The following is a 144,179-nucleotide window of genomic DNA, read 5'->3' on the forward strand; positions in this document are numbered from 1 at the left end:
CTTCTATTTTAGTGAAATGTTTGCTTTCCTGAGGTCATTGGCATAAGGTGCCTCAACTCCCTTCCTCCATATTGCTAACTCTTACTCTTATTCTTAAGGGGATTTAAAATCTATAAAATGCTTTTCTTCCAATAACCCTGTTAGCTCATTCTACACGAGGAAATTAAGACTAAGAGGCTACTACTGGTTCTGTGCTGTGCTTGGGTCTCTGCAGTGTTGGGGGGGGTAGGAGAGAGAACCTGCCCCTTGACCTGGATGCCTCATGTATACACTTCTGGGTATTTTCCTACTTCTCTGATTTCTTCTCCTGTTTTGTTATTTTTATTTATTTATTTTTTTAGCTCCTCTTTCTGACTCCTTAATGTAGAGTTGTTCCACAAGGCTCCACAAAGTCTCTTGCCTTTAACCCCTTTCTCTTCTCAAATGCAATAATATATGTAAAGAATTCTGCAAACTTTAAAACTGTATATAAATGCCAGTTATTATTATTATCATTCTTTACTCTTCTACTGTCTTCCTTGAGGATTTCATCTTCTCCTACAGCTTCAACTACCTATGCACATGCTGTCCAAATTTAGACCTTCAACCCAAACCACCCTCTTGGATTCTCAAACAGCATTTCCAACTGCCTATACCACCTACGTGTCCAAACTGAAATCATTATCTTCTATCTTCTAGACTATTTTGTTTGGTGATGTCATCAGCTCCCATAGATTCAAGCATCATCTCAATGCAGATGATTCTCAGATCTATTTATCCAATCCGAAGCTTTCTCCTAACCTTCAGTCTCACATCTTTCTTCTGTCATCTTTGCAACTGCCAATTCTATATCTTAAATTCAACATCTAAAACTTCCAAAATCATTAATTTTCCCCTCAAATCCTCCCCTTTTCCTAAATTCCCTATGAGGGCATCATCACCCTTCTAGTCACAATCCTAGGCTCACAACCTAGATATCATCTCTCACCCCATCCCCTACCCCATATCCAGTCAGTTGCCATGTCCTGCTGATTTTCTCTCCACAAGATTTCTCATATACTTCTATTTCCTCTTCTGACACTGCCACCACCCCGGTATCTCACCATCTCACACCAGAAGCACTGCAATTGACTGCTGGTTAGTTTCACTACCTCAAGTCTTATCCACTCCAGTCCATTCTCCACCCAGTTGTCAACTAATTTTCATAAGGTTCAGATCTGACCACGTCACCATGCAATTCAATCTCCAACGGCTTCTTATTACCTCCGGGATCAAATGAAAAACTCTGGCTTTTAAAGCCCTTCATAATTTGGACCATTCCTACTTTCCCAGTCTTCTTACACCTTAATTCCCCCAACATATTCTTCACCCAGTGACAATGACCTTACTGTTTCTTGAACACAGAACACCCCATCTCCCTACTCCAGACTGTACCCCAACTTTCTCCCTAATAATTCACCTTCCTTCCCTAGCTTCTTTCAAGTCTCAGCTAATGTTCCACTTTCTGCCAGAAGCCCCTCTCAGTCCTTCTTTGATTTTGGTGCCTTACTTATGACACTACCTCCAATTTATCCTGGATCTATCTTGTTTGTATGCACCTGTTTCCATGTTATCGCCCTATTAGACTGTGAGTTAACTGATCAGACATTTTTTTCCCCTGTTTTTTGGCCTTTCATGTTATCCCAACACTTAGCACAATGCCTGGCATATATTAGCCAGTAGTAAACCTTTGTTGACTTGACTTGCATGAGAGCTAGATTTGGAGCGAGAGGTTTGGGGTTCCAATTCCATACTGGTCTCTGATCCTGGGGCATATCACTTCACCCCTCTGGGAACCATTTCTAAAATGAGGGAAATGGATGAGAAAACTTCCAAGGTCCCTCCTGGCTCTAAATCTAGGGTCCTATCACCTCCCTGGAGCATGTCAAGGCTCTGCTCTGCGGTTAGAAGAACGATTCGGAGCTGCGTCCAGCCCACTCCCTGAGGCCCTTGACCCCTGCTGGGCCCTTCCCAAGGGCACTGCCCCCAGGGCAAAGGGCAGCTTTGAACAGAGAAGCAAATATCTCCAAATTTTTAAAAAATCACCCTCCAAACTCTGACCCGCTCGCCGGCACTCGCAGGCATCCCTGCGGGTCCTGGACCATTCATTTAGTGAGGGGGGAGGAAAGGCCAGGAGGGCATCAGGGGAGAGGCTCGGCCTCCAGGTGTGGGGGCAGGTGCGCCTCGCGGGAAGGAGGTCTCCGTCCTCGCCCTCCCGGGCGAGGCCAGCCGGGTTCCGGGGGTGGGGGGGAAGGAGGGCGGTCCTGGGGGAGGGGGCAGCCAGAGAGCGAACCCCACCTCCGCCTCTCTTCCGGGTTCCGGGGCCGCGTGCAGGCCGCCGGGCAGACGGGTCACGCCGGGCCCTTCTCGGCCCCCCGCCCCGGCCTCCGGCCCCGGTCCCCCCCTGCCCCCGGAAGGTCACCCACCGCTCTTTGGAGTAAAACTGCAGCTGCTGCTCCCGCTGCTTCTTGCGGATGAAAGCCATGGTCGTTTAGGCTCGGGGCCCCCTCGAAGAGCCCGGGAGCGACGGGAGCCCAGCACAAGCAGATTCCGCAAGCCGCCCTCCCGCGGAGGGCGTGCGGACCCGGGAGGGAGAAGAAGGTGGGGCTTGTAACTCCCTCCCGCTTCCTCCCCCCTCCCTCCCCGGACGCCTTGGGTCGCGCTGGCTCGCGCCCCGCCCTCGCAGCCCGCAGGCGCGCACGCGCGCAGGCTCGGGCACCCTTTCTTTGCTCGGCTCAGTCCAGGCTCGAGCCGGGTGGGGGGGGGCGGTCCTCGGCGGGAGGCTGCCCGAGCGCCCCTTTGTGCGCGTGCGTGAGGCAGCGAGGGCGCGAGGCTCTCACCACTTACCTCGGGGAGGAATGGAGGGGGAGGGGAGGGGAGGGGAGGGGTCATCGCCAAAGTCGAGCTCGCAGGGGCGAGGGCACGTCCCGGTCTTGTTTTCTTTCTGAGTCATCCTGGGGGTCCCCGTTAGGAGAGGTTCCCTGATTTTCAGGTGGCAGACGCTCGTGTCCTCGGTTTCCGTCCCCTTTCTAATAAAACTCGGAGCTTTCGAAGAAAGATGCTATGACTTTAAAAAAAAATTGTATGTAGTCACAGCTACTGCATTGCCGCATTCTTATTTCTTTACCCATACTTTACCCAGTAACATACTCCCTCTATAACTTTTTTTAATGTCTTGGACCCCTCGTGCATTTTAGTGAAGCCTAGGGACCCTTCTCGGAATGATTTTAAATGCATAAAATAAAAGCATACTATTATAGAGGAAACCAATTATATTGAAATAAAGTTTTCAAAATAATTTTTTAAAAAGTTAATGGGACCCTGGGTCAGGAAGCCCATTCTGGAGGATAGCGACCTATTGGGGAAATTTTGAAACCACTTTTAAAATCAAAATTACCTTTGGGAGATCACTTCGTAGATTGCCGCCTCATTCTTGGTTGTAAACATACTTGGTCACATAATTAAACACCATCCTCAGAGGAAGCCAGTTTAGTAGGACTGCTGTTGGATTCCTGGGAAACAGAATTGTAGATGACAGCGTGCAGTTGGATGGACGGCCTACAGAGGGTATTCCTAAGCCTTCGTATCTAGAGCAGATAGTACAAATGGACAAGAGGTTGGATTCAGAATTGAACAGGAAAGCAGGATGGGTTATACCTTTGGGAAATTGCAGAGCACCCCAAACTTTTCCCAGAAACAAACTCCACTCTTAAAAAATATCATCATAGTTTTTTTTTTTCATAGCATAGTTTCCTCAGTAACTTTCTCCCTCTCCCAGAAAGCCATCCCAAATAACAAATAGTAATAGTTCAAAGGGGAAAAAATGAATGGAAAAAGTCTGGAAATATGTACAATGGGTAACATTTGTGGACTTCTCACCTCTACAAAAGGGTGAGGTGGAAATCTCTTCCTATCCCTTCTTTTGAGCCATGTTTGTTCTTTGATAATTTTGCAACATTCATTTTTAATTTTAGTGTGTGGTGGTTCTTTCCATTTACATTTTTGTAATCATTGTCTATATATTGTTTCCCTGGCTCTGCTTACTTTGTTCTACATTAGTTCACGTAGTTCTTTCCATATAACTCTTCATCACATTCATCGGTTTCTTACAGCACTGTAATATTTCATTACATCATATACTACAATTTACTTAGCCATTCCTCAACCAATAGGTACTTAGTTTTTTCCCCCATTTCTTTGCTATCACAAAGTGCTTCTACAAATATTTTGATATACATGGGGACTTTTTTTTTTTTAATCAATGGCCTCCCTTGGGTATAAACCCAGTAATGGAATCTCTGAGTCAAAGGGTATGGACATTTTAGTCATTTTGTTTGCATAATTACAAATTCCTTTCCAAAATAGTTGTTCTGCTTCACAGCTGACCAACAAAACATTAATATGCCATTCTTCCCACAGTGCCTCCACATTGACTATTTCCATGTTTTTCCTCTTTGCCAATTTTCAGGATTTTGAAATACAACTTTAGGGTTGTTTTGATTTGCATTTCTCTTATTAGCAATTTGAAGCATTCTTCCATGTAGTTAATAGTTTGTAATTCTTTTGAGAGCTCCTGTTCATATCCTTTGACCACTTATCTATACACATATATGTTTACATGTATATTTACATATATATTCATTACATACCTGTATCTTTTAAATGTTTTTATATTTTGGATGCCAACCCCTTAACAGAAAAATTAACAAAAAAAATTTTCCCTATTTGTTTTCCTTCTTATATGAACTAATTTTGTCCGTACAAAAGCTTTAGTTTCATGTAATCAAAATGATGTATTTTATCTTTTGTAATTACTTCAGTCCCCTGTTTGTTTACTTGCTGCTTATAGAACTGAGAGATCTGCTTCTCTTTTAATTTTTCCATAGTATGATTGTTAATATTTTAAAATTTTATTTATTTTTAGTTTTCAACATTCACTTTTATAAGATTTTGAGTTCCAAACTTTTTTCCCTCTCCCCTTCCCAAGACAGCATGCAATCTGATATAGGCTACACACATACAATCATATTAAACATATTTCCACATTACTCATGTTGTGAAAGAAGAATCGGAACAAAAGGGGAAAACCACAAGAAAGCAAAAAACAAACAAAAAAGAGAGAAAATAGTATGCTTCCATCTGCATTCAGACTCCATAGTTCTTCCTCTAGATGTGGATAGCATTTTCCATCATAAGTCTTTTGGAATTCTTTTAGATCACAGTATTACTAAAAGCCAAGTCTATCAAAGCTGGTCATCGTACATCCAATGTTGTCCTGATTCTGTTCACTTCATTCAGTATCACAAGTCTTTCCAGGTTTTTCTGAAATTTGCCTAATCATCAGTTCTTATAGAACAAAAAATTACATTACATTCATATACCACAACTTATTCAGCCATTCCCCAATTGATAGGCATCCCCTCAATTTCTAATTCTTTGCCACCACAAAGAGTTGCTATAAATATTTTTGTCTATGTGGGTCTCTTTCTCTTTTTCATGATATCTTTGGGATACAGTCCTAGAAGTGCTATTGCTGGGTTAAAAGCTATGCACAGTTTTTTAGCCCTTTGGGTATAGTTCCAAATTGCTCTCTAGAATGGCTGGATCATTTCACAACTCCGCCAACAATGCATTAGTGTTCCAATTTTGCCACATCTTCTCCAACATTTATATGATTGTTAATATTAAAGTCACATACCATTTAGAATGTATTGTGGAATATGGCATAAGGTGTTGGTATAAGCCTAATCTCTGCCAAAATTCTTTCCAGTTTTCCAGACAGTTTTACCAAATAGGGAATTCTTTCCTAAGTAATTTATATTTTTCAGGTTTATTGGACACTGGGTAATTGAATTCCATTGTTTCTGATTGACTGTTGTCTAGTCTGTTCCGTTGATTTACCTCTCTGTTTTTTAACCAATACCAGATAATCTTGATGACTGCTGCTTTGTATTATTTTGAGGTCTGGAAGTACAATTCCCCCTATGTCAATCTACTTATTTTCATAATTTCTCTTGATCTTCTAGATCTTTAATTTTTTCCAAGTGAATTTTGTTACTATTTTATCAAGCTCTATGAATTATCCTTTTGATCATTTAACTGGTGTGGTATGTAAAATTTAAATTAATTTTGGTAGTATTGTCATTTTTATTGATAATCCAACCATGAGAACTGTATGTTCCTTCAGTAATTTAAATTGTTTTTTATTTCTTTAAGAAGCCCTTTGTAATTGGATCTATGTAAGTATTTTGTATGACTTTGTAGATTGATCTTCATATATTTATGCATTTAGAAGCTACTTCCAATGAGACTTCCCTTCCCATTACTGCCTTTTAGATTTTATTATTGTATAGAAAGGTAGTTGAGGGTTTAGTTTTGTAGCCTGCAATTTTGTGGAAAGTATGAGATATCTTGATTAGTACCTTTGCTGATGCTCTAGGGTCAGCAAATAGGTATAATTTCATCTCATCTTTACCTGTCTTTGTGCCTTTAATTTCTCTTTTCCTATTACTATTACTAATATTTCTAGAACTTTACCAAATAAAAGTGAAGAGAGTGGTTATCTTTTACTATCATATATTTGGGAAAAGGTTCTAGTGATCCCCATTGCATGTGATAACTTGCTTTTTTGTAATTTAATTTTTCAGTTCTGAATTCTCTCCCTCTCTTTCCCTGCTCCCCAACCCACTGAGAGGACAAGAAAAATAAAATCGAATATAAATTTATATAGTTATGTGACACAATTTCCACATTACTCCTAGCCAAACAGAAAGAGGGAGGGAGAGAAAGAAAAGAAAATATACTGTGTGCTGTCCTCTGAGTCTATCTGCTCTCTATCTACAGGTAGATAGCATGTTTCATCATGAGTCCTTTGGAATTATGATTGATCATTGTGTCAATCAGAGCTACTAAGTCTGCTAAGTTGATTGTCTTTACAATATTGATTTTATTTTATAAATTTCTCTTCCAATTTTTACTTCATTTTCCATCAGTTCATACAACTGTTCCCAGGTTTTTCTGAAACCATTTTATCATTTCTTACATCTCAATAGTATTCCATCATATTCATATTATATAACTTCTTCAGCCATTCCCCAGTTGATAGGCATCTCTTCAGTTTCCAGTTCTTTCTCTACAAAAAGAACTGCTAGAAATATTTCTGTATATATAGAACCTTTTTCTCTTTTCTTGATCTCTTTGAGGTATAGACCAAGTAGCAGTATTGCTGGGTCAAAGAATATGCATAGTTTAATAGCTTTGGGGCATAGTTCCAAACTGTTTTCCAGAATGGTTCAGTGAATTCACAGCTCCACCAACAATGCATTATTGTACCTGTTTTCACTCAGCCCTTCCAGCATTTGTCATTTTCTTTTTTTTTGTCATCTTAATCAGAATTTTTGAAAATTTTACATTTCTTGATCCAACCATTTTGGAGAGCAATTTGGAACTATGCCCAAAGGGCTATAAAAATGTGCATTCCCTTTGACCTAGCAATAGCACTTCTAGGGCTGTATCCCAAAGAGATCATACAAATGGGAAAAGGACCCACATGTACAAAAATACTTATAGCAGCTCTTTTTGTGGTAGCAAAGAATTGGAAATTGAGAGGATGCCCATCAGTTGGGGAATGGCTGAACAAGTTGTGATATATGAATGTAGTGGAATACTACTGTGCTATAAGAAATGAGGAACAGGCAGACTTCAGAAAAACCTGGAAAGACTTCAATGGTCTGATGCTGAGTGAAGTGAGCAGAACCAGGAGAATGTTGTACACAGTAACAGCCACTCTGTGCGATGACTAACGTTGATAGACTTAGCCCTTCTCAGCAATGCAAGGATCTAAGACATCTCCAAAGGCTTCATGATGGAAAATACTATCCACATCCAAAGAAAGAACTATGGAGTTTGAATGCAGATCAAAGCATACTTTTTGCTATTTTTTTTCTTCTGTTTTGTTTCCTCTTTCTGGTGGTTCCTCCTATTGGTTCTAATTCTTCCTTATAATATCACTAATGTGAAAATATGTTTAATAGAAACGTATATGTATAGTCTATATCAGATTGCATGTCATCTTGGGGAAGGAGGTGGGGAGGGAGGGGGAGAAAAATTTAAAACTCAAAAGGTTATGGAAGTGATTGTTGATAGATCAAAATAAATTAATTAAAAAAAAAAGAAATGACGAGCAGGCAGACTTCAGGAAAAACCTAGAAAGACTTGTATGGACTGATGCTGAGAGAAGTGAGGAGAACCGGCAAAACGTTGTACGCAGTTAACAGCCACAGTGTATGATGATCAACTTTGACAGACTTAGCCCTTCTCAGCAATGCAAGGATCTAAGACATCTCCAAAGGTCTCATGATGGAAAATGCTATCCACATCCAAAGAAAGAACTATGGAGTTTGAATGCAGATCAAAGCATACTATTTGCTATTTTTTTCTTCTGTTATGTTTTGTTTTCTCTTTCTTGTGGTTCCTTCTATTGGTTCTAATTCTTCCTTACAACATCACTAATGTGAAAATATGTTTAATAGGAATGTATAGGTATAGCCTATATCACATTGCATTCCATCTTGGGGAGGGAAGAGGAGAAAATTTAAAACTCAAAAGTTAATGGAAGTGATTGTTGATAAATAAAAATAAATTAATTAAAAATACTAAAAATATTTACATTTCTCTAATTATTAGTGATTTAGAACATTTTTTTTCATATGACCATAGATGCCTAGGAGATCTTCCTTTGAAAACTTTCTATTCATATCCTTCAACCCATTATCAATCGAAGAATGGCTCTTTTTCTTTCTTTCTTTTTTGGTGAGGCAAATGGGGTTAAGTGACTTGCCCAGGGTAAAACAGCTAGTAAGTGTCAAGCATCTGGTCTGAGACCGGATTTGAACTCAGGTCCTCTTGATTCCAGGCCAGTGCTCTATCCAAGGAGCTACCTAACTGCTCCTTTTTCTTATAAATCTGATTCACTTCCTTAAATTTCTTGGAAATTCTATCTTTATCAGAGAAACTTACTACAAAATTTCCCCCCACCCTCAAGCTTTCTTACTGATCTTCTAATTTTATATGGATTGGTTTTGTTTGTACAAAATTTTTTTTAATTTTCTGTAATCAGAATTTTTCCCTTTTACCTTCTGTGAACCTTTCTATCCCATATTTCTTCACAAATCCTCCCCATCCATAGATCTGATACGTAATTTCTTCCATGCTCTGCTAATTTGTTATGATGTTGCCCTTTCAGTCTAAATCATGTATGAATTTAGAGTTTGTCCTGGCATATAGTAAAAGATGTTGGTTGGCATCTAATTTTGGCCACACTGTTTTCCAGTTTTCCCAGTAGTTTTTGTCAATTAGTGTGTTCTTACCCCAATAGCTAGGATCTTTGGGTTTCTCAAATGCTACACTACCATACTAATCTATTCCATGAATTAACCTCTCTGGTTTTTATCCAGACAAAATTATTTAGAAAATTAAAGCTTTGTAGTATAATTTGAGATCAGTTTCTGTGAGGGTTCTTTCTTTCTCATTTTTCTTCCTTGATATTATTGACCTTTTATTCCTCAGATAAATTTTGTTATTTTTTCTAGCTCTCTAAATGCTTTCATTTTTAAATGATTGTTATGTTATTAAAAATGATCCCCCTGTGCCTGTGCTGTGTAGAATTTTTAGCATAAATGAGTGTTGTACTTTGTTAAAGGCTTTTTCTTCATCTATTGAGATAGTCATGTGGGTTTGCATGTTTTTGTTTTTAATATGATTGATTGTGTTGGTTGTTTTGCCAATGTTGAACCATCCTTGTGTCCATGACATAAGTCCAAATTGGATATATTGAATGATTTTCTGGGTCAATTGCTGTAGTTTGTTTGATAGGATTTATTTAAAATTTATGCCAATCTTTTTAATACCATTATGCAATCAGTATTCTCCTACGGCTTCAAGACATGACTTTTCTCTTTTTTTATTCTTGTTACAAATATATTTCACTGAGTAGGGGTGGGTAGGTGGATATATTCTGAAATGCAGGTGATACAAAAATGAAAATGTCAATAAAAAGAATTTTAAGACATTGAACGTAACAATTTCTGAATGAAAATTAGTATCACAGGGCAGTGAAGAAGGAAAGCAGGCTGCAACAATATTTAACAAAAAATGAGCTTCAAAGAACAGGAGTAAAAGATGTCATCAGTGCAATGAGTGATAGAAAAAGATGGGTTGGCCACAAGATGGCAAGGGATGATGGATAAACAGCGTGTGTCTTCCACTGGTATCTCCAACTGTAATATCAGGAGAAAGTGAGGAAGGCCCCCAGCACATTCACAAACTTGTGAGAAGACTTGGACAAGAATCATGCAGGATGTACAGGAATGAATAGGTTGAAATCTGTAGCTTTAGAGAGCTCAAACAAATTAATGAGACCACAGATCCTTTTGAGTAGTTTTTAAATTTTAGAGATATAGGATAATACCTCTAATGTCTGACAATCCAAGTATAACAATGGTTGGTTTACTTTTTCAAAGACTTCTAATTGAATATGACCTGGATCTGATGAGTTCTAGAGGTTTAGGGGTGCTGGGACCCCAAAATCACAACATGCGGATCCTGCCTGGAAGAATTCGACCCAAGCCTTCTTTCAGCTAGAAACAAGGTTTATTAAAGAGCCACCATATTAGCCAGACTCTTAAGGAATCTGAGCATCTGTGAGCTATTGGCTAGATCTTAAGAATCTGAGCAGTGGTGAGATCATAAGAATCTGAGCACCTTGATGGAGACAAGATGGACAGAAAGACTGTGGGGGAGGGATCTAGGAGTGGCCAAGTAGTTTGGGGTGACTGGAGGAGTGGTCTGAGTATCTGGATGGAAGTGGCCAGTAAGCTAGGGTGAACAGACTGCCTGGAACCTGGACCATGAGGCCAAGGGAGAATAGAGTCTAGATTAAGGGTGGGAAGTAACCAGGGGTCAACTGGAGGTAATAGACAATGGAGGGCTAGGTAACAGAATTGGGAGATTGGGCTAAGGGGATAATGAAAGGTCAGTTGATAGGATTATAGCCACAGGCTAACTCCAGAGGTTTGGCCATGTGGGAAAGTCCAGGGTTTTTCCTTTTTGGGGTCCAGATTCCATTCTCATCAGATCCACACCTGAACCTGAACCCTGAGCTGGTGCAAAACGATGTAGAACAAAGGGTAGAGCCCATGTGTTGGACTGCCTTGTATCTCATGTATCTTGCACAGAGTAGGCATTCAGTAGATATCTGAACTGGAAAGAGGATCAGAAAGAGACATAATCCCAAGGTGTTCAATGAGCAGCAGCATATGTTATGATTTTAGGATGACAGCACATTTATTGTGTGCCTACTAGGTGTAGGGCTTCATGACAGGAATTATGGGGTATATGAAAAAGGGTGAAACAAGTTCATGTGCAAAACCAATTCACTAATACTTATGTTATCTAGCATGAAGGAAACACTATTTAGACTTAATCTATCAAAACAAACTATTAATCAAATGAATGCAAACATTACTCTACTATCTATTGGACAATAAAACAATCCCACTAGGAACAAACTACCAGATTTCCTAGGGCTTCCTAGTAAATATGTCTTGTACTAGTATTCAGTAATAAGATTCTCTTTCTGCTGAAGAGAGTATAGAGATAGCTTCAGTTGCCATCCAAGGTCAGGCTGAAGACTGGGCAACTCCTATGGATTTTTTATTGTTCTAGATATGAATGTTAGCTGGTTACAACCAAATTGAGATTGCTACTTGATTACCTACACTTAGATCAATAGAAGCTATCAACCAAAGCTAAAACATTAGCAAGTATTTATCAGTTGCTTACCAAATCTAGGGAACATGTTTATGAAATGGTGGAAGACATATCATTAGTAGCTGTTTACAAAATCTGGGACATGCAAAAATTATTAACTGTTTACCAAATTTGGAGGACACATGTTACTGCCAAGCTATAATGCTCAAATCCTTTTTACAGAAAAGCAACTTACATAACTTGTCACAAAATGGAGGCTAACAACAAAATGGAGTCAGTCTTATCAAGGCAACAAATTTATTTTCACTACAGATAGTTTATGTTCTCAACTTAAAATCTAGGCAATAAGGACTACTGTTGATCAGTACATGATTAATTGCTAAATAAGGCACATAAGTAATATATGCTTTGGCTTCAGGAAAAGGTCAGAGCATCTGTTGAGTAGTCTGAGAAGAAATGGAGAAGAGGTGAGCTGTGAATCTTGAAAAATAGATGAAATCTGGGATAGGCAAAAAGGAGTATGATTACCGTTCAGAGGTGAGTGTAGAGACGAGTATAGGGGAATAGTTGGCAGATGGTGCACTGATTTTTTTTCAATATATCTCATATTCATTCCTCTCCACCATGTCACTCTCCTGATCAAAAATCTTTAATGTTTGTCCAAGAAAGTAGCTAGAGATAAGGGTAGGATGGTGGGTTGGACCTAGATTGTAGTAGACATTAAATGTCAAGTAAAAGACTTGGAACTTTATCTGTTGGGAGAGGAAGATGTTGAAGTGTTTTGTACAGTGAAGCAACATGATGGAAAAAAGTTAAGATAGAAAAAGGTGGTCTGGGCATGAGAGTTTAAGAGAATAAATACGATGATAGTAGTAGGCTTAGAGAGAGATGAGAGACACTGTGAAAAATAAGTAGACTTGGTGAATTAATTCAACATTAGAGGAATGGAAAAGCAAGAAATCAAAGGTAACTCAGGTTTCAAGCCTAAATGGCAGGGAGAATTTTGGTATCACTAACTCAGAAAAAGGAACAAGTTTCAAGGGGAGGAAGATAAGGTCAGTTTTAAAAATGTGTTGAATTTGGGTCGCCTTGCTCCCAAACGATACTTCACCAGTGTAGGTTGGTGTATCTGCCTCTAGGAGATGCCAAAATGTTACCATTCTCTTCTGTCTTACCTTAACTCTGAAGAGACCCTACTGGGTGAGTTCCACAGGGACTTTGTCAGAATGCTTTTGAGCCCCTCAAAATTTATTCAGTAAATATTATATCACCCATTTCTGCATTATTTGTATAAATTTGTAACATGGATGCTATGTGTATTTGTCACAGAGTCTGCCTAGGCTAACAGTAATAATAATAAAAACTAACATTTATAAACCGCTTACTTTATGAATAAGCCAGGCACTTTTCTAAGTGCTTACAATTACTATCTCATTTGATTCTCACAACAACTCTGGGAATCAGGTGCTATTATTATTCCTTTTTCACAGATAGGGAAATTGAGGCAAACTGGTTAAGTGACTTGCCCAGGGTCAAACAGCTAGTAATTGTTTGAGGCTAGGTTTGAAGTCAGGACTTCTGGACTCTAGGCCTGCCTTTTCTATATAATGCGCCATGCTAAGTGAGTTTTGTAGCTACCACTTTGACTGCCATCTTACTAAAATCTTGGCGAGAAGCAAGTCTTATGCATTGTCTATCAACGTGAAAGCAACAATGGAGTTTGTTAGTTATAGTGTTAGAAGAGCAGACCATCAGAGTATACCCAGGGTTTTTAAACTAGGGAACGGAGTCTTATTTTTTGTTTTTAATATTTTGATGAGTCTATTCCATATAATTGTTTCTCTTTGTAATATTATGCAATAAAACATTCTGAGATGGGCTCCACAAATTTTCCAGACTGCAAAGGGAGTCTATGCCACAAGAAAGATTAATAACGCCTAGAATATGCCCTTATACACAAGGTAGTCACTTCCTTAAGGAACCCACCTGCTAAACTGTGAATTCTGTGTTGGGGAGGTAGCCCAGAGGGAGTGCTGAACATATATATCACCATATGTTCAGTTTCTCCAAAATTGATGGGTGCCCACTTAATTTTAAGTTCTTTGCTTCCCCCCGCCCCCTCCACTCAGTTTCTTCTGATATTTTGGAACTTTGTTTCTATCTCTGACTTTCTTGGTCAGTATATAGAATTTAGCCATCTTTCTTAAATAATTCCAAACTGTTATTCAGAGAAACTGGATCAATTCAGTTCCACTGTCATAAATATAGTGTACCTGTCTTCTTGTAGCCTCTCCAAAATTGATTATTTCCATATTTTGATGGCTTAAAGCCATCAGGAAAGCCTCAATGAGGTTTTAATTTTCATTTTATACCTTATTTATTTGGAGCATTTTTAGATGGTCACAGTTTATAATTCATATTCTGAAAACTTTTTGTATTCTTTGACCAGTTATCTATTGGAGAATGGCTGTTGGTCACATATATCTGCATTGATGACTAGCAAAAAAGCCACCTCTTGTATGGGACTTTCCTTGATCCTCTTAGTGGTTTGACTTCCCTCACTCTCTACTGAAATTAGTATATATTTACTTGGCATGTGTTTTGTATTTACGTTTTGTATTTACTTTACTATATATATTATTCCCCCTCTCTATAGTAAACCATAAGTGCTTTGAGAGCTTTGTGCATTATGAAAGGCTTAAGCATCATAAAGACCCACTTGGCTTATCCTATTGTAGATGTGACCTCGTGCTCGAAAAGGTCCCACCAGGCAAGCAAAAAAACTCTATTGCGCTGGAAAGGCTCTGAGTGTGGTCCTTGGGACAGGATGAGCCTTGCTAAACAATGAGAAACTCATTACCTCTTAGCTGCCTATTAGTGATAAATTCTTTGGCCAAAAGAACCTATGGAACAAGAGAGAGATAAGGACAGGCTTCCTATAGGAAGTAGCACCTGAGCTCATCTTTGAAAGAAGTTAGGGTTCTATGAGATGGAGATAAAAGACTTTATATTTGAGGCACAGGAGATAACCTGTACAAAGGTAGACATGGGAGGTATGGTGAAGGGCTCTGAAAGCCAAACAGAGGAATTGTTTTTCATCCTAGCAGCACTGACGAGCCACTGGATCTAGAACTTTTTGAATGGGGGAATCATATGGTAAGAACTTTGCTTTAGGAAGATTCTTTTTTTTTTTTTTTTGGCAGCTGAGTGGAGGCTAGATTGGAGAAGAAAGACAGCGGAAGTTAAGAAAGCAATTATGAGATTATTGCAATAGTTGACATGAAAGGTGATGAGGGCCTGAACTAGGGTATCAGTGGTATCAATGGAGTGAGGCCAGTACTAGGTATATGGAGGTAGAACAAATTGCTGGTGATAAAAAGTGACAAATGGATAAAAGAAAGGATATCAATACCTATTATAATGATTATATATAGAAATTTACCTGATGTAAATCAAGTGCATTGGGAAGAAAAAAACAAAACAACCTCACTAAAACTGCCTTAATCAATGCTTCATCTACTTGAATATAAAGTGATTTATAAAATATTATGGAAAAGTACAACAGAAAAATATTAATGTAGTTATATCATTAAAGAAAGAAAAATGGGGCAGCTAGATGGCACAGTGGATAGAGCACCAGCCCTGTAGTCAGGAGGACCTGAGTTCAAATGTGACCTTAGACACTTGACACTTACTAGCTGTGTGACCCTGGGCAAGTTACTTCACCCTGTTTGCCTCAGTTTCCTCATCTATAAAATGAGCTGGAGGAAATGGAGAATCACTCCAGTGTCTTTAACAAGAAAACCCCAAAAGGTGTCAAGAAGAGTTGAGTAGGACTGAATGAATACACACACACACATATATATATATACATACAGGCACACATATATCTCCAAACTGGCATAGTTTGCCATGCCCTCTGATATATTCTCTGCCCCAAGAAGTTTTCAGGAATCTTGACTAAGGAAAAAAAAATTTCAGACTAGTTGAGCAATAAGATTAACAGCCCAGGCCTCCAGGACATCAATCTAGGAGTAAATAAAAGATTTCCTTCTTTCCAGGAATATCTTAATCCTCTTTCTAAGGAGAAGGATAAATTCTATCAGGTGGTTAGGGAGGCTATGATGTGCATAAAACCAGAGATACTCTTTGTTAGTTCATTTTCCTAAGAAAATCTTTAGTTTTAGTTTTACCCACTTTTCTAAAAGAGTCTAGAAAGTGTTTTGGGCTAGAGCAATATTATTTCTTAGTACAGGGTGTCCCTAAAGTCTTAGTGCAGTTTTAAGCTTTAATAAGTATTATTAAGTTATTATTCTACTAAATAAATTAATGCTTTATTATTTATCAAAATTAAATAAACTATTAGCTTATGGTTATTAAACTACTAAAGCTTAAAACTGCTTTAAGACTTTGAAGACATATTATATTTTCACTTTTACTAAAAATGAGGTTTTAAATGTTTCTACACCAGGATGGTTAAAGGATTTCTAATTAGATTAGCCTTAGAACAAAGAATTTAGGAGCACAATGTAATTGTATTCAAAAACTTAAAAGATGTCAAACTTTATAAGAGCACAATAGGTGTTACTACAACAGTTTTAAATTGATGAGATTGACCTTTAAATTAATCAAGTCTCCGTAAAGTAGGTGGAGTTACAAAAGTAAGAGTACAAGTCACTAGAATAGAATGAATATCCAAGTAACCTGAGGTTACCTGAATCACAAGAATAGGATTATGACCCAAGTGATCTGAGGTTACCTGAGTAAACTTACATGGGCAAAAACAGCGAGGGAGAATATTAAATTTAGCTTAACGAAATAGAATTGAAAATTAATGTTCAATTTCACATTTTCAGAGTTGTATAAACAAGGGATTGCACACATGTGTGTGACTATTATCCCTAAACACTGCTCTCAGAATCAGAGCCAAAAGTAGTAAGCAAACAAGCAAGTTTCTGTTGTCTTTGCCTAGAAGGAGGTAAGATCCCTTTGCTATGATGCCCTTTCATCTCTTTTTAGGGTATGATCTGGAATTGGAATCAGCCAGAGCAGAGTGGAGTTCAGTTTCTGCCCTCTAAAATGCCTTCCTTTGTAGAATTTTCGCTTATTTCTCTTCTCTAATGGATTTGGTGGAAGTGGGCAAGAAAAAGGAACTGAGGATTATCACTGTTCTTGGCTCAAGGAACCAGGTGGACTTGAGAAAAAAAAGATCCTTCTTCCCAACTAATTGGATCTCAAAACTGAGCCAGATCTCCCTGACCTAAAATACATAGGCAGTAATCTATCAAAATATTAGTCTTAGTAGCAAATCCTTGACTGAATATGATTGTTTTTCCTAGCCACTACAATATAAACATGGGGCTTAGATTTCTAGCTAAGATTTAAAATCTGAATATTTTAGTGGTAGCTCCAGTGACAAATATGTCTTTTAGGTTGAAAGATTAGGCTGAATTTAATGGCTGCACACACTTATCTTAATTTGTTTAGGCAATGGTTTTATGATCTTTCAATATTTTGAAACTCTTGTTCAACAAAATATCACTTTTATCTCATACCCTTCAAATACCTAAATTTTTTTAAAGAGAAGAAAATTTTTTATGAAGTAAAAATTTGCTTAACAGAAATCTAAATTGAGATAGCACACAAACAGCTTCAGTAAAACCTGGATATAGGGGTGATACCTATCACCTCCGGTGTTTTCTGGTCTCTACCGAAGTCAGATTCCCACAGACTGTGAGATGTGAAATAACTGATGTTTCCAGGGTTGCCCCAGTAATGCCTTCACCAAAAGAAAAGTATGTCATCCAACATTAAATGGGTTCAATGAGGATATCCATTAAAGACATTTTCTCATCTTTCCAAAAACCAGAGGGCAGTAGATAGTTGGTCTGGCATGTTTGCTCCTCAGTGTTGCCCCACTGGTCCATGCTGGACACTGCCAGAGGCAACAACAGTGGGGCATGAGGTTGTGACACTTTTTTCTCTGCTTCCAGATTCTGGCTTCATTTGGAGTCAGTAGATTTGGAGTCACAATAGGATAAGTGGGCTGTGTCCTACTTATTTTGGATTAAAGCTGTAAAGGTTTCCTTGCTACAGCTCCTTTAGAGCAGGAGTTATTAAACTATAGTCCACAAACCACCAAAGGGTCAATGGATGAATTTCAGGGAGTCATGAGGTCCTTGAACTTAGATGGGAAAAAAACTGGATATTTATTTTAATGAAATTAGTTTCCTTTGTAATCCTATGTAATTTATTTCATGCATTTAAAAAGCATTATTCTGAAAAGTGGTCCATGACTCGCACACAAAAGGTTAAGAACCCTTGCTTTAGAATGAAGGGCAGAAACTAACACACTCCTGAGTCCTAGGCCAGCTGTCTATCTGTCTATCTGTCTGTCTCTTTCAGGAACCAGGCCTTGATAGGCTTTGCTCAAGATGAGACTCTTTGCCTTAGGCACCAAGTCCTTTTCAAGACAGAGCAGACTACCAGTTAATTAGTGTCCTCAGCCTTAATTCTATATATTAAACTGTACTTCTTGATCAATGTGGCTTTAGTCTACATCAAACCTCTCTCATTAGCTTATTGCCAGAAAGTCTATGTGATTACCCATCTAATTTCCAGTAGCTAAACTACAAGTCATCATTCAGGTAAAGGCTACTCTTTGAGTAGACTACCCAGGGCTCTGAGGTCCATCAGGTTTCCAATTTCCAAACTCTTTTTCTTGTACATGCAAATGAATGAGGGAGGGGGAAGGAAAGAAATGAAATGAAATCAAGTCCAGGGGGGCAAAGATAGGATCTTCTGCTGCCTAGACCGGGCCTTACCTTTATTATGTAAATATGACTCACAAAAACTTCCAGGCTTTGAGCTCATTCATCCATTATTCAATTATTTATTAAATGATAATAGTTTTTTCTACCTAACTCAGAGATAGTCTGTAAACTTATCTTTTTTTCCTTTTTAAGATAACTACTTTGGTATAATTGGTTTCCTTCATTAATCCTATGTATTTTATTTTATGCATTTAAAAACATTATCCTGAGAGGGGGTTCACCAGATTACATTGGCTTCACCAGATTACAAAAGGAATCCATGACACCAAAAAGGTTAAGAATTCCTGACTTAGATGGATGCTTGAGGATCTTTAGCACCTTTTACAAATGTTGCTAATCTTAGAAACACAAACCAAACATGTGGCATGGAGCTGGGAAGGACATGTGCCAACAAAATAGATTCTGTAGGAGGGAACCCATGATTATGAAAAGAAACAGTATCACTAATTCTTGTGACTTCCATGATGTACCATACATTCATTATTTTAAATTATACTTTTTCAAAAAGCAGAACTACATTTATTGAATGTAAACAATTTTCCCTTTAGCATCTACATTTATATTGTTTAGCCCTCCTTTTACTTCTTTTTAAAGCAGAGAGAATTATGGGATTTGTATGGCTTTTTTTGGGAGGGGAAATTTGTATGAACCAAAGTGACTCTGTTTTATTTTTTTAATTTTTAATTAATTTATTTTATTATTATTATTTTATATTTTTATATTTAATTATTTTATTAATTTAATTAATTTATTTTGAATTATCAACAATCACTTCCCTAAGCTTCTGAGCTTCAAATTTTTCTCCCTCTCCCTCCCCACCTCCCTCCCCAAGGCAGCGTGCAATCTGATATAAGCTATACATATTGACTCCATTTTAAGACCTAAATTTCATTTTCCTGTAAACTCCACCTGCTTCTTAGTCTTAGGAATTGAGTGACATCCTGTTTCATATCCAGAAAAGCACACTTGCTCACTCTCTAAAGAGGGTTTCATTCAGTTTCGGAAGCTGAGACCTTTGCCACTAATAGTTTTATTATTAAGCCCTTTTCCAAAGCCTGGGCCTCGCCTTTTTTGATATGCATCTTTCCTCCCAGACCCTGAAAAGAACCTGGCTCCTGTGTGTCTCTCTTTAGCTCCATTTGAAAGCAAACTTCTACCTTTCATTTCCCTTCATTATCTATTCTCATTGTCTGTTCAAATCTCTCAGACCTTCCAAACACCTGGACCCTTTTTCTCAACCACCTCCCCCCTTCAACTGGCCTTTCCCATTGTTTTACCTTCCAGTGGCCCCTGGCCATTTCTCACTCTTAATCCTAGCTAGGCACCATGAGGTCCAGGACCCAGGAGTTCTGTTCACCCCAGCTTACTAGCCACTCCCATCCAGATCTCCTTAGACCCTTCCTCCAGTCACTCCAAACTACTTGGCCACTCCTAGATCCCTCCCACTGTCTTTCTGTACTTAAGATTCACCTTTGCCCTCATTCTGATGCTGAGCTGTTCTCATGCCTAAAGGCTGAGACCCTCATGCCTGCTTGTACTCACGGGCGTCATCTGGCCTATATGCTTTATCTTTAATAAGCTTTTTCTCTGGCTGGAAGATGATTTGGGTTGAATTCATACAGGCAGGCCCGCATCATGATCTTGTGTCCCGTCCCGCGGGACATCAACGGAGGTCCGGACTTGTAAAAGAAGGAGGGGAGCAGGGGACACAGGAAATGGAGACAAGACAAGCTTTCTGATCAAGTCTCGTTTATTGAAGGCAAGCTCAGGGTAGTTATACACACAGTAAGAGGGAGTGGGGGAGTTCCACCAATGGTATAGGGGCGGGGTATTCCAGGAAGAGATACAGCTTTGTCCGTAATTTGTTCTTATCACAAGGACAGCTGCAACGCTAGTAATTTTCCAGAGGTCATACTGGGCCTGTGGTCCCTTACATGTCTCCCTTTTCTTTCCTTAAAAGGGAAGGTTTAGCAGAGGGGTTTGTGCCTGTCTTAGGTTGTCCCGAGGAGTGGGAGACTGTTGCCCGTCATGGGGGCAATATGCAAGGCAACGCCCCTGGCTTAGGTCAGACTCCCCTCAGGGGGATCTTACCCGTCATTGGCTAACCAAACCAGCGCTCAGACTAATCCTTGGGACCGGCCAATGTCGGTATAAAGATCAGGGTCGCCAGTATCCAGCCGACAATAATGGACCTGAATAGGTTTGGACAAGGCCTTGTCCAGCTGTTGTTTGACATAGGAGGTGATCTTCCGGAACACCCAAGGACCGAAGGTTAGAGCTAATAAAAACACAAATATAGGCCCTACAAGAGGTAAAATATAAGGAAGAAAGCCATGAAGATTACTTAAAAAAGGATTTTCAAACAGTTCTCTCCGACGATTGACCAGATCATCCTGTAATTTCTTTATCTTGTCCCGGACTACACCGGACTTATTAGCATAGAAGCAACATTTCTCCTGTAAGGCCAAGCATATACCCCCTTGTTCGGCTGTCAAGAGATCCAATCCCCTTCTGTTCTGCAAGACCACCTCGGCTAGAGAGTCGATCTGGTTCTGGAGATCACTAATAGTTCCTGATAAGGTTTGGATATCATCAATGAGCTGTGCAGAGAGTTTATTATAGGAGTATATGGCGACTCCCAAGCCCCTAGACCCTGTCGCAAGGGCTCCCGTAATGCCCAAGCCAACAAGCAAGGGAATAACAAATACGGCCCTTTTATGTCTTCCAGCCATAAAGTCGAGGCTGGGAACCGGAACAGGCTCGTTCCCTGGAACAATATCCATCTCAGGTAGAACGGAGGCAATGGAGCAATAACCAGTCCAATTTACGGGCAACGCTGGGAACGCCATATTCCCTCCGCAGAGAAAAACATGGCCTAGAGGGGGACACAGGAAACTGCTAGTACGAAGGACAGAGGAACAATTCACATGAGGGAGAAAACCCACATCAATGGAGACAGAGGCATTGGGAGTGGTACCCTCAAAGCAGGGGGCTACAAAGAGTGACTGATTCAAAGGGATCGGTTGAATCCTAAAAGGGGGGCCTAGGGAACAATTTACCTGAAGGGAAGGATTTTCGGCAGAAGCAAGGTTACCAAGGCGGGGTAACGCCATAGGAATGGGAGTACCGAGGGGCAAGCAAAGCCAGCAGTCCGCAGCCAACATAGGATTGGTCTTATTTAGCATAAGGTGAGTGGATTCCAAAATAACAGACGTCTGACTATCGAGACTCAATCTGTGAGGCCGGGGACACGCAAGAGGATGATAATGGAGGGAGGGGAATTGGGCCCGAATGAGTTCCTCAATGTGCTGCTGGACCTCATGTTCTCTGGCTCTGTCAGAAGGGCCCCCTCCGTCTGATACATGTAGGGGTGCACGTTCGGGCCAACAGACATCGTGGCCAACATCGGCAGACGAACAAGACGCCTGGGCATATTTGTTAGTATGTCCCTGGAGAGTGGCGGAGGTTTCCCCACCAAAGGTTCCTGCATAGGCTTGCTGTAGAACTGCCGTCAAATAAACCTTATTATTAGAAGAACACTGCTGGACGCTGTTATAGCAAAGGGAATGAATAGCTTGATAGTAGCGACAGGGGGAGGGGCAGGGACCAGGGGACCCAGGCAGAGAGGGAATGACTCGGGGTTTGGCAACACACTCCCACCGTTGCTTAAATCCCCCACCGGTGGATGGTCGATAGGTGAGATAGGCGGTGTATTCATTGCAGTCGTTGGAGTAAGAGAACTGCTGCGGTGTTACCCGTGTATACCCTCCACAGCAGTCACAGGGTGGCCCAAAAAGGGAGGCGAGGAGATCGTTGCCGGCCGGGGCGTCAAAACCAGCAAGGCAGACCCTCAGGACTGCCAGGAGGTACCAGCGTAGGGGTGATCGTTTTCCAAGCATTTCCTGTAGATAAAGAAAAGAAATATTTCTCAGAGAGGTTTGTCCTCCCTGGAAGGAAGGTTAACTGGAGGCGGAGAAGCCATTTCACAGGAATCAACTTGCTTTACAAGCCTCTCAGGAAGCCAGCTAGCAGATTGTTTTTCTTTAATATATATACAGACCGAACCCCGACCCCAAATAAGAACAGGGTCGGGACCCTGCCACTGGTTAGTAAGGGGATCTTTCCACAGTACTTTGGCATAATTGTGCTGGGATTCGGGGTGCCAAAACCTATCAGCCGCTGATTTGCCAGTATCGTCCAATTGAAGAAAATTTAATATGAAAAGAGCATGGCTGACCAGGTTCCGAGGGGATCCTTTGACCGGGTAGAATGCCCCTCTTCGAAGTTTGGTAATAGTGTTTTTTAAGGTTTGATGGGCCCATTCCACAATACCTTGCCCTTGAGGATTATAAGGAATGCCCGTGACATGAGAGATACCAAGGGTGGCACAGAAGGAGCGAAAAGCTGTGCCAGCATAACCAGGGCCATTATCAGTTTTAATAGACTCGGGCTTGCCCATAACAGTGAGGCAAGAGAGGACATGAGCTATCACGTGGCGGCAGGCCTTACCGCTCTGCAATGTGGCAGAGAGAAAGCTGCTGTGAGTATCGATGGAGACATGCATATATTTTAAATGACCAAAATCAGAAACATGAGTCACATCCATTTGCCATAGGGCGTTAGGAAAAAGACCTCGTGGGTTAATCCCCTTACTGGGTGGAGGGGGCAGAAAAGGAACACAGCGCACACAAAGCCTCACAATTTGTCGAGCCTGTTCACGAGTTAAACCATACAGGCGTCTCAGGGAGCTCGCTGGTAGGTGTAAAAAATCATGGGCTTGTTCAGGAGGGGTGAGGCCTGGCAGTAGGGAGCACTGTAAAGCACGATCTGCTACATCATTGCCCTCAAAAATGCCTCCTGAGGTAGACTGATGAGAATAAACATGGAGAATGTAAAGGGGGTTTTTTCGCTGCAACAAAATTTGCTGTAATTCCCTCAGGAGAGAGGATATGGTGGACTTATGAGGTTGGAGGACAGCGTCCTCTATGCATTTAAGAACCTTTACTGCATATAGACTATCAGAGATTATGTTTATAGGCTCAGGATATTTACGGCAAGCCTGGAGGATGGCAAAGAGCTCATTTTTCTGGGTAGAGTCATAGGGGGTTTCTAATACTGTTATTTCCTTGGAGGCCTCATGATAAATAGAGGCCTTATAGTTTTTTATAGCATCAGTGAAAACATTTGGGCCTTGAACAGGTTCTCCCATAACCTTTCGTTGGGGTGGTGCTAAGGTTATTTGCTCTAGCATAGGGAGAAGCAGACAGGAGGAATGAGGACTTATCTCAGCCCATTGGGAGCAATGTGCCCAAGACCAATAGGTTTGCATAATGGCTTCTCGCTGTCCAGGTTCAAAATTCGAGTAAAGTAAAGGTCGTTGTCCAGACAAGTGGACAGCCCTTTGTACTGCAGCTAAGGCTAGTTCCCCTAACATCTCATAATAATTTGGCAGTACCTTGTGAGCCTTCTTTGCATATACAAATTCTAATAATTTGGGACCTTGGTGTATGACACAAAAAGGACTCTGTTGATTGACCAAGGAGACCTCTATTCTACCTTTGGGGTCCCATCTGGCGGTCTGGGCCTGGGCAGCAAGTGAGAATATTTGGGACACTGCTGCCTTAGCAGCAGGAGTCCATGCCCGAGGGGAGTTTAAATCTGAATTTCCTTTTAAGATATCATATAAAGGCTGCATTACAGCAGGAGGAATGGGTGTGCGGGCCCTGAGCCATTGGATCTGTCCCACTAACTTTTGGAAGTGATTCAAGGTGGTTATCTTATCAAGCCCTAATTCAGGAATTTGATTGCTAATAGAAACAGCCTCCATACAAGGCCTAGGTATATAAGTGGGTAATTTTGTTGGACTTTGTCAGGGGCCACCACCAAACCATAATGAGCAAGTGCAGAGATGGTTTCTTTTACTAATCTTGCTAATGTTTCATCACTGCTGGTGGCTAATAAAATATCGTCCATATAGTGAAGTATTGTGGCTTTAGGCCATTTGTCCCTGATAGGGTCCAGCACTCTCCCCACATAAGCCTGACATAAGGTGGGACTGCAGCACATTCCTTGGGGCAGGACCTTCCACTGATATCTTAAATCTGGTCCTGCATTATTGGTAGTGGGTATGGTAAAGGCAAATCTCTTTCTATCTTCTGGGGATAATGGGATAGAGAAAAAACAATCTTGGATGTCTATGACTGTCACAGGCCATCCAGATGGCACTAAATTAGGGGAGGGAAGGCCAGGCTGTAGGGTTCCCATGGGCTCTAGGGTGGTGTTAACCGCCCTGAGATCTATTAACATTCGAAATTTCCCTGATTTCTTTTTTATTACAAACACTGGGCTGTTCCAGGGGCTGGACGTGGGCTCAATGTGCCCCACCTGTAACTGGTGCTGCACTATATCACGTAAAGCCTGGGCTTTCTCTGCAGGGAGGGGCCATTGGGGTACCCAGACTGGGTTATTAGATCTCCATGTTAGAGGAGTGGGTCTGATACAAGAAAATTTTTGCTGTTGCCCAACGGCCCCAATTAAAAATCCTGCGGGGGTGGTATATAAACAGATGCACCACAAGCCTTCAAAATATCCCTTCCCCATAAATTGTATCTCAAACCAGCAACCACCGGGGTCGATTTGGAAAATTCTCTTGCTGTAAAGGGGAAGTCCGAACCACCGGGTAAAAGTCGGAGATTTTCCTGATGCAGCCCCGAGGGCGCATTCCGAGGGGGTGGAGCTTCCATCTGGTAAGCTTGTTGAGGGGCCCTCCTTGCCCCGCCTCCTGACTGGCTTGCAGCATTCTTTAGCATAATGGCCAGATTTGTTACAATTGTAACAAATTGCCTTAGAGCAGGCTCCACCAGATATCTGGCGGCATTGTGCCTTAAACTGACTGGCTTTTCCGTATAGATAGTACAATTTAGTCTCTTTTGTTTTCTGCACTTCTGATAGTCCTCTCCAAGCGGCTGCCTGTAGGCGGGCAATGAAATCCGGGAAGGGTTTTATCAGGACCTTTTTAATCTTGGTCAGGGAGGGCCTTTGTTTCCCCAAAGCCTGAATCTTACAAAAAGCCTGTAGGGCACATTGGGAAACAGCTGCAAACGCTGTATTTAGTGCCTCTTTTAACTCCTTAAACTTCTTCCATTTTAAAGGGGCCCAGGTCCTCCCTCCTTCGATTAAGTGTGGGGGAGGGGGGCCAAAACAGGGGATTCGGATTTGGGTTTGGAGGTTACTGTAGGGACAGTGAGAGCAACAGCAGGGCCAGGAATGCAATCAGCGAGTTCCAAATCAAGGAGCCGTAGTTCCTTAAGCAGCTGTGCTTTCTCTTTCTTAAACATCAACGTCTGTTGGAGGAACTGAATCTGAGAGGGGAGCGAGGTCAAGGGAGTATCAACAGGCGGAAAAGGGGGAAGAGTATGATAAGAAGGGGGAGCAGAAGGGGGCAGAGAAGCATGAAGATGAGGGGTTGGGAGTGGAGAAGCAGGAGCAGCGGGCGCGGAAGCAGAGTGCTGTATAGTAGGAAAACATGCAGGAGCGGTACTGAAATTATAGGGGTCATTATAAGAAGCAGCCTCCTGCTCAAGGTCAGCTGCATCAGTAGGATCTAAGGTATCATTTGACCTCTAGACCAAAGCCTTTTGTAAAACAGGATAAATGCGCTCAACTCTCCTACTTTGGGAGGAGAAATCATCTAAGGGCATGTTGATGGACACAGAATCACAATCCTTCCTAGACTCATCCTCTGTTGCGGGTGGGGCTGGTAATGGACAAGGAGGCTCCGGGGGGCCTCCGTCTTTTTCACTGACAATCTTACAAACCTCCGTCTCAAAAGGACGTATTTTCAAAATATCATAAATACAATTCCAGTAATTGAACGCAGTAACAGGGACCTTCTTGGGCCCGAAAGTTCTAAAATAATCATTAAGACAATGTCCCACCCGTTTCCATCTTTTCTCATCTATAGTTCCTTCCTGGGGGAACCAAGGACAAACGTCCTTTAAAAAAACAAAAAATTGTATAAGATCCTTTTTCTTAACCTTTACTCCCCGTGTCTTTAATGAGGCCTTAAGCCCTTCTACAAATTTTTCATGACTACTAGCATCCTGCCCCATTTTGAGTGTCTCCTTACCTCAGGTCTCTATTCCGCAGATCAGGCAAATCCGCGGCGACCAATTCTCATGTATCGTGACTGCAGTCGTTTTTTCCACAGGAGCACACACCAAAAACCTTTACTCCTTTTAAGGGGGTCTCGGGCCCCACGTTGGGCGCCAAATGTCCCGTCCCGCGGGACATCAACGGAGGTCCGGACCTGTAAAAGAAGGAGGGGAGCAGGGGACACAGGAAATGGAGACAAGACAGGCTTTCTGATCAAGTCTCGTTTATTGAAAGCAAGCTCAGGGTAGTTATACACACAGTAAGAGGGAGTGGGGGAGTTCCACCAATGGTATAGGGGCGGGGTATTCCAGGAAGAGATACAGCTTTGTCCGTAATTTGTTCTTATCACAAGGACAGCTGCAACGCTAGTAATTTTCCAGAGGTCATACTGGGCCTGTGGTCCCTTACAATCTTGGGGTTCAGCAACCCAAAACCCCTATACCTCTTCATCTCCACCCTCTCAGTTCTTTACACTTCTTCATCCCTACCTGGTAACTTGGAAAACCCTAACCTTTCCTCCAATTAGAAAACAGATTACCTAATCTTGCATTCTGGTTTATAACCTGTTGTTTGCTTTTAATGTGTAAAAATCTGTCTCCTCCTGTATTCAGGGTCCAATACCAAGCTGAAGAGGCCTGTTCCCAATTTGTTAATCAGTGGCCACATATGGCTTGATAAACTGATACGCTCAGAAACTCGAACTCGAACCTTTGCTTCCTCAGTTGTTTCACAATGCATCTGATACACTGAAATGCTGTAAAAGTACAATAATTCTATTCTTCAGAACAGAGAAAGAGATAAAAGTCCCTTTTGATTTATTATAATAAACAATCTTGTTCTGTGCTTAACAAAAGAGGCTTGAGTCAAGAGTTAGCAAATACTTACTTGTTGCATTGTGGGTAAATGTAAGGCAGACTGGACCTGCATTGGTAGTTGGTTTCCAACTGGCTGCTCATTGTGATTGGCTGGTGCTTCTGGTGAAGAGGTGGGCTCTTGTCAAGATAAAAATCTGCGATAAAGAGAAACTGAGGCACAGAGATTCAAATATTATCAATTTATTAGCAAAGCTAGTTATTGCCAATAAAAGGGATCTGAAGGTCCTTAGTAGCCAAGGATCCAACTGACAGAGCAGCTCTTTTATAGTTGAGGGGAGTACACAAAAATCCAAACAATATATAGGAGACAAAAATAATGTGGGACTTCAGAGAGGGAGAATGAGTTTTGACTGGCCAGTGTCAAGAGACAGGCATTGTGCTATGATTGGTTGGTGATGCTTAAATTAGACGGAATAGGGAACTAAAGTTACAGGCTTAAGGGAGCTCAAACTCACATAATGAGGGGGCCACACAATACATAGTAGATTGATCATTAAAATGTAATAAATTGACAAAGTAAAGTGGCATATCAATTTTCATTTCCACAATCTGAGGAGGAGACACTGTCCCGTTAGCTATAGAGACAGTCACTGGCCTTTGGTTATCAGGTTTTGGTGCTATGTTCCTGGGAAGAATAGGGTGCATGGCAGTTACTTGAGTCTTCATTCTTGGCTGTTGGTGAGAGTGGGAACTCGGGAAGAGGGCTGAATGAGCGTGGGTGGACCCATGGAACACTGACTTTTTACACTTAATCCGCTGAAGAGGCTGGGATGTTTTAACATTAACAGGATCACTGTAATTCTGTGGAGAAAAGAGATAAAAATAGTATTTAAGATTGACAAGCACATAGGTTGATGTCTATATTCAAGAGTACTTGTTCTTATATTCAGAAACATCCATACTATTTAGCATCCTTGTACACTGTAGATACTTAATGCTTATTGGACTGGACTACATTTTTGACTCCCTGACCTAAATAAGAGAATTTCTTTATGTGACCTTACCAACAAGTCATTACCCAAATAATAGTCTCTGAACACTTGATCTTCTTTTATTTTATACAGTACTTTACAATTTATGTGTTATCCTTACATTAACATTGTGAGTTAGGTACCACAAATATCTTCATCTTCCAGATGAAGAGCCTGAGGCTTAGAAGGGTGAAGGGATTTGTCTGAGGTTATGCAACTGGTCCAGCCAAAGAGCCAGCCCTTAAAACTCCTGTCTCCTCACCCAGGCCCACCGTTCTTTCACTTTTACATCTTGCCTTTCTTATTCCAGCTGTCCTAATACCTCTAAAATTATCTGTTTAGATTTTTTCCCCCCTCTCTAATTTCTAATATCTAAGTTGCTGACTTTTCAGATTCCTTGAAAACAAGAAAGTACCACTATTGTTCCACTATGAATCAGAGCTGTAGTATACTTTATGAAGGTTCATATTTGGGCTTTTCCTCAGGATGTTTTTGGTATATATTTTTCTTCCCAGTGGGATAAAGAAAATTGACCGCAATATCTGTAATGACAGAATTGCTGCTGGAAACTCCTGGAAATGGGTTTTGAGGAATAGACTATTGAAATAAATTACTTAAGTTGCACAGAACCATATTAACATTTTTAAAGTAACTCACTGCAGTAACTCACATTTTGATTTCTTTAAGGAGTTAGTGATGAATTGTTCTCCATAATGATTTGGATAAAAATAACCTTTCCTGATTTTGAAACTCCATCATAAATTACTGTAATTTTGCCTTAAAAATTTTCCACACAGTCATATACTAATACCCTAATGATCTTTAAATTGACTTATAAACTAAATGAATTCCACTGAAAGCCAGAAAACTGTTCAGAATCGACTCCTAAGTGTTTTTTCTTTAGTGCGGTGGACAAAGGCCTGGCCCTGAAAACAGGAAGACCTGGATTCAAGTCCTCCTCGTAGCTATATGACTCTAGGCAAGTCACTTAACCTTGAAGTACCCCCTTACTTACTCTGTAAGACAATAACTTATAGATGAGTTCCTCATATGAATTGTGGGGGGAGTTTGTATTTCATAATTTCCCCACCATAATGTAATGACAGTTGTAAACTAGGGAAGAAAAACAAACAAGAATTCCCATAATCATGAACCTACCTACTAATTATGCAGAGGGAGGAGAGGTTGACAAAATAACTGGTGAAAGGTGAAACTAGCTGGAAAAAATGCTAAAATGGCCCCCTGGAGAAATAAGCCATTTTGTCAAAACAAGGCCTTGAAGATGCATATGGGCCCTCATGCTGTGACTTCCAAGTCACATTTATTCAGCTTACAACCCAAAATACGTTTCTTGTTACTTTTCAGCACTGCTGGCTGAGCTGAGCCTGGAAGGGTCTATTTGTATTCTTCCTGAAATATGCACTATCACCAACAACCAACCAATACTCACATTATAAAAATTATTATGCATGATGACATAGCACTACAAAAAAGTGATAACTTCATTTTTGTAAGTCAGGCTGCCCTAGTAGCAATTTTTAAAATACCTGTTTAGGCCAATAAAGTGGGAAAATTAAATGAAAACGATATGAAGAATGAAGCTGTCTATGCATGCTGACTCTTGAAGAAAACTGCAAATTCTATGCTAAAGCAGAGATAGCTGATGAAAAAGTAGATAGAGTGCTGAGCCTGGAATCAGGAAGACCTGAGTTCAAATTTTCCTCAAACACTTACTAGCTATATGACCCTGGAAAAACCACTTACCCTTTGTTGACCTCAGTTTCCAAAACTATAAAAATGGGAACAATAATAAGACCTACCTTTCAGGGTTGTTGTGAGGATCAAATGACATAATATTTGTAAAATATTTAGTTAGCACAGTTCCAGGGACACAGAAGGTGCTATATAAATGCTTTTTCCCTTCCCTTCTCTGCTTTCTCTCGAGATTTAAAAGACCGTATCTGAGAACTATTAAAAAAAATCAGACATTTTTTGCGAAGTAACACCACAAAATTCCATCTCTTAGATGAATGTTCTAATTGTGACATGTTTCTATGTGTCCTATCAATGCTAAAACAGCCTCCTTAAATAAGGACAAATAATTTAAAAAAAAAACAGCTGAATTATGAAAATGAAAGCTATAATTATTTTTTTAATCACACAAAGACTTTGGGATCAAAGAGTCATTTTATGAAACATAATTTCTAATAAGGTCTTTTTCCAAATGCTTTTAAATTTTTTCCCTACCTATTGTTAAGAGGAAAATTTAGTAGGAAAGTTAAAACTACAGTCACTTTTTACGTGTATATAATTAGTTACTTCTTTTTTATATATATTTGTGACTCACAAATTTATTTATATTTGTGCTCTTTAAAATTTTTTTAATTTTATTTTTCCCCAATTACATATAAAAACAATTTTTACATTCATTTTTAAAATTCTGAGTTCCAAATTCTCTCCATCCCCTGAGAGGATAAGCAACTTGATGTAAGTTATACATGTATAGTCATGCAAAACATTTTTCCATATTAGTCATGTTGTAAAAGAAAATATGGACAAAAAAAACTCAAGAAAAATGATGATCTGTATTCAGATACTATCAGCTCTTTCTCTGGGGATGGATAGCATTTCTCATCATAAGTCTTTCACAGTTGTCTTGGATCATTGTATTGCTGAGAAAAGCTAAGTCATTCACAGCTGATCCTCTTACAGTATTGCTGTTACTGTGTACAATGTTCTGGTTCTACTCATTTCATTTTGCATCAGTTCACATAAGTCTTTCCAAGTTTTTCTAAAAGCATCCTGTTCATTTCTTTCTTTCTTTCTTTTTTTTTTTTCCCACATTAGTCATGTTGTAAGGAAGAATCAGAACCAATAGGAGGAACCACAAGAAAAGATGAAACAAAACAAAGCAGAAGAGAAAAAAAGCAAATAGTATGCTTTGATCTGCATTCTAACTCCACAGTTCTTTCTCTGGATGTGGATAGTATTTTCCATGATGAGACTTTTAGAGATGTATTAGATCATTGCATTGCTGAGAAGAGCCAAGTCTATCAAAGTTAGTCATCAAATAACTTGGCTGTTACTGTGTACAATGTCTCAATTCACTCAGCATCAGTCCATACAAGTCTTTCCAGGTTTTTCTGAAGTCTGCCTGCTCATCATTTCTTATAGCACAATAGTATTCCATTACAATCATATACCACAACTTGTTCAGCCATTCCCCAATTGATAGGCATCCCCTCAATTTCCAATTCTTTGCCACCACAGAAAGAGCTGCTATAAATATAGTTGTACATGTGGATCCTTTTCCTATTTTTGTGATCTCTTTGGGATATAGCCCTAGGAGTGCTATTGCTGGATACATTTTTATAGGCCTTTGGGCATAGTTCCAAATTGCTCTCCAAAATGGCTGGATCATTTCATAACTCCACCAACAATGCATTAGTGTTCCAATTTTCCCCTATCTTCTCCAACATTTATCATTTTCCTGTTTTGTCATGTTGGCCAATCTGATAGGTGTGATGTGGTACCTCAGAGTTGTTTTGATTTGCATTTCTCTAATCAATAGTGATTTAGAACATTTTTTTCATATGACTGTAGATGGCTTTAATTTCTTCATCTGAAAACTGCCTGTTCGTATCCTTTGACCATTTATCAATTAGGGAATGACTAGTATTCTTATAAATTTGACTTAGTTCTCTATATATTTTAGAAATGAGGCCCTTATCAGAGAGACTGGTTGTAAAAATTCTTTCCCAATTTTCTACTTTACTTCTAATCTTGGTGGCATTGACTTTGTTTGTGCAAAAACTTTTCAATTTGATATAATCAAAATTATCCATTTTGCATTTCATGTTCTCTATCTCCTGTTTGGTCATGAATTCTTCTGTTCTCCATAAATCTGACAGGTAAACTATTCCTTGCTCTCCCAGTTTACTTACAGTATCAGCCTTTATATCTAAATCATGAACCCATTTTGACTTTATTTTGGTATATGGTATAAGATTTTGGTCTATGCCTAGTTTCTGCCATATTCTTTTATAGTTTTCCCAGCAGTTTTTTTTCAAAGAGTGAGTTCTTATCCCAGAAGCTGGGATCTTTGGGTTTATCAAATAGTAGATTACTATAGATATTGACTACTGTGTTTTGCATAGCTAACCTATTCCATTGATCCACCACTCTTATTTCTTAGCCAGTACCAAGCAGTTTTGATGATTGGTGCTTTATAATATAATTTAAGATCTGGAATGGCTAGGCCACCTTCCCTAGCATTTCTTTTCATTAGTTCCCTTGATATTCTGGACCTTATGTTCTTCCAGATGAATCTTGTTATTATTTTTTCTAACTCTATAAAATAATTTTTTGGTAGTTTGATTGGTATGGCACTGAATAAGTGAATTAGCTTAGGTAGAATTGTCATTTTTATTATATTAGCTCAGCCTACCCACAAGCAACTGACGTTTTTCCAATTATCTAGATCTGACTTTATTTGTGTGAAAAGTGTTTTGTAATTGTGTTCATATAGTTCCTGGGTTTGTTTTGGTAGGTAGACTCCTAAATATTTTATAATGTCTACAGTAACTTTAAATGGAATTTCTCTTCCTATCTCTTACTGTTGGGTTTTGTTGGTACTATATAGAAATGCTGATGATTTATTTATGTGGTTTTATTTTATAGCCTGCAACTTTGCTAAAATTGTTTATTATTTCAAGTAGTTTTTTACTTGATTCTCTAGGTTTCTCTAAGTATATCATCATATCATCTGCAAAGAGTTATAGCTTTGTTTATTCTTTGCCTATTCTAATACCTTCAATTTTATTTTCTTCTCTTATTGCTAAAGCTAATGTTTATAGTATTATATTGGACAACAGTGGTGGCTGTATTTTGTCAAAAGCTTTGAGATGATCATGTGGTTTCTGTTAGTTTTGCTGTTGTTATGATCATTTATGCTGACAGTTTTCCTAATATTGTTTAGCTCTTTTTAGATAAGTGCTGCCAGGTGTTTATCTGCCTGGGGCCCCTTGTAGTGCTGCCTCCCTTATTTCTGTTGAGGCACTGGGAGACTTCTTTGCTGTAGAATGCTGAGGCACCTGGTGGTTTTCTGAGCTGGTTTCCACCAGTTACCCCACCCTCACTGAGGCACTTGGAGGTACAGCTGTTGGCATTTGCCTGCTCGACCACCTGGGCTTCGGGATCTCCTCCTGGTTGGCAATTGGAGGAGGTAGGGTTCTGATAGCTTACCTGGTGTTGGGCTGGAATCAACAAGGCTGGAACTTTTTGGCACCTCTAGGTTGCTTTCTTCAGCTCCTTTCAGACGAATGCTGCCAGGTGCTTATCCGCTGAGGGCCTTTGTAGTGCTGCTTCCCTTATTTTTGCTGAGGCATTGGGAGACCCGTTTGCTGTAGAATGCTGAGGCACTGGAATCTCCTCCTGGTGTGCTAAAGTGGGTCTTTCCACTAACTGACTGGGCGACTCCCGTTTCGTACTGCTCCCCTTCCCCCAGGGTAAAAGGGGCCTTTCCCGTTAATCCCTGTAGCTACCTGGGCTACTGCACTGCTACACCCTGTCTTTCTTCTGGTTCAGCTGTTCCAGTTTTTTTTCTGGGGTGATATTTTTTGGGTTTTCAGAGGTTGATAGGGGAGGGTGAGAGTGACTACCTTTTTACTCCACCATCTTGGCTCCCGGAAGCGGAAGTCTAGTTTTCCTAATATTGAACCAGCCCTGGTTCAATATAAATCCTACCTGGTCATAATGTATTATTTTTGTTATAAGTTGCTGTAATCTATTTGTTAATATTTTTATTTTAGGCAATTGAGGTTAAGTGACTTGCCTGGGGTCACACAGTTAGTAAGTGTCCAGTGTTTGATCTGAGGCCAGACTTGAACTCAGGTACTCCTCACTTCAGGGCTGGTGCTCTATCTACTGTACCACCTAGCTGCCCCTTATTTGCTAATGTTTATTTAAAATTTTTGCATTTATATTCATTAGGGAAATTGGTCTATAATTTTCTTTCTGTTTTGGCTCTTTCCGGGTTAGGTATCAGTACCATATTTGTATCATAAAAAGAATATGGTAAAACTCCTTTGCCTATTTTCCCGGATAGTATATATAGTATTGGAATTAATTGTTCTTTAAATGTTTCATAGAATTCACTTGTAAATCCATCTTGCCCTGGAGGTTTTTTCCTAGGGAGTTCATTGATGGCTTGTTCAATTTCTTTTTCTGAGATGGGGTTATTTAAGCATTTTACTTCCTCTTCTGTTAATCTGGACAATTTATATTTTTATAAATATTCATCCATTTTACTAAGATTGTCAAATTTACTGGCATACAGTTGGGCAAAATAGTTCTTAAATATTGTTTTAATTTCCTCTTCATTGGTGGTGGATTCACCCTTTTCATTTTTGATACTGGTAATTTGGTTTTCTTCTTTCTTTTTTTAATTAAATTAACCAAAGGTTTATCTATTTTATTGTTTTTTTTTTCATAAAACCAGCTCTTAGTTTTATTTATTAGTTCAATAGTTTTCTTAATTTCAATTTTATTAATCTCTTCTTTGGTTTTCAGTTTTTCTAATTTGGTATTTAATTGAGGATTTTTAGTTTTTTCTTTTTCTATTTTTTTTTTAGTTACATGCCCAATCCATTGATCTCCTCTTTCTCTATTTTATTCATGTAAGCATTGAGAGATATAAAAATTCCCCTAAGAACTGCTTTCACTGAATTCCATAAGTTTTGGTATGTTGTCTCATTATCTTCATTCTCTTGAATGAAGTTACTGATTGTTTCTATGATTTGTTGTTTGACCCATTCGTTCTTTAGGATTAGATTATTTAGTTTCCAATTAATTCTTAGTCTGTCTTTCCATGGTCCTTTATTACATATAATTTTTATTGCATCATGATCTGAAAAGGATGCCCTTAATATTTCTGCCTTTCTGCACTGGATTGTGAGGTTTTTATGCCCTAGTACATGGTCAATTTTTGTGTATGTGCCATGTACCAATGAGGAAAAAGCATATTCTTTTCTATCTCCATTCAATTTTCTCCAGAGTTCTACTACATCTAACTTTTCTAAAATTCTATTCATGTCCTTAACTTCTTTCTTGTTTATTTTGTGGTTAGATTTATTTAGTTCAAAGAGGGGGAGGTTGAGATCCTCCACTAGTATAGTTTTGCTGTCAATTTCTTCCTGTAACTCCCTGAACTTTTCCTCTAAGAATCTGGATGCTAAACCACTTGCTTCATATACATTTAGTAATGATATTACTTCATTGTCTCTGGTGCCTTTTAGCAGGACGTAGTTTCCTTCTTTATCTCTTTTAATAAGATTTTTGCTTTTGCTTTGTCTGAGATCAGGATTGTTACCACTGCTTGTTTTACTTCAGGTGAAACATAATATATTCTACTCAAGCCTTTTACCTTTACCCTGTGTGTGTCATTCTTTTTCAAATGTGTTTCCTGTAAACAACATATTGTAGGATTATGTTTTTTAATCCATTCTGCTATCTGCTTCCACTTTATGGGAGAGTTCATTCCAATCACATTCACAATTATGATTACTGTCTTTCTCTCCATCCTATTACTTCCCATTTATGCTTTTATTTTTCCTTTCTCCCTTTCCCTTCTCAATAGTGTTTTGCTTTGGAACACTGCCTCCCTCAGTCAACCCGCCCTTTTATTAGTCCCCTCCCTTTTTTTCCTCTTTACCCTTACTACTTCTTCCCTCCTTTCTATCCTCCCTCTCTTTTCTTTCCCCTTTTCCCTCCTACTGCCTATAGGGTAAGTTAGATTTCTATATCTAACTGATTATGTTATTCCCTCCTTGAGCCAAATCTGATGAGTGAGGTTCAAACAATGCTCATCTCCCTCCCTTCTTTCCCTCTACTGTAATAGGTTTTTGTGCCTTTTCCTGTAATATAATTTACCCGTCTGCCTCTTCCTTATCTTTTCTCCAAGTGCAATTCAGTTTTTTCTCCCCAAATTCCCCTTAATGAACACAACAGGGCAGCTGTGCTGGTCTTCTGTTTCTTGAACATACCACTCTCTCTGTTATAAAATTCTTATTTTTCAAGGTTCTGCTTGATAACTCCTCGATGAAGACTCCTCTGAATCCTCCCACTTAAATGTAATGTTTCTCTCCTCTGACCCAACAAAGCTCTATTAACTTTTCATTCTAGTTTCACTTTATAGCTTGTATTACAGTGATTTGTTTGTATGCTTTATCTCGTTAAGGACAGGGATTGTTTAAAAAAAAAAAGAATACACACACACATATATCTATGTACATATGCGTGTATATCCACAGACATGCACACACATATCTACATACATATATAATATATATATATTCATATTTAACAAATATTGATTGAAAATGCAATATGTGCAAGGCACTGTAGATTAAAAATATATGAAAATATTTCATATAAAATACTAGTAGTATACTACTAGCAGTATACTATTTTGGTAAATACTACTGAAATGGTATTTTACATATATATGTATACATATACATATATATGTAGATATAAAATGTAAAATCTACAGTGACTTGCACATACTGAGTTTTCAATTAATATTTGCAAAATGAATCTTTTGAATTTCCGCAACCATAATATTATGGAAAAACTAGTAGTTAATGATCATTAACCCACTATTGTCTATGGATTCTGACACAACTTAATCTTACTCACAAAATATTTTCTGAGAATAGTGTATCAGAGTTAAAATTGGCATAGTTTTTGGCATGGAGTAAACCCTTAATAATTTTTTTTTCATTCATTCATTCATTCATTTATAATAAAAGAAAGTTAATCTATTTTCATTTTCATCCCTTTGTGGTAGTTTGAGGTATCATTTCCCCCATTTTATAAATAGAGGAGTTTAGGTAATAAAGTATTAAATGTCACCCAAACCTGAACAAAGCTGAACTCAAATTTATAGACTCATTTTTCAAGCCTATGATCATGACCTATCAAAGTTAATGGAAACTCTTTGTTAACACTGTAAACATTGTAATAGTATTTTTATTAACATTGTACACACTGTAAAGTATATTTTTTCCAAGAAATTTCTCTTTAAAAGTTCTTTTGTTTAGCCATCTGTACTGGCATCTATTTGTGTCAGAGATCATGCCAGTACTTAAACAAGTATAATGTCAAATACTAAACATAAAAATAAATAACATTTTTTTATTTTAAAAAGCTTGTTTTGCCCTAATGGAAACAGAGAGAAATGTGACAAAAACAAGTCAAATATACTTGCTCTTGGCATTTTCAATTCAGTGCTTGTTGAACTGAATTTCTCATTTAAATAAAATAAAATGACCAATGACTCTAGAAGAGAAAGTGAGGCCGACAATTTTGCAAAGCTCTGCCGCTTAAATCCAACTTATGTGTACAAGATATTACCAATACCATTTTACCATTTTTACCTACTTTAAAGTCCTGTGGTAATGGGTAGGTGTTGAAGACGCAAGTGCTCATATACTGGGAGCTTTAGTTCCATCTCTGAACAGAGGCAGCCCAGGCCATAATGTCATCTTCTCCCTGGACCAAAGCAGCAGTGGGATTTGGGAGCCCCTTGGATGTCTGAGCAGCTGCCTTTCTTAAGTACTGCATTGTTCACCTCCTGAGGTGAGGAAGGGGCTAGAAAAGGTGCACTGAAAATTGTCTGCTTTGTTTAACTCTGGCCTGCTTACTGTGGGAGGTGGGGATCCTTCTCTGTGTTCAAAACACAAAAAAAATGTACAAAAACTTTTGCAAAGATGATTCCGCTCACCACTGTTGTGTGGAACATATGTATGCTTATGGACAGCACAAAATCCAGCAGACCTGAAAGTTGAACAGCTCTTGTTGTGAGAAAACTCAGCAGGTATTGCATCCAAATAGCTGATCATTCCAGTATCCGCATGGTTTCTGACACAAATAATAGCCTGGAGTGAAACAAGGCTGGCAAGTGAAATCCAGCTTACAGAAGTCAGAGCTGGGTACACATTTTTCTAGAATGTCCACAGTGATGGGAAGTACCATGAAGCTATCATAGATTTCACAATCAAAACTAATCTAGTCAGCAAACTTGTATGCCTCTCAAAAGAGTCAATGACAGACTCATGACAATGTGATTGCCAATTGCAGCAAAGGACCACACTACCATCATCAGTATGTATGCTGCCACCATAATAAACCCTGATGAGGTCAAAGAAATTTTTTAAAAAATTTTTAATAATTTATTTTGATTTATCAACAATCACTTCCATAAGTTTTTGAGTTTTAAATTTTTCTCCCCCTCCCTCCCCTCCTCTCTCCCCAAGACAGTGCGCAATCTGATATAGGCTATACATATACATTCCTATTAAACATATTTTCACATTAGTGATGTTGTAAGAAGAATTAGAACCAACAGGAGGAACCGCCAGAAAGAGGAAACAAAGCAAAACAGAAGAAAAAAATAGTAAATAGTATGCTTTGATCTGCATTCAAACTCTGTAGTTCTTTCTTTGGTTGTGGATAGCATTTTTCATCATGAGGCCTTTGGAGATGTCTTAGATCCATGCATTGCTAAGAGGGGCTAAGTCTGTCAACATTAATCATTGCACAACGTGGCTGTTTCCATGCACAACATTGTCCTGGTTCTGCTCGCTTCACTCAGTATCAATCCATAAAGTCTTTTCAGGTTTTTCTGAAGTCTGCCTGCTCATCATTTCTTATAACACAATAGTATTTCATTACATTCATATACCACAACTTGTTCAGCCATTCCCCAATTGATGAGCATCCCCTCAATTTCCAATTCTCAAAGAAATTTTTTACAAAGATATAGAGACCCCATCAACAATGTGCCAAAAGAGGACAATCTTGTAATTCTTGGTGACTTTAATGCCAGGGTAGGCACAAACTAGCTGACATGGCAGGGAGTCCTTGAGAGGAATGAACTTGGAAACAGTAACAGCAACGATCACGTATGTTTGAAGACTTGTGTGTCTCATGACCTTCTCATCACCAAGTTTATTTAAATTCAATAAAACTTCATGAATGCATCCTCACTGCAAACATTGGCATTTAATATACTTTGTCATTGTAAGGAAGAAACAGACAGAATGTGAGGGTGATAAAGGTGAGGTGTGGCACAGACTGCTGAACCAATCAAAGACTTATCCTCTCCAAGCTGAACATTCTCATTCAACAAAAGTGGTGGTTCCAGAATACCATTAGATTTAATGTCAACAGATTAGAATGCTTCCCTGAGTGTGAACAGTTTCTTAATAACTTATAAGGGAAAGCTGAACCAACACAAGGTTGGCAACAGTGGAGCAGAAAAGGAATGGGCAGCTTACAGAGATCTGGCAGCATCAGAGCCAGAACACTTGCAAACATCAAGATTGGTTTGATGAAAATGATGGGGAAATTCAGAGCTACTAAACAAAAAAACAAGAACTTCATAGGGTTTACCAGCAGGACAAATTATACATCTCTAGTAAGGCAGTGTTGAACTCCATCAAAAGTAAAGTGCAAGTGGAGCTCAGAGGGATGCAGGATTGATGGCTCCATAAGAAAGCAGATGAAATTCAGTTTTATGCTGATAGTAACAATTCACAGTATATTTACAGTTCCCTGAAGGCTATTTATGGGCCAAAGACCTACAGTGCATCCAACTACTCAGCACTGATAGAGCCACACTGATCAGTGATAAGGACATGATCCTGGAGAGGTGAGCTGAACACTTCCATAGTATCCTCAACAGACCATCATCAACCAATGCTGACACCATTGACCGTACACCTCAATTTGAAGTCAATCCCTCTCTAGCTGAACTTCTAACTGAAGAAGAGGTTTTAAATGCCATTAAGTTTTTCTCATGTAGCAAGATATCTAATGCTGATTCTTTTCCAGCTGAGACTTACAAAGCAAAAGGTCAACTGTTCATACAAAACCTGACTGAGATCTTCCAGGTAATATTGCAAGAGAAGGCTATCCCTCATGAATTCAAAGATACCTCCACTGTCCATCTATAAAGGAAAAGGAAATAGGTTGTTCTGTGACAATCATAGAGGGAGTGTCTCTCTTAATCACTGGTGGCAAGATTCTTTCCAGAGTCCTCCTTAATAAGCTGATCCTTCACTTGGAAGATGGTCATCTACCCAAGAGCCAGTGTGGCTTCAGAAAGGGCCGAGGAGGAATGGTCAATATGGTGTTTGCTGCTGGACAACTCTGGGAGAAATGCCAAGAGCAAAACAGAGGTCTGGACACAAAGTTTGTTGATCTGACCATGGCATTTGATACTGTCAGTTGTGAGGGCTTGTGGAAGGTCATGGGAAAATCTGATTGCCTGAAGAAGTTCATTAGTATTATATGTCAGCATGCTTGCATGTGTACTGGATAAAGGACAATGTTCTTGGGCTTTCCCAGTCACCAGTGGAGTGAAGCAGGGCTGTGTGTTTGCTCCCATGCTTTTTAAGTATGACATTTTCAGTGATATTGTCAGACACCTTCGATAGGGATGAAAATGGCATAAAGGTAAGCAACTGCACTGCCGGTAAAATTATTTAACTTGAAAAGGCTACAAGCCAAGACTAAATTGGAGGGAGAGCTGGTGGATGACTTTTTGTGCACTTACTGCTGCAATGCAACAGAGTGTGGACCAATTCTCTGCTACTTGGGTTAATTTTGGCCTGATAATTAATATCAAGAAACAGAAGTTCTCCACCAGTTAGCACTACACCATCCATAAATGGAACAATTGGTTACAGCCAATGGAGAAATACTGAATGCTATGGATAAGTTCACCTATCTTGGCAATATACTTTCCAAGGATGTACACACAGAAGATGAAGTTGATGCACACACTGCCAGAAATAGCTCCGCATTTGGAGGTTCCCAAAGAAAATATGGGAGATAAGAGACTGCCTACCAAACTGAAGATCTACAAAGCCACTGTGTTGACGTCGTTGTCATATGCCTGTGAAACCTAAAAAAGTCTACTGAGGCCATGTTAGAAAACTAAACCACCTCAAACTGAATTATCTTGGGAAGATTATGAAGATCACATGGTAAGAGGTGCTAAGCATTCAAATTCTGCTGCTGATGGGCTAGCCACAATGTCTGAATACCAAACACACATTTCCCTAAAAGACGATTTTACAGAGAACACATAAAAGGCAGGTGTTCACAAGGAGGTCAGAAGAAGTGATACAAGGACACTCTCAAGGTCTCTCTGAAGCATTCTTGAATTGATTGTGAGATATGGGAGATATGGGAGACACTAGCATAGGACCACCTAGCATGGTGTGCCCACATCAAAGAAGGCACTGTGCTCTATGAGCCAGGCAGAATTGGGGTAGCTCAAAGAAAAGTGAGAAGTGAAAATTCACAGACATCTCCACTCCAAATGTTCACATGGACTATTTATACCCGATTTGTGGTAGAGCCTTCTAAGCTCGTTTTGGTCTGATTAACCACAGTCAGATACACTGTACCTTGACACCAACATAGTGATGTCATTTTGGTTCTCTTTAAGCACAAAACATGACAATCTACCAACCCTGACATGTACCCTTCGATCCAGTGACACTGGCCTCCTGACTGTTCCATGAATAAAACATCCCTTCTCTAAACACTGAACATTTTCTCCGGCTGTTCATTTTGCCGGGAATGCTCTCTCTCCTCCACTCTGACTAATGACCCCTCCTGGATTCCTTTAAGTCCCAACTAAAATCCCATCTTCTATAGGAAGCCTTCCCCAATACCTCTCGATTGCAGTGGCTTCCTAAATGATTTTATATATATCCTGGATGTGGCTTGCATTGTATATATTTGTTTACATGTTGTCTCCCCCCCCTTAGATTACAAGCTCCTCAATTGCAGGGACTGTCTTTGGGTTTGGTTTTTTTTTTAATTTTTTTTTTAAGGCAATTGGGGTTAAGTGACTTGCCCAGGGTCACACAGCTAGTGTCAAGTGTTTGGTCTGAGGCCGGATTTGAAGTCCTCCTGACTTCAGGACCAGTGCTCTATCCACTGCACCACTGCTGCCCGTCTTTGGGTTTTTTTGTGTATCCCCACCTTAGCAGAGGGATTAGTACATAATAGGTGATGAAAATATGTTTATTGACTGATTGATATGATGGTGAGCAAGTAAGTTTTCTGCAGTCACCTACAAGATTATGCTGCATATCTATCCACCCATGCATAGCATCAGGGCATTCTTTTCCAGCTGGGAGTGGATGTTTATGCTTCTTCTTCATTGTGTATACATACAATAGATAGCTGTACATAAATAGACATATAACAGCTCCAGCAAAATTCCTACTGGCAAAGAGCAGAAAGATGTCAGAGTAAGCTGTAAAAAAGAGCTTGGTGTTTTAAATGCAGAAATGGTGATTTCAAGCATTTATACAAATTGCTACGTACTGTAGGTTGCAATTCTGAGATAGAATAATACCCAAAGTTGCAACCAAGAACAAATCAAAGGACAGTCGTTTTGAAAGTGAAAGCTTAGTCAGTGTAATGGCATACTGACAATCTGTACAGTGTTAATGCTTTTTCCTGGAATTTTTACTTTATGTATTGATTAACATGTATTAGAAATAACCTGAACAAAACTCAACGTATTTTATGTCTTTAAAAAGAAACTAAACTGAGATGAGAAATGTAGCAAATGAATTGTTTCATAATTTGTGCAGATTAACCCTCCATCATAAATATCAGAATCCTGGAATCTGAAGACTTTTAAATGTGTGAGCTGATGAAATCTACATAATGAACTTTAACTTTTTATCAGTGAAAAACTATTAAATTCACATTAACTTCACACAATTTTATATACTTCATATATAATTGCTCCTTCATAAGAGAGGGCATAAAACATAAATGTAAAAATAAGCTCTGATGAATGAATGGATGCGAATCATAGGCTGACAAAAGGGAAGTTAAGGCTTTTTAGGTAAACTCCTACCATCTCTGGCCCAAGAGGTATTAAGAAAAAGAACTAGACCAGGTGTCAGGATATGTAGTGAAATCACTTGTACCTTTCCTGGGCTCAGTTTCCTTGTCATCTGGAGTACATCTTACATTTTAACCCCTAAAATGAGGAGATTCTTCTTTTCCACTGCCAGGGATGGAGTAGGAGGCCACGTAACCCAACATAGGTTATTTTATGTTCTAAAATCTTAGTGCTAATATCTTAATATTTCTTTTTTTGTTTTTAAATCTATAGGACTGTAGTCTATTTTAACTTGTTTTACTTTTAAAAAATGCACCCAATCAGACACTCAAAAATAAGTATTTAAGACTTTTTCTAGAATGGAAAGTTAAATTTTAGAGAAGATATGTCACACATGTATCTTTTGGTATCAATTCCGAATTACTATATATCCAGTAGCTTCTCTGAGATTCCAGGGGAGAACACACACAGAGCCAATGTCCAAAATTAAGCTCAGGTAATCTGGGTGGGTTACCTAACCCTCAGGTGTTGCAGTAAAAGGAACTACAAAGGTGTAGGCCCTGCCTTCTGTAATGCAACATGGCGTACTGAGAAAGCACTCAACTTGGAGTCACAAGATGTGGGTTTGAGTTTTGGCCCTGATACAAGCTATGTCCATGTCACAATTCTGAGAAGATAGTTTCTTATCAGTAAAACAGACGTGAATACATTTGAATGATGCTGTGAAGGTGTTATCTGGTACAATGTAAAGTATTGTATCAAAACAACCTGTTATTCTGTAATAATTTGAGGCCCCAGGGAGACAACAATAAAAGGCAATTGAGGGAGGGATAAAAGATTTGGAGACGGAAGTTGCTTTAACCCCAAGTCATAAGTGGTCAGTGAGTCACAGAGCCAGAGCTCACACGCAGGCCATGTGACTGCAAAGCCAGCATTCATTTTCACAAGTGCACTATATTGAGTGGTCCCTGGATTCCTTTAAGTCCCAATGTAAAATCCTATCTTATAAGACACCCTTCTAAATCCTCTTAATTCTAATGCCTTCCCCCTATTAATGACTCCCTATTTAACCTGTATATAGCTTGCTTTGTATATACTTATTTGCCTGTTGTCTCCCCCATTAGATTGTAAGCTCCTTGAGGGAAGAGACTGCCTTTTGCCTCTTTTTGTATCCCCAGTATTTAGCACAGTGCCTGGCACACAGTAGGCACTTAATTAATGTTTACTGATGGATTGAATGGTTGATCTAGACCTTCAATTTAAAATACTCTACTTTGCTTTGGAAAGTAAGATAAGTGTGTATGTATATATATTATTTATAATATATATGTGTGTATATATACATATACACACATATACACATACTTGTGTATGTGTGTGTGTATGTATATGTATATGAAAATATAAAATGTTTTTCCCCCCCAGTGAAGGGTCTCTGATCCTAAGGAGTTTCCTAAGGATAGAAGTGTCAAACTCCAGGGGCCTGCAAAACTCCCGAGATTGGAACCAGATTAAAAAGTAATTTGGAACTATTTAACAAAAAAAAAATACAACATAATGAAGATAATGTTAATTTGTTGTTTTCTAAGTCAATATGCAGTTCACACTGATAAGTTTCTATTTGAGTTTGATATCCTTACTCTGAAGCATAGAGAGATTAAGTCACTTACTCAGGGTTACACTACTAGTAAGATGAGCTGGCATCTTAGAACTTGTACCTAGACTGCCATGATTCCAATCCAGCTTCCAGCCACCAAGACTGTGTCTTATTTGCTACCTGTATGCTGCTGCTAGATTAGTAACTTTCATTATTTTCCTGAGCCTTCACCAACAAGACTGTGGAAGAAAAGATGCCTAGGAGTGTGGCATAAATTGAAAGAGAGTTGATCTGGTACAAAAAAATCAACTATGGAGAACTCCACAAAATTGACAACCCCCAAATAGATAATTCTTCATTAATTAAGATGAAGAGGTCTTTCTACTCTGCTTAGGTTTGTGAAGCATGAATATCTATTTAGAAAAAAAGTGGGGATTTAGTTTTCAGTTGAGGCAAGTGTTGTTAACAAACACCAAAGTGTCCTTTCTTCAAAACTGCTATCAAAGTCTGTGCCTACATGGCCACAATCTGTCACAATAGCAAACAGTCATGCAGTACCTTCGATACGAGGCTTGTTCTGTATGCTGCTAGCTGCTTCAGGTATTCTGTCTTTGCTGCTTTGGTTTTTCTTTTGTAGATCTATAAGAATGAGAGTGTTCTAAATGAGAGAATATACCTCCTTTTGTTTTCAGAGAAGCATAATTTATACTGACAACCTTTCTCATACTGCCAACAATATTCTGTTCTTAATAGTCCACGTAGACACACCTGTTTTATTGAAAGATTTTTTTTCTTTTGAAGAGTGTGCCTACGGATTATTACAAGAAATAGACTAGAGATAGAACAATTTCACTTAGGTCATAATAAAGAACTTATTTAGGTTTCAATGAGCTCTAAGCTAGCTGATTAGGGAAAGATATTGCTTATGAACACTGGCAAGGAAACATAAACACAAATAAGGTGTTTACCATTCATAGAGCAGTTGAGATTATTTGACCAGAACAGTAAAACACAACATATGCACTTTAGCAGCCTATAAGAAATGGTTTCCAAAAATCTTAATAACTTCTACAGGTTTACCAACTTTATTGTTTTCTTTTGTTGGTTCCCTACTGCCTATAGTCAGGATCACTGAAGCTGAATTTTAATCTTTTTCTTTTGGATTGATTTTAAGAACATTTTCAATCTCACTGTCCTCCTTCCCATGATAATCTTATATAGGATGATGAAAATGTACAGTACAGAATTGGAAAAGCAAATGACTGTAGGATTATACTTGGACCACTCTGCTGATCCTCTACTGATACTAGAGGCAGATGGGTGGTACAGTAGACAAAGCACTTGGCCTGGAGTGAGGAAGATTTGAGTTCAAATTTTGCATCACATATTTATTAGATGTGTGACCCTGGGAAAGTCACTTAACTTCTTTCTGCCTCAAGTTTCTCAGCTATAAATTGGGATCATAACAGCACCTAATTCCCAGGGTTGTTGTGAGGATCAAATGAGTTGCTATTTGTAAGAGTTCTTAGCCTAGTGCCTGGCATTGAGTAGGCATTATATAAATAGTTATTCCCTACAGAATTTTCCAAGCAGAACCCTGATTGTCAAGGAACTACTTCACCCTTATTTTAAAAAATAAACATGGTCTGAAATGAATAAGATTTGCTAGGTATATGGCAAAGGTCATACTGCTAAGCTAAACAAAGAAAAATCATTTCAGAGTAAAAGAAAAAATTGGTGACATGAAAATAGGTAGGCATTTGTAGATTCAGTTCCTACTTTCACTATATTATATAATGGTTCTGCCATCTGCTGTTGCCAGTACTTACTCCTCAAACTTTCTAAATACTAGCTACTCTATACAAGGCAAAGTTTTAGGTTTAGCAAAACTAAGTCTGATGTTTTCACATACTGAAGTTTACATCAGGGAGCTAGGCTTTTCCACGTTTTTCCAATACTGACATTCATAAGCAAAGAAATAATAATTTGGACATGTTATCTTTGGCTTTGGCCAGACTATCAAAACATTTATAACAGGTAAACACTGATCATAGGCCTGCAACACAGAAACACTATTTCATTATTTCCAGGGCAGATAATTGCTGGCTGAGCCTGACTTCACGCTATGAAATTCAATATGTGAGAAATACTATTTATTCCTGGGTACTAGTGGTTTTAATTAAGATGTACTATCTCAAGGTAAACAAATGATCAGCCTTGACAAAGGAGTTAGAAACAGGACCCTAACTGATACATTTCTAATTGTTCATTCCTTTCTGGGCCCTGTTACTCACTTTCTCTGGATTGAAAATCATGCCTCTACTGCAGTTTTAGCCTGGGGCCTCCTCATTCTGGAACATCTGGGACAGTACCTAGAGTGTGCACCCTGGAATATCCTTCCACAAGCCCTCCTCCCTTCTCCCACTGGTAAGTATCTCCTGGAGCCTCGATTCTGTGAAGGGGTCCAGGATGGACTGTCTTCAGTCCCCTCCTGATCCCATTCCTGACTTTCTCTGGACTTCACAATTATGCATTCATTCCATGGACCTTCTTAACCTTCCATCCTCCCCTTCAGCTCCCCTTTTGTGTGTTGTCTTCTCCAATTAGAATGTAAGCTCTTTGAGGGAAGGGACTGTATTTGTTTTTGCTTCTATTTGTACCCTTCAGTGTCAGGAACATATTAGGTGCGAATAAATGCTTAGTTCCTTCCTTCTTCCTTGCTTAAAGAAGGCCCCCAGCATACTGGATAGACCTCTTGAACTTATAGTAGGACATGGACACATGCTGCAGAAGATGCATCATCAATTTTCTCATTTTTAAAATGACAGTTCAGCCTAGGTTAGACACTGAGGACCCTTCCAGCTCTGAGTGTAGGACGCTACAGCCAAAGGCACCAAAGCAGAGGAAGCAATACCAAATCCAGCAAACACATGCAGGTCAGTCCAGCTAGAATATAGAGGGCATGAAGAGCAGCCATGTGAAATTCAGCTGGAACTATAGGCTGGGGCCAGACTGTGTGGGACTGAAATGATGCCAAGCTGAGTCCTTCTATTATGCTAGAGGTAGTTGGAAGCCACAAAAAAATTTTGAGCAGAGATGATATGGGCTTTAGGAATACCAATTTGGCTTCAGTAATAAGTGATCACTGATGTTGCTGTTTCCAACTCCATTCCTCCCAAAGAGTCCCTACCATGTCTAGGAGTCTGAGCCTACTCTAGCGTTAAAGTCTCCCAGCATTATAAGCTTTTTCTTTTTTGGCACATTGATGATAAGGGTCCCCAGGTCTTCACAGAATTTTTCTTTTGACCTCATAGGGTTTGTTATGGTAGGAGCACAGGCATTGATGACAGTGGCATGGTGTTTTCCTGCAAGTGGCAATCGTGTTATCATGAATCTGTTATTTACTCCTTTTGGTAGGCATACAAGCTTATTCACTATATTAGTTTAGATTGCAAAACCTACACCAGCTTCATGGCACTCCCCTTCACTGTGGCCATTCCAGAAAAATATGTATCCAGCTCTGTCTTCAGTAAGCTGGCCTTCGTTTGCCAGCATCATTTCACTCAGGGCTGCTATTTGGATGTAATACCTGCTGAGTCCTCTTGCAACAAGAGTTGTTCATCTTTCAGGTCTGGATTTTGTGTTATACATAAGTGTGTGCATTAATTATTTCATTATTACTATAAAATAAAAACATTCCTAAAAAAGAAAATGCTCTCTCCAACAAAAAAAAGGAAAAGAAAAGAAAAGAAAAGAAAATTGGTCCTTTGGACATATACAAGTATTTACCACTTTTACTATAGCACAGTCATATCAAAAGGAACAATCCAACTCAGTGGTGGAAATTACAGAGTTGATAAGGTAAAAGGAATTATTATCTATCAATTATTATCATCATCCATCTAATATAGTGCATAAAAATATGTAACAAGTCTGCTAAAAATCATGTGAGTATTTTCACAGGATAAAAAGTGCTAGACAGTGTCCTTCTATTGTATTCGACTTTCTCCCTCCAGAATTGTGCTCATTTTGTTCCCTTTACATGGAAAACTCTTTCCTTCCTCCCATCTCAACTTACTAACATCAACTTTTTTTTTTAAGGTCAAGTTCACATGCTACTGCTTCCAGTAAACCACCTCTGTTCTCCACAGCTGGACACCTTCTCTTATGTACTTACTATATTTTAATTTTTATTTAGCTTGTCTAATTTATCTAGCATGTCTAATCACTCCTGCTCAACTGCAAACTGCCTTCTCATTTATCATTGACTTTCTCCCACTGCTTGCCTTAATGCACTGCACATAGTAGAGATAACTGTTGAAAGCTGAATGGATGAATGAAAAATACCTCAAGAAAAAAAAGTGTGCCTTTAAAACCATGCTAATTTAGAACTAAGTAGGATATTTTGAAAAGATCACGCTAGAGTCAATGTAGTGACACGATGATTGCATATATCTCACTTTCAGTATACTCCATGAAAATTCCCATTTCTAAGTCTGATAAAGTGTAGCAATTATCCAATATGAGTGTCTGATTTCTCACTTTGAGAACACTTAGCAGGAAGTCCACTCCTGTCTGCCATCCTGCAGAGCTGCAGAAAATTCCTGCTGGTTCATCTAGCACTGCAAATGGTCTTCTTAGGTAAGAGGCCTATTACACCTTCTTTTATCAATTAGTCATTAGGAACAACAAGTATTTATGGACAATTTGGCAACTGCACTTAAAGCCACAGAAATAACTTTACCTTTAAGTGGAAATGAGAGATGCCATACGTTATCTTTGCTATCTTTAAATATATTCTTACTTAGCTCTTCTAGTAAGAGGTTTTTTTGCTAAATAACTGAAGTAATGACATTGCCTGTGTGACTGATAAGACATTTAAACTACATGAAGTCAATAAAAGTGCCCAGCAAAGAAGAATTAAGCATGCACTATATATTTTTTCTTAATATTTTTAAAGTTTTTAGTTCCAAATTCTATCCCTCCCTCTTGTTTCCTCCCCACTCCCTGAGATGGCAATCAGATGTAAGTTATACATGTGCAATTATGTAAAACATTTCCATATTAGTTATGTTGTACAAGAAGACTCAAAAGAAAAAAATGAAAAATAGCATGCTTCAGTTTATATTCAAATAATATCAGTTCTTTCTCTGGAGGTGGATAGTATGCTTCATTATTACTCCTTTGGAATTGTGTTGGATCACTGTGTTGCTGAGAATAGCTAAGTCATTCACAGTTCTTCACTGAACAATATCTTTGTTACTGTGTACAACATTCTCCTGGTTTTGTTCAGTTCACTAAGCTTCAGTTCATGTAAGTCTTTCCAGGTTTTTCTGAAATTATACTGCTTGTCATTTCTTATAGCACAATAATATTCCATTACAATAATATACCACAGCTGGTTTAGACATTCCCCAACTGATGGGCATGCCTTTGATTTCCAATTCTTAGCTACCACAAAAAGAGCCACTATATTTTTGTACAAATAGGTCCTTCTCCCTTTTTTTGGATGTCTTTTGTATATAGAACTAGCCATGGTATTGCTGGATTAAAGGTTATGCAGTTTTATTGGAGCATAGTTCCAATTGCTCTCCAGAATGGTTGGATCAGTTCACAATTCTACCAACAGTGCATTAGTGTTTCAATTTTCCCACATCTTCTCCAGCATTTAGTAACCCAGTTTTCTCACATCCCCTCCAACATCCAACACTTTTATTTGTCAAATTAGCCAATCTGACAGGTATGAGGTATTATCTCAAAGTTGTTTTAATTTGCATTTCTCTAATCGATAATGATTTAGAGAATTTTTTAATATGACTATAAATAGCTTTGATTTCTTTGTCTGAAAACTGCCTGTTCATATCTTTTGATCATTTATCAACTGGGGAATGACATGTATTTTTATAAATTTGACTCATTTCTCTATATATTTGAGAAATAAAGCCTTTATCAGAGATACTTGTTCAAAATTGTTTTCCCCAGTTTTCTGCTTTCCCTATAATTTTGGTTAAATTGGTTTTGTTTGTGCAAAACCTTTTTAATTCGGTATAATCTAAATTATCTATTTTACATTTTGTAATGCTCTCTATCTCTTCTTTGGTCCTAAATTTTTCCCTCATTCATAAATCTGACAGACAAACTATTCCATGCTTTCTTAATTTGCTTATAGTATTACTTTATGCGTAAATCATATATCCATTTTGACCTTGCTATATGGTGTGAGATGTTGGTCTCTACCTACTTTCTGCCACACTGTTTCCTACTTTTCCCAGCAGTTTTTGTCAAATAATGAGTTTTTCCTTGAAAAGCTTAGATCTTTGGCCTTATTATATACTAGATTACTATGGTCATTTACTATAATGTAATTTGTACCTCATCTGTTCCACTGACCCACCACTCTCTTTCTTAACCAATTCCAGATCATTTTGATAATTACTGCTTTGAGATCTAATATGGCTCGACCACCTTCTTTTGAATTTTTTTCCATTGATTCCCTTGATATCCTTGAGCTTTTGTTCTTCCAGATGAATTTTGTTATTATTTTTTCTAGCTCTATAAAATAATTTTTTGATAGTTTGACTGACATGGCATTGAAAAATAGATTAATTTAGGTAGAATTTTAGTTGATTCTCTAGGGTTTTCTAAGTGTAACATCTTATCATCTGCAAAGAGTGATAGTTTTGTTTCCTCATTGCCTACTCTAATTCCTTTAATTTTTTTCTTTTCATATTGCTGTAGCTAACATTTCTAGTACAGTATTAAATAATACAGGTGATAATGGGCATCTTTGATTCACCCCTGATTGTATTGGGAAGGCTTCTATCTTAACCCAATTACAGATAATGCTGATAGTTTTAAATAAATATTACTTATCATTTTAAGGTAAGCTCCTTTTATTTCTATGCTTTCTAGTATTTTGAATCGGAAGGGGTGCTGTATTTTGTCACAGGCTTTGTCTGCATCTATTCAGATAATCATATGATTTCCGTTGATTTTATTCTTGATATGGTCAATTATGCTGATAGTTTACCTAATATTGAACCAGCCCTGAATTCCTGGTATAAATCCCACCTGCTCATAGTACACGATCCTTGTGATATATTGCCATAATCTCTTGGCTAATATTTTATTTAAAATTTTTGCATCAATATTTATCAGGGAAACCGGTCTACAATTTTTTCTGTTGTGGGTCTTCCTGGTTTAGATATCAGCACCATATTTGTGTCATAAAAGGAATTTGGTAGGACTCCTTTGACTATTTTTCCAAATAGTCTATATAGTATTGAGATTAAATATTCTTTAAATGTTTGGTAGAATTTATTTGTGAATCCATCTGGTCCTGAGGATTTTTTTCTTAGGAAGTTCACTGATAGATTGTTCAATTTCTTTTTCTAAGATTGGGTTATTTAAGTATTTTGTTTCTTCTGTTAAATCTGGGTAATATATATTTTCATAAATATTCATCTATTTCATTTAGATTGTCAAATTTATTGGCATACAATTATACAAAATAGCTCCTAACAATTGTCTTAATTTCCTCTTCATTGGTGGTGAATTCACCCCTTTCGTTTTTTTTTTGTTTGTTTTTTGTTTTTTTTTTGTTTTTTTAGTCAGGCAATTGGGGTTAAGTGACTTGCCCAAGGTCACACAGCCAGTATGTGTCAAGTGTTTGGTCTGAGGCTGGATTTGAATTCAGGTGCTCCTGGCTTCAGGGCCGGTGCTCTATCCACTGCATCACCTAGCTGCCCCAGCCCTTTCGTTTTTGATAGTAGTAATTTGGTTTTCTTCTTTCCTTTTTTTTTTTCTTTTTTGGTGAGGCAGTCGGGGCTAAGGGTCACACAGGTAGTAAGAGTTGAGTTTTTTTAGGCCGGATTCCAACTCAGGTCCTCCTGACTCCAGGGTCAGTGCTCTAACCACTGCACAACCTACCTGCCCCTTCTTTCCTTTCTAAAATCAAATTAACCAATGGTTTATCTATTTTATTGGTTTTTCATAAAACCACCTTCTAGTTTTATTTATTAGTTCAATGGTTTTCTTTTAATTTTATTAATTTCTCATTTGATTTTCAGGATTTCCAATTTGGTGTTTGGGGATTTTTAATTTATTGTTTTTCTGGTTTTTCTAGTTGCATGTCCAATTCATTGATCTGCTTTTTCTCTTCTTTTATTGATGTAAGCAATTAGAGATATAAAGTTTCCCCTAAGTACTGCTTTGGCAGCATCCCATAAATTTTGGTATGTTGGCTCATTGTTGTCATTTTCTTTAATGAAATTATCTGTTTTTTCTATTATTTGCTTTTTGACTCACTTAATTTTTAGGATTAGAATATTTAATTTCCAATTAATTTTTAATCATTTTCCTTTGTCCATTATTGAATGCAATTTCTGTTGCATTATGATCTGAAAAGCATGCATTTACTATTTCTGCTTTTCTGCATTTGGTTGTGAAGTTTTTATGTCCTAATATATAGTCAATTTTTGTGTAAGTGCCATGTACTGCTGAGAAAAAGATATATTCCTTTCTCTTCCCATTCAATTTTCTCCAGAGATCTATCATCTCTAACTTTTTCAGAATTTTATTCACTTCCTTAACTTCTTTCTTATTTTTTGGTTAGATTTATCTAGTTCTGAGAGGGGAAAATTGAGATCCCTCACTAGTATAGTTTTATTATCTATTTCTTCCTGTAAATCATTCAGCTTCTTCAAAAATTTAGGTGCTATACCACTTGGTGCATACTGATATAGTTTCCTTACTTATCTCTCTCTTTTTTTAAATATTAATTTCCAATATAAAGCCTGGAAGGGATTTCTTAAGGACAATACCCTGAAGGAATTTTTTCCCTCAAGAATGACCCTCGATTGACATTGGGGGATGATCAGGGAGAGTGCACACCAACCAAAGGTCTTCAGAGCCTGTGAAAAATTGGGGAAGCCTTGTCTTCCTAGCCCTGCTAGTCTGTCTTCCTAGTTAGAGAGAAAGATAACTAAAACACATAAATTAGCTTAAATCCCAATATTGGCCTAAAGAAAAGATTTCTAATGTGTGCACACTGATTCTCTTCAGTGTTTCATTACTAGTGTTTAATTTCATTATGTCAATTTTCTTATGTAAATAAAGCTGTTTTCTTCCCAGGACCAGATCAACCTAGGAATACTGTTTATGTGAAGGGTAAAGAGACATGATAGAATGGTCTCTGGAGACATCTTGTGGTGAAACTGGGAATAGCATTATTATCTTTTGATATTTTAAGTGTTATCATTAGTGTCTTGATATTTGTAAGTCATCATTAGTGTTTAATATTTGCTATATGACAACATCTCTTTGATTCATTTAAGAAGAGAGAGACAGTCTCTAGGTCTGGCCCTAATACTTTCCTTTATTAGTTCATAAACTGGGTCCCTGGACAAAAAGATTGAACCTACTGGCAGCCGCACTTAAGCCAGGGAAATGTGGCACTGTGAACCCAGAGGTAGAAAGCAAGGGTTAGCAGGAGAAATCTGAGTCCTCTCAGGAGGGACACACTTATGACGAAAAGTATCAATCAGCCATTTTCTTAACTGTTATCTGACTACCCATTCTGGCACTAAAGTTACCAATTTGAACACTATGAACTTTCAGATGACTCCTGCTAGGAATTTCTGAATCCTTATTAAGATCTATGAACTGAGCACCAGGCCAGCAAGTAGGCTATTCAGCAACACCACGTGGCTCCTCAGGATGAATTCCTGAGAAAGGATAAAAACCTTGGAAAGGATCTCTACTAGCCACCCAAATATCTTAATTGGAAATTTATCTGATAAAAGATTTTAACTTCTTTATATATATATGTATGTGTGTGTGTGTATATATATATATGTATGTATGTGTGTGTGTATATATATATATATATATATATACACATATATATATATATTTCCCCCAATTACATGTTAAACCAATTTTTTAACATTTGGGTTTTTTTTTTTAAGTTTTGAGCTCCAAATTCTATCCTCCCTCTCCCCCGCCTCCACAGTAAGCAGATAGAGGTTATACATATGCATCATGTAAAATGTTCCCATATTAATAATTTTCAAATAAAAGAAAAAAATGAAAGTGAAAAATAGCATGCTTCAGTCTGTATTCAAACAATATAAGTTCTTTCTCTGAAGGTGGATAGTACGCTGCATCATTAGTCTCCCGGAATTGTCTTGGATTATTGTATTGCTGAGAATAGCTAAGTCATTTACAGTTTATCATTGTACAATATTGCTGTTACTGTGTACAACGTTCTCCTGGTTCTGTTCACTTTGCATCAGTTCATGTAAGTCTTTCCAGGTTTTTCTGAAATCATCCTACTTGTCATTTCTTTATTATTATTAATTTACTTATTTTTAGTTTTCAACAGTCACTTCCATAAGCTTTTGAGTTTTAATTTTCTCCCCCTCCTTTTCCTCCCTCCTCCGCAAGATGGTGTACAATCTGCTATAGGCTCTACATATACATTCATATTAAGCATATTTTCACATTAGTCACGTTGTAAAAAAGAAATAGAACCAATAGGAGGAACCACAAGAAAGAAGAAACAAAACAAAAGAAAAAAAAAGGAAATAGTATGCTGCGATCTGCATTCAGACTCTGTAGTTCTTTCTCTGGGTGTGGATCTGCTCCTCATCTTTTTTTTTTTTCAGCCAAAGACAAGGTTTATTAGAACATCCATCATATTGGGCAGACTCTATTGGCTATTGGCTAGACTTTAAGAATGTGAGCAGTGGCTAGATTTTAAGAATCTAAGCCTCTTAACTTCTCCAGATTGAAAAGTACCTCACCTGAGTAGGAAAGGTAAAATTCAACCCATAAGGGAGAAGCAGAGACTTCTATTGAAGCCCTAGTGAATTTGAATCCTCATGTTTATTGAAATTTTTCTTTGACCCAGATCTAAGCCAAGAAGTTTTCTAAATTTTAAAGCGATAGTCTCTTTGCCTCCTGACTTTGGACAAGTTAGAAAACAGACAAGAGACACAGATAAGAAGTAGTCTGTAGGGAATTTATGGCATCATAAACCAATTAGAGACTAATCAGAGACTTAAATGTAATTTCTCTACTTTAAGTTACCAAATTGTGGTTTGAATGCTTTTAGAAATGATAAAATATCTAAGTGAATTTCAGGGTAACATTCTGTAGAAATTTGTTTTAAGGAAAAGTATGAAATAGGAGCACATAAATAGATCTGAGATAAGCAATGGATGTCTTTCTCTAGGTGTTTCCCTTCTCCCACTCAAATTAAAAGGATACAGAAGTACTAGGCAGAATTTAGGGTTAGATCCACTCAAACCATGTGATGCAGAAATTATCAATTTTACTTTTGTAAATCAGTCCCTGCCAGAGATCAAATGGTATTTGTATTTTTCTGCCCTAATTGGCACAAAAAGAGCATAGAAGGACCAAGCCCATCCAGGAAGACAATGAGTCTCCTAGTTTATTTTATGCTAGACTTTACAACAGTGCTAAGAAGTATTTTTACAAGCACTATCTAGGGTGGCATGAGAAATGCTTTTTATGTTGTCACCCAATATTTGACATAAGGAAAGTATATTTAGGAATTACATCATTAGACTTCTATATAGGTTATAATTGAATCAAGAATGCTCTATACTGGTCTTATATGTGATCACTAAAGAGTGTCAAAAATGATTTAACAATTGAATAATTGATTGGAAATAAGTTATGTTTTTAGATTTTTCTTACATTAAAAGGGTATTGTATCTGAGATACTAATAGATCATGAACTGGGGAGTTTCAGAGTGGGATCAGATTGTTTAAGCCTTATTGATAATTTAATAGGATATAAGAGGATGATGCCATTATATTAATGTTGATTCTAAATCAAATATTGTAAAATTATTTGTTATACAGAATGCTATAAGGCTATCAGAAATTAAATTGGATGTATTTTTAAATAGATAATTACTTACTTCAGTTCAGTCAGGTAAAATCTCATTGTTAATTAACAAGTCAGGTACCATGGCTCTGACTTGACTGTACTGAGGGTTAACTGTGCAGAAGTTTTTTTTTTTTGTTAAAGATTTAATTGTTATCAAGCATTATTTGATCATTACTTCTGAAAATTACTAAACTGTTGATAACAAATTACATTGAGTAAACAATACAAATTAAAAGTTTGCATTCTTCTGCAGTTCTGAGTCACCCATCAGGTATAAAACCCATGGCACTTAAAATATTGCCAGTTGGGAGGACATACCCAAACTTGATTCAAAGAGTTCTATCTTTAACTGTAGTTTGAATTTAAAAAAGGTATCTGACACATCTTTACAGAAGTTATTCATAGCCAGCTATAAATACTACTATACTATATAGGGAATAACTTACACGGAAACAAAGTTATCATTTTAGAGGAATTTGTAATATGAGCAATATATTAAAATAACATTAAAGTAATTAAGAAAAATTAGGTATCGTTAACCATTCTCTCTGAAAGATAGATAAAAATTAAAGCTAGGTATTTTAGTAGTATGGTCTTAGACATTTTAATAATTTGATAGAATTTATAAATTATGTGATCTGATCTATAGTAAGATGTATTTGCCCCTATATCTGTATGCTAATCTGTGAAATGGATGAAATAATGATTCTAAGAGACAATTATATAAAATGTTTTGACAAATCTTATAGGTTTTATTTTAATGAAAACTGCTACTGTTATTTTTCAGATTGCTACATAAATGTCAGCAAAAATCACAAATCAAGTTAATTGTTTATCTTAGTTTCTCCAATCAGAGGTTTTACAGTTTGCTTGAATCCTGGTTTTCTAAGATAAATTCACTTAGGACTAAAACTTAAACTGCTTTGGACAAAAATTTGATATTTAATCATGTACCATATAATTTGGTGAAATTTTTTGTTTTAATGCTATAGTACATTTTACATTTTGCTCAACTAGAACAATGTGAAATTTAGAAACAGCTGCTTATTTAAAATAACTCTAAGTAAGCTAGCTGAGGGTTGGAAACAATCATATGAGGAAACTGTATTATGCAGTACAGGGGTGCCATGACTCATAAAATAGGACTGATTACCCCCCAAAATTTTGAACACATGCTAATCAAAAGGAATGGGCTCTAAATTTTGAGGTACTACCAAGTAATGACCCTTGGGGGAAATTTTTTTTTTAAGTTTTAAATGTTGCCACTATTGATTAAAAATCCAAATTTAATTTGGGTGAAATTTTGTTCTGAAACTAAATAAGATAATTGTGGTAAATCAGAACCTATTACAAACGATAGTTGTTATTTGGCTTTAAGAAATTTATTAGCCATGTGTCCTTAAGCAAATTACCTTACCTTTGTTTATCTCAGTTTAGTAATCTGTAAAGGGGATAAAAACAGCACCCACCTCCCAGGCTTGTTACAAGAAGCACATGATTACAAAGTGAACATAAGACCTAGTATATTATAAGCACTTTACAAGCATTAGTTATAGTTATTTCTTTAATTGAGTGCTGCACTGGGTTTTTGGTGTGGTTAGTTTAAAATGCCAAAGGTGACAAGATGAATGGTTTTCTATGTAAGATAATTGGGAAATGCATTTGAATGATTTGATGCCATTTGACTAGTAATAAATTATGTTTCATGCTTCAAATTCATGATACTGTGAATGTTATGATTGTGCTTTGTATTTTCTTGTATTGTAAATTCTGGGAAACTACTGCATAAGAAATGCTATTAAGAGGATAATAAGATTTTGTTATTGGAGAATTTAACTCCTTTTGATTTGGATACTATGAAATTATTAATTAACTTATAGGACACTATTGTCACGATGTTAAAACCTATGAAACATTTGGTACATTTTAAAAAGGAAAAATGATAATTAGTTATGTTGTGGAAAAGGAAAACAGAGAGGGAAAGAGACCTTATAAAAAACTCCTTATTTGTAAACTTGCCAAGTTTCTTGGGACCCTCTGCTTGAGCAAGGTCATAAAATTGTATCTGCCCTGTTAAAGAACTTGTGAATTGGTTTACTGAGAAAATTAGATTCCCTTCTTGCATTACAAATACTCCTTGATAAAGGGGAGAGGATTTATAAGGTTGTTTACAGTATAGCAGTGATTTATGTGATGACTTGTGATTATGAAAATTATGAAGTTAGACCTGGAATAGTATATGCTGAAGATACATCTTGAAACTAACTTAGTCTTAACAGACACCAGTATTAGATACTTAATTTTGCTTAAGGGATTAATATGCAATACCTTAAGAGATAGTTATCAGTTTGGAGATTTAAAGTAATTAGCCAGTGTTTTTCTTTCTTTCTTTTTTTAAAATGAATGATCATATATTCACTATATAATCATATATTCATCTATGTAAAATTCCATAATGTAATGATTTTCATTTCTAATAATTAATTTTGATACCAGAATGAGTTTAAAATAGGGGATAAGAAGAAGAAAAAGATGTTGAATGTAATTTTTGAGGTAGTTGTAAGGTCTGGTAAATGTTAATTGCTAATTTATTGCAACAACATAAGAGTATTAATAACTGTATGTAAGGTATGATTAGTGAAATTTTGGTATTTGAGGTGAAATCTCATGGGATTGTAATCTGGTTTGCTCTGAGTTTTGAATTCAAGTATAAAATTCTGCATAATCATTAAGTCAGTAATCTACCATTCAAAGGAAATGCCACTAGCTCTTCCAAGGGAGTCCAGTCTGATAGATGTCTGTGCCCAGCAAAGGTTGAGAAGAGAACTTTGGTGTCGCCTAAGGTAGGAGCCTCTTGACTCAGTTTCCCCACTGTGTTATTTACATTTGAACAGGAACCTAAGCCTGGCTAAGTGACCTGTGAATGACTGGCTGTTCCAAAGAGTAAAATCCAACTCTTACCTGAAAACAAACAAAACTAAGGCTGCTTTATCCTATTATACCTGTGTTTGTGCCTACCCTGTGGTAGAGCCTTCCTAGTTCATATTGTTATTATCAGTCACAGTCAGACAACTGTAGATCCCATCACGATGTCATTTTGGTCCTCTTTGAACACAAAGGACTTAGGCTTAAGCTTGGAGGACCAGTTTTGATGCAGTTAGAATCATGTCCCTGCTTATTTCTTTCACAACAAATGTCTTTAACCAGTGCAGGTAAAGCTGTAATTTTTTTTAATATAATGAATCTTCTTATACCAAGACCCCAACACCTCTGAGTTAATATAATAGGATGCAATTATGAAAGATCCCACTATTTTTTAAGCTAAATTTGTAGTAAGATTTCATATCTTATAAAAGTAAGTAAATGAGTTTTTGAACCTGTCATCTACCTATTAATAGTTTAATAGGGTATTATATGGGGTATTCAAGGAGGACTAGTACCTCTGGTGTGAGGGCTGCTAAGCCCTTTTCAAGGCTACTCATCCACCCTTTGTGTCCACCTGACACCCAGCTCTCACCTGTGGCTCCAAGAAGCTATAGCATGCACAACAGCCGAACCCCAGTAAAACCATCTTAGCAAATGGGCTAACCCAGTTGGAGGTTAACTGACAGACCTCAAACCTGTCAGTAAGTTAGGGTATCTACCCCAAGCAAATGAAAACTTCCCTGGCAGAATACGTAAATGTGAACATTTTGTTTCAATGGTTTGGTATTTTTGGCTATGTTGTCAGACACCTTCAATGAGGACAAAAACAGTATCAAAGTAAGCTACTGCACTGACAGTAAATTATTTAACTTAAGAAGGACATAAGTGATGACTAAAGTGGAGAGTGCACGTGACTGTGCACTCAGTCTAGCCCCTGAGGCTGAGATGGACAAAGTATTCATCAATTCTCTGCCACTTGTGCTAATTTTGGCCTGACAATTAACACAAAGAAAATACAGGTTGTCCACCAGCCAGCACTGTGCCATCCATATATGGAATAATTGCTTACAGCAAGTGGAGAAATACCGAGGGATGTGGATAAGTTCACCTATCTTGGCAGTATACTTTTCTGGGATGTAAACTTAGCTGATAAGGTTGATGCACACATTGCCAGAGCCAGCTCTGTATTTAGAGGCTCTAAAACAAAGTGTGGGAAAGAAAAGACTGCCTACCGAACTGAAGGTCTGCAGAGCCATTGTGTTGACCTCACTGTTGTATGCCTGTGAAATCAAAAAAATCTACCAAGGCCAGGCCAGAAAATCAAACCACTTCCATTTGAATTGTCTTAGGAAGATTCTGAAGATCACCTAACAGGTAAAGTTACTGGACACTGAGATCCTTTCTTGAGCTAAACTGCCAAGCATTACAATTCTACTGCAGAGAGCACAACTATGATGGGCTGGCCACATTTTTTGAATGCCAAATGCATGTTTTCCTAAAAGAATATTTTATGAAGTCAGCACTCCCATGGTGGTCATAAGCGATAACAAGGACACTCTTTCTCTCTCTGAATAACTGTGCAATCAGGTGTGAGACATGGAACATAAAGGCACAGGATTGTCTAGCATGACATGTCTACATCAAAGTAGTTGCTGTGCTATACGAACAAAGCAGAATTGTGGTAGTTCAGAAGTAACATGAGATGTGTACGTTTATTTATTTATTTATTTTGGCTAGGCAATGGGGTTAAGTGAATTAACCAGGGTCACACAGCTAGTAAATGTTATGTGTCTGAGGCCACATTTGAACTCACATCCTCCGGAATAGAGCTCTATCTACTGCGCCCTCTAGCTGCCCCGAGATGTGTAAATTTAGAGACATTTCCCTACCAAATGGTTGTACAGATTATTTGTGCCTAACCTGTGCTAGAGCCTTCTTAGTTCATACTGTTATTATCAGTCACAACCAGACAATTGCAGGTGGATCTCACCATCAAGATGTCATTTTGGTCCTCTTTGAACATGAAGGACAAACAACAGGTCAGGTGTAAGATAAGGTCCTTGAAATATCTCAATGTTATGGGAATAATTAGCCAAAGATGAATAAGTTTGTGGGACAAAGATATAAATATATTAATTAGTAAGGTTAAAATCAGAAACATCTTCTGTTTGGTGATAAGGAAAATAATTTCAGTGCAATTAGTTATCTTTGAGGACAATAACTTAAAGACTATCTTGTGTTACCTCAAAGAGAAATCCAATTTTACTTAGGTTTATTATTTAGTTTGGGATTAACATCTGTATGTGGGGCATGTCCTAAAGTGCAAGCAATTTACACATAGACTGCTAGTTTGAGATGTACACTGCTCTCTGCATACAATGTGAGATTATGTACTTAGTATATTTACACAGCCCATCCCAAGTGTTTTGTTGTCTGTTACAACTGAAGTTAAATAAGCATTTTTTTACTTACAAAGAGTACTGACTGCGATATATTCATGTTTAGGATTAGATTCCTAATGTTTCTCATCCTCCTGAGAAGGGAATTAGCTGGTTAGCTAGAGTGGAAAATTTTGAGAAAGCAGTAAGATCAAATGATTATATATGTCAAATGTAAATGAGTTCAATGGGATATAAAAGTTTTGAGCATGTTCTAAAAACTGGGTTTACAGAGATACCTAGATAGATAGATATACATATACCTATATATGTATATATAGGTGTATGTATGTATGTGTATGTATGTGCATATATATGTACATACATATGTATGTATGTACTGGTCACCCTCTACACAAAAAAAGTATTTTCTGTTTGTTTTGTTTTTTGTTTTTAAAAAAAACTCACTAAATTTAAAAGGTTTTCAGAGTTCTAACTTATGCTGTCATACTTTAAGATGTTCAGTCTTTGATTTCTCAGTCATTATTTGAATTTCTTAAATATATCAACAGAACAATTTGCTAACTTACGTAACAGGACACTTATAAGTAGTAAAACTGCTACTTTCCATTTCTGAGGCTTTAATTTGAAATTAAAAATGAAATAAATGAATGCTAGTCTTAAAAAGTTAAATGAGAATAAAGTCAATGCCAATTTAGAAAAGCACACAACTTTGGTTTACGTGTCTACTTTGGTAAATATTAAATCTTTAACAAGAAGGGCTCATTTTACAAGTGAAATCCTTGCATATTCTTCCTAAGATTCTTCCTTCAGCCTGTTGTTGGCAGCATCTACATCAGGTATAGAGTTTATTTTATTTTAATTTTATTTTCTTTTCAGGCAATTGGGGTAAAGTGACTTGCCCAGGGTCGAACAGCTAGTGAGTGTCAGGTCTGAGTCACATTTGAACTCAAGTCCTCCTGACTTCAGGGCCAGTGCTCTATCCACTACGCCACCTAGCTGCCCCCAAGGTACAGAGTTTAGATAAAGATAGAAACAGCAGTAAAAACTTAAATTCTCTGAAATTTCAAATGAATTAACTAAAAGTTCCTAATTTGATGTTTTTCTTACAACCCTTTTGTTAACAGGATTAAAACCATAAGGTCTGAGCTGGTTTTCATAACATGAACTAGTTTTTGGAAAAGTAAAATTTAAAAGGCTGTACTAAATTATATTGAGTCTAGTTCCTGGGCGATGTTAACAGAAATATCTAAGAATCTCCATAGGTAACCTGAACCAGAGTAATCGATCTTCTACAAGCTCCCTTCAGAGCTTCTCTGAGATCAGACCCATTCCAGAATGCCCAAAGTGTTTTCAGAAACCAAATTACCACATAAGACATCTGAGCCTTAAGATATGAAGTTCTAATAAAATGGACATTGGGAATGGGGTCACCCTTCTCTCTTGTTTCTTCATGAATCACTGTGTCTGTAAGGCCTACTTATGAAAAGGGACTGCTCTTACTGTAGTTTGCAAATGTGTCAGTCACTGGTGGTCTCAGAAGGCAAGGGGTGAATTGTTATAAGATTAAACCTTATGGTTTGGGGGACATCCCCTCTGAAATTAGTCCCATTAAAGTGGAATGTTGGGGATAAAATTTCTTTAGCCTATTCCCATGTACTGGCATTGCAGCATTAGAGAAAGCAGCTAGAATTCCAACAGAGATGCTAAGCCAAACCATTTTTGTTTTTAAAATCATTGCTTTACAAAACATTACTCTACTTTGATTTGTAACTTTAATCAGACTAAGTGATTTATGGGAGGCATGGCCTCCCAAGAATCAAACAAGAGTTTGAAAAATTCAAATTATTTTTCCTATGTATTTGATTCTATACTGTATCAGTTTCATATTGTAATGGATTCTGTATCTGCTAAAGTCCCCTTTCTATGTTTTTGGGTTGACTTCACGAATTAGGCTTTCCCTCTGACCAAGTCTGAAGTTACAATGAAAAGAAAAGTTGTTCTCTCTCATATTAGGAGGCTCTGAAATACTTTCAGGACATCTGTTTGCTATCTTTATGCACAATGAATTAACTTGGTACCATCCCCAAAAGATAAATCACAGTCCTTTCCTGTCCCTGTAAAATTAGGGGAGTCTACTTCTTCCAAGGAGACAGGAAGTCTGGTAGTTTTGAATCCCTAGCAAAGACTACAAGATGGAAACGGGTCCCATAAAACAATTAACATTCTTTAACTGTCAGAGAAAAGTGGTGATTAGCCTCATGTAAATGCCAGCCCAACTCTTTTAATATAGCCAATTGTAATGTACTGGCCCTAACCCTACAGCTTTCCACTTTTTCTCCATACCTACCAAGACTCTTTCTTTGTTGTGTGTCAATAAAGAGGATACCTTCCTTCTCATTGGGGTTCAGTGGCTTTACTGAGGTTGCCAGTTTGACTTCCTTTGTTAATAGTTATACACATAACTGTTAATAAACTGATTTTGCTTAGAGCCATATATCTCAGTTTGCCTTTATTAATTTGCCACATAAGTCAATGATTTGATTTTGTCAGCTCAGAGGATGTCAGCTGCCTAATAAGTATAATTCTGGTTCTTCATATCAGTGCTGTCCCTAATTTAGCAGGACAGGCTCATAATTGCAGCAAATTAACTATTTACACTTGCCACTCTTACCATAGGAAGAGGACAAATTGGCAGTAAGGAATGAGTTGGAAATTTAATTCTTCCCATTTGCTTCAGATCAGCTCTTATATAAACAAATTAACAGGAATTTCATGAGGCATCAAACATAAAAATAAATACTGAGAAAAAATACTGAGGTGTTGCTAGTGAGCTGAACATCTATGGCTAATATTGCTAGATATGAATTATGCAGCATGAAAGAAGGTATATGTTACAGTACTCAAATACTTGGTTTGCAAGTGCTTGGAGCCTAAGAGCCCAAGGTAAATCTATCTTCCTTTTCCACCATAAGGCAAATCTCTCTCTCTCTTTCTGTTTCTCTCTCTCTCCTTCTCTGTCTCTCTCTCTTCCCCTTTTACACACACATACACACACATAGGTTGTTGTCCCTTCCAAATATAACAAACTCTGAATGGGCATTCCATTTCATTTTTAGCATAATAGCAAGTTTCTTTAGCTCTTTGGTTAAAACTTTAAAGCCATTTAATGTAATGTAAACAAGAACATTTTGTATGTAATTTGCTAAATGTATTACAGCCTTACTGTGTCTCCAATTAGGAACTTAAGGTTCATTTAGTACATTTACATCTGGTTCTGATTTAAAGTGACTTTCCTTTTCCATTTAAGAGCTACTTTGACTTGGCTGGAAATGACCTGAGTGCCCTTTATAGCTATTTGGACCATTCTTGTCTGCTTTAAAGCCAGAGGGACTCTTATTTAATAGGCTTAGTTTGAGCTTCACAGTAGCCAGTGCACATGGGATCTATATTGAGAGAAGCAGTAGAAAAGAATTCAAGAATACTTAGATAAAAGATTTAATTGGAATTTCATTTTTTAAAAAAGATGCTAAGGATTGCTGGAAATCCAATGAAGCATTAGCTTCAAAAGAAGGGACATAGTTGAGTTTCTCTTTTTCCTGCTATAGTTTTTAGTCAGTGAAAAATAAATAGCAAAGAACAACATCACAATGATAACTTGTTTTATATTACTCTTCCCATCTGGTGCCTTCTTTAAAAAAAAAAGACAATATACTAGCTTACTGAAATGAGCTCTATCTATTGTCTTACAATTCATTAGCATTTAAAACCTCCAGCTGGACTCCTCAACACAATTCTGTTCCCACTCCAGAGTCAGCACCATTTTCTAAAGTATTAAAATGAAGATATTTCTGATTTGATAGCTATATTTTTTCAAATAGCTTTGGGAAGAATTGTATATGTGCATGTATGTGTGTGTGTGTGTGTGTGTGTGTGTGTGTGTGTGTATGTGTAGTTTTGTGTCCCTCAGAAGATTTGATCTCTTCTTTCTGCTTTCCTTTGAATTCCTTCTTTGTACAGAACTTGAGTCACAGTGACCCAAATCAATATGTGTGTGTGTGTGTATGTTTATGTGTGTGTAAAACATAGAATATATACCAATATATGTACAAATACATGTATATATACATATATGTATACACACATGTACTATACATATAGATGTATGTGTGTATATATCTGTATATGTGTGTGTGTGTATATATCTATATCTATATCTATATGTATATATATCTATATATCTATATATATGTATATATCTATATCTATATATATATATATGGAGAGAGAGAGAGACTCTCCTTAACTAACCATGGATCCTGAAAATAAAGACCTGCCATTCTCCATGGCTTCTTTTTTCCTCCCACACTTCCCAAAGAAGGAACATGTGATATAAACACATGGCAACTCTATTAGTCATGATTTCATGTACAGTCAAGAAAACATTCAATTGTTATCTCCCTAATAGCTAGTTTTTCTTAAATATTGTAATCTTCTAAGTCCCCAATAAATTATCAATAATTTTGTCCATTTTCCCCAGTTTGTGTTTACATTTGTAGCTGTTCATAGTTGTGGGTTATCAGGACAACAGGAGTTATGCACAACTATAGTCCATGGAATCCTAGCCTCCCATTTGAACCAGTCACCTGTAAGATGTCAATTGCATCTGGAGACTTTGTTTTCTAACATGCACATTTGTCCTAAATTTTGGGGCTTAACAGCCTGCCTCTAAAATCTCCAGTGAAATTCCTTTAAAAATAAATAACAGTATTGTATGCTCTCCAATTTGAATATTAAAAGAGGGCAAAGTAGAATTAATTTAGTTTGAAACATGGATATTACATTATGCTGGCACAGTGAGTCAACATAAAGGGAATGAACAGGTGGTAATACACCAATAAAAACACTTATGGATATTTTGCTGAAATTCTCATGATGCTGAAATGTAAAAACTAGGCAAATACCTTGACTCTGTTGGGAGTTCTTTCAAGCTCCAGGAGGGCTATCTCCTGTGAAGAGAGCCCTGGTCTTCCACATGCAGGATACTGCTTCTAGGAATTACGAGCTGGTTTCATCTCCCTGGCCTCATTCTGTTCCCCAAGATGGGCTGGGCCTATTTGTAGTGTTTTCTATAGTTGTAGAAAAGAGAGTCATTGTTCCTTTTAATTTCTCCTCAGGCAAATCTCACCATCCCTGCTTAAGCAAGTCCCTTTGCCAGGTGGAAAAGGGAGCACTGGACCATTTTAATGGAGATAAATAAATAAAAACAATGCCAAGGTGCCTGTTGTAAGACTTCTCACTTCCCTGGTCCTTTAAAGTTTAACAAGCACTTTCCTCCCCTAACAGTGTTGGGAAGTAGGCAGTAACATAAAAACAGCTTCCTATTTGTGAAGAGGTGGGGGGTTTTAGGGTGCTCCTAGATGCACAGAGGCACCCCAAGATCACGGGAGGTTTTGGGGTGCTGGGAAAAAGCCCCAGATCGCAGCGCAGATCTGCCTGAAAGAATTCAACCCAGATCTTCTTTTAGCCAGACAAAAAGTTTATTAAAGATAAATCACATATAGGCCAGGTCATGCCTGTGAGGATGAGTGGGCTTGAGAGTCTCAGCCTCTAGGTGTGAGAGGTTCTCAGCCCAGAATGGGGGCAAAGGTGAATCTTAAGTACAGAAAGACTGTGGGAGGGATCTAGGAGTGGCCAAGTACTTTGGGGTGAGGGGAGGCAGGGCCTAGGGAGATCTGGATGGGAGTGGCCAGCAAGCTGGGGTGAACAGAATTCCTGGGTCCTGGACCTCATGGCACCTACCTAGGATTAAGGGTGAGAAATGGCCAGAAAGGCAAAACAATGGAATGAGAGGCCAGTTAAAGGGGGAGGTGTTAAAGATAATAAGGGTCCAGGTGGGAATTTCCATTTGGAATGTCTGAGAGATTTGAACAGACAATGAGAACAGATAATGAAGGGAACTGCAAGAGGGGGGGAAGTTTGCTTTCAAAGGGTGATAAAGAGAGCTTTCAAAGGGAAATAAGGCAGTTTCTAAAACTTTAAGGTTTTCCTGGGACCGGCTGACAAACTGAAGCCAGGTTCTTTTTGGGGCCAGGAAGGAAAGTGCATTTGAATAAGATTAAAAGGTGAGGCTGAGGCTTTGGAAAAGGGCTTAACAATAAAACTATTACTGGCAAAGATCTCGGCTTCTGAAACTGAATGAAACCCTCTTCATTTGGAGGTAGGCTTTAGAGTTTCTGCTAATCCCTTGTCTCCGTATTCATGTCTTAGGATGCTTTTCTAAAATAGAATAATAAGCATAAGAAATCCCATTTCTCCTATCTGTTTCCTTCCCCCATGCAGCACTCCAACTGGACTCTGAAAGGCTTTTGCTTCACAATACCTAATGTGTTGTGCCATCTAAGTAACACAAGGGTTCAATTATGATTCATAAGCTGGATGCTCCAAAGCAAGCTCTAGTAAGATACAGACAAAAGGCAGTCTAATTATATGTAACTTATAAATGAATCAGAAAGTAAATGCAAGAAACAATGTGGAGCAAGCCATGTAATCATACATGTATGAAAACCATGCAGAGCCTTTCTAGCTCTCTATCTAGGACTCTGTGATGGGTTTATGAAGAGGCCTCTAACACTGCTTCTGTGTCTTTATTGTTTAATGAATGTCTACATTGGGAAGGCTTACCTTCCTTCTTAAAGGCAGTGTTGCTATGGTTTATTTCAAATATAAAAGTAGAATTAGAACATGATAATTGAAAGTCTTTTTGTTTATGAACGTCTTAGGGAAAAATGACCTCCTGTAGGCCACCTGGCATCCCTTTTCCTCCTCTTCCCACTCCAAAAATAGAAAAGAAAAAAAAAGCCCTGCCAAAATTGAAAATGATGCTGCTATTAGAAAGAGGAAAATTAGCTAAAGTTCAAGTTTTTTCAGTTTGTGTTTTAAATTGCAAAGTGACTAGTTCCTGACAGAAACATAAGATCACACATTTACAGTTGGAAGAAACCTTAGAGGCCATCTCAAGTCCAACTTCTTAATTTTACAGCTGAGGAAACTGAGGCTTAGAGAGGCTAAGTATCTCGCCCATGGCGAAGTGTCAGATGGGATTTGAACTGAAGACTCCCTGTCTCAAAGTGCAGCATTCTATTTACTGCACCATTATTTTATTATATACATCAATACCACAGAAGAATATCCTAAGGAAGCGATGTGAGGACACTCTGTACATTATTGGTCTATAACAATCCTGATTTTTGAATACTGCCCAGGAAGATAGAAATTTAGTCAGAAATCAGAGCAATATTTTGGAGAATGTAGGGACACACATGTATTTAACTTATTCAATTATTTCTTCTTTAAGCAATGTCTGCATTGCCTCTGAACTTGGCTTAAGTAACATGCTTGGAAAGTTTGTCTTACAGGGTATTTTCCTCTCCTTTAATAGAACTCTATGGCAGCTTATGACTTAGAGACACAATTCTCTATTTTTCCATCAAAGGGACCCCTTTGGACTGGATATCTCTCAGGGTGGCTATATCAACATTTGCAGCCCCTATTTCTCTAAAACACAAAAGAGGGCAGGTAGGGGAGGTTCTCTGGGTGACCTCAGCAGCAGTTTCCACAAATGAGTTAATTTTCACAATACATGGGCATTTCGAGACTCTAAGGGAGGCAGCAGGCACAAATTCTCTGTTTCTTCTGACATGATTTCAGGAACCTGATGAAAAAAATGTGGTGGTCTATAAGTCAACTAAGAGGAAAGGCACCAAATGTAAGAGTAACTCATCATTAAGGGGATGTTCATATTCCCCAAATCATGAAGGTGCAGATTTTTAAGCATTTCAATGGCCAGTGTATTCCCCCTTCATTGTAAATAAATCTCTTGTTAGCTGCTGTATTGTTTAAATAAGAATGCCAATTTGTCTGGTCGTTGAAGGACCATGGTAAACGTGTTCAAGGTTTAGAAAAAGGGGCAAAACTGGGTCACAGTCAAGGGATGGGAGTAACTCCAAGGACCACCTCACTAATTAATTCCCTACTATTCCCTAAGGACTCCTGAAACACCTCAGGACATGACTGAGAAGCAGTTTCCCATTTGGTCTTCCCCTCTAGTATTCAGTGATACCAGGGGATGCATTAAATGATGAAACAAACTGCACACTTAACCCAATGTGGACTACGTTCTAGAAGGGTTTGGGTAACATACCTGAGTGGTCTTTAGAGAGCGGGTGATAGTAGAAGAGCTTAAGCTTGAGGTTAATTCAGCAAATAGCAAAGCTGGGTTTTGATGACAAATAAGCAAACAGTAAGTGCTAAAGAGAGGTAAGGACAGTTTTCAAAACACCCTGAGGATTTTTTAGTCTTTATGATCACACCAGCAACTCTAAGGAGTGATATAATTCTGGCTAAGGCATATAAAGTCCCTTTCAAAAGTAATTGTACTATGTATACCTTGAAACAAAGAAAGTAACATATAGTAGTGCAATAAAATGGTATAAAATTATATGAACGTCTCCTAACATGTGATTCTGATGTAGCCCATTTTCTCTCATTCATTCCAGCCAATGAAAAAGCCATTCAAAGCACTTAGAAGCAATTTCTTTGCAGCTTACCCAATTTCTACAATCAAATTAATGCCCACTTCCTTTTGTAACACTTCTTACCTGTTTTTGCTCCTCTCCTAAACCTTCCCACACTGAGGCTACAATTTTAGAGACCTCACCAAAAGTAGCATTTGGATTTTGGCCTTTGATGACTGCCTGGGTATCTCGGGAGAATAATGCATAGGATGATACAGGCTTCTCAGGCTCGTTAGGGTCCTTCTTTTTCTTTTTATGACTTTTTGGTTTGTTTCCTGTATCAGAAGCAGGCCATTTCTCTTCACCTGTTATCTGGAAGAGGATCATGGGATGATTACAGACGGGACCACTAAAGCATGGGCCAAACCAAATTGCTGCTTCTCATTAAGACTAACAGACACACACACACCATCCTAAGTAGCATTTTTATTTGTAGCTCTGGGCTCATAAAATCTTTATATCTCATGTAAATTATAACTGTGTCCCTCACAACTTAGATAACAAGTCTTTAAAATAATTTTTGATTATCTTTATAGAATTATTACCCTAGTATATTAACTCCACTATCCTTTTTTTAAAAAATGATTTTTATAACCATAGTGAAAGTTGCTTGGGGATTGAGTCAAACACATTTTAATTACACTGATATATACAGACTCTCACACATACTATTTCTATTAAATGAAGTTACCTTCTTCTTTAGTCAAAAATCTTATCCTACCTTTTCTTTAACATGGATACTCTCTCAGATCCCTGGAATCTCTAACATTCTAGGGGAAAAATACATGGGAACCAATAATAGGGTCATCATAATAACAAAGTCATCTAAAAATAAAAAGTTGAATGGATATTTGACTTGTAACTTTGTAGTACAGATAAAGCAAGCAAAAAAATCAATAAATTTATCTACATATCCTAAACTAGAGGCTTTCTAAACAGTTTTTAATAGTTTCTGAATCTTCAGAAAGAATCCTCATGTATTAAAGGTTTGTCCTTCCATTCTCGTGCCTTCTAATTCTTCATCAGGACGTAAAAAGAATTACATTTTTGAAGGCTATGCTAAGAGTGAGAATTCTGTCAATTTCTATGAGGCTAGAAAGTATAAGTACTAGAAATGAACTACAGGTTTGTTCTCTTTGCATCAGCCTAATGTTCAATGCTCAGACACTGGCCACCATGAGATGAATTTTTGGGTTTGGGGGAAGGATGGCAAAGCAGCTAATGAAGCTGTCTACTAAGATATGGAGAGAACTCTCACATCATTGCAATCATATATCCTTAAAGCACTGGAACTTTACATTTGTAACTACTGAAACATATAAACAATGAACACCTCACTTGTTGAGACTAACTGGTGGCATGATTTGACTGAAATAACGAAAAGCCAATAATAAGAGTTTCTTTAAATATACGAAATGGAAGAACTCAAGTAGAGAAACAATGGAAACAAACATTCCATGATGACAGTGAAAAAAATTTCCTCAATAATAAAAAGTCTATAGCAAAAAGGTTTTAATGAATCATCTGGCTTGGGCTTGCTGAGGCCACTAGGATAGATTAAAAGATCATCGCTATAGAACTGACAGAGACAACAGAGGTTATACAATCCAATTGCCAATTTTATAGATGAGGAAACTGACACTTGGTAATATTAAGTAACTTGCCAGATTTTACAAGGTACACCCAGCAATAGAGTCAGGATTCAAACCTCAGGCTTTTCATTTGATGCTTTTTTGAGATGTGACCTGAGCCTCTGCTTAGCACTTAAGAATTTTCAATTAGGAACTATATCAAAGGTAAGACATAAATAGTAGCCACCAACCAGATGAGAACTATACATTTTAGGGGAAGTTTAATTTGAATTGTACTTATGGGGACTAGAATTATGTAGATAAGCAGAGTTTACTAATTGACTGAAAATTACATTTTGGCAAAGGAATTTGATTTTTAAAAATTTTTTTTTTATTTTTAACATGTGTTTTTAAAACTTTGGGTTACAAATTTTCTCCCTTCCTCCCTCCCCACCCACCCTCATTGAAAAGGCAAGCATCTCAATACAGGTTATAGATGTGCAGTCATGCAAAACACTTTCATAGTAGTCCTGTTATGAAAAAGTAAGTATTTTTCCCTTCATCCTATCTTACCCTCCATTTATTCTATTCTCTCTTTTGACCCTGTCCCTCCTCAGAAGTGTTTGCTTTTGATTATCCCCTCCCCCAATCTGCCCTCCCCTCTATCAACTCCCTGCTCTCTTATCCCCTTCCCCCCTTATTTTCCTGTAGGGTAAAATAGATTTCCATAACCCATTGTGTATGTTATTCCATCCTTAAGCCAAATCCTATGAGAATAAGATTCACTCATTCCCTCTCACCTTCCCCCATTTCCCCTTCACTGTAAAAGCCTTTTCTTGTCTGTTTCATGTGAGATATTTTACCCCATTCTATATCTCCCTTTCTCCTTCTCCCAGTATAATCCTCTCTCATCTCTTAATTTTATTTTCCAGATATCACCCCTTCATCTTCAACTCATCCTGTGCCCTCTATCTCTCTATCTATACATACATATAATTTTTTCCCTCCCACTACCCTAATACTGACAAAGGACTCATGAGTTACAAATATCATCTTTCCCTGCAAGAATGTAAACAGTTCAACCTTAATAAGTCTCCTATGATTTCTCTTTCCTGTTTACCTCTTCCATGTTTCACTTGAGTCTTGTATTTGAAGGTCAAATTTTCTATTTAGCTCTGGTCTTTTCCACAGGAATGCTTGAAAGTCCCTTATTTCATTGAATGACCATTTTTTACCCTGAAGGATTATACTCAGTTTTGCTGGGTAGGTGATTCTAGGTTGTAGTCCTATCTTCTTTGCCCTCCAGAATATTATACTCCATGCCCTCCAGACCCTTAATGTAGAAGCTGCTAAATCTTGTGTTATCCTGATTGTGTTACCACAATACTTGAATTGTTTCCTTCTGGCTGCTTCTCCTTGACCTGGGAACTCTGGAATCTGGCTACAACATTCCTAGGAGTTTTCCTTTGGGGATCTCTTTCAGGGGGTGATTGGTGGATTCTTTCCATTTCTATTGTGCCCTCTGATTCTAAAATATCAGGACAATTTTCCTTGATAATTTCTTGAAAGATGATGTCTAGGCTCTTTTTTTGATCATGGCTTTCAGACAGTCCAATAATTTTTAAGTTTTCTCTCCTGAATCTATTTTCTAGGTCAGTTGTTTTAACAATGAGATATTTCACATTCTCTTCTATTTTTTCATTCCTTTGGATTAGTGTTACAGTGCCTTGATTTCTCAAATTGTCACTAGCTTCCAATTCCTCCATTCTAATTTTTAAGGAAGTATTTTCTTCAGTAAGTTTTTGGACTTCCTTTTACATTATGCCAATTTTGCTTTTTAGGGCATTCTTTTCCTCATTGGCTTTTTGGACCTCTTTTGCCATTTGGGTTAGGCTATTTTTTAAGGTGTTATTTTCTTCAGTATTTTTTTAGGTCCCCTTTATCATCACTCTCAGTTTTTCCTCTACTTCTCTTACTTGCTTCTCAAAATTCTTTTTGAGCTCTTCCATGACCTGGTACCAATTCATATTTTTCTTGGAGGCTTTGGATGTAAGAGCTTTGACTTCATTGTCTTCTTCTGGTTGTATGTTTTGATCTTCTTCGTCACCAAAGTAAAATAATATAGTCTAACTCTTTCTGTGCTGCTTGGTCATGATCTTAGCCAATTACTTGAGTTATAAACTCTTTGTTAAGGTAGGGGTCTGCTTCCAGTGTGGAGAATGTACTGTCCCATGCTTCAGGAGTTTTGTGCAGCTGTTTTCAGAGACACTTCTAGGGACCTGTAAATTTTCAGTTCTTCCAAGGTGCTATGATCAAGGGTGAGGTGTTTACTCCTTTCCTGGCCTGTGCTCTGGTCTATGAGCACTCTTTTCTGTCTTGGAACTGTAAGGCAAAGAAATTTGATCTTAAAGAGATATGGCTGGGACTAATGGGACAAATGGTATAGGTAGAGAGGAAGGTGAGCAGGCACAGGTATATAAAATGGCAGAGGGTGTACAAATCCTTCTAAGCATCAACAAAACTGAGTTGTGATCTAAGCGCATAGTAGGCTGCTCCCTCTTGTAAGCCATATATGGAGTGGTAAAAGTAGCTGTAGCAAATGCTTACATCATAAGCATTCAAGTAACCCAGAGTTACACTAACAGGAGAAAAAGAGAGCTAACAAAGAAAAGAATTTCAACTCCCAAGTTACCTTTTGGTACTGAGGTTGAATGTGCTAGATCCAAGAGTGCTAAATATAAAGGATCTACTTAATTGATGAAAGAGATGTAGATAACATACCAAAACCCAATGACATTCACTGGATAGAACTTGAATGAAAACATGTAGAACTGCTACCTTAAACAAATGCCTATCATTTAATACAGAGGTTCTCAAACTTATTTGGCCTACTTCCCCCTTTTCAAAAAAAAAATTACCCAGCGCCCCCCTGAAAATCTACTTTCTTTAACACTTTAACTTTTTTTTTTTGAAATTTGCATCATTTCAAAAAAATATCAATATTTGTTTTAAAAAACTATGCATCTTAAATTAAATAACATTGTAAATTTGTGGGTATTTTCCTGCACTGAAATTTTGATGACCCAATATTGCATCATGTAACCATGTAGTATCATGCTATAATGAAATTATTACATGCACATATTCCTGCTGATGCATGCTGGACTTCCCGACAATGCATGACAGGCTTGCCTGCCAACACTTTCTTGTTAAGACCTATCAGCAGACTTGACCATTGATTGGTTATAACTTGTATTTTGTATGTTTATTTGGAAAATAATGTAATCACTATGACTTTAAGTCTGTTACATAACAGATGTAACATGTACGAACAGTTTTTCAAAATTTTCTTCTCTTCTCTTCTTTCCTTCTACCAACCCCTTATTTTTATTCAATGCCCCTCAATTACACTTGAGCTACTACTGCCCCTCCGGATCCTTCCAACACCTCCAGAGGGTGGTATCACCCATTTTGGGAACCTGTGATTTAACAGCTACTGGGTCACAGTACTGGCAGGGTTTCTTTGCTACTCTTATTTGTACAAAGAGGTTTAAGAGGAAACCTGGAAACTACAGACTATTGAGTTCATACTGAACAGGTGAGTGGAATTTATCATATGGGCAAGAATTTCTGAATACTTAGGCAAATATGACCTGAATTCTGTAAAGTAAAATTAAACCTAATTTATTGTACTTCTCTGAGGAATCATCAAAGCAGTAAATAAAGAGGAAAACAGAGGATATAATTTATTTAAACTGTCAAAGACCTTTTGACAAGAGACTTAATTACACACAATTTTTAAAAAAGAAGTCACTAAGGTGTTTAGGGCAATTTTTTATTAAAGGAAACTAAAAAACAGAAAATAGAGAGCAGGCCAAAATGTTCACATTCTATGTATGTAGTAGTATTAGACCCAGTCTTATAAAATGTTTTTCTGAATTAAATGAAGAAGGAAATATGAAATGAAATCTTAATCTGTGGATATTACATTCTTCTGAATAAGAGAATGCTTGTGATAAGACACCAAACTCTCAATAAGTAAAGACTAATGTGCATGACAATAGTTATTTTAAATTGTTTAACAACCTCTGCCAACCTTACCTTTTTATTTATACTATTACTCTGCATAACAAATATTGTCTTCATTGATGGTATCTGGCAAACTTTAGCCCAGCTGCTGTGCCCATTCTAAATGAATATGATCAATCTTAAGAATTTGCAATAATTAAGTGAAGGAATATATGCTAACCAAAATGTCAAGTAATGACAATTCGTATAAAATAATGGATTTGCTAATTATTCATGAAAGTGAGTATTATAAAAATTTTTATATTCTGGAAAACTATTAAGCTAGATGAAAACAGGTTAGAAAGATCAGCCTAATCTAATAAGATATAATTTTATTTTATTTATTTTTTATTAATTTATTTATTTTTAGTTTTCAACATTTACTTCCAAAAGATTGTGAGTTTCAAACTTTCTCTCCATCTCGTCTCTCCCCCCACCCCAAGATGGCATGCATTCTGAATACCCCTTTCCTTAGTCTGCCCTCCCTTCTGTCTCCCCCACTTCTCTTATCCCCTTCCACTTCTATTTTCTTGTAGGGCCAGATAGATTTCTATACCCCATTACCTGCATATCTTATTTCCCAGTTGCATATGAAAACACTTTTTAACATTTGTTTTTAAAACTTTGGGTTCCAAATTTTCTCTCTCCCTCCCTTCCCATCCACCCTCATTGAGAAGGCAAGCAACTTGATACAGGTTATACATGTGTAGTCATTCAGAACACTTCCATAGTAGTCATGTTGTGAAAAACTAACTATATTTCCCTTCATCCTATCCTGCCCCGTTTATTGTATTCTATCTTTGACCCGGTCCCTCTTCAGAAGTGTTTGCTTCTGATTACCCCTCCTCTAATCTGCCCTCCCCTCTATCATTCCCCCCCCCCCGCTGCCTTTCCTCCTATTTTCCTGTAGGGTAAGATAGCTTTCCATACCCAACTGAGTGTGTATGTTATTCCCTCCTTAAGTCAAATCCTATGAGAATAATATTCACTCATTCCCTCTCACCTTCCTCCACTTCCCTCCACTGTAAAACACTTTTCTTGTCTGTTTTATGTGACATAATTTACCCCATTCTACCTCTCCCTTTCTCCTTCTCTCAGTATAATCCTCTCTCACCCCTTAATTTTATTCTCCAGATATCACCCCTTCATCTTCAACTCACCCTGTGCCCTCTATCTATCTATCTATCTATCTATCTATCTATCTATCTATCTATCTATCTATCCATCTATCTAATTTTTTCCCCTCCAACTACCAACTACCCTAATACTGACAAAGGTCTCATTAGTTACAAATATCATTGTTCCTCGTAGGAATGTAAACAGTTCAACCTTAATAAATCCCTTAAGATTTCTTTTTCCTGTTTACCTCTTCATGTTCCACTTGAGTCTTGTACTTGAAAGTCGAATTTTCTATTCAGCTCTGGTCTTTTCATCAAGAATGCTTGAAAGTCCTCTATTTCACTGAATGTCAATTTTTTTCCCCCTGCAGGATTATACTTAGTTTTGCTGAGTAGGTTATTCTTGGTTGTAATCCTATCTCCTTTGACCTCTGGAATATTATATTCCAAGTTCTCCAGTCCCTTAATGTAGAAGCTGCTAAATCTTGTGTTATCCTGATTGTGTTTCCACAATATTTGAATTGTTTCTTTCTGGCTGCTTGCAATATTTTTCCTTGACCCTGGGAACTACGGAATTTGGCTATACTATTCCTAGGAGTTTTCCTTTGGGGATCTCTTTCAGGAGGTGATTAGTAGATTTTTTTCAATTTTTATTTTACCCTCTGGTTCTAGAATATCAGGGCAGTTTTCCTTGATAATTTCTTGAAAGATAATGTCTAGGCTCTTTTTTTGATCATTAAATTCTCTCTATGGGATCTATTTTCCAGATGAGTTGTTTTTCCAATGAGATATTTCTCATTGTCTTCTATTTTTTTTTCATTCTTTTGGTTTTGTTTTACAATTTCTTGATATCTCATAAAGTCACTAGCTTCCACTTGCTCCATTCTAATTTTTAAATAAGTATTTTCTTCAGTGAGCTTTTGGACTTCCTTTTCCATTTGGCCAATTCTGCTTTTTAAGGCATTCTTCTCCTTATTAGCTTTTTGGACCTCTTTTGCCATTTGAGTTAGTCTATTTTTGAAGGTGTTATTTTCTTCAGTATTTTTTTGGATCTCCTTTAGCAAGCTGCTGACTTGTTTTTCATGATTTTCTTGCATCACTCTCATTTCTCTTCCCAGTTTTTCCTCTACTTCTCTTACTTGCTTCTCAAAATCCGTTTTGAGCTCTTCCATGGCCTGGGACTGATTCATATTTTTCTTGGAGGCTTTGGATGTAGGAGCTTTGACTTTGTTGTCTTCTACTGGTTGTATGTTTTGATCTTCTTTGTCACCAAAGTAAGATTCTATGGTCTGACTTTTTTTGGTGCTGTTTGCTCATGATCCTAACCAATTACTTGAGTTTTAAACTCTTTGTTAAGGTAGAAGTCTGCTTCCAATGTGGAGAATGTACTGTCCCAAGCATTGGGGGTTTTGTGCAGCGGTTTTCAGAGATACTTCTAGGGACCTATAAGTTTTCAGTTCTTCCAAGGGGGTATGATCAAGGGCAAGGTGTTTACTCCTTTCATGGCCCGGGCTCTGGTCTATGAGTGACCACAAACATTCTTTTCTGCCTTGGAAATGTGAGGAGGATTCCCTCTCCACTGCCACCATAAGCTCCACCATGCCAGTGCTCTTCCTCACCCCAGGACCGCCACCCAGAATTGCAACCCAGATCCAAGCATGGGCAGAGCAAAAGAATCCTTTCTCAGCAACAGCAAAGAGATCCCTGCAATCCCCCCCTTGTCAGCCACCTGATCTCTCCTCCGTCCATGGGCCTAGAGCTCCAGAAGCAGCTGCTGCTCCGGGGCTGTACCGATACTGGAGTTGGGACTGAGCTTCTCTTTCACTGCGGTCACAGACTTTTCCTACTGACCTGCTAAGTTGTCTTTGAAGTTTGTGGGTTGAGAAGTCTGGAAATTGCTACAGTTGCCTGTGATTCAGTCCTCTGAGGCCTGCTCCAGGTTGTCTGAGGCCTGGTCTTTGCTTGTGTGCCCAAGCTCCCCTCCCAGCCTGGCACAATAGACCTTTCCAGTAAACCATCCAGGTTGTCTTGGGCTGGAAATTTGTTTAACTCTGTCTTTCTGTGGGTTCTGATGCTCTAGAATTTGTTTACAGCCATTTTTTACAGGTATTTGGGGGAGAGTTCAGACAAATCACTGCTTGTACTCTGCCATCTTGGCTCCACCCCCTTAAGATGTAATTTTAAAGGGACAAATGAATATTCTTACACTTGGGTTCCAAAAATTAACTGTATAAGTATTTGTATGTGTTTGTGAGGGGACTAGATAATACTTCATATGTAAAAGGCCTATGGTTTTTGATGAAATGAAAACCTAAACTAGTCACTGTAGTCAAAAGAGATAATTCAATCTTAAACTGAATTAATATAAACATAGTTTCCTGAAAAAGGGAAGTAATGATGCTTTTGCATTCAGCTTTAGTGAGACCATATTTGGTGTCTTGTTTTCAGGCCAAAGTGTCACAATTTATGAAGGACTTTGACAAACTAACGCACTTCCAGTCAGTGATCAAGAGAGTGAGAGGACTTGAGGCCATGCCATTTAAGAATCAGCTGAAGGAAATAGGACCATTAGCCTGGAGAAAAGAAGACTTAGTAAAGTAAAAAACGGATAGCTGTATTTAAGTCAGTCAATCACTAGCAACTGGAAGATGAACCAGACTTATTCTTCTTGATCTTGTATACAGAAAAAAACAACAATGCACGGAAATTGCAGTGCTGTAGATTTCTACTAGATCTGAGGAAGAATGACTCAGAAAAAGACCCAAACAACTGTAGGGCGGATGACTTCAGGAGGTACCAAATTCCTTATTCCTGGTGGTCTTTAACAAGAAATTAGATGACTACTTGTTTAGTTGAACAGAGATGAGACTAAATGATCACAGAAATCACTCCCAGCTCTGTGATAGCTCACCCAGTGCCTACCAATATAGGCACTTTTTAAACAAGTTTTGACTTTTACAAGTCAAATTTTACAAGTAATGACTTGTAAAAGTCATTGAACTGAGCTGTAAGAATAACATTCTTATTCTTTCCATGTTCTTTAAGGAGAGACTTAAGTACTTTACACCGCATCTATTACCAATGAAGAATACAGAACACAAGTTAAAGAACACAAGCCACCATTAAAGTCTGATTTTCCTCTTTTGTCAAACACAAAAGGCAATGAAGTCTAAATGAAATAGAACTCACCCAGGAACCAAAACTGGCCTGGGTGTTTGAATCCTGAGTTTGACATCTGAGGATGTCAGAATGTATAACAAGTTGACAAGGTGGATACAACTTTTTATGCCTTAGGGTTATAACATTATTATGAAATGAGAATGTTCCACTTCATTGTAGTTCTGGGTCTAAAGAGTCTAAGTACTAAGGTGGTCTATAAAGGCAGTGTAGGGAAACTGGGCATATTTTGGCTTTTTCCTTTGCATTTTTCCAGCAAGGTGCAGAATGTAACAATGGTCTGCTGCTGTGTGATGTGTTGAATATCACAGAATCAGGGAGACTTGTCTGGCCTGCTCTGTAGACTCTGGCATGTGAAAAATAGAGGTGCTTATTATTTTGTCTGTTATTTTGGGGGGAAAACATAACTATGATTGGGATGACTGTATAAACAAGTTGTTGATCATATTCTTGAATGATTGCTGGTTTTCTGACCACGAGTTATTTGAAATGAACACAATGAGGATGGATGTAGTTATGTTTGAAATTAGCTAAATGAATGCATAATCAGCCATTAAACCATCATTATGAGCTTTGCCTAACTTCTGAACCCCGTGTAACTGAACAGAAATAAATCAGTCCAACTTATGGTGAATCCAGCGCACTTGTGTTTTTTCCCTCACATTGATGTTTATTATTGGAAACATTAAGTGACTAGCTTAGGAATACAGTTACTAAAAATGTGATTTGAACTCAAATCTCTGTAACTCCAAGTTCAACTCTATCCACTACAGTTAAGAAGCACAGAATAGCTATTGCATTATGCAAAAACATGAACTATAGAAAAAATGCACACAAAATCCAAGATAGTTATTAAAATAATTGATGAATAAACACCTTGGATTTCATTAAGTAGAATTTAACATGAAATTCAGGTGAGCTTAATGTAGTCACTCAGAGACTATACTCTTCAACTGAAGCAGCTGATAGACAACATGAGCACTTAATTATATGATTTTAAAAATAAGCATTTAGTGCACAGGCTTATTTTTGTTCAATCCATATGCTTTTCTGTAATGATGCCTGGAAAATACATCCAGTGTTTGACCTAAGCTTCAAACAGTTTCAGAACAATCAGAAAAGTATATTAGGCACTATTTTGAAAGGTGATGTTTACTTTACTTACACTGTGCCCATTTTGCCACAACTATTTCTTTTCTTCTTAAAGTCAAACTTACAGTACATGAATACCCACCTAGGTCAACTGAGGTCAGTGGTCCTTTCAAAAGAAATCATTTACTTAAAATTTATAACTTCTCAAGAAGATGAAAAAGTATCACGGAGAAAGGCAAGATTTACAGCATTGAAGTCTCTCTTCAATGCACTTCATAGCCAAGTTCTAACTGGTGATTTAAATTACATCTAGAACTAAAGTGTATATATAATACAGCAACATATCAATCCCAGTTACCAATTAAGCGAAGAATTCTGGTTTGACCAGCAGAATGCCTACATGTTTTCTACCGAGACTTGGGCTGGTGAAAGGAAGTGAAGGCAGGGAAAGAAAGTGAAAAATTTAAGCTACAACTGGGATGGTAGCATGAATTTAATTGAGAACAGAAACGAGATAGAAAACTACATAAACTTAATCAGACTAAAGGTAATGTCGGTAGAGAAAAAGAATATGCAAATGCATGCTTATACTAGCAGAGGAAAACAAACAAATATACTAGTAAAATGACAGTGCTTTTCTGATTTTATGAATTATTTAAATGTGCATAATTTCAGCAAAAGAAAGTATAAAGATTAAAAACCTAACAGAAATGCATAAATTGGTCTTTAAAGAGATAATTGTTATATCACAATATACTTGTTTTTTCCTTTGGGAATGTTTTATTTATACTTTTTTTGGGGGGGGGAGTTCCATCACTTTCACTTCCAACTTAAGTGTTGTCTCTTCTCTTTTCATTCCTGGGCACCCAATAGAACCCTTCCTTGTGCCAACTATGCAAAGACAAGCAAAGCAAATCATTGCCATGTCTGCAAAGGTAAAGGTGAAATTTTTTCAGTGAAGCTATTTTGTAAGCGGGTGTGAATTATCCATAGGAAATCAGCTCTTTGACATCACTAGGGGGGAAAAAGGATGCTTTTGAGTATCATTTTGGTTCAAATACACATTTGTTGGAGAGATGCCATCAGGATGTTCCACACTGCTTAATAATACTATTTAAGATAGCAAATTCATAATTTAAAGTTTTAGATTGTCAATATCCCCAAATATCTGATTATCTGGTTTGTGGATTATACATGATGATCTGTGCTCTTCCATTCTGACTTATATCCTATCATAGTGACAATAGGGGGTACAATTTTCTTCTTTATGTTGTAAATTTAAGGTTATATTCTAAAGCCATATATCCTAAAGTTTATACTTATACTCTGCCTAATTTTATCTCTTCTTCAACAGCAAACAATTGGAGAATTGACTATTGAAGAAAGTACATCATGAATATCAAAATGCCATTGAAAAAAGAATTTATTAAGTGCATTCCACTAGAAAAGCTAGAAACTTCTATAAACATATAAGCCTACTATCACTGAATGTCATTATATAGTTTCATGAAAACACAATATAAAGTAGAATGACATTCTAACAGGATTTGGAAACTTTGTGATAGGTTTTGTTAATAGAGTATTGGTGAAGGTATTGAGAAGTGAGATTGGCTGGGCAGATTTCATGGGGTATTTTCTGCAGTATGAAATAAAGCAGCATACCATAATATTGACTATGCTACCATATTATTTTTCACTTTCTGGAAGAAATCTGATGAAAGTGAAAGTGCTCTTACTTTCAAAAAAAAGGAAAAGAGCAGAATTTTCAAATTACAAGACACTGGAAAATTCTAGAACATCAAGAAATAACCAACAAGAGATCATGAATATTTAGAAAAAGAAGCTGTGAATAGAAGGCCGTAGCATGGCTTTACCAAGAACAGGTCATTCTAGACAACCTTATTTCCTTTATACATAGCTTTACAAGAAGAGTAGATCAGAGAAATTAAAGAATTCACTTACATTCCTAACAATTAAACAAGTATTTATTGACCCAAAATAGGAATAGATATAGATAGATAGGAAATAGGAAAGAGATAGGAAAAATAACAAAGAAATAGTTCTTGTTCTCAATGAATTTCCATTTTACTGAGGGATACAATAAATATGCAAATATATAAACAACATATGCACAAAGTAAATCCAAAATAATTGCAGAGGGACAAAAACAGCACTAATAACTGGAGAGATCAAGAAAGGGCTCCTACAGAAAGGGACAGTAGAGCTCAACTTGGGATTCCAAGAGGCAGAGGTAAGTGAAGTGGGTGAACATTTCTGACAGAGCCACAGAGCCAGAGTGTCATGTATGGCGAAGAGCAAGTAGACTTGTTTGTCTGCAATATAAAATGTGTGACGGAAAACAATATGAAATCAGCATACAAAGATAGGGAGGAATGAGAATTTGAAGAGCTTAAGATATAACAAATGAAGATTTTTGCCAAGCATTTGATAAAGTCCTTCACGTGGTTCTTGTTGAAGAGACATGGGATAGATCAGCACTTCTTAAACTGTGGGTTGCAACCTCATATTTTAAAAAGCGCTGGAGATGACAGTGTATCCCGACTGGTTCAATGGCTAAATAAAGACTAGTCATTAATAGTTCAATATTAATTTGTATTTTAGGAAGGGCCTTGATAATCTGGGATTTCCACTAAAAGCTCCATCTCGGAAAAACCTGGAAAGATTCCTGTGAACTGATGAAAAGTGAAATGAGCAGAACCAGGAGGTGAGAATCCTGCTACATTCTGCCATAATGTAAGTAAGGAGGATTTTGTTATTCTTTTTTTAGACAATAGTTCCCAGGATCCATGGCCAAAACAGTCTACTGGCTCCCAGGCTCATGCTTGTAAACAGTTTCTACTGTGACTGCACAGTAAGATACAGGGATGAGATAACGTAAAATTGTGAGGCTATTGTTGGCAAATTCCCTTCTTTGTGTACTTCTCTATCAATCAAGAGAGCATTGGTCCATGAGTAGGAATTTGAGAATGTGCGTGCCTCAACTGGCCCCCAACAGAGGCTTAAGGGGAATATGCTAGCTAGAATGCTATTTGTGCCTTAACATGCCCCCACTGAGGCTTGGGGGGATTTAGGGGAATGCACAAGCTGGAATGCTATGCCTGTCTCAACTGGCCCCCATTGAGACTTATAGTCTCACCAGGCTCTGTGAGAAGGGTGATTAGCGTGTCCTATAGGAATTGGTGCTCCCATTATCAGGAACCCACTGAAAAGAACATATTATTATATAACCCCTCATAACTTCTCCATCATTTTCCTTCTGGCTGCCCAGATCAAGAGTGAATCTGCTAGAGGCTGGAGCCCCAAACCTACAGTGGTAGCTCCTGCCCAACAATTAGCATAGTTGGTGTTTCCTATGTTACGTGAAGTCATATTATAGCTTGAATATTATGTCAAATTCTGGGAATCCCATTTTAGGAAAGCCCTTGATAATCTGGAATTTCCAAAAGAGGGCAAACAGGATGCTGAAGAGCCACAAGATCATGCACCATGAGAACTGTCTGAAGGAACTGACAATGTTTAACCTTAAGAAGTGAAAACCTGGGGGCAGAGTATGATTACTATGTTCAAGCATTTGAAGGGTTATCATTTGGCTTGGCCCCAGAGAGTAGATATAGAAGCAGTAAGTAGACATTGCAAAAGATATTTTTGATGTTGTAAAGAAAAGCTTCTGAACAAGGAGAGCCATCTAAAGGTAGAAGTAGCTGCCTCCTTACATAGATTCTGGATGGCCTCTTGTTAGGTATATTTTGAATGAGATTTCTAATTCAGGTAGGGGTTGGATTTGATGATCTCCGAAGTCTCTTTTGAAATTGATATTTTGTAATTCCTGCTACAAAACCCTATAGTCACTTTATAAGCATTCTTATATTTTTTAAAAAAGCAACACATTTTCTTGTTAAAAAAAAAAACAAATTGGTTCCTAGAATTCTAGGCAACTTTTCATGATGTCTTTTGCAAATCTTAAGACTCTTTATCTATGGAATTTATTTTAATATTAAAACGCATGTCTTGTTTTTTTTTTAAAAGATTAACTGCAAAGCAGTTTTGGAGAAGCAAATTATTTAGTTATTTCAGTATGTGCTCTCTCATGCCACTTGATGTGGCTCCCACTTACACTCACAACTTTTGCCTGTCGTAATTTAGACAAGACCACCCTAAAATTAAACTTGTAAATGACTATCTTATTCAGTAGCTGCTAAGAAAATCTTACTGCACCTTAGTGGTATCATCCCCTTCATCTTCATGGACTGAACTGGATGGCAATGGAGTTGCAGACTTGCTTCCAGGTGGTGATGGTAAGTTATGGGAAACATTGTTTCTCACCATATTCACACCAAGCTATACACTGAGCTGTGATTGGTTAACGGTAGTCAGCTGACCATGCTGTATCATTACAGGCTGCCTAACATCTGGAGGCTGAACTCTTGGTCTCATGGCTGCCATCAGAGGATGGGAACTATACTGAACTCCTTCTGTACTCTGTATATTTTGCATCTACAAAAGGAAAATTAGAAAGGAATAATTTTCCATAAATATATTGCTAGCAAAAAATGATTTGCTTTCTTTAGACTGAAATATGCCTTGCTGATCTTAACATTATTCCCAGTTTAAAATAATCCTGTGAGTTTAAGTCAGCAAAAAGCTTTTGTTAAGTAATAACCAAAAAAAGGCATTTCATAAGTGAACATTTACATTCTGCTACTCATGATCTGATTTATTAGATTTTATAATTCTTTCCATATTAATTAAATGAAAACACATATCACCAAGAGTTTTGCAAGGTGTATGTTTCAAAATATTGATGATTATGAGAGCACTTTATAAAATTAAACAATTATTAGTGATTATACCGGACATATCAATTCATTAAGCCCTGTTTCTCATTCCTAGCTTATTTCAGAAAGGGTTTAGAGGACCACTGAATATAATATGGACCTTGGTTGAATTCTATATAGGCCAGAACTAGCTCATATCATGTAATAACTCCCAGATTCATAACACTCACAGCCTCAGACTGACTATTTTTTAAGTTTTTTTAATTTAACGTTTAATTGTTCTCAAATATATGTAAAAGCAATTTTAACATTCTTTTTTTTTTCAAATTTTGAGTTCCAAATTCTCTCATACTTCCCCTCCCCCCCATTGAGGTGAGCAGTTTGACATAGGTCATACATATGTAGTGATGCAAAATACATTTCCATGTAAGTCATGCTGTGAAAGAAAAAAGGCAAAGAAAAACAAAAAGTAAAGAAAGCAAAGAAAAAGTAGCTTTGAGCCACATTCAGGCTCCATCAGTTATTTCTCTGGAGACAGAGACCACCTTTCATCATAAATCCTTCAGAACCATCTTGGTTCTGAATCTTGCTTCAATTAAAAGAGTGGGTCTGAGAATAGCTAAGTTATTCACAGTAAGTTGTAATATAGTATTGCTGTTATTGTGTACAATGTTCTCCTGGTTCTGCTCATTTCACTTTTCATCAGTTTATATAAGTCTTTTCAGGTTTTTCTGAGAGCATCCTGCTTGTCATTTCCTATAGCACAATAGTATTCCAAAACAATCATATATAACAACTTGTTCAACCATTCCCCAATTGATGGACATCCCCTCAATTTCCAATTTCTTTGCCACCACTAAAAGAGCTACTATAAATATTTTTCTACACATTTTTTAATCCCTTTGGGATACAGACCTAGTAGTGGTATTGTTGGGTCAAAGAGTTTTATAGCTTTTTATAGTTTCATAGTATATAGTGTTTTAGGCATAGTTCCAAATTGCTCTCCAGAATGGTTGCATCAGTATACAACTTCAGCAACAGTGCGTTAGTGTTCCAGTTTTTCACATCCCTTATAGTAATTGGTTTTTTTTTTCCTTTTCTGTCACATAAGTCAATCTGATGGGTATGTGGTGGTAATTCAGAATTGTTTTAGCTTGCATTTTTCTAATCAATAGTGATTTAGAGCATTTTTTTACATCACTATAGATAGCTTTGATTACTTTGTCTGAAAATGGCCTGTTCACATCCTTTGTCCATTTATCAATTGAAGAATGGCTCTTATTTCTATAAATTTGACTCCGTTTTCTGTATATTTGAGAAATGAGGTCTTTATCAAAGAAACTTGCTGTAAAATTTTTTTTCACAGTATGATTACTATGTATTTCTCTCTATCCTATTTTTCCCTGTTTATCTTACCCTCTCTCTCTCCTTTTAGTCTGCACATTCTCAAAAGTGTTTTGCTTCTGACTTTTACCTCCCCCAATCTGTCCTCCCTCCTATGAGTCCCCCCGTTCCCCTCCTACTTTCCTATATGGCAAGATAGATTAATACTCCTGAGTGTGTGTATTATTCCCTCTTTGAGCCATTTCCAATGACATGAAGGTTCACGTGCTCCCCTTCCACCTACTTCCCCCCTCTTCCTCGGCACCGTAGAATTTCTTTTGGGCCTTTTTTATGTCAGATAATTTACTCCATTCTACCTCTGAAAGTCACGAGGTCACCATATTAGCCCACTGTGCTATCTGGGTCTCTGCTTTTTGGCATTAATGAGACCCACTCTTTTAATCGAAGCAATGAATTCAGACTGCAAGAATTAGAATTAAAAGTATTAAAGGATGAAACTCTTAACTTATCCAGAGTCCAGATGTACAATACAGCAGAAAGAAGGAGGATTTTACTTATTGTTCCTCCAATACTCTCAAACTTCCCCGTAATGGTGAACATTTTAAGGTGCTGATAGGGGTGGTGCGGTTTTAAAAGCATGTGTAGGGGAAGGAAGGATAAAAAGACAGGGAAGAAAAAAAGGAGAAAATGCAAAGATGGATAGGAAAAGTTTTAAGGTTAAAGTGACCTTTGTCAAACAAAAAATGAAACTGACATAGTTATCAGTCTATAAATATTGCTGTATCATGTAAACATGGTGAAGAATAATTATATATAACAGCACACATTTTAACTATAACCTTTTTATCCATATGGTTGCAATTGAAATTCAGGTAAACTGACGCACAAGTTCCTAATCACAATCAATTTACTAGCAAAGCATGGATTTGCTAATAAACAAGGTCTTAGCCTCCTGAGCAAGCTAAGACCCCCAAAGGAGGGCTGAAATATCATTTTTACAGACAAAAGGGGGAGCACCCAAAAAGTAAAAGGCAGAATCACAGATAGGGAAGAAGTTACTATTGCTTACAAGGTCAGAAGCATCATAGACATGAGGGACAATGTGATTGGCTGGAATTTGGGAAGGAGGGACTAGCAACAACCCCTCTTTCCATCTTGTTGCTAGGAAATTCTGATTGACTTCATCTACCTCTAAGAATATCTAACGGTATATAGTTAAAAGATTTCGTCTAATTGTACAAGGACAGCTAGTGGTATAAAGATAACAGGTTTCTTTTGATTTACAGAGAAACTAAACTTTTAACTCAGAAAGACTGAACTTGTGACCCTATGAATTTCTGAACTTAATTTAGAGACAAATATGACAGGCTGTCATACAAAATATCAGCAATGATACAGACTAGAATCAATTACAAAAGAGAAGCAAATTTTATTTTCTCAATACTATTTAGGCTATTTCACTATATTGGTTAGATCATTTTAACCTGGATGTGGAAATTTAGGACCTGAAATTGCTGTCTAGTGCTCTCAGTTTTAAACTCTTCTCCATTATGTTTCTGTCAAGCTGATTCCATCAAACTTCTCTTAACTAACTTACCATCCAGCTGCCTACCTAGCTCAAACGAAATTAAACTTGTTCTTGTTCTTTACTGTGTATTCCTACCTGTCCCCCTCTATTGCTATTCTTTTCAACCTTTTTTTCTCTTTTTATGCTCTATAGCAACTGCTTTCTGATCATGAATCAACTTTCTCCCATAATCCAAGCATCCATTTCCCATACTTTAACCTGTAATACAAAAATCTACTTTTCTATTAAGTATTCTGTTGTTACAAATGAGCTTGTTTCATACCTCAGATATCTTTGCTTAATAGAAAATGGATCCATTACATATACATACATATCCATATCCATATATACACATATATAGATATACACAATTAGACCTATAATATATAGTTGTGTGTGTGGATTGGACATCTAACACATATATGCTATATATATGTATATATATACTGGACCTGTAGCATATGTCATATATGTGTCTTTCTGTGTTGAGCCTGTATTTTCACTGATACAGGAAACTCCTAGGTGAGGAAAATCCCTCTACCAATGTAGGTCAGCACTTTCTCTGCATCTTACAGATTTAGAAAAGTTGCTTAGGTGACTAATACACTTTCAAAATATCTCTCGTATATGCCCCTTTCTCTCCACTTGCAGAGCTACAGCCCTGCTACAGGCCCTTATCACCTCTTACCTTGACTATTTCAATAGTCTTCTAGCTGTGCCCTCTCCCCCAGTGCCTCAAGTCTCTCCCACTCCCATGCATCCTCTACTCAGTGAGCAAAGGGATTTTTAAAAAAGTTTAATTCCGACCACGTGACCTCCTACTAAAACTCCAGTTACTCATTATTTCCAAGAACAAATGTTCTTGGAAATGCTGTGGCATTAAAACCTTTATAATCTGGCCCCTTCTTGCCTTTCCATTTCTTATACTTTTCTCCCCTCCAAGAACTCTAGATTCCAGCTACACTGGCTACTTGTCGTTCTTGAATAGGACTCTTTTCCACATCTTTACCTGAGCTGTCTCCCATGCCTGGAATGCTCTGCCCTCTCGCTCCAGACCCTTCAAATTTCCTAACCTCCCTCAAGACTTACCTCATTTTCTGTAAGAGGCCTTTCCAAGTCCTCCCCCCCGACCCAGGTTCTACACCCTTCTCCTCTGAGGTTACCATCCAGCTATACTGTATATATACTTACTTACTTATATCTTGTCTGGCCCATTAGACTATAAACCCCTCGAGGACATGGATTATTTTTGTTTTCCTTTGTATCCTTGGGCTTAGTATAGCACTTGGCACACAGTAAGAGTTTAGTAAATGTTTATTAACTGACTCACTAGGGTCACACAGCCAGTATGTGTCAGAAGCAGGACCTCAACCCTGTTCTTCACAGCTTTGAGGCCAGCTCTCTATTCACCACATTATGTCACTTTGGTATGTGTTTGTATTTATATTTTATATATATATATATGTATATATATACACACACATATATTTATACATATACACATACACATACATACATACATACATATATTCACTAGACTTCTGATTTCATTGCTCTAGGTAAGGAACTCCCTTCACCAATGCTGAGCTGTGCCTGCTTCTGAATCTAGCCTTGGACTTGAAGAGGTGTCTAATTCTCTAAGGTACTAACTACTGGGGTACTCAGTTAAATAACTTGCCCAGGAAATACTCCAAGTCTGTAAGTAATAGAAGGATTACTGATCTGCATTGGTGGAGAAAGTTTCCATATCAACAGTAACATCAGTGATGAAATCACAGATTCAAACAGTTGTCTATATCCATATACAAAAACATGTGCATGCACATATATACACATACGTTTCCATCTGGGAGATCCCTACACCAACAAAGCCTCAGACATGATTTAAAAAACCACACATGTATATTCACATATATACATGCACACATATACAGACATATCTACTTGTATAAATATATTCTTTTGGGGAGGGAGGGATTGGTCATTTGAATCACTGGTAAAGAGAACGCTTATTGAGGAAAATGACAATGATTTCTATAATGCAGATCAGCAACTATTCTGCTATTTAGTCTTAGAGATCTGTTTGGGATAGCAACAGGTCACACAGCCAGTATGTGTCAGAAGGAGGAAGTGAGCCCAGGTCTCCTGGACTCCCACAGCCTCTTGGAAAAAAGATGGAAGTCTTGGATGGAAGAACATTAATGGATTCTATATTTCCCTTTTGCTTTCTGTTTTTTTCCCTACCCTACAACATAAATCTTACCACGTGAATCCATCTAATGAAGTTTCATATGTATGATTACTGCCTTGTATTAAAATACAACTCCTTTGTTTGGTATTTAAAGATCTTCACAGTCTCGTTCTATTCTGCTTTTCCAGGCTGATGACATTTTGCCTCCTCTCACATACTCCAAGTTCTAGGCAAATTGGCCTACTTCAGATTCCCTATATGTGACAATCAATCTCCATTTATGCCTACATAGAGGTTGTCCACCACGTCTGGAATGCTTTCCTTTCTCTCCTCTGCCCTTGGAAGCCTCCTTTCAATGCTCAGCTCAAGGGGCACTTCCTATGTGGGGACTTAACTAATCTTCACAATATATCCTTGATTCCGTGAGGGCAGAAACTGCCTCATTTTTGTATCCCTGGCACCTATAACTGTTCTCGGCACAGGATTAGCACTTAATAACTTTTGTGAAAGTAAAAGCCTATTGAGTGGCAATGGCTAAACAAATCATGGTATCTGAATGTAATAGAGTATTACTTTACCATAAGAAAACATTAAGATGAAGAATTTAAAGAAGCATGGGAGGATTTATTTGAACTAATTAAGAGTTAAGTACACAGACCCCAGAAAACAATACATATAATAACTGTGACAACATAAATGGAAAGAATTACACGAAAGGGATAAAAAAGGAAGCTGGATTCTAAATACCAAACTTGGCTCTGGAGAAGACATGAGAAAATGCAGCTCTGTTACAGAGGTGGTGGTGTTGCATGCTGCATAAATTCACAGACTTATTTTATATGCTGGTCAGTTTTGCTGTATTGATTCTTCATTCTTTTTTATTATTTGTTTTTCTCACAAAGAATGGCTCACCCAGTGGAAGGATGGATATATTTGAAAATGACAGTGACATGAAAACAAAAGATATCAATAAAACATTTTTAAAACACGTGTTGATTTGTTGAATTGAGTCCAATCAGCTATTTTACATTCACCTTGTATTTGCAGAAGCTTGCATTCTTTCAGCCTACTGAAAAAAAAAAGGAAGCCGCTAGGTGGCGCAGTGGATAGAGCTCCAGCCTTGGAGTCAGGAGGACCTGAGTTCAAATGTGACCTCAGACACTTCACACTTACTAGCTGTGTGACCCTGGGCAAGTCACTTAACCCTGGTTGCCTCACCCCCCCCCCCCCAAAAGAGTCTGAAGGGCTAAAAAGAGGAACAGCTGCTTGAGTAGTTATAGATGAGGTCAGTGCAGTAACCAAGGGTGATGTGCTCTTTTAAAAAGTCTGATTTTAAGTCTAATATGCCAGGCTCTGCAAACAGCGGCAAATTATAGCAACAAATCAAGGAGTCTTTAATAGGTGTACAGTGGAGGAAGTATATATTAGAACATGTATCCATGTCTTCAGTTACGCTGATATTAGGTCATTGCTATTAGTAGTAGACTCTTCAGATTATGAAGTTTTGTATAGTGTTACACAGTGCCTTTCCTTTAGAGGGCATATTTTTGTTTATGTGTGCACACAGGTAGGGGTGTGTGTGTGTGTGTGTGTGTGTGTGTGTGTGTGTGTGTGCACATGCATGGATGTGTACGCGCTCCAGTGTGCTCACTCTGGGCAACAACACCAAACACTGGTTAATGTGCTAACAAATAATAAATTCAATAATGGAAGTTCTGCTTATACTTCTGTTCTGAAAGCATCATTTGTTACCTTGGATAGCAAACATTGAACCTTGATAATTAATGTCATTATCATGAGATGCTGACTAAACCTGGGTACTTCCTGTAAAATCCAAATAATAAGAAAAGAAACATATTATATTTTACTGACAATCATCACTTATTTAATAGCTGTATAACATCTAATTGAAAACACACAAATGATTGCCTTCCAAATAAGGCATTGTTACTGCCCTCCCTCCTAAACTTTGTTGTATTTATGTTTATGCTTTATATATTTACATTTATACTTGTTTTCCCCTTTGGAAAGTAAACACCTTCCAAGTAGGGATTATTACATTCTTTGCACTTGCATCTCCAGTGCCTATCAAGTGCCCACTAAATGGTATTTGCTTAAGAAATGCCTGTCTATGGATTGATTTCAGTCCATCAACAATCACTAAGCACCTAGTATTTGGCAGGCACTGTGCCAATTAAGCATTAAGTGATAAAAGAAGTATAATTCACAGAATAATAGAATGTCATAGTGGGAAGAAACATCACTGGCCATATAGTCTAACCAATACTTGATTAAGAATTCCCTCAAGATATCCGATAAGTGGTTCAGCTTTTGTTTGAAAGTCTCTGGTGAGGGAGGATCCATTATTTCCATGGGCAGCTGATGACATCTTGGAATAGCTCTAAATTTTAGGATTTTTCACCATCATCAAGCCTAAATCTGCTCCTTCACAACTTTTACCTATTAGTTCTAGATAATAATAAAATAACAATGATAATAAACATTTATATTGTGCCTACTCTGTGCTTGGCACTGTGCTTTACAAACATTACTTCATTTGATCCTCACAACAACCCTTCAAGGTAGGTTCTGTGATTACCTCCATTTTACACATGAGGAAACTGAGTCAAACAGGTTACTTGCCCAGGGTCACAACATCTAATGTGTGAGTTCAAATCTGAATTCTGGTCTTCCTGATTCCAGGACCAACACTTCAAGAGTGGCCAACATAAGAACTCACCCATATGACAGCCCTTTAGGATTTCAGCTCCTTTCAAGTAGGGACTATTTTATTCTTTGTAGTTGTATCCCCAGCAGCTAGTATGGTGCCTGCCACATAGAAGGACTGTTGATAGATGACTGAAATACTTACAGATGGCTATCACGTGCTCCCTACATCTTCTCTAAACCATCCCTCTCCAATCCCTTCGATCTCATTACATAAACTTGAAGCCATTCCTTAGAACCCCACAACTAATCAGTATTCTTCTTAAAATGTGATTTCCATAACTAAACAAATGAAAAACCCTCCAAATTTGATCTAATAAGAACAGACTATTCTGGCTATATTCTTTCTGATCCTGGACACTATTATTTAATGCAGCTTAAAATTGCATTAACATTTTTAGCCACCATATATCACACTGTTTACTCAAATTAACCTTGCAGTTTGCTGAAACCCACAGTATCTTTTGATGAACTATTTCTATTCACATATCTCTCATCTTATAAGTATGAAGTGATTTTTCAAAAAACATGCCATCTATGTCTTCATCAAAATCATGGATAAAAATGTGCAAGAACCTGAATAAGCCTGGAGCACTGAGGCTCCACATTAGGGACCTCCTTCTTAATTGAAATATTAATGATTACTTTTTGGGTCTAGTCATTCAACCAGTTACGTATGCAACACAGCTTTCCATCTTGTCTAAAAGAATAAAATAAGAAACAGTCAAGTATTTCTCTAAATATAGGTAAACTAATATCTATAGGATTTTTAGATCTACTCATTTAGTCAGTCTGTTTAAAGAAAGAAAATATGCTTAGTTTGGGAGCATTTTCTTGGTAAAGTAATACTCATTTTTTGTGATCATTGCTTCTTTTTCTAGGTTGTCCCAATCACCCTGTATTTTCTGTGTTTTTTAAAATAGGAATCAAAGTTAGGTTTGCTGGCCCCTTTTAGCATATTTAAATCTTTTCTTTTTGCAAATCCGAATAATATTTTCCCATCTGTAGTCCTGTAGTACCTCTTCCAGTTACCATGATCTTTTAAATATCACTGATCATATAAGCTTATTATAAGTTTTAATGTACCCAACCATATAATCTCAGAACTATACAATGTTTTCACATCTACCATTCATTATCCACACTTTCTTCCATATTCTTTATAAGTCTTTTAAAAACTGAAATTAGTCAATGAGCTCTCAGGAATTAGTCAATGAGTTCTCAGTGAATTTTCTTTTTAGACAACTCCCCTTTTCCCACTTTGTCAGAATTGTTTTTCTTTGTGAAAAACATCCAAATCACTTGCTTATGACATATTTTGTACATTTATGGAGAGATACATGAGGGTATGAATTTTATGGCTAGTTCCTTTTTTCCTGATTTTTTCTCCTTTATGATTTTGGGCATTTCTGTTGAATTATTCTTTCTATACTCTAGCTACAGCTACTCTCTCTGGTATCTAGCTTGGGAAAAGTATGTTGGCAGTTTTATTCTATCCTTTTCTTTTTCAGTTTAGACTCCTTTTTTATTAATTTATTTTTATTTATCATCACTTCCATAAGCTTTTGAGTTTTAAATTTTTCTCCCCCTCCGTCCTCTTTTCCTTCCCCAAGACGGTGTGTAATCTGATATGGGCTATACATATACATTCCTTTTAAACATATTTCCACATTAGTGATGTTGTAAGGAAGAATTAGAACCAATAGCAGGAACCACAAGAAACAGAAAACAAAACAAAACAGAAGAAAAAAATAGCAAATAGTATGCTTCTATCTGCATTCAAACTCCATAGTTCTTTCTTTGGATGTGGTTAGCATTTTCTATCACGAGACCTTTGGAGATGTCTTAGATCCTCACATTGCTGAGAAGTAGACGTCTTTTTGTTAGATTTTCAAGATTCTTAGCATATAAATTCTTACCAGGAACTTAATCCCTGGCCAGGAACTCATAATTTTTCTATTTAAGCTTCAGAAAACCAACTCTCAAAACTGAAAACAGATAACATCTTCTTAACCAGCTGATCACTACAGGAATCTGCCTTTTTATTTTTTGTTAAATTCTTGTTTTTGATCAGCAACACTGATAAAAACATTATTTGTGTCCCAAAGGTCATTCTTTTCTAACCCAAGTCCTCATAATATTTAGCAATGCCTTTCGGCAGTATCATTTGTATCCAGATGAATCATGTGACACAAGTAGAGTCAACTCGTTTGACAAGTCTTTGGAGGTTCTCTTTAACACACTTTCACACTGTAGATATTTAAAAAATGTTTACTGATTAACCAACATGATCCAGGAAAGCAGGAGACCTAGCCTGTTGTTATTATCATGTCACAAACTGCTATTTCAGTACCCCTGAGGAGGGAGTCACTAACTACACTACTTATTTGTCTCTTCTTGTAGTCTTTATGCGATGATGGCTTATCCATCATCTGTGGCTCTACATTATCATTTCCTCTTCTTCCTATGTCTAGCTCGTTCCTCCTCAGAAAGAAAAGCCTCATATCTCTTACTTAACTCCATATGGTCCTTGTTTCCTTTATCCTCTGTGTCACAGTATTCCACTTGCCTACCTCTTGAGATAGAACAGAATTCTCCCTTGCCTCTTCAGGGCCCTTTCATTCTTTGTTTTAACATTGATGATCTACTGATTTTTTGTTTTGTTTTCTTAAAAGAACATCACTAGCTTCGTTAATCTGTGTAATAAAGACATATCTCTCAAGTCCCTTTTATCTTCTTTTTAAGAAGAAAGTGAGATCACAGTCACTTGAACACAGATAAGAGTAACTCGGCTGGAGTAGAAATGCAAAAATGATAGATTCTATGAAGACTACTGAAAAATTTTTTCTTAGGTTCCATACTTGCCAGAGGTAGGAGCCTCACTGCATCCTTGTCTACACTGTCAGTCCTGCTGTAGGTCTTCTAGATGACTGTAATTTATTCTAATTATTCCATTACCTGATTTTTCACCTTTGCTATGAACTTGTCTAGTCTGATTTTCAACCATGAGATAAGTAGCTTAACAGAGAGACTTTAGGGATATGGTTTATTTTGTAGACAAAATAAACTACCTATACCATTGGGATTATTTCCTCTGATTTTACATGTGCAAATACCAAACTGCCTAGCTTTGTGTTTTTTCCCTTTGTATTTATAACTCACTGAAGTCTATTCTTGGTGCCCTATATCTCTCAAGCGGGGTGTATGGGATGTTCAGCGAGGACTACGAGCTCTGGTGTGAGGGCTGGTGTCCACCTGCCACTCAACTCTTACCTGTGACTCCAAGAAGCTGTAGCACGCACAGTGGCTACACTTTGCTAAACCATCTCGGCCGATGGGCTAAACCAAGTTGAGGGTAAACAGGCCTCAGACCCACCAACAAGTTAGGGAGGTGTCTAGCTAAAGCAAGTGAAAAATTTCCCAGCAGAACAGATGGATGTGAACAATTTGTTCCAACAGGACATAAAGGTGGCAGAAGGTGACACCGTAGAGAGCTTACAGTTTGGTCAGACACTGAAGGTGCCTAGGTCATCTACTGCTTCTCGGGCCATTGTCAGTCTTCCTAACTTTTATCTTGCCACTGGACTTTGATGATTCTGGAAGAGAGAGTGAGGCTGAGGACTTCATGGAACTCTGTCTCTTTCAAATCCAGTTTATGCATGATTCAAAAGACATCATCAATTACCATTTTACTATTTCATTATTTTATTGTTTTGCTATTTAGGTATTTTACTATATTTCATTTTTACTATTTTTAGTTATCTTGAATTCCTCTGGCAACAGGCTAGTGATGAAACAGCACGTATGGATACACTGGCAGCTGTAGCAACAATCCTGTGCACAAGCAGCCCAGGCCACAGGGTTGTCTTCTCACTGGACTGAAGCAGCAGTGGGATTCAGCAGCCCTCTGAGTGTCCGAGCAGCCTTTTTAAGGACTACACTGCTCACCTACTAGCATGAGGAAAGGTCTAGAAGAGGTGTCCTAAAAATTATCTGCTTCACCTAACCCTGGCCTGCATACTGTATCAAGCAAAGTTCCTACCCTGTGGTCAAACAAAAAATAAAGTACAAAAATTTTTGTAAAAATAACTTCACTCACCATTGGTACATGGAATGTGTGCAAGCTTATGGACAACCCAAAATCCAGTAGACCTAAAAGATGAATAGTTCTTATTGGAAAGAACACAGCAGGTATGGTATCCAAATAGCAGCCCGGAATGAAACAAGGCTGTCAAATGAAGACCAGCTTACTGAAGTCAGAGCCGGTGATGCATTTTCTGGAGTGCTTGGCATGATGAGAAGCTCCATGAAGCTGGTGTGTGTGTTGCAATCAAATCTAATCTAATCAACAAGCTTGTATGCTTGCTAAAAGAAGTGAATGACAGGCTCATGACAAGTTATTCTGAAATTCTTGTTTTTGATCAGAACAAAAGCAGAGGTCTCAAGGCAAGAAGACTATCAGAAGACTCTAAGACAACAAATCAGAGTGCTTCTGCTTGGGTCAGCAATTTATTGCTAACTTGGAGGGAAAGATGAGCCAACAGACAGTTGGCAACAGTGGAATAGAAATAGAGTGGATAAGTTTGAGACATCTGGTACACAGTACTACATTTGCTCATGTGGGCCAGAATACTTGCAAACATCAGGATTGCTCTGATGAAAATGATGGGGAAATTCAGAGCTACTAAATTAAAAATGAGAATTCCACAGGATTTACCAGCAGGATAATTTGTCTCTAGTAAGGCAGCATTTAATCCCATCAAAAGTAAAGTACAAGAGAAGCTTAGAGACACAGAATTCTTGGCTCTGTAAGTAGGCAGATGAGATTCAGCTTTCTACTGACAATAATATTCCAAAGTACTTTCATGATGCCCTGAAGGCTCTTTATGGGCCAAAGACCTTTAATGCATCTCAACTGCTCTGTGCTGACAGAGCGACATTGATTAGTGATAAGTCCAAGATCATGGAGACATGGACTGAACACTTCCATAATGTTCTTAGCAGACCATCATCAACCAATGCTGAAGCCACTGACCATATACCTCAGGTGGAAGCCAATTTCTCTCTAGCTGAACTTCCTAATGTAGAAGAAGTTTTGAAAGCCATTGGGCTCCTCTTGTATAGCAAAACACCTGGTGTTGATTCTATTCCAACAAAGAATTTAGAGAAATCTCCACAGGTTCATATGACCTGTGGTAGAGTCTTCCAAGCTCATATTGGTCTGAACAGCCATAGTAGGACACAATGATCCTTGACCTCAATATAGCGATGTCATTTTGGTTGCCTTCAAGCACAAAGGACAAAAATCAACAGACCACTCAACAAAGTAAGTGGTCTATTGCTAGGTTACATGTCAATAGAAGTTATCCCCCAGGAGAGCAAGGGTGCCTCCATTGTCCATCTCTATAAGGGAAAAGGAAATAGGTTGTCCTGTGACAATCATGGGGGGGGGTCTCTCTCTTAGTCACTGCCAGTAAGATTCTTACTAGACTCATCCTCAATTGGTTGGAAGATGATCATCTGCCCGAGGGTTCATGTGGCTTCAGAAAGTGTTGAGGAACAGTGAACATGGTGTTTGCTGTCCAACAATTCCAGGAGAAATGCCAGAAGCAGAACAGAGGTATGTACACAATGTTCACTTATCTGACCAAAGCCTGTGATGTTCTCAGTCGTGATGATTTGTGGAAGATCGTGGTGAAATTTGGTTGTCCAGAGAAGTTCATCAGTATTGTATGCCAGTTTCATGATGGCATGCTTATATGGGTTCTGGATGATGAACAATGCTCTCACACTTTCCCAGTTAACAGTGGAATAAAGCATGATGTGTACTTGCTCCCATATTTTTTAGCATGATGTTTTCAGTAATGTTGTTGGATGTCTTCAACGAGGGCAACAATGGCATCAAGGTCAGCTACCACACTGTTGGCAAATTATCGAACTTGAAAAGGCTATAGCCAAGATTAAAGTGGAGGGAGAGTTGGTGTGTGACTTTTTGTTCACAGATGATTATGCACTCAATGAAGTTTCTGAGGGTGAGATGCAACACAGTATGGATTTATTCTCTGATGCTAGTGCTGATTTTAGCCTGACAATTAACACCAAGAAAACACAGATTCTCCATCAGCTGGCACCACGCCATCTATACATGGAAACATCAATTACAGCAAAGGAAGAAATTTTGAATACTGAGGATAAGTTCAATTGCCTTGGCAGTATACTCTCTAAGGATATACACACAGATGATGAGGCTATGCACACATTGCCAGAGCTAGCTCAATGTTTGGAGGTATTAGGCTGCCTACCAAACTGAAGGCCTACAGAGCCACTGTGCTGACTTCATTGTTGTATGCCTATGAAACCTAGATAGTCTACCAGTGTCGTGTCAGAAAATGGAACTGCTTCCATTTGAATTGTGTTAGGAAGATTCTGAAGATCACTTGACAAGATAAGGTACAGAACACTGAGGTCCTTTTTCAAGACAAATTGCCAAGCATTCAGACTCTACTGCAGACAGTGCAACTATGTTGGGTCAGTCACATTGTTCCAATGTGTGTTTGCCTAAAAGACTATTTTACAGAGAATTCACATAAAGCAAGCACTCACATGGCGATCAGAAGAAGTGATACAAAAAGACACACTCAAGTTCTCTTTGAAGAACAGTGGTATTGATTGTGAGACATGAGAGACACTAGCACAGGACCATCTAGCATGGCATACCCACATCAAAGAAGGTTCTGAGTTCTATGAGCAAAGGAGAAATGGAGTAACAAAAACAAATGAATAAAAATTAAAATGAGATGCTCAAATTTAGAGACATCTTTATCCCAAACGTTCAAATGGACTACTTGTGCCTGACCAGTGCTAGAGCATTCTGAGCTCATACTGGTCTGCTCAGCCACAGTAAGATACATTGTACTTTGTCCCTGACGTCGTGGTGTCATTTTGGTCCTCTTCAGTATGAAGGACAACTGTTATCTCTCAAGGTACCTTTTAGACTGCTTTTTATTTTGTTTTTCACAAATGGAGGTAATTCCACATTCTTTTGGCTAAGAGCCTTCATCATATTTTCATATTTCACTTGGATGGAATGGCTGAGTCTTCCCCTCCACTTGAAGAAGAGTGATGAGACCTATTTGCAGACAACACATCTTCATACATCTTTAAAGTCCAAACTGTGTTTTTTCCAAATCCTTTTTTGTTTTTTTTTCATTTTCCTTTGTTTCTTATTTAATATGCATATGTTTTCTGCTCCTCCAATTTTGAAGAAAAAAAAGAAACACAAAATCTATTTAATAAATACGCAGTCAAACAAAAAAATCATATTTTTCCATATCCCAAAATGTCTCATTCTGCATCCTGAATCTATCATCTCCTGTGTAAGTAGAAGTAATCTATAATCTTGCATAAATCGTGATCAATCCTTTGGAATCATGGTTGGTCACTGAGTAGAGTTCACAAGTCTTTCAATGTTGTTTGTCTTTATATCATTATTGTTATGGTATACTCTGCATTAGGTCATTTTCAGTCTACCCAGGATTCTCTAAACCCATCCCTTTCCACATTTCCAATGGAAAGTAGAACTGTTTTTACATTTATTATATTTATATACAAGATTATTTCTTTATATAACATATTATTATATTAATTACATATCGTTATTTACATTTATACTAGATAAATTGTTCAGCCATTCTCCAAATGATAGGCATAGCCTTCTGCAAATTCTAATACTGAATGATACAGTGCTTTGTGGGAACATTTGAAAATGAGAAGGATTTGTGACTTATTATGCATGAGGTACTTTGAATTTGGGAACTCCCTTTCACATAGCAAGTTGTGACTCATCCATGACTTAGTAGAAAAATCCTAGGCAGGTGCCCAAGGTGACCAAAAGTTCTATGACTTGCTCAGAATCAGTGAACAAGATTCAATATTTGAACTCAGGTTAGCATTCAGTATACAACATTGACTCCAGTAGAGAAGAAAATGATGATGATGATTTATTATTGTGACCATGTTCCAAACTGGCAGAAAGCAATAAGTTCAGATGAAACTAGTTTGTGAAAGTGAAGGATGCACAGCCTAGTTCAGAGACACATGGCACTTCTCATGGCCTAACACGTAAGCATTTCCTGGATTTCCCTACATATGTCTTCTCTCAAAAACTCAAATAGTCCTTCTGTTAAGAGGAGTTCCACACTGAGAGATGTTAAACACTGGGAAAATAGAGAAATGCTTTTTGTATATATTTTATTTAGTATTCTTTTCCAGTTTTTATTGAATTTTCAACATTTCAGTGGTTGGTGGGAAACTCCCTTTTCATTTAAAATACAAATATTGCTAAGCTGGGTTTGCTATTTTAAAGAAGAAAACAACTTTAATTGAGGGGTAAACATTGTCTACCTTAATTTACTGGGGAAAAATTGATGGAATGAAAATAGTTGCATTAGGTTCTATAATTGTACTATTCTGAATAAACTGATTTGTGTACATGGAAAGGACCTGAGTGAAGAGCTAAGTTTTAGTTTTGTTTTGTTTTTTAAAAACTGCATGTTTTTTTCAAAATCTTCACTGATTTTGTGCTTCCTTCTTTCAAATATCAGTATCCCTCTCAATCCAACATATAAGCTTTTAAAGCTATCATTATCCCTGCTGCTAGCAGATAATCTATATCAAAACAGTTGTGCACATAAAATTCTAACTACTTCTTGGCTGTATCTCTTCTGATCCAGCTGTTTCACTGAATAGCAGTTGGTGAATGGAGAAGTGGAACATGGGTAGCCCTGAGGCTTTATTTGCTAATGTTACCCACCAGCTGCTGCTTTATGTGGTGTTAGCAGGCAAGGCCTGGAAGTATGCCAGGTGCAGCAAAAACAAGAGAAAGTAAGGAATCTCTGAAGTCCTTCCATTTACCCCTGTCTGTCATCCTTTGACACTGAACATTGTTGAGTGCTATCCCTAGGGCTCCTGTGAGACTCTGTTGGAGTTAAACTGTGAAGAGAGCTTATCCTAGCCCCTTCTGAACACACTCTTGAATGCATTTCTCTCTTATCATCCAAAGAGGACTTCTGATCCCTGCTACTAGTAGTCCTTTCAGCTTCCTATGATAAATTAGGTTGGAAAGAAAAAAAACCAATTTCATTTTTCATAGGAATAATGCTTTCTGAGTGTCTCTGAGAAGAATGTAAATGCTGATTTTTTTAAGTACCCAAATTGATTACATATTTTTGTCAGTGGTTCAATTAATATGTAAATGTATGTTACATCCAGGGATGGAGTAATCAAATTTTATTTATTATTTTTAAAAAAATCATTATCAAAAAGAAAATTAAGTTATTATTTTTCCAAACTAATTAAGAAAATTCCTTCTTTCTTATCAAAGTTTAGTAAAAATAGCCATCATTTTTCATATATGCACAACTCATCATTAGTAAATTTCACGAACCACGTAAATACAGAGCTGAAATGTATGAGAGAGGATAGTCCAACCTTCTTATTTTACAAGTGGGAAAACTGAGGCTGACAAAATTTGAGGAATTTACACAACTTCATATAGGGAATAATTGGCAGTCAAGATTTGAAAGCATGATCTGAAAGCACTCTTCCAGATATACCATGTTGACTCCCTAGGACAACTAACTTTGGATTGTGAATTAGTTGAATATCTAGACTCACCTGTAGGGAAGCGTCACAGCTTCCACAGGGATGTTCCACAGGGATTTGTTCTGGATTTGTCATATTTGTTGTTGTTTGCCCTTCATTTTTGTAAAGGACTAATAACATCACAGGGTGATGTCTTGACTTGCATGTAAAATGGATTTAAGTGAGGAACAGTTGCAAAAAAGCATCAGCTTCACTCTCTATTACAGAGTCACTGAACGCTAGTGGCAGGACAAAAGTAAAGATGTTAGTGTATGACCTTGGCATCTTTCATGTCTCACAAGCTCTAAGCACTGTACAATGTCTCCTTCAGCTGCTTTCATGGTTGTTGGAAAAAAAATTGTTCTCATCCATCCATTCAGCCAGAGGAAGCCTTCACATGCTTAGGGTAGACATCCCCCTCACTTACCAATGTTTTTGAGGCCTGTCAATTGCCCTTGATCTGGTTTAGCAGTCTGTTGAGACAGTTTTACTGGGGTGTGGTGGCTGAATATGCTACAGTTTCTTGGAGCCATAGATGAGAGTCAGGTGAACGGTGGACGAGCAGCCCTGAAAAGGGCTCAGTAAGCCCTCACACCAAAAGTATGAGGATCATTTTTATGAAGACATTTTTTAATCAAAGATGACAATACTTATCATATATGTGGATGACACAAAGTCGAGGATAATTAATTGTCCAATTGTCCAATTCCCCCACCTAGGGAAAGAGGCAGTAATGGTGCCCAGAGACTTGTGGGCAGTGAAAGAGGAGGTTAGGACAATGCTAAAGACAATGGTATTAGGGTTGGGGAAAAAGGAAAGGGAAAGGAACAAGCATTTACTAAGTGCCTACTGTGGGCCAAGCACAATGTTAAGAATACAAAGGAAGGAAAGCCGGTCCCTACCTCCAAGGGGCTCACAATCTAATGCAAGAGACCATATGCAAACAACCATGTACAAACAAATTATTTATAGAATGGATAAGAAATGATGAGCAGGCAGATTTCAGAAAAACCTAGAAAGACTTACATGAACTGATACTGACTGAGGTGAGCAGAACCAGGAGAACATTGTACACAGTTACAACAACACTGTGTGATGATCAACTATGATTGACTTAGCTGTTCTTAGCAATGCAGTGATCTAAGACAATTCCAAAAGACTCATAATGGAAAATACTACCCACATCCAGAGAAAGAACTATGGAGTTTGAATGTAGATCGAAGCATACTATTTTCTCTCTCTTTTTTTTTCTTTCTTGTGGTTTTTCTCTTTGGTTCTGATTCTTTTTTACAACATGACTAATGTGGAAATATGTTTAATATGATTGCACAGCCTATATCAGATTGCATGCCGTCATGGAGAAGCTGGGGGGGGGGAAGGAGGTGGAGAAATTTGAGAACTCAAAATCTTATAAAAATGTTGAAAACTAAAAATTAATTTACTAATTAAAATTTTAAAAAGAAGAAATAATCAACAAGGAGAAGGCACCAGAATTAAAAGGGATATCGTGAAATACTGCCTGTAAAGGGTGGGATCTTATCTGGGACTTGAAGGAAACCAGGGAAACCAGGAGTCAGAGATAAGGAGACATAGCATTTCAGGAATAAGGACAGGCAGTAAAAATTCCCAGTCTAGAGATGGGGTGTCTTGTCAGAGGAACAGCATGGACACCAGTGTTACTGGATCCACTGATGTGGATGGTGATGTATTTGATCAGTTTGTTTTTTTGTTTGTTTTTTTGGTGAGGCAATCGGGGTTAAGTGACTTGCCCAGGGTCACACAGCTAGTAAGTGTCAAGTATCTGAGACCAGATTTGAACTCAGGTCCTCCTGACTCCAAGGCCAGAGCTCTATCCACTACACCACCTAGCTGCCCCATGATCAGTATTTTTTTAAAGAGCCTACTTTGTATAAGACACTATACTAATGCTGATTAAAAAACAAAATAAAAAAATCCACAACATCAAGAAACTTACATTCTGTTTGTTCCAGGATGGGGGCAGAAAGTGTGACTAGGCTACAACATATAAACAGCTAAATATATACAAGATAAATTGAGGAAGAGGGAGGCAGCACTAACAAATGGGGGAACCAGGCAACGAGAAGGTTACACGAGCTAAACCTAAAGAAAAGCAAGACTAAGTTATAAAATTTGAAAAGAGGATTTCCAGTATGGAAGAGAGCCTGAGCAAAGGCATAAGAAGGTGGGAGATGGAATTCTGAGATTGGACAGCAGAAAATAGGCCAGTTAGACTGCACTATAAAGTAGGTAAAGGGGAATAATATGAAATAAGCCTGGAAAGGTAGACTGGAACCAAATTATCCAAAGGCTGAATGAGCTTGAGAGACAGGGACTTCCTCATTGTCACTGAAGGTCTTTGGAAACTGGCTAACCTCCAGCTGGTGGAAGTTATGGACAGAATTCATACCACATAGAGGAGTTGGGCTAAATGGCCTCTCCCTTCTAACTATTATTGTGATTGCATTCCATAGGAAAGGCTCTTTGCAAACCTTAAAGTGTTCTATAAATGAGTTATTAGTCATATTTCATCTCTGTGTGCTAAGGGGATATTTGTATTTTAAATAGTGTAAATAGCCACAGTAAAAGTAATTAGCATAACAAAGCAGGGAATAAAATTCTCTCTGGAAATTCTCAATGGAAATATCACTTTCTGGAACTGCTTACTCTTAGGAAAGATTAAAGCTTTCTGAAGAAAACACAAGCTCATGGCCACCTGAACTCCCATATAACCTGACCCTAGACATTTTTTACAATCTATTTTCTTTGCTATGATACTACTTTCCTGTGAATGCATACAGAATAGTTCCCAGGGAGCTCAGGGAATAGAGGAAGAATTACACTGGCAAGCTTCAAAATTCATGTACAAAAATTTCACAGGGTAAGATATATTTTCCCAACAATTTCTTGCATCCCTCATACATTATCCAAAGTTATGGTAAACAGAAGAATCAGAAGGAGTACATTCATTATTCATGACTCAGTTGCCGTGGTCCTGGCCACTACTTCTTTAGGACCACTACTCCTGTTTTTTTACCACAACTGAGATTTCTAGGAATAGTCGACTCAGGTAGGTACCCCCATTTTATGTGTCTGCATCCATTTCCAAGGTTAATTCTTTGTATTCCCAAAGATTCCAGGAGTAATACTAGGTTACTGTTTAGAAACTGAATGTACAGAATAACAAACCTTCCTTTTATTTAAAGGTTTGCTGTAATAATTGTAACTGAATGTTATGTTTTGCAAAGAGTATTGGTCCTGGGGTCAGGAGACCTGGATTCAATTACCTTGTGATGGTAGGAAAAATCACTTCTGTGAACAAGACCAACAGCATATTTGCAGAAATGAAGATCTGGGATAGGTGAGTGAGCTGCAGAACTGAACTTTTCTACTTGGCGAAGTAAACTAGGTCAAATGAACACTGAAATGACAAACAGCTTTATGAGCCCAATGCTTAAACTTCCTGAGCTGAATGACCAACAAGGCATTATAGATAGCTTCTTGCAAGTAAAAATGTGTTTCTTCCATATGCTGTAATGTAATGTAATGTGTCTTTTGGATCATGATTGGCCAGGCCCGTGATGGCATATAGTTTTAACCTCATAGCTGGAAGTGGCAGTTGAGCCATACCATCTCTGATTACTTCATTCCAACACTATTTGTCTCCTACTGCTGTTTTTAAATTATCAACTTCCATACTACCAAGCTTGAAACAGTGTTTCTGTGTGTTCTTGAAAATGGTTCCTCTGCTGGATTCATGAACAGTAAATAAGCATATGTACTGCAGGCAACATTTTTCTGTTAAATGCTTCGGAGAATCTGACCATTATTCCAATGTAATGACTGTCAGGAATTCTTTATTGATATCTTATCCAATGAGAATATCCCCAAGCTGAGACAATGATAACATCGAGTTCACGTTCTGGGGTGCAGGACATCTGAACGGCTTGTTCTTCAAAAGCCCTTTATTATTTGGCAAGAATTGTATATGAAGCTGCTTTGGGTTTAATTATGAGTGATAGGCAAGAAAGACTTCAGTTATATAGATCTCACTTTTTGCACCTGCATTACGAAATGCCCAGGGCAGTACTTTGTTCCCAACAGGACTCTCTAATTCTCCCTTAAAAAAGGTATTCAAATATGCTAATATCACCTGACAAGGCTTTGCTTTAAAGTCCAGAGAACTGCTTGCATAATATATCACTTTATTTTCAAAGCACTTTCAAAAGAACTGAAACAAATAAAATGACTTAGCCGGGAAATTAGTAATAGACCAATTGGCCCATCCATTAGACAAGTCCTATGGTAGCTGTAAAGTGACTTCTAGAAATTTTGCCAGGTTCTTGCATTTACATTTTGAGTAATTCAGGTCAAAAAGGTCCCTTTGGCTTTATGCTTTAGAATTTATTGTGCTGCTTTTTTTTTTCTTTTCTCTTGATGGTACCTGAGAATAACAATGAAGATAGAATGCCAAGTAAAAAGGACTGTCATCTGGCTTCATGTCAGCATGAAAAAAAATGGAAAATTGAGTTCATTTAAAAGTACTTTGATCATTAAAAATAAACTCTTATTCATCGATGCTAAATCTTAAGAGCACTAGTAGGTACCTGTCCAAAATGTGGAATTGTAAACCAGCTTGAGCCCCTCCTCATCTGAAAAAGGCCAAAAACCTGGATCGGCCAATCAAGAAAAAAGACATTTTGGCCCAGTCTGAGTTAATGTACCATAATGCTTTGCATGCTCTGAATGAACCCCAAAATTAAGCTGACTGGGAACACTCTCCTGTTTATGACTGATAAGGACCAGGAACCTTGAACCAGACACTATCTTGCTTATGTTTTATAGACACTATCCTGTTATGATGCTCGTGTGTTATGACATTCCCATGTTTATGGCTGACAAAACCCAGGCATCCTGGGGGCATCCTCTTGTACTATGGAAACTATAATTTTGACTGACATAGGCATCCTCAGTCAGGAAGGAAAGGGGTGGGGGACATTTCCCTGCTCTATGAGTATATAGTTTCCTTCAACTGGCCTTTCTTTGAGCCAGTTAATCTGACTCTCTTGCAATACATGTTTCACTAGCTCATAGACAATAAACTGCACATATATGACCTAACTTCATTTGTCTCTTTTAATACCAAACTCTGAAGGTTGGCCTATTTCCATTTGTTTCTTTTAGACCAAACTCTGAAGGCTGACCTAATTTTATTTGTCTCTTTTTAGACGAAACTCTGGAGATTGACAGAATGTACATTTAGTAGCTTTTTTGGACATAACATTATTTTTCGCTAATTTATCAGGGTCTTAAGAAGAGTTTAATTCTGTATTTATTATGGCAATTATGCAATAATCCCATATAATATGAAACACTAGAACAAAATAAAACCAAGATGGGGAAAAGTAAAGAATCCTCTTCTATTAAGCACTAACTTGGGAGAAGAAAATCTAGAAAAAAAGACCACCTTTTTCTTCCTCTAAAATGTCTGTCTGTAATTGACCTTAACATCTTTTAAAACAGTTGAATACTTAAATATTTGTGTGCAATATTTTAAAGCATGTTCAGAAAATAAGAATACAATCATATAGAGTTTCCATATTTTTGGGTGTATGCTTAAGGTAATTAACTATTAACTTTCCTCTTCCTTTATGCTTTTATGGCCATTAGAGTCATGTAGGGTCAAGGTCTCAAAACTAATCATAAAAACTACTGACTCATATTCATGCTAAGATAATAAATATTTCTTTAAAACAACTTCCAATAAATTTCATTATAAGAAGTTATTAAAAGGGTTAAAAATCTATTAAATGTCAAAGAATTTTCCTGACTGAAACTTCTAATAAAGAAACAGAATAGGTTTTCTTTTTGAATTATTTAAATCTTTGCTGACTCTGCACTGAACCATGAAATTAGAAAAGTATTATGAGAAGTGTTTTCTGGTTTTTAGGAAATTTGCAGCACACAACATATCATGCCATAGTCTTTAACTAAACTAGTTAAAGCAGTAGGTTTTTAATCCCAAATACATGGTTTCTGCTGATATAAAGGAGTCATAATTAAAATTTTGTCCTGCAACTTAAGAGATAATAAAAATCATTATTACAGTAACATATATGTCCATTTAATATTATTTGAGTTGTATGTTCTAATTTTCATTTGGACAAATACCTTCAATTTTTCTTTGATCTAGCAAAGTCCAATATTGTGGACACTCACTGAAAATAATTAGGCTTTTAATAGTAAACTCATTTTAAAGTGCTAATTGCCAATAATTTGCATTATCTGTCTTTAGCTGTCTACTTCCTACAGGGTCAATGGCATGTATAGGTTGTAGGCAAACAATGGAGGGCATAAAAGATTATATAATTCAGTATGAGTGGATCTGGGACAACATTATACATTTAGTATATTTTAATAAACATTTTATTTAATACTACAATAAAGAATGGAATACATATACCATTGCCTATTATTAATCTAATTTAAACTACTGATTGGAACATTTGTCTATCTGGCAACTTATTAAAGTAAGCTATGCCCAATAATTTCCTTTTCTTTTGACTTACTCTAGTTCTGAATACTGAATTCTTACTCCTTTCTGACCCAGAGTGTCCCCTGCTGCTTTTGGGTATTATGCAAGCAACAGTATTTGGGAATACCTGGAGCTTAGAATAGAATAGAATAGATTCCAAAAAAAAAAAATACCACTACCAGGTCACTTGAACAAAACAGGATAATAATACCAAAGTTGGTAACACTGTCAGAAAGCATGATATTTGAAAAATGGAAATAATGGTTTAATGTAACTCTCAGGACCACTGTGGTTTGTGCCAGTGGGCAATCAATAAGCACTTATTAAGCACCTACTATGTGAAAGGCAACTGGGATACAAAGATAAAAGTGAAAGAGTCCCTTCTAGAGGGGGCCAACATATACAGATATATGCTTTATGAGGTCGGGTAAGGGGCATACTCATTGAGAATTCACTCTGGTTGAACTCACAAATCATTTATTAAGCACCTACTATTTGCTAGGCATCATCCTAAGCAAGCACTGAGGATACAAAAACAAAAAAAAATCATCAACAACAGCCACTACGCTCAAGAAGATCACCATCTACTGGGGGAAGACAACATGCAAACAAATATATGTAAACCAGATGAGGGATAATCAATAGAGGTTCCATAAGGAGAAACATTTTATCTGGACCAACACTGAAGGATTGGCAATTTGGGATAGAGAGACAGACAGAGAGAGAGAGAGAGAGAGAGAGAGAGAGAGAGAGAGAGAGTATGTGTGTGTGAATTAGCCTCTGCTCTGGGCCCTTGCAAAGGGCACATATAACCTGAGGGTCCCAGTAAGTTCTCCCTAGATCTTATCACTGGGGCAGTGTTGAAGGTCATTGGTGACGAAGCAGGAACTGTCAGTTTTGTCAGGTTAAAAGGAGAAACAGCTTTCACTCTCATTCTTTCTTTCCATATTCTCGATATGTGGCCTAGGACTCTGAAACTGTCTATTGCTCTTATATGGAGGGGTGGATTTCACTCCCTTTCCCTCAGCAACAAGTCTGCAGCTGCCTCTTCTTCATGTTTCTTTCCCTCTGAGAATAGTGGATTTAAGCTCTCCTCAATTCCTATATTATGAAGTAAAGGTATGAAGCCATTAAGAGGTGTGGGTCCTGGATGCTCAACTAAGATCTCACTCGAGAGGACTGCCATAGCCAGGAGGCTGAGCCACGAACAGCTGCCAAACCAGAAGATATGGACCTTAAGGGAACTACTGGGGTGAGAAGTTGGCTAGACTTGAAGTGTGAAAACGAAATCTGGTCAGCACTGCCAGCAGGTGATGAGTTTCTATGAATCTTCTGAGTGCCTCAAGTGTTTTTATATTTGCTCATGGGCTCCTGGGAATCCATTGTGATATATTATTTTTTCATGTTTTAAGTATTTCTCAATATGCACTTAACTAGTCTTCTGTGTTTTAGGAACTTCATTCGTGGAAGAGGAAATACAGTAAATAGGTGTACTATACCTGTTATCTCCCATTTTGCATAATGTGTATATTTTCTAGCTTGTTAATTCCTTTGGGAAGACTCCAGAAACAAGCAATTGTTGAGTTTTGTTTTAAAAATTTTCTCTGGACTTCTGCTGTGGGGTAGGGGCATAATGAGCCAGAGAATAGGAGAACAGGCTTGACATGAAGTAATGGGGAGAGGACACTAACAGCCAGAAGTATTAGGAAATGTTTCTCGTAGAAAGTAGAGCACGTGCTGTGTCCTGAAGGGAACTTGAGAGGTAACTTAAAGAAGCAAAGGTGAGAAGAGGGTGCACTCCAGGCACTGAGGACAGCCAGGGGAAAGACACAGAGATGGGAAACGGAGTGCCATATAGGAAAAACACTAAGCTGGCCAATTTTACTCAGCTATAAAGTGAAGAGATACAGGAAAATTAGGTTGGGGTTTGGTGGAGAAGTTTTAAGTAAAACACAATTTACATTTGCTTCAAGATCTAATAGGAAGCCATTGATTTCACTGAGTAGGGCAGTGACATGATTACATACATGCTTTATATTCTCTTAAACATGATGAGGAAGAACATGGAGATAGGTCTGTAGTACAATCTAGACTAGGACAAGTGACTAGGATGAAGTCATAGGAAATATGGCTGTCACAACTGCAAATGCATGAAGTTTAGCTAATATGCTGAATGACATACCATTCAAAGTGATCTCAACAATCTGAATTGAGAGAGGTAAATTTACATTTTGACTAAAAAAAACCCTACAAGTACAGTATGAGGGAGGCAAGGCTAGAGAACAATTCCTGTAGAAGAGTTTAAGAAGAGGATTAAGTGGGTGGCAAGAAAAAAACAGCCACATTCTTCACAGAATAGAATGGAAGCCAAGAAAACAACATCAGGCCCTACATTAAGAAAGGCAAAGTGTCCAAAACCATTTAAGTGATCCTTTCAATGCACTTTTTCCCGATCAGACCACATCTGGAGAGTTTAGGTGTCATATCAGGAAAGATGTTGACAAGCTAGAGAGAATCTGAAAAAAGACAATCATGATTCTAAAGGGCTTCAAGATGCTGTCACATGAATATTGGCTGAAAGACCTGGTGATGTTTAGCCTGAAGAAAAGAAAACTGGATGGGGATGGGGCACCACAGCTGTGTTCAAGTATCTGAAGGGGTGTCATGTGGAAGAAGAATTAGACATGTGAAGGGTGTGGTTGCTTCTAGACTGTGTTTCCACCCCAAAAGGCAGAACTAAAAGCAACTGGGGGAAGCTACAGAGAAGGAGGTTTTGTCCATATGTAAGGAAAAATTTCTAACACTAAGAGCCCATCAAGCAAAGGTTGGATGACCCCCTACAAAGAATGCTACAGAAGGGATTCTTCCAAAGTGTATGGTTTGGATGGGATTCCCTCTGAGGGTCCCTTCTACCTCAGAATCGCTGGGATTATACTTTGAAAAAAATCAATAAATAGATGACATTAAAATAGAATAATTATTCATGTTCTCAAATATTTATAAAATCAGTTTAACCATAAATAAAAATAATTATACCATACAACTAGGTTATTATATACATACATGCACACACACATACATACACTCACACACACATGTGTACACATATGCACACACAGGGAATGCAGATGAAAAACAATCAAAATACTTCAGGTTGGGGAGCTGACAATTTATTAAATAAGCATTTTATGCCTTGAGCCATACAGTATATACAAAATATACCTACAGTTCTGTTGTTTTGAAATAATGGGATTGAAAATCTCCATCATTTGGATACCACACCATTTGAGAGAATATCTTTAAAACTATACCTTGCGTTATGAGTCTACGGTACATTTCATATGGGTTCCCACCCAGGAGAATGTAAGTTTCTTTAGAGCAAGGACTATATATATTTTCTATCTTCATACTCTTAGTACTTATCACAGTGTCTTACACGTAGTAGGCACTTGATAAATTGAATTTAATCTATTTAACTCAATTAATTAAAATAGATTAAAAGTTGAATTTGAACTTCTAAATTTATTATTCTAGTGGGAAGTAATACCTATCAAATGATCTAAGATTTAATATTATATTACAGAATATCTTACAAATGTATGTCTAGCCTTCACAACTCTGATCAATGTAATGAGGCACTTGACTCCAGAGGACTGATGAAGCATATTTATTACTTCCTGAAAGAGGTGATGGATTAGATGTACAAAATGAGACATGAATTTTTGGATCTGTTTGCAGCTATTTTGCTTTCTTGTGCTTATAGCCAGGGAGGGCTTCATTCATTCATTCATTTATCTATCTATCTGTTTGTTTATGGAAGGGGTCCAGAGATGGTGATGCTTTCAAAAGGAGGTCATTAAATTTTTTTTTTAAATTCACAGAAGGAAATGGAAGGAAGGTAGGGGGAGAGACGAACTAGTAGGACAGCTTTGAAATGAACTACTGAATTTTTTATAAACTTTACTTTTAAAAAATCAAGCTTTTTGTCTTTGTTTATGTTTAAAATATTTCAATGACCCTTTTTTGGATGTAATAGAATATTAATGTGCATAAAATGATGAAGGGAATGGTTTAAGAAAAACTTGGGACTCTGAAATGTGGCAGAGTGAAGGGAAGAGAATTAGAAGAGAAATTTATACCATAACAACATTATCAAAATGAAAGTTTGAAAGATTTAAGGACTCTTAGTTAATGCAATTAATTAATGCAATGATCAGTCATGATCCCAGAGGACATATGAGGAAGAAAACTTACCCAGCTCCAGACAGAGAAGTAATGGACTAAATATGCAGAATGAGACACATATTTGTGGATATGGCAACTGTGAGATTTTGTTTTTGCTTGACTATGCATATTTGTTATAAGGATTTTTTAAACAATTTTCCCCCCAGCGGACAGGGGGTGAGGAGAGAAATATGAAAGATAAAATAAACATTTGTTATTTTTAAAACAAATTAAAGAAAAACACAAGCTGTACCCAAGAGATTTAGTTTTGTTAAGCAATCCTCTTTGTCTGCTCTTTGTAAGTGAAAATATTCATATCTGTCAAAGTCCAAGTGACAAAAAATAAAAATAAAACAAATATGGATCTAGTACTGAAGAACATTCTTCACTGACTTCTAAAATAGCTTTGTTGATATCTTACCACTAGCTGGTGTCTTGCTTTAGACAAAAATGTGGACGATTTTGGTCTGGGTTTGCACATAGCCACCAACAAACATTTTGGTCAACAATTTTTATCTTTGTTTCAGTATATGGCTACATGGCAGCACCAAAATAATAAAATGTTCTTGTGGCTGGATTTTTCTGGGCCTTTAGCAAGCGGCAGACCATCATAGGAGTGCATAACTGAAAGTGCTTTGTGCTTAGTACTGAGTTAAGCGCTACATTTACAAAGCCGTAAAATCCTGTCCAAAAGACCTGAGTGGTATTTCCACAATCACTACTCCACCTCTGAGGAAGTTCCATCTCCAAGACAATTGGGGAGCAAAGCCCAGGAGTACATGCCAGAGGATTAAATAGAAAATTGGTCAGACTAATTTGCCTAAAAAATTGCAGAGCTGACATGGTTTGCCAGAGCTGAAATGAAATTTTTTGTGTACCTTAGCAACTACTGAAAACTAACTCCACAAGGTATTCTTCTGAATCTCCGTCCCCATCGAAAATATCATTAGGCTGTTATTGTAGATGCAACTTTTAAAAAAGTTCAATGCTGTACTTCTTAACATAGATGCAAAGCTATATTTTCGTCCTTCCCCTCTCCAAAGGGTTTTTCTATAACACCAGATAGAGCTATTTGCTGTTTATTGGGCAAACTGAGGGTTTCCCCATATTTTTTCACTTCTAAAGTAATAGAGAATTGGGGCAACTGTTGGGATGTTAGTCTTAAAAACATAGAGGAGGAAAAAAAAGTCAGTGTGTGGACAATCTCCAAGAAAAATTCTAAGCTTCTTAAATATTTTACAAAGTATATCAATGAGTTGGTGCACAGGATAATACTGAATTACTACCTTTTTTCTGTGAACAAATGCATTTATTTAATGATGATAATGAAAATGATCCTTCAATGAGGTTCTACTCCAAGGTGGATATGACTTGAGTTCTTAAAGGTCACAGGAAAAGAGTATACGTTTTGAAAGACTCTACCAAGTTGGAAGAGGACTGAATGTAGAACAGGCCACAGGATGTCCATGCCTATCATCTTAGGACCTGTGAAGTTGACTAAGGTGACACAAATAATCAGATGGTTAATGATTTTTAGGGAGGTATACAAATTCAAAGCCATGAATACCCTCTACTAGGACTAAGACATGGATGGCTTCTTTTCATTTCAATTCTCCAAGTGTTTATTAAGTGGCTACTACCTGCCAGGCACTGTGAGACGTGTTTTGGGGTGTTTTATTATCCTCATTTTACAGTTGAGGTAACTGAAGCAACAGAAGTTAAGTGACTTGCCCAGGGTCATACAATTACTGAGAGTTTGAGGGTGGATTTCCCAGAGCTCTATTCACTGTGCTACAGCTGCCTCTCTGAGACACAACGGCAAAAATAAAAGTTTCTAGATTTAAAGAGTTTACATTTTATTAGAATAAATAACATATTCACAAATAAGGATTGTAAGAGAAAAATTGATGAGGGAAATGACTGGGAGGTGGGCCAGAGATCAGAGAAAGCTTGTCAGAGGAGGTGGTACCGGAAGTGAATCTTGAGATTTGGAGATGAGGAGGGAATGCATTCCAGGCAGGGAGGACCTCTTGTACAAATGTATTCATGAAACAGAGTGTCTAGTTTGGGGAACAGCTTGTGGCCCAGTTTGACTAAAACTTAGATTTTCTGTATAGGTATGAAAATTTGGTGATCTCCTCAAATTCCATGGATTCAATGATCATTTCTATGGAGATGATTCCCAGATTTATATATCTAGCCCTAGTCTCTCACCTGAGCTCCAGCATTCTATCACAAACTGTGTCTTAGATAACGTAGAAACATGTTCTTTTGGCATCTGAAACTCTTGGAGCCAAAACAGAATTCATTGTATTTTCCCCTCCAAATCCACTCTTCCCAATTTCCTAGTTATTGCCATTGAGGATGCCATTATCCTTCCAGTCACCCAGATTCACAACTTCCATGTAGTTCTCCATCCCCCATTCTCGCTCATATAACCAGTCAGTTGCAAAACACTCATTTTCGCTATCACAATTTTTCTTATACATGCCTCCTTTTCTCTTTTCACACCGCCTCCATCCTAGTTCATGCCCTCATCACCTACCTCTCACCTGAAAGTAGCCTTCTCATTGGACTCCCTGTCTCAAGTCTTTCCCCCTACTCCATTCAATCCTCCAAATAGCAAGTGATTTTCCTAAATTTCTTTGAAAATTCAGCTTAAATTCTACTGTAAGAGGCCTTTTTTGGTCTTCCCAACTGTTAGTGCTTTCCTCTCTGAGGCTACCTTCTATCTACCCTGGATGTATCTTTTGTGTATGTGCCATTTCTCCCATTAGTAACATAGGCTCTTTGAAGGAAAGAACATTTTTGCTTTTCCTTTGTATCCTCAACAACTGTCACAGTGCCTGACACATGACATGGGCTTAATAAATGGGTTGTTTGATTTACTGCTAGATTTCTAACTCTAGAAAGAGTTGTGGGCACTCACTGCTTCTGCATCCCTTACTACTCTTTCACTCCAAACAATCTGGCTTCCATATCTATCAACCTACTGAAACTGTTCTTTTAGTGACCGCCTAAATAGAAAATCCAACACCTTTTTTGCGGTCTTTATTATTTCTTCTTTACAGAATGTGAAAATGATAGCCACTTCCTTTTTTTGGAAATCTTTCCTCCCTTGAGATAGGTAGGTCACCGGCATTTATTAAGTACTCAATATATGCCAGGCACTGTGCTAAGCACTGGGGATGCAGCTAGAAGCAAACGGAGAGATAGTCCCTGACCTTAAAAAGCTTACGTTCTAATTGGGGTAGACAACACATAAAAGAAGGGTAGATTTGGGCATAAGGGACACTCAGGTGGAGGTGTGATGGCAAAGTACATAGAGTCAGAAGCACAGCCAGGAGAGGAATGAAGTTGTACTGGATCATTCCCCAAATGGAGGCACTGAAAGGAACTCATCCATAAGAGAACGGGATTAAACATGGCTCACATTCTTTTGCCTTTGTTTTTCCTGTTTTTTATGCTTGGACTACATGCTATGCCCCCCATTCTCTCTTCCTTCCAATTTTCTTCTTCTCTCTCTATACAAAAAACTTATCTTCAGGATCCAACTCAAATTCTGTCTTTTTACTGGCACCTTTTTGGAATCCTGTCTCCCTCCCTACCCAGAAGTAATTTTATCTTCCTCTAAAATACCATACATTTTAAAAATCTCTTTTACTGGTCTTTTTCATACTTTGACTTACAATATAGTTATTCTGTCTACTTGTCTCATACCAACATCAAGACTGTGAGCTGCCTGAGGGCAGAGACCATGTCTTATTCAACTTCATATTTCCTAGAGCACATATCCCCCCAGCATCTTAAATACAGTGGGCATGCAATAAATATTTGTTGAATTGCACATTTCATAATTCTCCATTGGTATAAAAGAGTTAATAAAATGTCTTGAGCTAAAGATATGACCCTGGCATGTCTGAGGAGAGTTTGGCTCAGCACATTTGATCACCCAGGGTCCTTCACATACTATGTCAACACATTCTGCTATGTGGTCAAATATAAGATAGGGCCAACATCAATATAAGGCATTAAGCATTTCAGAATGTTGACAAGAGAAATTTATGAGTTAGGACAATAAATTGTAAAAAATGATTTCTGAAGGAATGAAGACTGAAAGACAGAACATGGGAGAGGAATGTATGAAAATGGCAATAGAGATGTTTTAGAATAAATCATCAGAAAAGCTGGAAAACCCCAAGGACACTTTTCACGAGTCCAACAAATTTCCTTATTTAAATTGTCCATAATAGTGTTTGACATCTTATTCATGGACTTATAGATTCACCAAATAATAGAGCTAGGAGAGATATTAGGGCTAATCTAATGTCCTCATTGTACACATGATCAAATCAAGGTCTAGAAAGATTAAATGACTTTTCCAAAGACAGAGAACTAGAAACTAAGTGTCAGAGACAATAATAATAGCTAGCATTTATGTAGCACTTTAAAGGTTGCAAAGTACCTTACAGATATCATCTCATTTGATCCTCAAAACAGTCCTAGGAGGTAGGTGGTATTATTATCCCCATTTTATAGATAAAGAAACTGAGGCAGTTAGAAGTTTAAGTGACTTATCCAAGGTCACAAAACTAGTAAATATTTGAGTCCAGATATGAATTCAAATCTTCCTGACTCCAGGTTTAGAGCTCTACTGCACCACCTGGATACCTCAAAACAGTGTATTAAAGTGCCTACAAAACCTGACACTGAAAATGACATGGTCTGTTAGTCAAGGTCAATTACCTTGAAATAACAGGCCAATTACCTTGACTTCTTATCAAACAGAAAAGCAGTTAAAGGTTAGTCTTCCTCATGAAAGGAACATTAAAAGAAAAGTCTCAGTTCTGTATATCATTGATACCAAAGACATAGTTTTGACTCCTGTACTAGATACTCCAGGAGAGAGAAGCGATTGGGTGATTACACAATTTGTATTTAATTAGACATCTGTTAGATGATCCACCATTTGCCCACTCAAAATGAACAAGGAGGAAGAAGTTTCACTGAAAAGAAATCTGTTCATTGTATTGCACAGATAGTGCCCCTAAGACAGGCTTGCCCCACCCCTCCCATTTGTGTGACAGTGAAGGAGAAGACATTGACTTCCCTAACTGGACTTCTGCTTGCTTCCTGTAAAGATCCCTTTGCATTGCCATTTGAAGGAACCCCTCAGAGGGATAGAGAAAAACTTCCTCTAGACTGTTCCATTGGTCTTTTTCTCTCCTTAGTGCTCCCTCATGAGGTAGACTCTCTACTTGCTTGTCTAGCTGCCAGAAGTTCACTGAGAAAAGAGTATTTCCACTCCATCATCTCTGTAAGTGCAGAGGCTAGGGAATCCCTGAATACCTTGTACTTTTGAAAGGGACATCCAACTTGAATGCCAGAAAGCTTTTCTCATCATGATGGATGAGGGCCTATTGTGGGCCAAGTGTGACAAGAGTCCTAAGCTATATCACTAATCATCCTAAAAGCTAACAAACTTAAGTTTTCATTTTACCTGGCTGGTGAATAGACTATTACACACGGCTTCTTGAGCTGGATTCTAGTTCCATCCCACTCCAGTCTCAGAGTCCTGAAGATCTGTTAAAGCAGCCCCCTGATCTATGACATCCTCCTACCCCCAAATTGGAAAACGAGTCCCTACAGAAATAGGGAAAAATAGATTTCAAGATATGGTGGAAAAATCTACTGAGTAGGGGAAGAGAATGTGTGAAGGGTCTGCTCATGAGAGCTTTGTATTCACCAATGTAATCTTGGTATCTGGATTTGTCTTAGCAGAGATACAAACTAAAAGAGAAAGTTCTATTTTACATTTCTCTTCTTATGGAGAGGAAGGAATTTTTAGTTCAGGGAATCCACAGGTTCTGGAGAATTATTTATAAAGGTTTTTATTTTATAAAATTCAACTTAACCAAGAACATTTTTAAAAAAAATACCATCTACTTTAGATTTATGATCTTATGCAACACTTATCAGAAGATGAAAAAAATTACAAGTAACAAAAAGTATGGTATCACAACATTGAAAAGTTTGAGAATGCTGAATTACCTAATGCTTAATTATTTTTGGCAAGCGATTCCAGGATATTCTTGGGGATTATGACTAACCATTCTTTCTGGAAGACTGACTAAATATGGGCCAAGAACAAAAAGAAGAATCTATATTTGGTTTTGACTGTACTTCATTTAACCATATATTCTGTTGACAGTTTGTCAAAGGACAACAAGCAGTTATTTGATTATACGAAGACTCTGGCACAATCCACAATCCATAAACCATAATCTTCCTTTCCAATCTTATCTCACAGTATTTCTCTTCATCGTCAATTTTTGAGGCAAATTGGATTATTGGTCATCTTTAATTCTTATCAAAGGCCTCTCCTATCTTTTGCCTTTGCTTTTGTTGTTGCCATGCTGGATTTGAACTCCTTCCCTTGGGCTCTCCCTCCTAGTCTCTGCCTCCTAGCTTTGCTGGGCTTCCTTCAAGTCTCAGCTAAAATCTCATATGTTATAAGAAAACTCTTCTGATCCCACTTAACGCCAGAGCCTTCCTATGGAGATTTTATTCAATTTATCATATCTATCTATTTATATTATCTTTATAGAGATGCAAAGAAACACAAAAGCAATCCTTTCCCTCATGGAGCCCACAATCTAACATGCAACATATATAAATACATATGCCTATACATATGTTAACACATGTTATGTTAGATTGTAGATGTGCACATCTAGATCTATATAAACACATGCATGTATGCATGTGTATGTGTTTATATACTTTTTTGTTGTTCTGCTGGTACAATATTACAAAGTTGTTTTCTTGCTGTTTCCCCCATTAGACTATGAGCTCCTCAGCACACAGCAGCAGATAATAAATACTTGTTGACGGCCTGCCTGTTCTGTACCTCTCTTCTGCACTTATCCCATTCACTTCTATCACAATTATTTGTGTACACATCTCTTTCCTCTATTAGAATGAAAGCCTCCTAAAGGCAGGGTCTGTGTCACATAGAACTTTGTATCCCTAGCAACTAGCATAATCCCTCAAACACAGATGATTATTTAATCTTCACTAAATTAAACTGCATTTATAATCCCTTTCAGACATGTTTATTGTTGCTTTGGGACTCCACAGACTTAAACAAAATGCCTTTCACTGGCTGCCTTTGTCACTGATTTCTGGTAATGGATTTAGAACGAGCCCGTGAAGACAAGAGACCAGAGACAATTTACTATGGATAGGTTTCATTTTTTTTTTTTTAATATAGCGGGAAGGTAAGTCTACTGGATAAAGACTATGCTAATATCTTGGCAGTAAGCTGAAAAAGGAAAATGATACTGAAAAACCTAACTACCTCAGTATAATGAAATAATATTTGATACCTACTATGTCACTATCTTTAAATGCTAGGAGACAAAGATTTTAAAAAATTAATTGGTATTTTTTCCTCCAATTACATATCACGAAAATTTTTAGCATTCATTTTTACAAGATTTTGACTTCCAAATTTTTCTCCCTCCCTCCCCTCCCTTCATCTGAAAATGGTAGGGAGTTTGATACAGTTTATACATATGCTATCAGGTAAAACACATGTACACATTCATCATAGTTGTGGAAGAATAAACAGATGAAAAGGAAATAAATCTGTGAGAAAGAAGAAAGTAAGTGAAAAAAACATGTTTTGATCTGCATTCTGAGTCCATCAGTTCTTTATCTGGATATGGATAGCATTTTCCTTCATAAGTCCTTTGCACTTGTCTTGGAACATTGTGTTGATGAGAAGAGCTGAGTCATTCATTGTTGACCATCACACAATGTTGCTGATACTGTGTACAATGTTTTCCTGGTTCTACTCATTTCATTTTGCATCAGTTTGTATAAGTCTTTCCAGTTTTTTCTGAAATTTGCCTGCTCATCATTTCTTACTGCACAATAATATTCCATTACATTCCTATACCACAGCTGGTTCAGCCATTCCCCAATTGATGGGCATCCCCTCAGTTTCCAATATTTTGCCACCACAAAAAGGGCTGCTATAAATATTTTTGTACATGTAGGTCCTTTTCCCTTTTTTATGATCTCTGTGGGATACAGACTTAGCAGTGATATTTCTAGATCAAAGGGTATGCACAGTTTGGTTGCCCTTTAGCCATAGTTCCAAATTGCTCTCCAGACTGGTTGTATCAGTTCACACCTCCACTTACAGTGCATTAGTGTCCCAATTTTCCTATATCCTCTTCAACAGTTATTATTTTCCTTTTTTGTCATATTAGCTAATCTGATTGGTGTAAGGAGGTATTTCAGAGTTGTTTTAATTTGCATTTCTCTGATCAAAAGTGATTTAGAGGCTTCTTCATAAACCTATAGATAGTTCGATCATATATCAATTGGGGAATGGCTTGTACTCTCATAAGTTTGACTCAGTTTTCTATATATTTGAGAAACGACGCCTTTATCCGAGACACTTGCAGTAAAGATTGTTTCCCAGCTTTCTTCTTTCCTTCTAATCTTGGTTGCATGGGTTTTGTTTGTACAAAAGCTTTTCAACTTAATATGATCAAAATTATTTATTCTACATTTCACAGTGCTCTCTATCTTGTTTGGTCATGAATTTTTCCTCTCCCTACAGATCTGACAGGTAGTCTATGCCTTGCTCTTCCAATTTGCTTCATTGTCTATGGTACCTTTTAGCAAAATGTAGTTACTTTCTTTATCTCTTTTAATTAGGTCTATTTTTGCTTTTGCTTTAAGATCAGGATTGTTTCCGCTGCTTTTTTTTTTCTTACTTCAGCTCAAGCATAATAGATTCTCCTCCAGTCCATTATCTTTACCTTGTGTCTCTCTACTTCAGATGTGTCTCTTGTAAGCAACATATAGTAGGATTCGGGTTTTTTACCTACTCTGGTATTCTCTTCCATTTTATGGGAGAATTCATCCCACTCATATTCATAGTTATGATTACTATCTGTGTATTTCCCTCCATCCTATTCATCCTCCTGTTTGTCCTCTCTCTCCTTTCACCTTTTTCCACCTCACCACTGTTTTGCTTCTGTCTACCACTTTCTTTGATCTGCCCTCCCTTATGTCAGTCCCTACCCCCACCCCACATCCCCTTTACTTAATCTTCTCCTCTCCTACTTCCCTGTCGGGTAAGATAAATTTCTATAGTCAACTGATCGTGTTTATGATTTCCTCTCTGAGCCAATACTGATGAGAATTAAGGTTCAAGTGATGCCTATCATCCACCCTTCCAACCTCCCCTTCACTGTAAAAGGTCTTTTTCACCTCTTTGTGAAATAATTTGTCCCATTCTACCTCTCCGTTCTTTCTGCACCCTTTGTACTTCTCTCTCATCCCTTAATTTTTTATGTCATTCTCCCAAATTTATCCTATACCCATAATGTCTGTCTATATATATTCCTTCTATCTGTACTGTTAGTGACACAAGTTTTAAGAGTTACAAGTATCACCTTCCCATGTACGGTTGTAAACAGTTTAGCTCTATTGAATCCCTTATCTTTTCTTTTCCTTTTTTAACTGTTTCTTTAGGGTTTTAACCACAGGTGTTTTGACATTGTTGTCCTCTTCTGAGTTTGTGTCATGGCCTTCCCCATCACCACAACAAATTTTTTTTGTTATTGTTGTTGTTTTCTGCATAGCTTGGGGGGGTGGCTTTTTCCTTTATTTTGAATTTGAGCTCTGCTACCAGAGTGTAAGGGGTACTGTCTCTGGCTTCTTGTGCTAACGGCCACAGGCCCTGACTGTTTAACTGGTGCTGAACTGATGTCGCCCTGAGGCCCATGGGGGACTCTCTTGTCTGGTGCTGTGCTGAGGGTGTGGGGTGGTGTTTGGCTGCTGTTGTTGGAAGCCATAGGGATCTGGCAGCTTAGCTAGTCCTGAGCTGGGGTCCTAGTGGTGGTGTTTGGTATCTGTTGAGGCATGACGTAGTGTTTCCACATTTCCCCATGGCTACACTGAAGCACCTGGTGGTCTGGCCACTAGAGGCTGCCTGTTTGCCCAGGGCTACACTGAAGCATGGCAGGGGCAGTGCTGGCTGGCTGCTCCCTGTTTGCTTAGGCACCCATAGGGCAGGCATCTATCTGTTTGCCCAGGGCTGTGCTGAAGCATGTGGAGATACTGCAGCTTGGAAGATGCTTATTTGCTGGGGGCCACCCTGAAGCATGTGGTGATTCTGGAAGCTGGTGTCTGCCGGGTCCCTTGACTATGCTAAGGTACATATGGGGGGGGGAGGCCCTGGTGTTGGCATTTGCCAGCTCCACCACACTGGGGCTCAGGATCTTCCACTGGTTTGCTGAGGTGGGGCTTACTCCTAGCTTGCTGGGACGCTTCCTCTGCACTCCCCTTTCACCTGAGTGAAACGGACCTTTTTTGCTGATCGTCCAAGTTTCTTGGGCTAAAAGATTGTTTTACCCTGTCTTTTCCTTAGTTCTGCTGTTCCAAGATTTGTTTTGGGGCTATATTTTATGGTTGTTTGGAGATGAATATGGGAGAGCTGCAGTGGTTTACTGCTTATATCTTGGCTCGCGGAAGTTGGGAGACAAAGATTAAAAAGACATGGTCCTTCTTCTCATGGAGGAGTTTTTAATCTACTACTACACAACACAAATAATTGTAAATAATCATAATGTAAAATAGATTTTGGTGAGTAGATAAAAGTGTTCCATGAGATCTTCGGGGTGGGGGGTGAGGAACTTGGTAGGAAGATCAGGGAAGTAGGGAGGTGGTAACTGATCTGAATTTTGAAGGAAGGACAGATTTTCCAAAATCAGAAGATGGAGAGGTGGCCATACAGGTAGTAGCTATTGGACAAGGAATAATGGCTAGGATAGGCAGGTCATTCCAAGTATAAGTAACAGAGTGAAAAAATGGAAAAGGCATTTTCATGGGAAAGGAGAAAGAGGAAGGCATAATTCATGAGCATGTAGACACTGCTGGGATATATACAGGATATACTAAGTAGTGCAGCTTGGCAAGATTGTATAAGAAAGGATAAAGAACAATGTGAGTTAAAGGTAGATGGTAGGGTAATAGAGAATTATGAAGGACTTTGAGTTTGGACCCACCATTTTACAAATTTCTCATTTATAGAGATATACATAAGCTACTTTTCTTTTTCATCCCTAATGCTTTCTGTCATCCAATTTCTTATAAGTTGCATCTGATCTCAAGGGCTTTTCTAGGCTAAAAACTTGGATATACCATCTGGCCTATGCTGGCTGTCTCTGGAAGAGTGTTTTCATCTCAAAATGGTAAAACAACCAAAAGACAAGTTTATCTTCTTTGTATGTAAGGTTATTAAAAAGTAACAATTTTAAAACTTTGTGGGTCTGCACTAGAATAACTCAAGCAAGAGCTATTGTTATGTATTTGCTATTGTTTTGTGGCTCAACCATAGCCCTAGGGCCAGTTCATTTTTTTTTCTGCCTTAATTAACTAAATGGGTCCAGAACTTACTGTCCTGAAAACAATCAAAACAACTCCATGAAGTATTCATTTTTCCTACTTTGGGGGGAGGGAAAGAGGATAAACCTTTATAATTATTCTTCATGGATCTTTGTAAATATGAATTAGATTAATACAAATGAAGTCTTCTATATCCTTAGCTTTAGTAGGATTTGTAGATATAAGTATAGCAACATATAAAAATGTTGGCAAGTTCTATATCAATAATTGGTGTGGTAGGAGCAAATTACACTCTCTGAGAGGGATAATCTCAACAAGAACTGACAATTTGCACGTTTTCTTTTATTAACATGAATTACACTACTAGAAGATTGAGAAGACCTTAGGAAAGACCCAAGCTCCAGGGGCAGAGGTCTGGTCTCACTGAAGTGCTAATACTTCCAGGCAGATTCTGCTGAATCAACAAACAAAAAGCCCTGGAGGCAGCTTGGTCAGGTGCAGTAGGGGCAACAGACTCAGCTTATGGAACTTTCACCTCATAGACAGTGTCGTGGTCTGATATCTGAACCGGGGAAGACTGAAGGACCCTGTGCTGTCACGGGAAGCCGGGCCCAGTTGTGCTGACCAGACGTGATTCCAGGCAGTGACAGTGAGGGAGTGCAGCACCAGAAGGGTAGGGACCCTGATGGCTATGGGAACTGGCAGGAGAGCAGAGTCCCTGGTTTCGGTTCCAGGGCAGAGAGGTAAACTGAAGTTTGTAGTGACCACAGGGTTCAAGAGCTGTTGTGGTGACAGCATAGATGGGGACCCTAGCTGTAACTCAAGGGTAGTGAGGAGTGCCTGAGAGTGGGCCCTCAGACAGATCTCATATAACAACAATAAGAAAAGCCTGAAACTTAAAGCACCATCCACTACAATTCAAGACTAGAACATGACTGTAATAATAATAAGCCACAAAAGTAATAATAATAATCATGAGTAAGCAAAGGAGAAAGAACACAATAGACAGTTACTATGGGGATAGAGAAGATCTGGGTTCATACTCAGAAGACAACAGTGAAGTTTAAAAAAGCCAATCCTACTTCAAAGAAAAATGTCAAATAGTCATAAGCCAGAAAAGAGTCCTAGGAAGAACTTAAAAGGACTTTAAAAATCAAATAAGAGAACGTGAGGAAAAATTAGGAAATAAATAAGAGCAATCCAAGAAAATCAAGAAAAGTCAACCAACTGGAAAAAGAGATCCAAAAACTTAAGGAAGAAAATAACTCTTTAAATGCTAGAACTGGGCAATGGGAAGCTAATGATGTCATAAGACACAAGAAATAATAAAATGAAAAGAATGAAAATTAGAAGAAAATGTGAAACATCTCATTAGAAAAACAACTGATCAAGAGAACAGACTGAGGAGAGATATAAAAAGTGTTGGACTATCTGAAAAATATATCATTTTTTTAAAAAGTCTAGCTATGATATTACAAGAAATTATTAAGGAAGATTGCCCTGAAGTTCTAGAATGAGAATAAAATATAAAGAGAAAAAAAAAATCCATCAATTACCACCCAAAAGAGATCCCAAAGATGAAAACTCACAGGAAGATTATAACCAAGTTTCAAACATCCCAGGTTAAGAAGAAAATAATAGAAGCAACAAGAAAAAAAAAACAATTTAAATACTGTGGAGCTACAGTTAGGATAACACAAAATCTTGCAGCTTCTACAATAAAAGACCAAAGGATATTGAATATTATATTTCGAAGACCAAAGGAGCTGGGTTTGCAACCAAGAATAACTTACCCAGCAAAGTTGGTTATAATCCTGAATGGAAAAAAATGGATATTTAATGAATTGAAAGATTTCATAAGTCTTTCTTAAGAGTACAGATAACATTTTTCCATATAAAAAGTAAACAGACCTTATTGAGTCCCTTATAGTTGGTCTTTAATGTTTACCTTATGTTTCTCCTTAATCTTATATGAAGATTTTTTCCATTCAAGATTATACTCAGCTTTGCTGGGTAAGAGAAGGGATTCTTAAAAAGGATAGAGATTAGGGAGGTAGTGTCATTAAAAGTAAATCAGACTTGTTAGGAGGGATAGAATAAAAAGAGAAAGTAACAAGGATAATAGGAAAAATAGGATGGAAGGAAATACACAACCAGTAATTATAACTTTGAATGTAAATGGGATGAACTCACTCATTAAAAATAGAAATGAATAGCAGAATGGATTAAAAATTAGAATCTGACAATATGATCTTTACAAGAAACAAATTTAAAAATGAGAGATATATACACAGAGTTAAAATAAAGGGCTGGAGTAGAATTTACTATACTTCAGCTGAAGTAAAAAAAAAGCAGAGGTAGAAAACATAATCTTAGACAAAGTTAAGACTATAAGAAATTTAATTAAAAGAGATAAAACAGGTATTTCTATGTTACTTTGTCCAACACCGTAAGATTCACATGACTGCTCTTTACTAATAACCATTAGATGTTGGCAAAATTTGGTAGATAAAAGAAATCATAGGACTTGAATGTTGGGAAGTGAACAGAGTAGAGGTATAGCTCAGCTTACAACAGTCATGAATATGAAGGGCATGGTGAAGGGTTTATGAATGAAATGTAAAGCTGCACAAAGTCACTGAAAAAAAGTGTGAAAAGAGGGATAATGCAGTCAGAGTGTCTGGCTAGAGAAATTATTTAGCACAGCTATCAAAGCAACAGAAACTATACAAATGATGAATAGAACAGTATCTTCTAATCTGAAGGTATGTTCAAGTTGACAAGGAAGAGGCATTGGTGTTCTGGGGTTTATAAATGTAAGGAAAATTAAGAACACAACTATTTAAGCTTTGGGAACATTCTTATTAACATTTTCTTAAGTTCAGACAATCAACAAAGTAACAAATTCAATGTCCCTTTTTATAAGGATGGGTTGTGAGTTCAATCTAAGTATATGTCTTCATCAAACAATTCAATATAACTGCTCCAGAATCAGGACCGGGACCTGAATGCCTATTTCTTTTCCCTTTTCACCAAAACAACAGGACTAGTTTATAGTAAAGCAATCTCTCACTTCTCTGCAGGAAAAACACATGTCTTAGAAAATTAAGAAGTTTTAAGAAGTTATTTTTACACCATTAAATTTCAGAACTTATTTGTCTCATTATAAAAACTATAGGTTAGAAAGTTGCTTTGAAAAATGTCCAATTATATGTTTTATTTTGTTTCCTATTAAATTTCTATGAGTATTTAGAAATTTAATTATGAGAACCAGGCCACAAATTTAAACCTCTTAGAAGACATTTAATTGGCATGATAAATAATTGGTATCTTTCCATTTAATCTACATTAATGTAAACAATAAATCTACTAAACAAAGATTGTGTGAACCTTCATTTATCTTTTTTTGACAAGGGAGCAAAGGTTGTGTTTAATGGATGGAAAGAAGCAAAAAGGTTGGTTTTAAAAGACTCATAGGTCAAATGTCTGACATCACCAAACATTAAAAAAAAAAAAACCAAAATGAAAAAAAATCCAGCCAACAACCTTCACATGGTAATTACTATTTTAGTCAGGCCACCAAGGGCCAGCTGCGGCTTCAAATAGGAAGAAAGAAAACACCATAATTTAGTAACATAAAGACAGGCAACTGGAATGATAATATCCTTTTAAGACGCATTCACCAAGCATTTTAAATAGCTTTGAATGAAATGAATTTAAAAAAAAAACAATTTTGCAGCTTGGGAAGCTAACAACAGACACTGGCATTGATAATTAGCCTGGGAAAAGAACACCAAATACTTTTATTTTACCTATGGATTAATCCAGTCCCCTTCTCCCATGGAAGTCCTCTGCGACTGTCTTACATCATTGTACTGCTGAGAATAGCTAAGTCATTCACACTTGTTCATCATACAATATTGCTGTTACTGTGTATAATGTTCTGTCCCCTTTTTTAAAAATTTCCTTGGAGTACAGACCTAGTAGTGATATTTGTGGATCAAAGGGTATGCACAGTTTAATAGCCCTTCAGGAAGAGTTCCAAACTCCTAGCCTTATTTCAACACACTCGTCTCTCATAACATACTTTTTAAAAATGTTTTTCACCCCTTTCTTATCCTTTGACACTCCCCTGTGGCCCCTGATAATTTCATTTTAGTATAGCTTTCATAAATGGTGGCTTCCAGTTCCTGGTGCCTCTCTCAAGACTGTGTGCATAATAATATGCATAGTAAATATCCTTTGAAGTATTTAACACTCTACAATAAAGTAATACTAAATTGAACATGTTGACTTTAGAACACACTGTAATAATTAATTTTATATTCCTACTGAGCAGCTGAAGCAGTTTGATGGGTTTTTGAAATATTACTTGATTTCTGGAAAACAAGGGGAATATAACCTGAAATTGTGATGTGCTGGACAAACAAAGTCTGGCTTAAAGAATAGACTTCTGACTGGGTACATGACTAAAAATCCTAACCTTGGAATGGTTTGTGATGATAAATGTTTTTCTTTTAAAGTGTTTAAAAATAGGGTCCCTATCTGCCCTGGAAATTTTGGGTCCAATTCTTCTAGGAGTCAGTAGAGTTAGTGTCTTTAGGGAGCCTTCAAAGCTTTTGTATCTCTAAGTTTCTAAGAATCAGGAAGACTTAGGTTGAACACCTACTAGCTATATTATCTTGTAAAAGTCACCTACTCATCCAGTGCCTCAGTTTCCTCATCATCCAACTTATGAGGGAGTTAAGCTGGACACCTCTAAGATCCCTTCCAGCTCTAAATTTAGAGCTCTAAATCCTCTAATCCAATATTCCTAAGACCCAATTTACCTTGCCATGTTTGAAAGAGCCCATTTGCAATTACTTAAATATTAAAACGTTTCTCTATGGTAAAATATGAAAGAACATTTATTTCTTACACTTCCATGTACAAATGTTAGCTGACATGAAAGGCTGATCCATGATGTACTCTAACTACCAATACTGATTGACAAATAATTGATATGTTTTGTAGTTATAACACTATCTCCTGATATCTGTCTGGATATCTGGACACCCCCTTGGACCATAAAAGTTCTAAGAACCACAGGATCATTGAATTAGAGGGGGAAGGGACCTAAATCCTCTGGTGTAATATTCTCATTTTACTGATGAGGGCTGGGGCTCAGCAAGGTTAAGTAACTTACCCAAGACTTCATAGGTAGTATCAAAGCTAGAATTCAAACCCAAGAATTCTAAGCCTGAATCAGAGATAGTTAGGTAGTACAGGGGATAGAGCACTAGGACTGGAGTCAGGAAGACCTGAATTAAAATCTTTCTTCAGCCACTTACTAGCTGTGTGACCCTGGGCAAGTCACTTAACTTCTGTGTGCCGCCATTTCCTCAACTAAAAAATTGGAATAACAACAGCACTTACCTCACAGAGTAGTTGTAAGGATCAAATGAGGTAATACTCGTAAAGTCCTTTGCAAACCCTAAAGTGCTAACAGCTATTAGCTGTCACTAGAATCTATGCTAGAATCAACAGAACTTGGTAACATATCCCATATGCAAATATTTCATATTCAATTAGATATGAGAAATAGTGAGAGGATACTGAGTCTATACATATTATAACAATCTCATCTGTAATATAATCCATGACATAGGCCTTAAGGGTGGCATTATATTATACTGAGATTCTGTTGTATGTTTACAGCAGTCACATTTTCTCCCTAATCACTACAAATAAATTAATGCTCCACATCTATTCCCTACACTCAGTGTATATCAGAAGGGCATGACTTGGCTTCATATAAGGATTCCCTCGTTAGAATCTCCACAATTTGAAGACTGCAGAGACTCCACCAGGAAGAATTCTGGGACCAGACCTGACCTATATACTTATATTGCTGAGACTCTTTCAATTCACGTCAAGAGCAAAGTGTCAGCTAATAGGAAAGGACAAGGTGGAAATGAGTAATATGAGCATTACTTTAAAAAATTATTAACCAAAATTATTTCATTAATTCCGCTTCATAAGCCTGCCATTTTCTATTCTAAATTACAGCAGCAGAATGTCTGTCAGGAGGCAAAATTGGGGTTAACTGGAGGCAGCACTTGGTGAGAGACAGCCATGCACACGTGTACATGTAAATATGCCTGAAGTGAATTTCCTCCTGCTTGTAAACGGAGAAGGCGAGACCAATGATAGGTTGCACACGGTACGTGGTACATGGGCACTGTCAAAAGATTAGATAAAAGACAGATGATCGGCAGTTGTAATAATGAGTTATTAGTGTTTAGACAGCTGATAGAGGATTGTGAAAACATGTTCTTCAAACAAACAAATGTGAAGAATTAAGGAGCCAGGCCAATTATATTATAAAAATCTCTGTTGGGAGTAAATGGATCTCTCAGAGGTGTTAAGGAAATATAGCATTTTCCTTCACAGAACAGAAAACTCTAAGTACTACAAGTTTCCAAAACTGAGACTTTCAAGAAGGAACTTTGTCAGATCAATACTTTAAAGTCCAAATGTCTTAATTTCACTTGAATTAGCATTGCTAAATTTGTACTATAACACCTCAATTCTGAGTTATAGGAAGAAAAATATGCAACCTACATAAAACTGGAAACCAGACTATGACTAAAGTACCCTCTTACTTTAATATACATAAACAGTTCAACAAACTCAAAACTCATCACTCAAGAGATCTGATTTATGTAATGACACAACTCACATTTGGATGACTGAACATTCAATGAACATGTGTGAAACCACTGTTATAAAAATGTTAAAATAAAACTAGCAGGAAATCTATAGAAGTAAAATCTATAGATGCCACAAAATACAGTGAGATTTTTTTTTCTTTCTTTTTTTTAAATCTTTTTTTTTTTTTTTAGGCAATTGGGGTTAAGTGACTTGCCCAGGGTCACAAAGCTAGTAAGTGTCAAGTGTTTGGTCTGAGGCCACATTTGAACTCAGGTCCTCCTGACTTCAGGTCTGGTGCTCTATCTACTGTGCCACCTAGCTGCCTGAGATGCTTTTCAAAAGTGAAAATCTTCCTCCCTTTCTTACTCTCTCTCTTTCATCCTTCCCTTCCACTTTTGGCCATGTGGGTTTTAAGATACCTATAGAGATCAACAGCTGGACTTCATTGGTAGGAAATCTTCTTTGAATGGACATTACCAGTCTTCCAGCAGGGAAGTGACATGATCTAATGGGTTTTAGGATGATGATTCTGGCAGTGAGTATGCAGGTTCCAGAACAAAAAGGAAAAGCTCAGTTAGAGACAGTAGCCTAGATAAGAGGTGGACACTGGGAATGGAAAAGAAGTATTTCTTGTCAACTGATTAGATAAATGAGGGAAAAGAATGTTAAAGATGGTGGTAAGGTTTCAAGCTCAGATGGTTGCAAAAATGGAAGTTCAATAAGCAGAAACATAGAGGTCAAACAGAAGAAGCTTATGGGAGGAAAGAGGAGAAGAAGGAAGGAATAACTGTGTTAGTTCACTTTTGAACATGTTGAATTTAACTGACATACATTTGGAATATTCAGGAAAGAATGTCGATCCAGGAGGTGGAAATGTGGAAACAAAGTTCAGGAGAAATAGTTTTCATTAATTTGTACCATTTATTAGGCTGTTTCTGAGGTTTTTCTATGATTGTGGACTACATTTCTGGATTTCTATCTCTCTCTTAGAATTGAAATAATCTGATTGATTCTGTGTCTTTTTTAATTGATCCTATTGAGGGTTCACTATCCTGTAACTACCTAAGTCATGGTTTTTTGTCTCAGAACTTAGTTCAACATTTAACTGACGTGTAATGAGGTAGGTTTAGAAATTCAGTTCTCTTGTTAATCACTGTTTTATCAAGTAAATTTGTTACTAGGGAGTCTGGTTTAGTATCATTACACCACCAAGCCACCCTTCAAGGATGTCTCATTTGTTATCCAAAGAAGTCTGGTTTGCTATCTATTTTCTTGCAGATGCAGCTGGATTCAAACAGTGAACATTTCCTAATCATAGGAGGGGAGGAAGAGGCTGTTGCTAGCTCTCATTCCCTATTTCCATTGAATCATGTTTTTCTTTTCTCATCTACGATGCTAAGCCTTCCTAATTTCTGTGCTCTCCAAAACTATAAAAGAGAACTGTCCCTATCATTCAGAGTCTTAGCTTTTCTGGGAAAGCCAAGATACTATTTTATAGTACATTCACACTTTCTTAGTAAATTGATCATGCTCAGAATTTTGTTCCTCAGTATACTTTAATTTTAATTGTTACGGACTCATTACCAAAAGAATCATTACCACTACCAATTCTGAAATGGCACAGGCTCTTATCTCTGGGTTGCATAGTTTTGTGGGCTTTTTCACACTCATAGGAGAGAGAAAAAAAAAAACCATGAAATTATACTGCTTTATCTCAAGAGACCACCCCCACTGTTACTATTATCATTTATACAGTGTTCTATCAAACAATTTATAGTATACATTTTGTTGTTGTTTTGCTTCTTAGTCATTCAACTTTGGTTTTCCTGGCATAAATATTTTCAGCCCAATTTTTTTTTGTGATGCAAAAAGATTTTTAATCTTCTCAAAATAATTCTGCACACAGGACAAAAACAGATCCTTTGTTTTCAATCTCACTCATTATAGACAGACTGGCAATCTTAAGCAATTATATGAAGGAAAAGAAGCCGTGTACAACTTCTGCTGTCCAAGTCTGACATAGTCAACAATAACAAAAATCATCACTATATCCTCACTTTATAAATATGCTCTGTTTATTCAGACACTATATAATAGTAATTTCAGGAATTTTCATTGCTATTGCACAATGACAAGATTATCTAAAGTGGCACAATTAGTTACCTCTGAGAATGACTTTTATCATGTTTTTTAATAATGTCCCTAAGAGCATCACCAGTTACCATGGTGTTCCATGCCTGGTTAACTCTATGCTGTTCTTTTCTCTTAAGTTCATGGATATAAGGGGAGCTTAGTAACTGAGGAGGAACGACTCCTGTTGGTTTGACTCTCTTCACAATATCCAAAAAAAGCTTCTTTGTGTTGTCATTGATGAAAGCAATTGTGGTTCCACTGTGACCTAATCTTCCTGCTCTTCCAACCTGATGTACATATTCATCCATACTAGAAGTCAACCCAATATTTAAATCAAAGAAGACAGCCTTTCATATCTGGACAACAGAATTCTGGATTCAGAAATAGAGGCTCTAAGTCATTATTGAAAGAATGTATGAAGAAAACACCTGGGTTGGGGAGTGACCCTAACTCAAACAAGTGTGTATGAGCTGTACATTCTAAGTGCATGTCAGCTGTGGGTGCAATAACCCATCATACTATGAAATTTACCTAACAAAAATCACCCCAAACTCAGTAACATATTCTCTGTTTCTTTCTGACCTTTTGTTGTTGCTTATTTGAAGATCCTGGCAATTGTAACTGATTGAATATTCATGAAGTAACAGTCATTCTAAGACTATAAAATGTTAGATTCTTCCACTTTTTGTTTTTCTTGTTTTTTTTTTGTAAGGCAATTGGGGTTAAGTGACTTGCCCAAGGTCACACAGCTAGTACGCGTCAAGTGTTTGGTCCGAGGCCGCATTTGAACTCAGGTCCTCCTGACTTCAGGTCTGGTGCTCTATCCACTGCGCCACCTAGCTGCCCTATTCTTCCACTTTTTCATAGATGGATATAGAACTGGGATTTTATTTAAATAGCTGTCTTTTTTTAAACACAACTTGCATCTGTGAGTCTGTAACAACTGTGTTTGTGTACAATTTTCCATGACTGTTGAAAGCTATTTACCTTCTTAGGCTAAATATTCCCTACAAAGAATATCCTTCTTGGTCTCTCTCTCTGAGCTCCCCCTGCCCCCAAACTCTCCCTGCACACACACACACCTACAAATAAATAACTTGGAAGTTTGTTAACCTGGCTAGCTTTTGGTCCTGGAAAATGGAAGACATATACTTTCATTAAAGATGATCAGTTAAAATATAACATTTTGTCTGAGCTTAATACAGCTCTGTCAAGATGGCAGGAGGAGTTAATAACCGAGTCCCAAACAAGAATGCCTGGGAATAAATGAGTCAAAAAGTGATAACAGTCTTGGGCTTAATCTTTGGCACTAAAAAGCTTTTAGACAGAAAGAACACGGTAAATACACACCACTTATACCTTCTGTTTCTATGTAGTTTAAGATATTTTAAGCAAATATCAGGAAGACTTTTATTTAGGTCTCCCAACAGTTACACAGAATTATTATGAATGTAATAGTTTTATATTTAACTGGGATTTTGGGGAATTAAACTCATTGTCTAACAAATCATTCAAGCTCTCTCTGGGATTTCAATTTGCACCTTTATAAAAGATAAGCAGTGTTTCACTGTTTTAAAGTTTGATTATTAATATACACCTTTAAAGAGGCTGGATCTTACCTTTAAGTAGTTGTTTTCTTTTATCTTTACTTAGGAAGAAATACTATACATTTTAGTCCCAATAGGTTATAATTAACTCCTAGTAATGTTACTGCTAATGCATTCAGGTTCAAAGTGAAAATGTTGTACAGAAATTCTCTCTTCCCTGGAAAGCAAATTGAGGCTGTCTCTGATGGTGAGGCATCTGTCACCAATGCCAAGGCACCTGGCCCCCCAAAGCCCCCCAAAACACGAGGGCATGATAGTTTTGGAGCAGGAAAAAAGGATCATAGACTCAGAACCTGAAAGGGCTTTAGAAGTCAATTTGTTCAACACCCTCATTTTGCAGATGAAAGAACTGAGGCTTTGAAAGGTGAAGTGACTACTGTATTTGTATTCTCAGCACCCAACACAATCCTTGGCACACAGTAGATGCTTAATAACTGCTTGTTGATGATTGTCTGATAGTAAGTAACAGAGGCAGAATTTGAACCCAAGTCCTGTGACTCCACACACAGACTTTGTTCTACCATACCATACCCCAAAAGAATTGACCTTGAGACAAGTGAGGTAAGTTTAGCCTCATAAAATTGGTGGTGACCAGGATCAATTATGGTTTAAAACTAGGTAGATACATCATTTCCTGTATCTGCTTCCTTTTGGGAGGTGACAGCTTAGTTTGAATTCTTTCACTTTATACTTTCCTTACTTTCTACTAATCAATTTGAAGTGTTGAAACTACTTCTTCTGTATTTAAGAGAAGAAAACCTTTTTGAGACTCAACTTTCAGCAAAGACAGTATGAAGTAATATGGTAGTATGATCTCAATTGTCAATGGTGGGCTAGAATTTCAGCTTTGGAACCAGGGTTCTCTTTTTCTTTTTCTTTTTTTTTTTGGTGAGGCAATTGGGGTTAAGTGACTTGCCCAGGGTCACACAGCTAGTAAGTGTCAAGTGTTTGGTCTGAGGCTGGATTTGAACTCAGGTCCTCCTGACTTCAGGGCTGGTGCTCTATCCACTGCACCACCTAGCTGCCGCCGGAACCAGGGTTCTGAAGGGACAGAAATTCTGTTTCTTTTGGTTAAGTGCTAAGGTTTTGGGAAGTGCTTTAGATAAGACTACAGAAGTGTGAACCTTAGACACCATAGATTATGTTTCTCAGTTTGTCCACCTTGACAAAACTACAATCAAGTGAGCCAAATATGTTGGGACTGCACAGAAAGTAAAAAAATCCTACAGATTTACCTGTAGAAGCATTACTGTAAACAGGGTGTTTGAATGAAATAGGGTGCCGAGGCTGTTATTTGGATAATTCTGGCCAAAAATAAATGCCTATTCATGTGGGGGGGGGAGGATTTGAAGTTTGACCTGAAGGCTCAAGAACTTCCTGCTCCTATACAGATCCAACTCAACTAGATATTTGTTCATGTGTTAGTTTACTTTGCTTGTAAAGAAAGGGATAAAAACAATTATCCCAGGAAACTCCAATAAATTTATTCCTAGGACTCAGCCCTCTCATTTTACTTTCTCCCCACTGGCTAACTGGTCCTTGTCTTGCCTTGAATAGTTATTTATGGACAAAGAAACCTCCACTGCTCACCTAATGAACTGGGTCTTGGGGTCATCAGATCTATTCATCCAATAGCATATTATTTTATCATAAAATAAATCATGTAGCAAGTGACCAAAAGCAATCTCTTACACAAGATAGCTATTAAAATATAATCCTTGCCATTTAAGTGGTATAATTACTATCAAAACCTGAGATTATAGATACTTAAGATGGTATATTTCATAGTGCATAATAAATATGGTATATTTAATATTATAGAAATCTACCCATTTGATAATACAGGAGAGTAAGCTACTTATATGTCTCTGATGGAATAAGAACATCAGAGCAAGCTAATATCAAAAGTAATACCAAGCATATGAACTTCCCTTTTAATAGTTTTTTTTTTTACTTGGAACATTTTTTTCACAGGGCTTTCTTATTTGTTCTTTACTCTTTCTGACTGCCTAAACAATAGAGATTTGATTTACCTAAAATTTCAAAAATCTTCATAAAACATAACAATTTAAAATATTGTATGAACATTTAGTAGGAGCTGACACCACCTATTTACATCATCTGAATGTAGTTCTTAGGGTAAAGAAACCTGCAAATCATTAATATACAGCCCATAATTTAAGAGCTGCAGCTAAAGGATACTTTAGACATGACAGCAAAATGAACATATTTCCTCAACTTAATTATAAGTCAATATTGAAGGGGGCGGAGGGAGTGAGACAGGGACAATGTATGATTGCTAGAGATTAATGTATTGGGACTCTGACATTCAATGAAACTAATTTTTCTTTTTGCTTCCTTTTCACTGATAATAGAATGTTCCAATTTTTCACATGTTGAGGAAGAGTCAGTTATTTTATCCTTTAACTTTTAGATCCAGCATCTGAGTTTCAGCTGTAATGCTATCCTTAATTAGAAACCAGTAGTTAAGCGGTACATCTTATTGAATATAACTTCCTTCAAAAATCCACATAGGATTGTTTGGTGATTTTACTTTGAAGAAACTGTCTTTTATTACTTATTTTAGTATAACACATTAAAATCAAATAACTTCTGTAGAAAAATGATTCAAGTCCCTAGAACTCAAATAATTTTCTAATAAAAAATTCATGAGACAAATAAATGCACTTTATGTTCCACAAGAAAAGGCAGTTTCAACAGGCTAATGCTCAGAGAAAATTCATTTCATCAACCAGCCATTTCATTCTTTGGTGCTGTTACAAGCGCCTTCCAGTTGCTAGGCAACCATAATTCACAGTACCTTTTAACGGATACTCTGCTACTGCTGAGAACATTAAGGTGAAGAGAATAATTGCCTTGGGTGAATCTTGAAATCTTTCATTATGCATGTCATTCTATTTCTGTAATGCTATAATGCTGAAATGTTTCTATGACAGGAAACTGAGTTGAGGTAATTGCATATTCCACTCATATATGTTTTGTAAGCAGAGCAGGCACATACTTGCCTAAAATGAGTTATTTCAAACATGATTCAAATTGGACTTTTCTACTTCTAAAGGTAGTAAATAAATCTAAAGGAAAGAAAGAATAGGTTTAGAGTAAAATGTCTTGAAATTTCAGGTAGGAATGACAAAATTCTACAGCCTAAGTTGAAAATAATCAAGCAGTTTTCAGAGTGATTTGTTGCTCAGTCATGTCTAACTCTTCATGAACCCATTGGGGTTTTCTTGGCAAAGACAAAGGAATTAGAATAGACAATGAAGAAACAAAAATATTATCTTTGCAGATGATATAATGGTAAACTTAGAGAATCCCAGAGAATCAGCTAAAAAACTAAGTAAAATAATCAGCAACTTAAAAAAATTTTTTTATTATTTATTTTGATTTATCAACAATCACTTCCATATGCTTTTGGGTTTAAAATTTTTCTCCCCCTTCCTCCCCACCACCCTCTCCAAGACAGTGCACAATCTGATAGAGGCTATACATATACATTCCTATTAAACATATTTTCATATTAGTGTTGTTGTAAGTAAAAATTAGAACCAATAGAAGGAACCACCAGAAAGAGGAAACAAAACTCAACAGAGGAGAAAAAAAATAGCAATTCAAATTCCATGGTTCTTTCTTTGGATGTAGATAGCATTTTCCATCACGAGGCCTTTGGAGAATAATCAGCAACTTTAACAAAGTTTCAGGATGTAAAATAAACCCACATAAACCATCGGCATTTTTATTTATCACCAATAAATTCCAACAGCAAGATCTAGAACGAGAAATTCCATTTAAAATAACAGTAAATAATATAAAATACTTGGGAGTCTACCTGCCATGACAAACCCCAAAACTGTATGAATAGAATTACAAAACATTTCTCACACAAATAAAGTCAGATCTAAACAACTACAGAAATATTAATGGTTCATGAACAGGCTGAGCCAATATAATAAAAATGACAATTGTACCTAAATAAATTTACTTATTCAGTGCCATATCGATCAAACTACCAAAAAATTATTTGACTGAACTAGGAAAAAAATAATCACAAAAAAATCTGGAAGAACAAAAGACCAAGAATTCAAAGGATTTAATGGAAAAAAAAATATGAAGGAAGGTGGCCTAGCCATACCAGATCTTAAACTGTATTATAAAGCAGCAATCATCAAAACAATCTGGTACTGGCTAAGAAACAGAATGATGGATCAGTGGTATAGATTAGGTACACAAGACACAACAGTAAATGATCATATAACCTAGTGTTTGATAAACCCAAAGATCCAAGCTTTTGGGACAAGAACTCAATATTTGACAAAAATTGCTAGGAAACTAGAAAACCATATGGCAGAAGCTAGGTAGAGACCAATATCTCCATACAATATACCAAGAGGTCAAAATGGGTTCATAATTTAGACATAAAGGAATAGTTTACCTGTCAGATATATGGATAAGGGAAGAATTTATGGCCAAACAAGAGATGTAAAATGATAATGTTTTTCCAAAAACAAAACCAATGCAATCAAGATTAGAAGGAAAGCAGAAAGCTGGGGAAATTTTTTTTTTTACACCATCTCTGATAAAGGTCTCTTTCCTCAAATAAATAGAGAACTGAGTCAAATTTATAACAACACAAGTCAATCCTCAAGCGATAAATGGTCAAAATATATGAACAGATGGTTTTCAGAAGAAGAAATCAAAGTTATCTATTGTCATATAAAAATGTTCTAAATCAATACTGATTAGAGAAATGCAAATTAAAACAATCTCACACCTATCAGATTGGTCGATATGACAGAAAAAGAAAATGATAACTGTTGGAGAGGATATGGGAAAATTGGGACACTAATGCATTGTTGGTGAAGTTGTGAACTGATTCAACCATTTGGAAAGCAATTTAGATCTATACTCAAAGGGCTACAAAACTGTGCATGCCCTTTGATCCAGCAGTACCATTACTAGGTCAGTATTCCAAAGAGATTTTTTTTAAAGGGAAAAGGACTTATTTGTACAAAAATATTTATAGCACCTCTTTTTGTGATGGCAAAGAACTAGAAATTGAGGGGATGTCCATCAATTGGGGAATAGCTGGAATAAGCTGTGGTATACAATTGTAATGGAATTCTATTCTGCTATAAGAAATGAAGAGCAAGATGGTTTCAGAAGAACCTGGAAAGACTTACATGAACTGATGCAAAGTCAAGTAAGGAGAACACTGTACACAGTAGCAGCAATATTGTGCAATGATCAACTGTGAATGACTTAGGTATTTTCAGCAATACAATAATCCAAGACAATTCCAAATGCTATCCATCTCCAGAGAAGGAACCTATGGAGTCTGAAGCATGGTGGGGTAGGTGAGCTGTATTTTCTTTCATAATACGACTATATGCTATATGGAAATATGCTTAGCATGACTACATGTGTATAATCTATATCAAATTGCTTATCACTTCAGGGAGGGATGAGAGGAAGAACGGAGAAAATTTACAACTTAAATTTTTAAAAATGTTAAAAATTGTGTTTAAATGTAATTAGGAAAAAATAAATCATATTTTTAAAACAAAAACAAAAAACAAAACATAGAACATAAGATTAATGGTAACCAGCATAGAAAATGTCACTATTGGAAAGCTTTAAAACCTCCCGTTGAATGCAAAATAACTTCTGTCAAAGGGCTCACCTTGGCAGATGGGAAAGATTATTGAAAGCAGAAATTAAGAAAAGGAAGAGGTGAGTCACAGTGAGATTAGGAATTGTAAATAATGTGTTTGATTCTGAAGAACCGGCTTTACTGAAATCCAGTACTAAACAAATGTATCAGCATGAGTATTAAGGACATTTGTAAATTCCATCACAAATGAGTACTGGACTCCACTGTTTTAGACTGGATGTTAAATTGAGGGTCCTGATCATGCTGCATAATTAAAGGTCCTTTGGTAAATGTCCTTTTTGCAAGAAGACATGTTAGTCAAGTTTCAACTAGGGAACTTCTTTTTTTTTTTTTAAATGTCTAGCCCAAAATTGAGATGCTGTATACTGTCACACTGTTTAACAGCTGATATATCTTACCTCACTCTATTTTGATTCAGATATATACATAAACTTTACATCACCTCCCCAGTAGTACTTGTGTTTTTTTTCAAAGTTTAATAAAGAATCATTGCTGATCATTTTCTAATGTTTGCCAATATTTATGATCCTAAGAATCTTAGAGAATTATTGGATGTTAAGGCTGGAAAGAATCTTAGAGATCACGTAGTCCATAGGTGCTTAATCTTTTTGTGTGTGTCATAGACCTATTTTTTTGATAACCTGGTAAAGCCTATGGACCCTTTCTCAGAATAAAGTTTTTAAATAAATGACAGAAATACTAAATTTCAGTTAAAAGTAAGTGAAAATAAGACGTAATGTTTTTCTCCTTCAAGTTTACAGATCCTATTAGAGGCCTGCCCAACTCAGGTGGACGTTCTGCTCCAGATCAAGTTAGGACACAATGAGGCATTCATATGTCACTGGACAGTTAAAAAAGCTTACTTAGCCTTCAAATAGAAATAATATTCAATAATGATACAGTAAGTAGCTTCCCTCATATGGGAAAGCATTTGGTCAATAGGTGTGGTGACCTGATTGGAGCTCTGCCAAGTCTGAAGGGCCCTAACCCCATGTGGGTGGGTCTCTTTTTGCCCTTAGATAATCAGGGAGTCAACGTGACCATATGTTACCAGAAGGCTACATCAAGGGAGGTTCACCCCTGCATTTCCAGGCCAATCAAATACCAGCTTTGTTACCTTTTAGGGGAAAACTAGCTTAACTCATGTTCCAGTAGAAGAGGGAAACCTAGTAGATGATGACCTCACCATAGACTCCCCAAAATCTGTCTATAGATACCCCCTCCTCTTCAATAACCTATAATCCAGGTGAACCCTCTCAATCTGCAGGGAAGACAATGAATATCTGGATAAGAGAAATAACTAGTTTTAGAAAAAACTTTGAACATTGAGTCAAAAGACCTGGGCCTCAGTCCTGACTCTATAGCTTACTAACTGTATAACCCCCAAGAAAGCTACTCAAACCTTTTGGGGTTCATGGGCCTCATCTAAAAAACAGGGATAATATTACAGACAGTTCTCATTTTATGTAAGTGGATGGTTCCACAGACCTTTACATAAAGTGATTTTCATGTAACATGAATTTTACCACAGATGTCAGGGAGGGAGGGAGAGAAGAAGGGGGAAAAGGAGCACACGCTC

General features: G+C 37.4%; 2 protein-coding genes across 5 annotated transcripts in view; both read right to left on the reverse strand.

Moving 5' to 3' along the window:
• The window catches only part of LOC114054071 (protein FAN), a 66,574-nt gene extending 63,934 nt beyond the window's left edge, over positions 1–2,640 (reverse strand). For 2 of the 4 annotated variants that reach the window (XM_027877159.1, XM_027877157.1), the window contains exon 1: positions 2,445–2,632. In XM_027877159.1, the coding sequence (XP_027732960.1) occupies positions 2,445–2,503 (59 nt within the window). In that variant the 5' untranslated portion in view covers positions 2,504–2,632. Of the gene's footprint in view, positions 1–2,444 lie in introns of all 4 variants that reach the window. The other 2 variants (XM_027877158.1, XM_027877160.1) reach the window with 2 other exon arrangements.
• Positions 2,641–25,795: 23,155 nt separating this feature from the next.
• Positions 25,796–86,519, reverse strand: LOC114053817 (thymocyte selection-associated high mobility group box protein TOX-like). Its single transcript, XM_027876946.1, is given in 9 exon segments — positions 25,796–25,981; positions 26,115–26,128; positions 26,293–26,437; positions 27,660–27,728; positions 27,731–27,766; positions 28,196–28,450; positions 45,717–45,797; positions 71,063–71,290; positions 86,241–86,519. Coding segments are annotated over 9 exon segments (1,293 nt in total).
• Between the last annotated feature and the right edge of the window lie 57,660 nt (positions 86,520–144,179).

Source organism: Vombatus ursinus, unplaced genomic scaffold (genome assembly GCF_900497805.2).
Source record: "Vombatus ursinus unplaced genomic scaffold, bare-nosed wombat genome assembly UNPS02014812.1, whole genome shotgun sequence".
Taxonomy (NCBI): domain Eukaryota; kingdom Metazoa; phylum Chordata; class Mammalia; order Diprotodontia; family Vombatidae; genus Vombatus; species Vombatus ursinus.